The sequence below is a fragment of the Callithrix jacchus genome, chromosome 1, assembly GCF_049354715.1.
Source record: "Callithrix jacchus isolate 240 chromosome 1, calJac240_pri, whole genome shotgun sequence".
Lineage (NCBI taxonomy): Eukaryota > Metazoa > Chordata > Mammalia > Primates > Cebidae > Callithrix > Callithrix jacchus.
Window position 1 is genome coordinate 212736242 of NC_133502.1, and position 118042 is coordinate 212854283.

Below are 118042 nucleotides of genomic sequence, written 5' to 3' on the forward strand. Positions count from 1 at the left end.
TTCTAACTGCAATATTATTCTGGCCTTGGTCGTGTAATGTGAAGTTTACCTAGTTCTCTAATGAAAGGAATACATTCAAAAAAATTAAAAAACCGTAGAGAAAGAACTTGAACTCCTGAGCTCAAGCAGTCCTCCTACCCTGGCGTCCCAAAGCACTAGAACTACAAGTGTGAGCCACCTTGCCCAGCCTGCAGTTTAATCTTCGAATAATCCCATGAGGCTTCCATTTTCACAAATGAAGACAGAGAAGTTAAACAACTTGTCCAAGGTCGTATTAGGAGCAGGTGGTCGAGTTAAGCCCTCAATCTATATATGCCTGACTCCAAAGCACCTGCTCTGTCTTCATCTCATGACTCCTGAAAACGTCCTTAGCTTAATACTGCAACCAGGATCTACTTACATTTTCTTCTGCTGTTCAATCTGTTTCTCTTTCTTCTCATAATACTCCATAATCTTTAGTCTTTGGGTTTGCACAAGCCGACCTTTCTCTATGTTGAACTCTTCCTCTGCCTACAGGGGAATTCGTCGATATTAATTCGTTGCATCAAATTCTGATGAACAGTTTTATTTTAAGCAGCTGGTGACCTGGGGTACTTGCTTATGAACACTTATTCCATATATAAAACATTATATATAAAATTTATTGTGACTCATTTTCAAGGATTCTAATTTATTCAAAAGGAAAGATCAGCAATTTTCATTATAAATGATGTACCAGGAAACTAAAAATTTCATCAAGGATAACAGTAACCAGCAAGGTACTGAAGAATATAACTGGCCGGGCACGGTGGCTCACGCCTGTGAACCCAGCACTTTGGGAGGCCGAGGCGGGTGGATCACGAGGTCAAGAGATCGAGACCATCCTGGTCAACAAGGTGAAACCCCGTCTCTACTAAAAATACAAAAATTAGCTGGGCATGGTGGCGCACGCCTGTAGTACCAGCTACTCGGGAGGCTGAGGCAGGAGAATTGCCTGAACCCAGGAGGCGGAGGTTGCGGTGAGCTGAGATCACGCCATTGCACTCCAGCCTGGGTAATAAGAGTGAAACTCTGTCTCAAAATAAATAAAGTTTGACAGACCAGGTGTGATAGCTCATGCCTGTAATCCTAGCACTTGGGAGGCCAAGGCAGGCGGATCATGAGGTCAGGAGTTCAAGACCAGCCTGGCCAACATGGTGAAACCCCCTTCTCTGCTAAAAATACAAAAATTAGCCGGGCATGGCAGCAAACGCCTGTAGTCCCTGCTACTCGGGAGGCTGAGGCAGAAGAATTGCTTGAACCCAGGAGGCAGAGGTTACAGCAAGCCAAGATTCTGCCACTGCACTCCAGCCTGGGTGATAGAGCAAAACTCTGTATCCAAAAAAAAAAAAAAAAAAAAAAAAGTTTTAGGCTGGGTATGGTGGCTCACGTCTATAATCCCAGCACTTTGGTAGGTCAGGATGGGCTGATCACCTGAGGTTGGGAGAGACCAGCCGGACCAATATGGAGAAACCCTGTCTCCACTGAAAATACAAAATTAGCTGGGCGTGGTAGCGCACGCCTATAATCCCAGCTACTTGAGGCTGGGGCAGGTAAATGGTCTGAACCCCAAGGTGGAGGTTGCGGTGAGCTGAGATCGCACCACTGCACTCCAACCTGGGCAACAAGAAACTCTTTCCCCTCATAGATAAGTATGGCAGTCTTTCTTTTTCCTCTTTTGAGACGGAGTTTCACTCGTTGCCCAGGCTGTAGTGCAATGGCGCGATCTCGGCTCACCGCAACGTCCGCCTTGTGGGTTCAAGCAATTCTCCTGCCTTAGCCTCCCGAGTAGCTGGGACTACAGGCGCGCGCCACCATGCCCAGCTAATTTTTGTATTTTTAGTAGAGACGGGGTTTCACCATGTTGACCAGGATGGTCTCGATCTCTTGACCTCGTGATCCACCCGCCTCAGCCTCCCAAAGTGTTGGGATTACAGGCTTGAGCCACCGCGCCCGGCCAGAGAAGAGACATATTTTTATCAGTCCTATGCAATCTGTCGTTAAACAACTTTACCAACATTACTTAGCAAAGCAAAACAGCAGGAAACCTTGATAACTTCTTAAAACTAGAAAACAAATCTCACCTTTGCATCTATTTCTTCTGCTTTCTCATTGGCTTCTTGTTCAATGAAAGCCATCATATGCTTAATCTGTAAGGAAAAAACATTTTATTTTTTCATTCAACGAGATGAAAATATATTTTCTGATTCACTGAACAATCGACGACAGGCAGGTGCAGTGGCTGAAACCCATGATCCTACCACTCTGGGGGCCAAAGAGGGAGGGCTGTTCTAGGCTAGGTGCTGGAGACTAGTCCAGAAAGCACAGTGATGCCTCAGCTCTACTAAAATTAAAAAACCAACCACTTACTGCATGCATACTGTGCCAGGCACTGAGTGCAAGGATGAACGAGGCCAGTTCCACTCTCAGGAAACTTAGGACCCAAAATGTGTTCTAGCAAATGGACCAGATACAACGTTCAATGACACAGATAAATAGGACATTTAACCTCCTCTCAAGGGACCTGGAATACAAGGGAGAAGTGCTACGTATCTCCCTCCATTTCATACCCCTCCCTTTCTCTTCTCCACCTCTAAGAAAGTACGCTCAAGAGCTACCTGTATTTACACTTTCAACTTTCTCACCTTTCACTCACACTGCCGCCCGGTGGGTGCCCTTCTCTGCACTCCACTGACAGGTCTCTCATCAAGTGCAATCTCCTTGCCGCTTGATCTTGGCCTTTTCTTACTCGACCTTTCAGCAGCAGTTGATGTGCTGACCGACTTACCCTTAGCAATCTTCCCTTGGCTTCCATAACTCCCTCCTTTCTCCTTTGGGGACATACCCTTCTACTCTGCCTCCTAAACGACTTTTTTTGAATATCCTACTCATAGAAATCTAAATTCAAGGCCGGGCGTGGTGGCTCACGCCTGTAATCCCAGCGCTTTAGGAAGCTGAGGCGGGTGGACCACGTGAGGTCAGAAGTTCAAGACCAGCCTGACCAACATGGTGAAACCCTGTCTCTTAAAAAATAAATAAATAAATAAACCTAAATTCAACATATTCGGTACTGAACTGCTCACCACTCCTCTCCCCACCTCACTTTGAGCTCTCTCAGGGATTAGCACCAAGCCCCAGTTGTGACTCTTCCTCCTACCTCAGTCCTTACAGCCAACCAATCACCAAGTCCTATCAATTTTCTCCTAATACTTCTTTACCTTGCCCACCTCGCTGCATCCTCAAAGCCACTAGTATAGTCCTTGCCATCATCATCTCTCAGCGGAATGACTACACTAGCCTCCAAGTTTGTCTTCCTGCCACTATTCTTTTTATTTTTTGAGACAGAGTCTCACTCTTTGGCCCAGGCTGGAGTGCAGTGGCGCAATCTCAGCTCACTGGAACCTCCACCTCCCAGATTCAAGCAATTCTCCTGCCTCGGCCTCCTGTGTAGCTGGGATTACAGGTGTGCACCACCACACCTGGCGAATCTTTTGTATTTTTAGTAGAGTTGGGGTTTCACCATGTTGGTCAGGCTGGTCTCGAACTCCTGACCTTGTGATCCACCTGCCTCGGCCTCTCAAAGTGCTAGGATCACAGGTGCGAGCCACTGCACCAGCCTATTTCTTTTTTTTGAGATGGAGTCTCACTGTCACCAGGCTAGAGTGCTGTGGTCCGATCAGCCTCCCTAAGAGCTGGGACTACAGGTGTGAACCACCATGCCCAGCTAATTTTTGTATTTTTAGTAGAGATGGGGTTTCACCATGTCGGCCAGGATGGTCTAGAACAGAGCTCAAGTGATCTCCTGACCTTGTGATCCACCCACCTCAGCCTCCCAAAGTGCTGGGCCTAGCACCAAATCTTAAAGAAAACATATAGGGAGACTAAGGCAGGCAGATGACCTGAAGTCAGGAGTTAAGACCAGCCTGACTAACAAGATGAAACCCCGTCTCTACTAAATATACAAAAAATTAGCTGGGCATGGTGGCACATGCCTATAATTTCAGCTACTCCAGAGGCTGAGACAGGAGAATCGCTTGAACCTGGGAGGCAGAGGTTGAGGTGAGCCAAGATAGTGCCATTGCACTCCAGCCTGGGCAACAAGAGTGAAACTCTGTCCCAAGCCGGGTACGGTGGCTCACACCTGTAATCCGAGCACTTTGGGAGACCGAGGCAGGCAGATCACCAGGTCAAGAGATCGAGACCATACTGGCCATGGTGAAACCCCATCTCTACTAAAAATACAAAAATTAGCCAGGTATGGTGGCACATGCCTGTGGTCCCAGCTACTTGGGAGGCTGAGCCAGAAGAATCACCTGAACCCAGGAGGTGGAGGTTGCAGTGAGCCAAGACTGCGCCACTGCACTCCAGCCTGGCAACAGAGCAAGACTCCATCTCAAAAAAGAAAATAAGAGTGAAACTGTCTCAAAACACAAAGCAAAACAAAACACATAGGCTGGTTTCAGAAAGGACAGATCTGTTTTTTTTACGGGAAATCTCGGAGCTGCCCTCTTCTTTTCTTCTTTTGGTAGCTGAGTTGTTATGCACTCAGGGGATTCCAACTTCCATGGCCACCATCGTGGATCTGCCTGCCTTGGCCTCCCAAAGTGCTGGGATTATAGGCATGAGCCACCAAGCCCAGCTGGTTAAATTATTTTTAAAATTCCAGATAGAATAATTTTAGTGAGACTTCAGACTAAACCAGGAGACACCATTACCATGACCCCCACCTCACACTCCCACATTTATGGGGCTGATCTTTTAAGGAAGGTCTGTGATTTTCCACACATCTGGAATTTTAAAAATAATTTAACTAGCTGGGCTTGGTGGCTCATGCCTATAATCCCAGCACTTTGGGAGGCCAAGGCAGGCAGATCAAGGTCAGCAGTTTGAGACCAGTGTGACCAACATGGTGAAACCCCATCTCTACTAAAAATACAAAAATTAGCTGGGTGTGGTGGGTGCCTATAATCCCGGGTACTCAGGAGGCTGACACAGGAGAATCCTTGAACCCAAGAAGTGGAGGTTGCTATGAGCTGAGATTGTGCCACTGCACTCCAGCCTGGGCAACACAGTGAGACTCTGTCTAAAAAAAAAAAAAAAGTCATTTATCTAAATACAGTAATCAAAACTGGTGTTTATAAATGCTACAAGTTTGGCCTCTAAAGGTGAACCCTGATTCGAACCTGGATTACATGCCTTTAGCACTCTGCTGAACCCCTGGCTACAAGATTTGACCAGAGCAGCACAGCCTAGAGCAAACTGCACTTATTCTAACCCAGATCAAAAAGCCTGTTTACAGTTAACATGATCATATTCATTAAGAGTTCCAGGAATAGATATAGTCAACCCCTTAAGGACATTTAACTCCACCCCCTAAGGCAGAAAATTTGACCTTTAAAAAATAGTTTCTTCGACTTGCTCAGTAATTAAGTTTTTCAGAGTCAGGATGCTTTGTAAATTTGATGAAATAAATTACCATACCTCCAAGGCAAAGAAGTAAATATACACAAATATTTTTGTACAGTGGAGAAGTCAGAGAATTCAGGATGTATTAAGCACCGACTATGGGCTTGGTGCTTGGTCTATTTACTGATGAGAATACAGGAAACATAACACTGTCCTCTTGGAGCTTTCACATAGTATGAGGGTTATAGGAAACAGACGAGATTCCTTCTTTCAATTTTACGTAAAGAAAAAACGGGCCAGTCTAATGCTTATAATCCCAGCATTTTGGAGGCCAAGGCCAGTGGATCAACTGAGATCGGGAGTTCAAGACCAGCCCAGCCAACATGGCAAAACCCCACCTGTACTAGAAATACAAAACAATTAGCCAGGCGTGGTAGCATACGCCTGTAGTCCCAGCTACTGGAGAGCCTGAGACAGGAGAATCACTTGAACCAAGAAGGCAGAGGATGCAGTGAGCTGAGACCATGCCACTGCACTCCAGCCTGGGCGACAGTATGAGACTCTGTTTCAAAAAAAAAAAAAAAAAAAAAATACGGTGGCTCAAGCCTGTAATCCCAGCACTTTGGGAGGCCAAGGCGGGTGGATCACAAGGTCAACAGATCGAGACCATCCTGGTCAACATGATGAAACCCCGTCTCTACTAAAAATACAAAAAATTAGCTGGGTGTGGTGGCGTGTGCCTGTAATCCCAGCTACCCAGGAGGCTGACGCAGGAGAATTGCCTGAACCCAGGAGGCGGAGATTGCCGTGAGCCGAGAACCTGCCATTGCACTCCAGCCTGGATAACAAGAGCGAAACTCCATCTCAAAAAAAAAAAAAAAGTTGATCTAGATTCTAAGGAACTACAACTTACACTAGCTTTTCCTATGGAAACCTTAGTCTCCAATGCATTATGACGAGGGAAGAAAACGAACAGGAGGGAATTAGTACTGTGACCACTAGGAGTATACGGAGAGCATTTTACTTAGCCACTGCATCAAACTTCTCTTTTTTTCTGAGATGGAGTTTCGCTCTTGTTCCCCAGGCTGGAGTACAATGGCACGATCTCGGCTCACGGCAACCTCCGCCTCCTGGGTTCAGGCAATTCTCCTGCCTCAGCCTCCTGAGTAGCTGGGATTACAGGCACGTGCCACCATGCCCAGCTAATTTTGCATTTTTAGTAGAGATCAGGTTTCTCCATGTTGGTCAGGAACTCCTGACCTCAGGTGATCCGCCCACCTCAGCCTCCCAAAGTGCTGGGATTACAGCCATGAGGCGCCATGAGCCACCACACTCCGGCTGGGAAAACATTCTATTGCTCATGTCAGAAGATTCATAAGACAGTGAGTATGCTTTAGTAAGAGAATTTTCCGAGCACAGTACTTCACAAAACAATAGGGTTAGTTCTCTAAACTACGTGCAAATTAAACTGCAGCCTTAAACTTCCTTCTCTGGAAAATCTACCCGCAATATGACTACTAAATGCAAGGATGTACTGACAGGTAAATGGAAACCACTTTTTCTTGTTAGTTACAGGCTTATAAACTGCTAACTCTATTCCCCTGGGAATCTTTTGCATTGCAAAATTCTTAATACCTACAGACTTGAAGGAATGGCACTCAAAAACAAACAAAAAAGACTAAGTAAGTTTCCCAGGACTGATTACACACTTTCAAAACTCAAGTGGGTTCACAACTTCCATAACAATTTTTCCCCATAAACTCTGATTGACCTACGAAATGCCAAACACGGTTAGGCACTGAGGCTCATAAAAAGAGGCCCGAGGCCGGGCGCGGTGGCTCACGCCTGTAATCCCAGCACTTTGGGAGACCGAGGCGGGTGGATCACGAGGTCAAGAGATCGAGACCATCCTGGTCAACATGGTGAAACCCGGTCTCTACTAAAAATACAAAAATTAGCTGGGCATGGTGGTGCGTGCCTGTAATCCCAGTTATTCAGGAGGCTGAGGCAGGAGAATTGCCTGAACCCAGGAGGCGGAGGTTGCGGTGAGCCGAGGTCAAGCCATTGCACTCCAGCCTGGATAACAGGAGCGAAACTCCGTCTCAAAAAAAAAAAAAAAAAAAAGCGAGAGGTCCTGCATTTCACACATTTTTATTTAATTTTATGTTGTAGAGATAGCGTCTTGCTCTGTCACCTAGGATGGACCACAGTGGGAAGATCATAGCTCACTGCCTCGACCTCCTGGGCTCAAATGATTCTCCAGCATCACCCTTCTTAGTAGCTAAGAGCACAAGCGCACGCCACCACACCCAGCTATTACTTTTTTTTTTTTTTTTTTTTTGAGAAGGAGTCTCGCTCTGTTGCCCATGCTGGAGTGCAATGGCGCCACCTCGGCTCACCACGATCTCCACCTCCCGGGTTCAAGAGATTCTCCTGCTTCAACCTCCCTAGTAGCTGGGATTACAGGGATGTGCCACCCCAACCCACTAATTTTGCATTTTTAGCAGAGGCTGGTCTCCAACTCCCGACCTCGGGTAATCCAACCTCCTCGGCCTCTAAGTGCTGGGATTACAAACATGAGCCACCGCGCCCTGCCCGGCTTGTATTTCACAAATTTTAACATACACATTAGTGGGAGACCAACCGTTACATCCCATTACGATAGAAGAGACTCCCCCAAAATAAAGATTAGCAGTTCAGGCCGAGCGCTGTGACTCACACCTGTAATCCCAGCTCTTAGGGAGGCAGAGGCGGGAGGATACCTTGAGCTCAGGAGTTCGAGACCTGCCTGGGCAATATAGCGAGACCCCGTTCTCCACAAAAAGGAAAAAAACAGAAGGACAAAAAAAAAAAAAAGATTAACAGTTCATAAAGGCCAGGTGCAGTGGCTCACCCTTGTCATCCCAGCACTCTGAGGCCTAGGCGGGCGGAACACCTAAGGTCAGGAGTTCGAGACACGCCTGGCCAACATGGTGAAACCCCGCCTCTACTAAAAACAAAAAAATACAAAAATTAGCCGGGCGTGGGGCGCGCGCCTGTAATCCCAGCTTCTAGTGAGGCTGAGGCAGGAGAACTGCTTGCACCTGGAAGGCGGAGGTTGCAGTGAGCCGAGATCATTCCATTGCGCTGCAGCCTGGGAGACAGAGCTGGTTGGAAGCAGGTCTCTTTCCTCTGCCCGGTTTCTTTCCTATCATATGTCTTAAGCATTTGCCGCAGGAGAAAAAAAATGACGAGGAGGTGGTTGTTTTTTTTTTTTTTTTTTTTTTGAGGCGGCGCGCAGGCAAGCGGGCAGTGCGCGAGACCCGAACAGAGGTCACAAGGGAGCAGCGGAGCAGATCTCCCTCCACAGGCCGACCTTTAGGGCCCGGTGACGTGGGGCAAGGGGCCTTCCTGCGGCACCTGGGCGGCTCACGGCCCGCGGCCTCCCCGAGCCGGGCTCCAGCCCACCCCCGGGACCTGCGCCGCGGCTTCGTGGGATCCCAGTCCAGTCCCTCACCTGCTTTTGCACGTCAGCATCGCTGAGAGCCATGGCGAGAGCAATGCTAGGCCAGAGAGCAGCAGGCTCGAGTTGAGGTTTGAAGGGCGAGGTGGGTGGAACCGCACGGACAGCCCTCGCACACAGCTCGGCTTCCTTTATTTCATAACCGCGCTGCCGGTTCCGGCCGGGTGATGCGCATTCAGCCACATGACCCTTCTTAGCCAATGGGAAGAGAGCGACGTCCAGGAAGTCCCTCCCTGCCGCGGCTGGTGGGCGGGAGCTCCGGTGGTCACGCCTGCGGTTCCGTCTACGCAGCTGGCTCGTGACCTGACCTGGGTTTTTTTTCCTGAACTGGGGTCCTGGGTGGGAGGAAGAAAAGATGAGGAGTTCCTCTATCTGAAATTAGTCGAGCTGTTTTGAGGAGTACTGGTTAGGTATATTGGAGGATGCGCCTTTATTGAAATGTTTCTCATAATTACACAGGGTTGTGGGTGTAGGGGAGGAAGATCACAGAGGTCCAATGTCGTTTTATTAATGCCAATTAAGGGTACATGATTTTTGGCCGGGTGTGGTGGCTCACGCCTGCGATCCTGGCACTTTGGGAAACCGAGGCGGGTGTATCGCTTGACTTCGAGTTCGAGACCAGCCTGGACAACGTAGAAACCCAGTCTCTACCAAAAGGAAAAAAAAGGTGGGGGCGGGGGGCAATAACGTAATTTCTGACTGCTTATTCAACCTTGATTCCAAGGATAAAGTAGGATTTGTAGGTTTCTCCACTCTAAAGTTACTCTTTTAGCCCAAGGCCTGCACTTCCTTTATTAGGGTGGAGCAGCTACATCATTTATTTGGAACTTCCTGAAGTACTCTATCCCACGTCCCATTTAGAGGAATATTAGGGCAGAACCCCCTGCCCCCGACTCATTTGCTTTTTGTTTGGATTTACCTCAAGCCCCAATTTTTTTTTCTCAAACTCCCAAAGGCAAAAACATTTGAAAATTCCTCTGTCTTTAGGATAGATTCCTAATAGTAGAATAAGGGGCCAGATCGCACACTCACTTTTTTCTGGCTTATGTTTTTTTTCTGGCTTTGATCTGGCTTACGTTTCTAAACCATTTATCAGCCTATGCAGATCGTTGTTTTTTGTTTTTTGTTTTTTTTTTGAGATGAAGTCTCACTGTCACCTAGGCTGGAGTGCAGTGGTGCGATCTCAGCTCACTGCAACCTCCGCCTCCTGGGTTCAGGCAATTCTCCTGCCTCAGCCTCCCTAGTAGCTGAAATTACAGGCATGTGCTACCACACTGATTTTTGTGTTTTTAGTAGAGACAGGGTTTCACCGCTGGTCTCAAACTCAGGGCCTCAGGTGATCCACCCACGTTGGCCTCCCCAAAGTGCTGGGGTTATAGATGTGAGCCACCATGCCCAGCCATGTGTGATAATCTCTATGATTTTTTTTGAGACCTCATCTTTACAAAAAAACATAAAAAATTATCCAGCTAATTGATGTTGGCAGGTGCCTGTAGTCACAGTTACATACATGGGAGGCTGAGGTGGGAGGATCAATCACTTGAGCAGAGGAAGTAGAGGTTGCAGTGAGCCAAGATTGCACCACTGCACTCCAGCCTGAGTGAGACCCTGTGTCACACACACACACAATGTTCGGCCTGGCCTTACTCTACCACTTTTTTTTTCTTTTCTTTTCTTTTCTTTTTTTTTTTTTTTTTTTTGTGAAAGAGTTTCACTCTGTTGCCAGGCTGGAGTGGTGCAGTGGCTTGTCTCGGCTCACTGCAACCTCCCGGGTTCAGGTTATTCTCCTGCTTGAGCCTTCTGAATGGCTGGGACTACAGGCGTACACCACCATGCCCAGCTAATTTTTGTATTTTTTTTTTTTTTTTTGAGACGGAGTTTCGCTCTTGTTACCCAGGCTGGAGTGCAATGGCTGGATCTCGGCTCACCGCCCCCTCCGCCCCCTGGGTTCAGGCAATTCTCCTCCCTCAGCCTCCTGAGTAGCTGGGATTACAGGCACACGCCACCGTGCCCAGCTAATTTTTTTGTAATTTTTAGTAGGGACAGGGTTTCACCATGTTGACCAGGATGGTCTCGATCTGCTGACCTCGTGATCCACCCGCCTCGGCCTCCCAAAGTGCTGGGATTACAGGCTTGAGCCACCGCGCCCGGCTAATTTTTGTATTTTTAGTAGAGACGGCGTTTCATCATGTTGGCCAGGATGGTCTCAATCTCTTGACCTTGTGATCTGCCCGCCTGGGCCTCCCAAAGTGCTGGGATTACAGACATAAGCCACTGTGCCTGGCTGCAATTTACTTATTTTTATTTTGACACATTAGAAAATACGTAAAAACACAAAGAATAATTTAAATATTCCCATGCCATGTACCACTACCCAAAATTAACAATTAACATTGTCACATTTACTTCAAGATTTCATTTGAAAAATAAATCATAGACATAGTTACTCTCCCCTTCGGCAACAGCTACTCCTCCCCCATGTTAGTTCTTCTTTAAAACTCCATTTTTTGCAGTTTTGCTGACTCACCAATGAACAGGCCAGGTCCTGTCTGAAAAGAATGTGGTAAGCTTTACAGAGACAGCCTCTGGAGGGAAAAAGTTGTTATGAGTACATGCAAAGATGAGCCAGTTGGTAGCTTTCCAAATCCAATTTTCTCCTACACTCTTAGGTCTTGTGGAGACACTTTAAAACGTTTTCAGCGAGGTTGCAAAAAAACTCCACTCCTAGATAAGCCTATTTGTGGCTTCACCAAAATCACTGGCCTAAATTCCTTTCAGGTTAGTCAGAATGAGATCGTTCACGTGCTCTCACCCACTCCCAGACTGGTTTACTAGATACTGAATCAGCTGGTTAAATAAGTGAACTTTTTTTTTTTAGACAGAGTTTCGCGCTTGTTACCTAGGCCGGAGTGCAATGGCGCCATCTCGGCTCACGGCAACCTCTGCCTCCTGGGTTCAGGCAATTCTCCTGCCTCAGCCTCCTGAGTAGCTGGGATTACAGGCACGCACCACCATGCCCAGCTAATTTTTTGTATTTTTAGTAGAGACAGGGTTTCACCATCTTGACCAGGATGGTCTCGATCTCTTGACCTCGTGATCCACCCTCCTCGGCCTCCCAAAGTGCTGGGATTACAGGCTTGAGCCACTGCGCCCGGCCATAAACAACTCTTTAGTTTGCTCAGGAGGACACTGCGAGAAAGACAAGAAGTAAATGTAAATCAGCTGTCTTTAAATGTTGAGCAAATACTTTGAAAAGGAGAAAACAAAGTGTAGCCAAAAATTGTAACTCTAACTTAGGTGCCTGCACTTTTTGCCCCTTTCCAACTAAATTTCTATGCTGCAGTGATTTAAAATCTAGAAGGCAGATGATGTCAAGTCACTTCCCAATTTACAACCCTGTATGGCTTGTGCTTGCTCCTGAAGCCTTCCATGCTGGGTCTAGTAAATGAGACCACTGGATCGGGCCCTGTGTACTTGCTTCCCTCATTACCCCTCCTCCCTCTGCACACTACCTCAAAGCTTTACTGGATTCCTTTCTGTTTTTTTGTTTGTTTGTTTGTTTTGAGACGGAGTTTCGCTCTTGTTACCCAGGCTGGAGTGCAATGGCACAATCTCGGCTCACGGCAACCTCCGCCTCCTGGGTTCAGGCAATTCTCCTGCCTCAGCCTCCTGAGTAGCTGGGACTACAGGCACGCGCCACCATGCCCAGCTAATTTTTTGTATTTTTAGTAGAGACAGGGTTTCACCATGTTGACCAGGATGGTCTCGATCTCTTGACCTCGTGATCCACCCGTCTTGCCCTCCCAAAGTGCTGGGATTACAGGCGTGAGCCACTGTGCCCGGCCTCCTTTCTGTTTTTTGAAAACATCAAGTTTTCTGCCTGGGAAGTTATTTTCTTCCACTTACCCCTTAACTTGTTTTTCATCCTTTAGGTCTCAAAATCTCCTCGAGGAGAGTTTTCCTGGCCATCCTCTCACCTTCTCTATTCTAGCCCCTTGCCTGTTTCAGGACATGCCACCATCTTAAATTATTTTTGCTTTTTTATGTTTCAATGTTTTTCTTTTCTGGTTTTCCAACTAAGATGTTAACTTCGCAAGAGGGACCCAGGTCTGATGTCCTCATCATTGCTTTTGCCAGCATCCAGCACCCTGCCTGGTTAACGGCAGGCATTTGATAAACAACTGACTGGCCAGGCATCATGGCTGGCACCTGTAATCCCAGCACTTCAGGAGCCTGAGGCAGTTGGATCACTTGAGTTTGAGACAAGCTTGGGCAACATAGTGGGACATCTGCCTCTACAAAATAAATAAATAAATTAGCCAGGCATGCTGGTGCACACCTGTAGTCAATGCTACTTGGGAGGATGAGGCCAGAGGATTGCTTGAGCCTGGGAAGTCAAGGCCAGAGGAAGCAATGATCACGCCACTATACTCAAGCCTGGGGTAATAGAGCGGAAGTAGACTCTGTCTCAAAAGGAAAAAAAAAGAGCAAGAAACAACGGATGAATGGAAATAAATAAAATGTGTAGAGTCTAGTTTAGAGTTTAAAACCACATTAGGCTGTAGGCTAGAGATCTATAACACCTATTAAAATCTGTCCAAAATCCCCCCACAACTGACCAGGTGCAGGGGCTCATGCCTATAATCCCAGCACTTCAGGAGGTCAAGACAGGAGGATCACTTGAGGCCATGAGTTCAAGACCAGGCTGGACAACACAGAAAAATCCTATCTCTACCAAAAAAAAAAAAAAGAAAAGAAAAAATTAAATAAGACCTGGAGTGGTGATGCATGCCTGTAATTCCAGCACTTTGGGAGGCCACCATGGGCGGATCACAAGGTAAAGAGATCGAGACCATCCTGGCCAACATGGTGAAACCCCGTCACTACTAAAAATACAAAACTTAGCTGGATGTGGTGGTGCATGCCTGTAGTCCCAGCTACCCAGGAGGCTGAAGCAGGACAATTGCTTGAACCCGGAGGGTGGAGGTTGCAGTGAGCCAAGATGGTGCTACTGCACTCCAGCCTGGTGACAGCAAGACTCTGTCTCAAAAAAAAAAATAATAGCCTGGCGTGGTGGCTCAAGCCTGTAATCCCAGCACTTTGGGAGGCTAAGGCGGGTGGATCGCCTGAGGTCAGAAGTTCAAGACCAGCCTGGCCGACATGTTGAAACCCTGTCTCTACTAATAATACAAAAAATTAGCTGGGCATGGTGTCATGCACTTGTAATCCTAATCCCTGCAGCTACTCAGGAGGTTGAGGCAGGAGAATCACTTGAACCCAGGAAGCGGAGGTTGCAGTGAGCCAAAATTGCACTGCTGTACTCCAGCCTGGGCAATACAGTGAGACTCCATTTCAAAAACAAAAACTCCAAATACGATAAATTGCTGTGATTAAAGTCAAGTAATTTCTATAAAAGAACTATATTATTTTATGCACTTTGCTGAAAAGACGATCTCTTTCCTCATTGAAATGCCTTAGCACTTCTGTTAAAAATTAGTTAACAATTCTGGGTTTTCTGTTCTGTTCCATTGACCTGTATGTCTAGTTTCAAAATACACAGTCAAAAAATAAAATAAAAAAGGGAAGGCCAGGAGTTTTAGGAGGGGGGATTGCTTGACTAGAAGTTTGTGAGCAGCCTGGGCCACATAGCCAGACCCATCTCTATGAAGACATTTTAAAAAAATTAGTCATGTGTGGCTGGGCACGGTGGCTCCTGCCTGTAATCCCAGCACTTTGGGAAGCCAAGGTGGGCAGATCCTGAGGTCAGGAGATTGAGACCATCCTGGCCAATATGGTAAACCCTGTTTATACTAAAAATACAAAAAATTAGCCAAGCATGGGGCATGTGCCTATAGTCCCAGCTACTCAGGAGGCTGAGGCAGGAAAATTCCTTGAACCTAGGAAGCGGAGATTGCAGTGAGCTGAGATCGTGTCTCCAAACACTCCAGCCTGGGCGATAGTGCAAGACTCCATCTCAAAAAAAAAAAAATATATATATATATATATATATATATATATATATATATATTAAAATTAGCCAAGTGTGGTGGCACAAGCCTGTGGTCCTTGATACTTAGAAGGCTAAGGTGGAACCATTGTGAGCCCAGGAGGTCAAGGATGCAGTCAGGTGTGATTGTACCACTGCACTCCAGGCTGGCCAACAGAGCAACCCCTTGTCTCTAAAAAAATAAATAAATAAGGCACCCGGTCACGGTGGCTAAGGCCTGTAATCCCAGCACTTTGGGAGGCTGAGGCAGGCGGATCACGAGGTCAGGAGTTCAAGACCAGACTGACCAACATGGTGAAACCCTGTCTCTACTAAAAATAAAAAAACATAAAAATTATTGCTTTGCTTTTTATACACTGAGATTTGTAGAAAAAAGAAAAAAATACAAAACTTAGCTGGGCATTGTGGCTGGTGCCTGTAATCCCAGCTACTTGGGAGGCTAAGGTAGGAGAATTACTTGAACTGGGACCTGGGAGGCAGAGAGTACAGTGAGCTGAGATCTCACCACTGCACTCCAGCCTGGGCTACAGAGCAGACTCCATCTCACAATCATACATACATGCATACATACACACGGCTGGGCGTGGTGGCTCATGACTGTAATCCTGGCACTTTGGAAGGCTGAGATGGGTGGGTCACCTCAGGCCAGGAGTTTGAGACCAGCCTGGCCAACGTGGCAAAACCCCATCTCTACTAAAAATAGAAAAAAAAAAAAAATTAGCCAGGTATGGTGGCAGCCGCCTGTAATCCTAGCTACTCAGGAGGCTGAGGCAGGAGAATCGCTTGAACCAGGGAGGCAGACTGCAGTGAACCTAGATTGTGCTATTGAATTCCAGCCTAGGGCAACAAGAGCAAAACTCCATCTCAATAAATAAATAAACAAATAAATAAATAGCAAGCCGAGTGCAGTGGCTCACACCTGTAATTTAGCACTTTGGAAGGCTGAGGTGGTAGATCATGAGGTCAGGAGTTCAAGACCAGACTGGCCAACATGGTGTAACCCGTCTCTACTGAAAACACAAAAACTAGCTGGTTGTGGTGGTGTGGGCCTGTAATCCCAGCTACTCAGGAGGTTGAGGCAGGAGAATCGCTTGAACCCAGGATGTGGAGGTTGCAGTGAGGTGAGATGGTGCCACTGCATTCCAGCCTGGGCCAACAAGAGCGAGACTCCATCTCAGAAAAATAAAATAAAATAAGACTGGGCTTGGTTGCTCACGCCTGTAATCCCAGCACTTTGGGAGGCTGAGGCCGGCAGATCACGAGGTCAGGAGTTGGAGATCAGCCTGACCAACATGGTGAAACCCTGTCTCTGCCAAAAAAATACCAAAATTAGCCAGGCATGGTGGCACGCACCAGCTACTCGGGAGGCTGAGGCAGGGGAATCGCTTGGACCCAGGGGGCTGAGGTTGCAGTGAGCCAAGATCACACCACTGCACTCCAGCCTGGGCAACAGAGCCAGACTCCATCTCAAAAAATAAATGGCTGGGTGTGGTGGCTCACACCTGTAACCCCAGCAGTTTGGGAGGCCGAGGAGGGTGGATCACGAGGTCAAGAGATCGAAACCATCCTGGCCAACATGGTGAAACCCTGTTTCTACTAAAATACAAAAAAAAATTAGCCAAGTGTTGGCACGTGCCTGTAGTCCCAGCTACTTGGGAGGCTGAGGTGGAAGAACCGCTTGAATCTGGGAGGTGGAGATTGCAGTGAGCTGAGACTGCGCCACTGTGCTCCAGCCCAGCGACAGAGCAAGACTCTGTCTCAAAAAAAATTACAATAAATAAATAAATAATAAATAAAATAAAGGCAAAGACTGAAAGTATTGTGAAAGAAATTAACTGAAGTATGTATCAAATTGGTAACATAACTAGCCCCCAAAATAAATTATGTCATGTGACATTTTTTCATTGTTTTTTGTTTTTGTTTTTTTTCATGTGACATTTTTTAAAGTTTTTTGAGGTAAAGTTTATATACACTGAATTGCATAGACCTTAAAAGTAAAATTAGGATTGGGTGCAGTGGCTCCTGCCTGTAATTCCAGTACTTTGGGAGGCTGAGGCAGGTGGATCTCTTGAGGTCAGGAGTTCCAGACCAGCCTAGCCAACATGATGAAACACGGTCTCTACTAAAAATTAAAAAAAAAAAAAATTAGCTGGGTGTGCTGGCAGGCATTTGTGATCCCAGCTGCTCGGGAGGCTAAGGCAGGAAAATTGAACTCAGGAGGCGGAAGTTGCAGTGAGCCGAGATTGTGCCACTGCACTCCAGCCTGTATGACAGAGCAAGACTCTGTCTCAAAAAAAAAGTAGAATTAGATGAGTTCTGATGGATGTTTATACCTTTGTGATCACCAGTCAAGATACAGAATATTTCCATCACCCCAGCAAGTTCCCTCCTGTCCCATTCCAGTCAATCCCACACCCACTCCGCCCCAGGCCACCCTGTGCCGACTTCTACCGTCTCTGATTAATTTTGCCTGCGCCTGAAATTCATATGAAATGGAATTACAGTCCAGGTGCAGTGGCTCATGCCTGTAATCCCAGTACTCTGGGAGGCCGAGGCAGGTGGATCATGAGGTCAGGAGTTCGAGACCAGCCTGGCCAACATGGTGAAACCCTGTCTCTACTAAAAAATACAAAAATTAGCTGGGCATGGTGGCTCGTGCCTGTAGTCCCAGCTACTTGGGAGGCTGAGGCAGGAGAATTCCTTGAACCGGAACCCGGGAGGCAGAAGTTGCAGTGAGCTGAAATTGCGCTACTGCACTCCAGCCTGAGCTACAGAGCGAGACTCCGTCTGAAAAATCAAAATGGAATTACAAAGTGTGCCCATTTTTTGTTTTTCTTTTTCTTTGAGACAGAGTTTTGCTCTTGTTGCCCAGGCTGGAGTGCAGTGGTGAGATCTCAGCTCACCGCAACCTCTGCCTCCCAGGTTCAAGCAATTCTCCTGCCTCAGACTCTCAAGTAGGTGGGATTATAGTCAGGTGCCTGGCTAATTTTGCATTTTTAGTAGAAATGGGTTTTCTCCATGTTGGTCAGGCTGGTCTGGAACTCCTGACCTCAGGTGATCTGCCCGACCTCAGGCTGGTCTGGAACTCCCGACCTGAGGTGAATCCCAAAGTGCTGGGATTACAGGAATGAGTCACTGAGCCAGGCCTCGAAGTTTTGTTCTTGTTGCCCAGGCTGGAGTGCAATGGCAAGATCTTGGCTCACTGCAACTTCCGCCTTCCCGGCTCTAGCGATTCTCTTGCCTCAGCCTCCCAAGAAGCTGGTATTACAGGTGCATGCTACCACATCCGGATAACTTTTTGTATTTTTAGTAGAGACCAGGTTTTCACCATATTGGCCAGGCAGGTCTCGAATTCCTGACCTCAGGTAATCCACCCACCTTGTCTTCCCAAGGTGCTGGGATTACCGGAGTGAACCACAGTGCCTAGTTTTATTTTTCGGTTTTTTTTTTTTTTGCTCAACAGAATGTTTGAGATTAGTCTTATTGTCATATATACTAAAAAGTTCATTTTTGTTTCATTGCTGAGTAATTTTCATTGTGTGAATATGTCTACACTTCAATGTCACATTAAAAAGACCAGGAGACTCAGCCGGGAGAGGTAGCTCACGCCTGTAATCCCAGCACTTTTTGAGAGGTCAAAGCAGGCGGGGTATCACCCAAGGTCAGGAGTTCGAGACCAGCCTGACCAATAAAGTGAAACCCGGTCTCTACTAAAAATACAAAAATTCGCCGGAGGTTATTGCCAAGTTTAAAATGAGGAAACTGAGGCCAGTATAACAACGATTAAATGCCCATTTATTCAGCTCCAGGGCGAGGTTCTATGGTCCAGGAAGGGGAGGCCAGAGAAGCCGCACCTGACTCCTCTGGGGCGTGGGGATTTATAGGGAGTGAAGGGTTTGATTGGCTGTGGAGAAACACAACGTGGCCAGGGTGAGCTGCTTTGGTAGGTAGGCGGGATTTCCGGTGAGCGGGCTGCTCGGGGGAGTGGGCCCTGGGCGGGGCAATGTGCTATTGGGCAGGTTTTGGTGGGGCTGCTTTTTTTTTTTTTTTTTTTTTTTGAGACGGAGTTTCGCTTGTTACCCAGGCTGGAGTGCAATGGCTCCATCTCGGCTCACGGCAACCTCCGCTTCCTGGGTTCAGGCAATTCTCCTGCCTCAGCCTCCCGAGTAGCTGGGACTATAGGAGCGCGCCACCATGCCCAGCTAATTTTTGTATTTTTAGTAGAGACGGGGTTTCACCATGTTGACCAGGATGGTCTGGATCTCTTGACCTCGTGATCCACCCGCCTCGGCCTCCCAAAGTGCTGGGATTACAGGCTTGAGCCACCACGCCCGGCTGGCGGGGCTTCTTTTAAATTTTGGCGGGGTTTTCCAAGGGCGGGCTAGGTGCTGAGTGCAGATTCTGGTGCGGAGTGCAGAGGTGGGCGTTGGCGAAGCCACGTGGTGGAGCCAGATGCTGAGTCAGGGCTTGATGTCGACCGCAGAGTTGTGACGTAGTTTTCGGGCGTGGAGAGGGAAGGTCGTGCCCCAGCTCCCGGCAGGGCAACCGGCCTTACACCAGCTTCTTGGGAAGCTGAGGCAGAAAAATCGCTTGAACCCGGGAGGTGGAGGTTGTGGTGAGCCAAGATGGTACCACTGCACTCTAGCCTGGTAAGAGAGAGAGAGAGAGACTCCGTCTCAAAAAAAAAAATTAAAGAAGACCAGGAGACTTATACAAGATTAGTCCAAATTCAGTCAGTGCATGAATTTAGATCCTGGCTTAAAATTTAAAAAGTCAAAAAAAACTATGAAATATATGATTTGGACAACTGGGGAAATTTAAATATGGGCTTGTTATTAGGTACTATTAGTTTTCTTTTTTCACAAATTCACAATTACAGACGTGAGCCACTGTGCCCAGCCTGTACTATTCGTTTTCCAAGGTCACTAAGCCTTTCCTTTGCAAAACTTTATGTATCTATTAATGGCACCATCCTTTTTTCAGTCACTCGGGCTTAAAAAGCGTCCTGTGGCGCTAGCCCCACAATAGCAGTGCAACGCTTTATCACTTTATTTAGAAGAGCTTTGTCGAGGCAGGGTGCCGTGGCTCACGCTTGTAATCCCAGAATTTTGGGAGGCCGAGGCCGGGGATCATGAGGTCAGGAGTTCGTGGACCAGCCTAGCCAACAAGGTGAAATCCCGTTTCTACTAAAAATACAAAAACTTAGGCGGGTGTGGTGGCATGCACCTGTAATCCCAGCTGCTCGTGAGCCTGAGGCAGGAGAATCGCAGAATCGTGTAAACCTGGGAGGTGGAGGTTGCAGTGAGCTGAGATCCCGCCATTGCACTCCAGCCTGGGCTCAAGTACCAGACTGTGAGTCAGAAAAAAACAAACAAAAAAACTGTTGATATAGATTTCATACCATACAATTCACCTGTAATGTACAATTAATCGTTTTCAGTTTTTTTTTTTTTTTTTTGAGACGGAGTTTCAATCTTGTTACCCAGGCTGGAGTGCAATGGCGCGATCTCGGCTCACCGCAACCTCCGCCTCCTGGGTTCAAGCAGTTCTCCTGCCTCAGCCTCTCAAGTAGCTGGGACTACAAGCGCGCGCCACCATGCCCAGCTAATTTTTGTATTTTTATAGAGACGGGGTTTCACCTTGTTGACCAGGATGGTCTCATCTCTTGACCTAGTGATCCACCCGCCTCGGCCTCCGAATGTGCTGGGATTATAGGCGTGAGCCACCGCGCTCGGCCAACTAGTTTTCAGTATTTCAGAGTCGTGCAACCGTCACGCCGAAAGAAACCCTGTACCCACTGGCAGTCACTCCCTGTAAGGATTTTATCACTTCTGATCTGGCTCAGTCTTCCGGCTCCTTATTGTCAATGCTCTCCTTGTTCCAATTCAGTGCACACGCCACGGGTAATTTGATCTTCCTAAAACACATTATATCTCCTCTCCTAGGTACCTTCCGTGGCTCCTCCAAAGAACTCTTCGATGCAAGTAAACAAACATCCATTAACACAAGTATGTTCCAGGCGCCATGCTAGGTACTGTTAAGAAAAACGTATTACTACCGTTAAGACTTCCTTTTTTTTTTGGAGACAAGAGTTTCGCTGTTGTTGCCCAGACTGGATTGCAGTGGCGCGATCTCGGCTCACCGCGACCTCCGCCTTTTGGGTTCAAGCAATTCTCCTGCCTCAGCCTCCCGAGTAGCTGTATTTTTAGTAGAGACGGGGTTTCACCATGTTGACCAGGACGGTCTCGATCTCTTGACCTTGTGATCCGCCCGTCTCGGCCTCCCAAAGTGTTGGGAGCCACCACGCCCGGCCAAGACTTCTTCTTACCGTGGCACTTCTGCTCAGGCAGGTCCCTTCGCTCTAGGACGCCCTCTCTACACGACCCCACTACGTCCCCTCCCCGGAATTCCTTCCCAACCCTCAACGACCATCTGGCCCAACTAGCTGCGAACCCCGCAGCTGTCGTGGCTGTGTAGACAGTTATTCGAACCGCTCCCTTGCAAGCACTTGAAACTCAATACATGTTTGCGGAACTGAACACAGCGTGTGCCTGCAGCGAGGCATCTTTTCCTGGAATCGCCAGCCCTTCAAGCTCCATCTCAGTGATCGGACAGTCAACCCCGACCCCTCGACTCCGGAAATGACTGAGGAAACGGAACTTCCATAACGTCAGCAATCACAGATTTGAGCGGGCTAGGAGGGTTTGGCTCTTCAGGTCACGTCTGCGCGGAGAGACCTCCAGCCCTCCGTGGTCCGTGCTTCCGCTCCGGATGCCTTCCCCGCCCCTTCCGGCTCTCTGGAGCCCCGGGCCCGCCTCGACGCCGGCCGTGACGAAGGCACGCTGGGGTGACCTCACCCTCCAACATGGCGGCGGCGGTAGATTAGGGCCGCGGGTCGGAGCAGCCGCCGCCGCTGGGAGACCCTGTCGGAAGCAGCCGCCGCCGCCGCCTCTTTCACCTCTTCTGGGGCAGGGGCCAGGGCCAGGTGAGAGGACTGGGGCTCTGGGAAGGCCGAGCTGGGTGAGGAAGCGGTTTTCACCTGGGTAGGAGGGTGCCCAGAGACCGTATCGAGCCACCGACTCCCCAGTGGTTCCGACGACGCGTTGAGTGTGAGTGTCTCTGTCTCCATCCGTGCTCCTTCGCCCGAAGGTGTTGGGAGGTCAGGGGTCCGTTTCACGGTGACCGGACCTGGCCGCGCGGCGCCGCCGCTGAGCTGGCTTCTCCGGCCGTGGGCTGCAGGCGACGGAGAAGCTCGGCCCTGGCTCCACGCCGCTGTCCTTCCCCAGACAGCTTCACGTGGTTAACCCGGGTCCATTTTTAGGGCTAGACTGGGGAACGGTGACTTCTCTTTGGTTAAGGGAAAGGTTTTCATGCGATTCACTTAGAACACTTGGATGAGCTTTGTCAGTCTCAGTGGTTTCTTCTCGGAGATTGTTAGAAGTCTTGTTTCTTAACCTTGACTCACTGCTGTTTTCACACCCATTATTTTTTCAGGAAAAACTGCTTTCTTGTCCCTGGAGGCAATACCGTTCACACGGAGTCATTTTTCCCCTGATTTATCCTCCCACCATTCTGTAAAGATCCTGTTTCCTGCCTCATGACGACTGAGTGGAGGCTCTAACCCAGCGTTGAAAATCGGGCGATCTGGCCAGTTGTTCACGTGCCGTTGGCTGATGGCTTTGGTTAGCTCCTAGCCACTCCCCGCACAAGTGTTTGTTTATCCAAAATAGCCATCTCACTGTCTCCGTTTAGAAGTTGTGAACTAAGCTGACAGCTCTCCCTCGTCACTTGTTTTCTTTCTTGTTACGTAAAAAAAAAAAAAAAAAAACCCAAAAACCTTTTTGGCAAAATTGTAAGATCTCCCCTGGAGGTTTAGTATAAACCAGAATGTTGCTCTCTGTTCTGACTTGTGTGACCTTGGATGGGTTGCCACACCCTTCGGATATCTTCCCTTTTTTTCGTTTTTAGACTTGAGTTTCCCTCTTATTTGCCCAGGCTGGAGTGCAATGGCACGATGTTGGCTCACCGCAACCTCTGCCCGCTGGGTTCAAGCGATTCTCCTGCCTCAGCCTCCGGAGTAGCTGGGATTACAGGCATATGCCAGCATGCCCGGCTAATTTTTTTTTTTTGTAGTTTTTTTTTTTTTTTTTTTAATTATTTCACCGAGCGCCAGCGGCTTGCAGCGTGTGTGCGCCGGTCGGGCTCTTTTTTGTAGTTTTAGTAGAGACGAGGTTTCAGCGTGTTGGTTAGGATGGCCTCGAACTCCCGACCTCAGGTGATCCCCCTGCCTCAGCCTCCCAAAGTGCTGGGATTACAGGCGTGAGCCACCACACTAGGTGATACTTTTTTTTTTTTGGAGACAGAGACTTGCTCTGTTGCCAGGGTGGAGTGTAGTGGCGCGATCTTGGCTCACTGCAACCTCCGCCTTCTGGGTTCAAACAGTTCCCCTGCTTCAGCTTCAGCCTCCCGAGTGGCTGGGACAGCTAGTTTTTGTTTTTGTTTTTGTTTTTTTTTTTTTTTGAGACGGAGTTTCGCCCTTGTTCCCAGACTGGAGTGCAATGGCACGATCTCGGCTCACTGCAACCTCCGCCTTCTGGGTTCAAGCAATTCTCCTGCCTCAGCCTCCCGAGTAGCTGGGACTACAGGCGCCCACCACCATGCCCAGCTAATTTTTGTATTTTTAGTAGAGACGGGGTTTCACCTTGTTGACCAGGATGGTCTCGATCTCTTGCTCGTGATCCACTCGCCTTGGCCTCCCAAAGTGCTGGGATTATAGGCGTGAGCCACCGCGCCCGGCCTTTTTTCTACATTTTACTAGAGACGGGGTTTCACCATGTTGGCCAGTATGGTCTTGATCTCCTGACCTTTTGATCCACTTGTTTCTGCCTCCCATAGTGCTGGGATTACAGACCTGAGCCACTAAACCCCGCCACCTTTTTTTTTTTTAACTGCCCCCGCTACCTGTGAAGTATTCTTTTCATTTTTAACACCCCCCGCACATGCACACACACACACACACAAATGAAGTATTCTTCATTTGGTAATAGGGAGTTAAGGGTTTTGAAAATCTTTTTACTCTGAATGGTCCGGTACTATTGTGTATTTTTTTTCTTTTTTTGAGACGGAGTTTCGCTCTTGTTACCCAGGCTGGAGTGCAATGGCGCGATCTTGGCTCACCGCAACCTCCGCCTCCTGGGTTCAGGCAATTCTCCTGCCTCAGCCTCCCGAGTAGCTGGGATTACAGGCACCCGCCACCATGCCCAACTAATTTTTTTTTTTTTAAATATTTTTAGTAGAGACGGGGTTTCACTATGTTGACCAGGTTGGTCTCTATCTCTCGACCTCGTGATCCACCCGCCTCGGCCTCCCAGAGTGCTGGGATTACAGGCTTGAGCCACCGCGCCCGGCCTCAAATGACTCATTTTCTTATGTGGAAGAGTATATTCAGTAGTTGGTTTCACTTTTTATTTTCTTTTAAGCTGTCTCCTACAGGAAGGCCCAGTAGTTGAGTTCAATTGAAAGATGTGTCAGGCTGTATCCAACAGTCTGGTAAGCAGACTTGTGTTTACTAGCACATAATCTAATCAATATTTATTAAAGATCACACACCAAGCTTTTACGACAAGTGGTTTGCAAAGTAATACTATTAAAACAATTATTTTTGGCTGGGATTACAGATGACTCACACCTGTAATCCCAGCACTTTAGGAGGCCCAGGCAGGATTGCTTGAACCCAGGAGTTCCAGACCATTCTAGGCAACATAAGGATTGTTTGAACCCAGCAGTTCAAGACCAGCCTGGGTAACATAAGGAGACCTTGTCTTCACAAAAAATTTTAAAAAAGAAAAAATTGCCGGGCGCAGTGGCTCACGCCTGTAATCCTAGCACTTTGGGAGGTCAAGGCAGGCAGATCACGAGGTCAAGAGATCGAGACCATCCTGGCCAATATGGTGAAACACGTCTCCACTAAAAGTACAAAGAATTAGCGGGGCGTGGTGGTTCGTGCCTGTAGTCCCAGCTACTTGGGAGGCTGAGGCAGGAGAGTTGCTTGAAACAGGAAAACAGAAGTTGGAGTGAGCCGGAATTGCGCCACTGCACTCCAGCTGGGTGATAGAGGGAGACTCTGTCTCAAAAACAAACAAACAAACAAAAAAATGGCATGGGTCCCAGCTACTCAGGAGACTGAGGCGGGAGGAGGATTGTTTGAGTCTGGGAGGTCAAAGCTGCTGTGAGTTGTGACTGTGCCACTGCACTTCAGCCTGGGTGACAGAGACCCTGCCTAAAAAATATATATGGATTTATTACTAAATCCATATATATATATATATTTTATTATGAAATACTTTAGGCATATAAAACACAGGTTTTAAACTTTCACTTAGTAGTTTTCCAGTCTGCGTTTATTATTTTTCAGACAGGATTTTGGTTTGTATCTTATTCCAAACAAATGGTCACCAAGAGTTCTTGTTTAATATACATACAGAATGGGGGTGGGTGCTATTCTCAGAGTTGTTGATTTTTTTTTCTCTTTTTCTCCTCAGACAGTAATGTGGCAATGAGCCCCTGAGGTGACAAGGTTTGAGGGAGGCACGTGTCGTACGTTAGCATGAAAACCTGGTCATCTCGTTTATGAACTGCAAAGGCATCAGAGTAGCTGATTGTTTTAACAGCTTTATTGGAATATGATTAACACGCCATACAACTCAGCAAGTGTACAATTCAGTGCTTTTTAGTGTATTCACAGAGTTGTGCAGCCGCCACCACAGTCATTTTCATCACTCCAAAAGAGACTCGCATACCCACTAGCAGTCATTCTTTATTACTGGTCCCCAAACCCCCACCCTCGGGCAACCACTCATCTACTTTCTGAGTCTACGGAGTTGCCTCCTCTAGAGATTTCACGTAAATGGGATCGTATAATATGTGGCATTTTTTGTCTGACTTTTTTTTCTGTTTCTGAGATGAAGTCTTGCTCTGTTGCCTGGGCTGGAGTCCAGTGGTGCAGTCTCGGCTCACTGCCTCCACCTCCTGGGTTAAAGCGTTTCTCCTAACTCAACCTCCTGAGTAGCTGGGATTACAGGCTCGGGCCACCTCACCCGGCTAATTTTTGTGTTTTTAGTAGAGACAGAGTTTTACCATGTTGGCCAGGCTGGTCTCACTCCTGACCACCGGTGATCCACCCACGTTGGCCTCCCAAAGTGCTGGGATTACAAGCATGAGCCAGCATGACTGGCCTATCTGGCTTCTTTCACTTAGCATAATGTTGTCAGAGTTTATCTAAGATGTAGCATGTATTAGTACTTCATTACAATTTATTGCTGCATTATATTCCATTGTGTGGACACCACATTTTGAAAATCAGTTGGGCTGGGCATAGTGGCTCACGCCTGTAATCCCAGCACTTTGGGAAGCCAAGGCAGGTAGATCACCAGGTCGGGAGATCGAGAGCATCCTGGACAACATGGTGAAACCCTGTCTTTACTAAAAATGCAAAAAATTAGCCGGGCATGGTGGTGTATGTCTGTAGTCCCAGCTACTCCGGAGGCTGAGGCAGGGGAATCCCTTGAAACTGGGAGGCAGAGGTTGCAGTGAGCCAAGATTGCACTACTGTACTCCAGCCTGGGCAACAGAGCGAGACTGTCTCAAAAAGAAAATCAATTGATGGGCAGTTTTTATTTATTTTTTGAGAAGGAGTTCGTTCTTGTTGCCCAGGCTGGAGTGCAATGATGCCTCACCTCAGCGTCCATTTCCTGGATTCAAGTGAGTCTCCTGCCTCAGCTTCCCGAGTAGCTGGGATCACAGGCATGTGCCACCACACCCGGCTGATTTTGTATTTTTATTAGAGATGGGGTTTCTTTCTTCATGTTGGTCAGGCTGGTCTCGAACTCCTGACCTCAAGTGATCCTCCTGCCTCGGCCTCCCAAAGTGCTGGGATCACAGGCATGAGCTACCGCGCCTGGGCATTTTGTAGGGTTTTTTTTTTTTTTTTTTTGAGGCGGAGTTTTGCTCTTGTTGTTTAGGTTGGAGTGCAACCTCTGCCTCCCAGGTTCACACGATTCTCCTGCCTCAGTTTCCTGAGTAGCTGGGATTACAGGCATGCGCCACCATGCCCAGTTAAGTTTTTGCATTTTTAGTAGAGACGGGATTTCTCCGTGTTGGTCAGGCTGGTCTGGAATTGCCGACCTCAAGTGATCCTCCCACCTTGGCCTCCCAAAGTGCTGGGAATACAGATATGAGCCACCACCCCTGGCCTATGATTTTTTTTTAGGACTATTTTACCTCCTTTCTTTCAGAGAGAGTCCTAGAATTTAATAGGAGCTGGTAAAGCATGGATTAGAGAATAGATAGGGGCTCATGTTAACTTGTGGAACTTAAAAAAAAATTCCTGTTCAAGCTACCAGTGACTCATGAGATTAAAGCACTGATAGCCAAGAAACGTTATTAATGTTTTTCTTTCGTTGTGTTGTTGTTTGCTGCTTTTTTTTTTTTAAGACAGTGTCTTGCTCTGTGGCCAGGCTGGAGTGCAGTAGTGCGATCTCGGCTCACTGCAACAACCTCTGCCTCCCGGTTCCAGTGATTCTCCGGCCTCAGCCTCCGGAATAGCTGGGACTACAGGAGCCTGCCATCATGCCTGGCTAATTTTTGTATTTTTAGTAGAGACGGAGTTTCACTGTGTTGGCCAGGATAATCTCCATCTCTTGATGTCGTGATCCACCTACCTTGGCCTCCCAAAGTGCTCGGATTACAGGCATGAGCCACTGTGTTGGGCCCGTTCACTTTTTCTTTGCTTGTTTTTTTTGAGGCCAAGTCTTGCTCTGTTGCCCAGGCTGGAGTGCAGTGGTGGATCTCAGCTCACTGCAACCTCCGCCTCCCGGGTTCACGTGATTCTCCTGCCTCAGCCTCCCGAGTAGCTGGGACTACAGACGCACCCCACCGCACCTCTCTGACTTTTGTATTTTTTTTTTTTTTTTGACATAGAGTTTCTTGCCAGGGCTGGAGTGCAAAGGCACGATATCAGCTTACTGCAACCTTTGCCTCCCAGGTTCACGTGATTCTCCTGCCTCAGCCTCCCTAGTAGGTGGAATTACAGGCACACACCACCACGCCCAACTAATTTTTTTCTATTTTTAGTAGAGATGAGGGGGTTTCACTGTGTTGGCCAGGCTGGTCTCAAACTCCTGGCCTCAATCCACCCACCTCAGCTTCCCAAAGTGCTGGGAAGTACAGGCTTGAGCCACCATTTCCGACTTAGAGTAGGGTTTAATAGCTGCTGTGTACCTTGCGATGATGTTTCATAAAGTGTGTCTCATTCCTACATCCTAGTCAGCACTGGTAGCATTCTCAAAGTTCGACTGGTACTTGTAATAGAAATCTAGTTTAGGCCGGGCGCGGTGGCTCAAGCCTGTAATCCCAGCACTTTGGGAGGCCGAGGCGGCTGGATCACGAGGTCAAGAGATCGAGACCATCCTGGCAAACATGGTGAAACCCCGTCTCTACTAAAAATACAAAACTTAGCTGGGCATGGTGGTGTGTGCCTGTAACCCCAGCTACTCGGGAGGCTGAGGCAGGAGAATTGCCTGATCCCAGGAGGCGGAGGTTGTGGTGAGCCGAGATCGCGCCATTGCACTCCAGCCTGGGTAACAAGAGCGAAACTCCGTCTCAAAAAAAAAAAAAAAAGAAAAGAAACCCATATATTGTAGAATTGTGGATATGCATTTGTTGTTGAAGGTTCACGGATGTTTTATTTTTGGCTGGTTCTGGAGATGACACTGAAAGATACATAAACACAGCATTAAGTTACCCTTTGCTTCCTTCAGCTGCTTGTCTGGCTGACAGCCAGAGTTGGCCTCTCTTTATCCACAGTTTCCATATTTGCAGATTTCAGCAATCTTGTTTGGAAAATATTTGGGGAGAAAACAACAAATAACAATAAAAACGATACCAATAAAAACCAGTGCAGCATAACACCTATTTAAATAGCCTTCACATTGCGTTACGTAATGTATTATAAGTAATCTAGAAATGACTTAAAAGTATGTGAGGGAGGAAGTGAGTAGGTTATAAACAAATACCGCACCATTTTGTGTAAGGAACTTGAGCATCTGAGGATTTTGGTATCTGCAGTTATCCTGGAACCGATCTTCCGTGGGTACCAAGGGGCAGCTCTACTTGAAACTTAATAGAGTAACAAACTAAAAGGAGTAAGGCACAGAAAGAAACAGATGGGTTACGTAAATATGTTTAATAGTTTGAATTGTGCAAAAAATAGCTGTTTTTTGTTTTTGTTTTTTTGAGACGGAGTTTTGCTCTTGTTTCCCAGGCTGTAGTGCAGTGGCACGATCTCAGCTCACTGCAGCCTCCACCTCTCAGGTTCAGGTGATTCTCCTGTCTCAGCCTCCCAAATAGCTGGGATTACAGGTGCCTGCCTCCCCACCCGGCTTAGTTTTGTATTTTTAGTAGAGATGGGGTTTCACCATGTTGGCCAGACTGTTCTTGAACTCCTGGCCTCAAGTGATCTGCCTGCCTTGGCTTCCTAAAGTGCTGGGAATACAGGTGTGAACTAGGACGCTGGCCTGTATTTTTTAAAACAGATGTTGTTTAACCATTCCAAGTAGATTTTTTGTTTTATTGAGACAGAGTTTTGCTTTTGTTGCCCAGGCTGGAGTGCAATGGTGCCATCTCGGGTTACTGCAGCCTCTGCTTCCTGGGTTCAAGCAGTTCTCCTGCCTCAGCCTCCCGAGTAGCTGGGATTACAGGCATGCACCACTATGCCCGACTAACTTTGTTTTTTGATAGTGAATGGGTTTTCTTTATGTTGGTCAGGCTGGTCTTGAACTCCCGACCTCAGGTGGTCTGCCTGCCTCAGCCTCCCAAAGTGCTGGGATTACAGGCATGAACCACCACGCCCAGCCCCAAATAGATTTTTATGTTACTGTTACATAGCCACTCTTAATTTGTTTCAGATTCTTCCTCTCCTCCCCTCTCCTTCCTCCCTTTCCCCTCCTCCTCCCCCTCCCCCCATCTCATTTTTTTCTGAGACGGAATTTCTCTCTTGTCCCCCAGGCTGGAGTGCAGTGGTGCAATCTCTGCTCACTGCAACCTCTGTTTCCCGTGTTTATGTTATTCTCCTGCCTCACCCTCCTGAGTAGCTGGGATAATAGGCACCTGCCACCATGGCCAATTTTGTAATTTTAGTAGAGTCAGGGTTTCACTGTATTGGTGAGGCTGGTCTCAAAATCCTGACCTCAGGTGATCCACCTGCATTGGCCTCCCAAAGTGTTGAGATTACAGGTATGAGCACCGCACCTGGCCTTGAACCTCTTTTTAATTGGATATTTGAGATCTTAAAGCAGCCCATATTATTTTTTGTTTTAAAAATAAAAAGTTGTTTCTCTTAAGATTGGGCCAGGCATGTGGCTCACGGCTATAATCCCAGCACTTTGGTAGGCCGAGGCAGGCAGATCACCTGAGGTCAGTTCAAAACCAGCCTGGCCAACGTGGTGAAATCCCGTCTCTACTAAAAATACAAATATTAGCAGAGTGTGGTGGTGGGCTTCTGTAATCTCAATTACTTGGGATGCTGAGGCAGGAGAATCGTTTGAACCCGGAAGGCAGAGGTTGCCGTGAGATCGCGTCCTGCATTCTAGCCTCAGTAACAAGAGCAAGACTACATCTCAAAAAAAAGAAAACTCTTAGAGTGACACAAGACATTTTGGTGTGAAACAACCGTTAAAGTTGCGTGTAATAATCTTTAAAGTGAAAAAATTACTTTTCTGTTCTTAGGTTTTATACATCCGTAAGTAGACCTTTTTGGAGCTCCACCAGCCAATTCAATGGCGTCCTCTTCTACTGTGCCTCTGGGATTTCACTATGAAACAAAGTATGTTGTTCTCAGCTACTTGGGACTCCTCTCTCAGGAGAAGCTGCAAGAGCATCTTTCCTCACCCCAAGGTACTATCTTTGGCTTACGGTGGTTATAGTAAGTTGTAATAAGGACTTTGTATATAAAGTATATGTATCCAAAGTACTCTATACGTATGGTTTTAAGATCAAATAGTACTAATAAGCCTCTAAGAATAACCGGGGTGCTGGTGCGGTGGCTCATGCCTATAATCCCAGCACTTTGGGGAGGCCGAGGCGGGTGGATTACGAGGTCAAGAGATCGAGACCATCCTGTCAACATGGTGAAACCCCGTCTCTACTAAAAATACAAAAATTAGCTAGGCATGGTGGTGCGTGCATGTAGTCCCAGCTACTCGGGAGACTGAGGCAGGAGAATTGCTTGAACCCAGGAGGCGGAGGTTGTGGTGAGCCGAGATCGCACCATTGCACTCCAGTCTGGGTAACAAGAGCGAAACTCTGTCTCAAAAAAAAAAAAAAAAGAATAACCCGTTATGCCATTCCTTCCCTTTCCACTAGCAACTACTTTTTTCCCCCATTATTTTATTTGAAAGCTATTTCCAAAGCACACGAAGCCCTTTGTTGGCAGTTACATTTTTTTTTGACACTTTACAAATATTAGCTCTTTGTCTTATACTTCCACTTATGATTGTTGAGCAGTCTGTTGTCGTTCTGCTAAGTGTTCCTTCATAGTGAAAGTTTATTTTGGCTGCTTTTTCGAGATTCTCCGTCTTTGGTGGTGGTTCAAATTTAAACACTTCTTGGTGAAACAGCCACCAAAGCTAGAGAAATTCTAAAAAGCAGCCAAAATACATGGTTTTGCACATCCAAAACAAATACAATTTATGTTGTACACATCCAAAATGGGGATTGTTTGGCTTCCTGACTTTAATAATTCATTTGTTCACTCTGGAAAAATTATGGAACATTATATCTTTAAATATCTACTCTCCTCATCTTCTCTACTTAGTTGTACTTTGAGCTAAAATCAATCACACATTATGCCGTTTATAGAAGACCTATGTGATCCTGTCTCATCCTCCATATCTCACTATCATTTTCTTAGTTTATCTCCATTTATTTATCTGTGAAGCCCTCTGTGACATTTCTTTATCATCTAATTCATCCTTCCTTCAGCCCTAAGCTGCCAAGTAAACTTTTCACCACATGGCAAATTTTAATGACTCAATTTTTTATCTGTTTTTATAAATACTGGTTTTCAGTTTTCAACACCTGGCAAACGTGAAAGAATACATGAATATATACGTATGTATTATATATACATACACAGAAACCTTTAGTATATTCCAAATTTGTATTGGTAATGGTGGTTTTCATAGAGGTCTATAATTACCACAGGTTTTTCTTTACTTTAAGATTTGGTATTCCTGGCTTGGCCCAGTGGCTCAACGCCTGTAATCCCAACACTTTGGGAGGCCTACGTGAGTGGATCACCAGGTCAGGAGTTTGAGATCAGCATGGCCAACATGGTGTAACCCTGTCTCTACTAAAAAATACCAAAGTTAGCCAGGCACGGTGGCGTGCTTCTGTAATCCCAGCTGCTCGGGAGGCTGAGGCAAAGAATTGCTTGAACCTGGGAGGCGGAGGTTGCAGTGAGCAGAGATTACGCCATTGCACTCCAGCTCTTGGCGACAGAGCAAGACTCTGTCTTGGGAAAAGAAAAAAGATTAAATATTCCTTAATTTATAATAAAGATTACTATTATGCTTGTATAAAAAACATGAATTGGGGCCAAGTGCAGTGGTTCATGCCTATAATTCCAGCACTTTGGGAGGCCGAGGTGGGTGGATCACGACATCAAGAGATGGAGACCATCCTGTCCAACATGGTGAAACCCCATCTCTAGTAAAAATATAAAAATTAGCTGGGCATGGTGGTGCATGCCTGTAGTCCCAGCTACTCGGGAGGATGACGCAGGAGAATTGCTTGAACCCGGGAGGTGAAGGTTGCAGTGAGCCAAGATCGTGCCACTGCTCTCTATTCTAGCAATAGAGTGAGACTCTGTCTCCAAAAAAAAAAAAAAAAAAAAGCAAAAGCCGGGCACGGTGGCTCATGCCTGTAATCCTAGCACTTTGGGAGGCTGAGGTGGGTGGATCACCAGAGGTCAGGAGTTCAAGACCAGCCTGGTCATCATGGTGAAACCCCATCTTAAAAAAAAAAAAAGCAAAAAACCCAACAACAAAAATATGAATTAGGCTGGTCGCGGTGGCTCATGTTAAAAAATTCCAGGACTTTGGGAGGCTGAGGTGGGTGGATCACATGAGGTCAGGAGTTCAAGACCAGGCTGGCCAAGATGGTGAAGCGTCATCTCTACTAAAAAAAAATTAGCCGGGTGTCATGGTGGGCACCTGTAATCCCAGCTACTTGGAAAGCTGAGGCAGAGAATTGCTTGAACTTGGGAGGTGGAGGTTGCAGTGAGCTGAGATGGTGCCAGTGTACTCCAGTGAGACTTTGTCTCCAAACAAAAGACAAAACAAAAACCACATGAAGTAACAAGTAGCTTATGCCTTTAATTCTAGCATAGGAGAATGAAGTGAGAGGATCACTGGAGCCCAGCAGTTTGAGGTGGTGAGCTGTGATTATATCACTGCACTGCAGCCTGGGCAACAGTCATTTATTGATGGATTGATAATTCTCAATCCTGCCTCAGCCTCGTGAGTAGCGGGGATTACAGCCGTGTGCCACTGCACCTGGCCCAGAGTCCTTTAAAAGAAAGAAAGAAAGCCGGGCGCGGTGGCTCATGCCTGTAATCCCAGCACTTTGGGAGGCTGAAGTGGGCGGATCATGAGGTCAAGAGATCAGACCATCCTGGTCAACAAGGTGAAACCCCGTCTCTACTAAAAATACAAAAATTAGCTGGGTATGGTGGTGCACGCCTGTAATCCCAGCTACTCAGAAGGCTGAGGTAGGAGAATTGCCTGAACCCAGGAGGCGGAGGTTGCAGTGAGCCGAGATCGCACCATTTCACTCCAGCCTGGGTAACAAGAGCAAGACACCGTCTCAAAAAAAAAAAAAGAAGGAAAGAAAGAAGGCCGGATAAGGTGATTCACGCCTGTAATCCCAGCACTTTGAGAGGCCAAGGCAGGTGGATCACTTGAGGTCAGGAGATCAAGACCATCTTTGCTAACATGGTGAAATCCCATCTCTATTAAAAATACAAAAAAAAAAAAAAAAAATTAGCTGGGCGTGGTGGCTTGCACCTGTAGTCCTAGCTACTCAGGAGGGTGAGGCAGGAGAATTGCTTGAACCCAGGAGGCGGAGGTTGCAGTGAGCCAAGATTGCACCAGTGCACTCCAGCCTGGACGACAAAAGCGAGACTGTCTCAAAAAAAAAAAAAAAAAGATAAACACAATTAATAGTAATACATTAAAAACTGAAATTGGCCGAGTGCAGTGGCTCACACCTGTAACCCCAGCACTTTGGGATGCCAAGGCAGGCAGATCACTTGAGGTCAGAAGTTTGAAACTATCCTGGCCAATGAGGTTAAACCCTGTGTCTACTAAAAATACAAAATCTTAGCTGAGCATGGTGGCAGGTGCCTGTAGCCCCAGCTACTGTGGAGGCTGAGGTGGGAGAGTTGCTTGAATCTGGGAGGCAGAGGTTGCAGTGAGCTGAAATTGTACATTGACTTCGTCTCAAAAAAGAAACAAACCAACCAAAAATCGTGAAGTTAAGTTTTACAGGCAACAACAACAAAGTGGATTTCCAGTCTAGTTCAGAGGTGCATATGATGATAATGACACTGCATTACAGCTTTACATGAAAATTAAAATCCCTTAGATATCTTGATTTATACAAACATTTATTTTTATTCTTTTTTTTTTTTTTTTTTTTTGAGACAGGGTCTTTGCTACGGTGGCCCAGGCTGGAGTGCAGTGGTGCCATCTTGGCACCTCCACCTCCTGGGTTTAAGTGTTTCTCGAGTTTCAGCCTTCCAAGTAGTTGGGACTGCAGGCACATGCCACCCAGCCTGGCTAATTTTTGTATTTTTAGTAGAGACGAGGTTTCACCATGTTGGCCAGGCTGGTCTTGAAATCTTGAACTCAGGTGATTCACCCCACCTTGACCTCCCAAAATGCTGGGATTACAGGTGCGAGCCATGGCACCTGACCTCTACAAACATTTTAAAGGGAATATTAAGTAAGATCTACCAGTTCTGGGATGGAAAATACTGGTTTTTAAACAATGGCTTATTTCTGGATTATTTTCCCAAAGAAATAGCCATTTTCAAGATTGTTTAAAGAAACAATAATTGATTTTTTTTTTTTTTGAGACAGAGTCTTGTGCTTTTTTCAGGTGCCAGGCTGGAGTGCAGTGGCATGATCTTGGCTCACTGCAACCTCCCCCTCCCAGCTTCAAGCAATTCTGCCTCAGCTTCTTAAGTAGCTGGGACTACAGGTGTGCACTACCACGCCCAGCTAATTTGTCTATATTAGTAGAGATGGGGTTTCACTGTGTTGGCCAGGGTGGTCTCAATCTCTTGATCTTGTGATCCGCCCGCCTCAGCCTCCCAAAGTGCTGGGATTATAGGCGTGAGCCACTGTAGCCGCCCAATAATTGATTTTTAAATAAACTGACTATAGACAGTCCATTGTACCAGTTGAGGAACTTATTTTTTAAATAAACTGACTACAGACAATGCATTGTACCAGTTGAGGAACTTATTTTTTTGGAATGTATTTTTGTAAGTTGATCAGATTGATTTATTTCTATACTTTGATTGATTGCGATGGAGCCTTGTGATCTCAGCTCACTGCACCCTCCGCCTTCCAGGTTCAGTTGATTCTCCTGCCTCAGCCTCTGAGTAGTTGGAACTATAGGCTACACGTGTGTGCCAACATACTCAGCTAATTTTTGTACTTTTAGTAGAAATGGGGATGTATTTTTAGTAGAGACGAGGTTTCACCATGTTGGCCAGGCTGGTCTTGAACTCCTTACCTCATGACCTCAAGTGATCCGCCCACTTTGGCCTCACAAAGTGCTGGGATTACAGATGTGAGCCACCACGCCTGGTTTACACCTCATTTATTTGATTCAACTATTTCTAATTTTGTAATGTTTTCTATTTATTATTCTATTTCTTTTTTCTTCTTCTCTGGAGATAATGCTGGACATTTCGTTTTTTTAAATGGCACCTTTTAAAAAACTTTAAGCTAGTGTTGTAAACTTTTCTTTTAATAATAGAATTTCTGTAGGCGAAGGATAAAGGTTGGACTTCTGTCCCAGAGGTTCTTGAAGTGGCTGGCAGGCAAAGGGCTGAACCTTGCCCTTCAGAAGCAACTACTTATAATCCTTTTTGAGAGCTTGCTATTTTAAATGATTACTATTAGTACAAGTAAAAATGTACTGTGTACATGTAAATAAATAGAAATCCATCTGTCCTTAGAGATTTCACATTTACTACGACATGATTAGAATTGCGTAATTACATGCTGGGCACGGTGGCTCATACTTGTATTCCCAGCACTTTGGGAGGTTGAGGTGGGTGGATCACCTGAGGTTGGGAGTTTGAAACCAGTCTGACCAACATGGAGAAACCCCGTCTCTACTAAAAATACAAAATTAGCCAGGTTTGATGGTGCATGCTTGTAATCTCAGCTACTCGGGAGGCTGAGGCAGGGGAATTGCTTGAACCCAGGAGGCGGAGGTTGTGGTGAGCTGAGATTGTGCCGTTATCGTACTCTAGCCTGGGCAGCAAGAGCGAAACTCCGTCCCAAAAAACAAAAACAAAAGAACTGCATAATTATTTTAAAATTTACAATATAATTTATTTTAATTGACATTATTTCAGGGACATTAGATTTACACAATGAATTTATGTGTCTGATAGAGTTTTTAACACAATTGTGAAGTTGTATATGTCCTTAAATAAAATGCTTCCTAAATCATGCTTAAAATAGTTACTGAAACCTGAATTAGTCTTCTTCATTAAAATATAACATCAGGCTGGGTGTTGTGGCTTACGCCTATAATCCCAGCACTTTGGGAGGCTGAGGCGGGCTGAACACTTGAGTCCAGTAGTTCAAGACCAGCCTCAGCAACATGGAGAAACACTGCCTCTACAAAAAATAAAAATAAATTACCCGGGTATGGTGGCATGTGCCTGTAATCCCAGCTACTTGGAAGGCTGAGGTGGGAGGATTGCTTGAGCCTAGGCTGCCGAGGCTGCGATGAGCCGAGATTATGCCACTGCACTCCTAGGTGACAGAGTGAGACTCTATCTCAAAAAATAAATAAATAAATAAAATGTAACTTCACATTTTATTTTTATTATTAAATATTATTTTTATTTTTATTTGTTTTTGTTATTTTGAGACAGTCTCTTGCCCAGGCTGGAGTGTAGTGTTGAGAACACAGCTCCCTACAAGCTCTACCTCCGGGGTTCAAGCAGTTCTCCCACCTCAGCTTCCTGAGTAGCTGGACCATAGGTGTGTACCACCATGCCCAGCTGATTTTCAAATTTTTTTGTAAAGATAGGGTCTTCTAGTGTTGCCCAGTCTCAAACTCCTGGGCTCAAGTGATCCTCCTGTCTTGGTGTCCCAAAAGTGCTGGAGTTACAGGCATGAGCTATTGCATCTGGCCTTCTTAAATATTCTTATCCATAAATTTCTACTGCAGCAGTGGAGTAGCTATTATTTATCTGCTGCTATTCTAGCTTAAGAGCGAGTAGTAGTAATAATTCAGAAGTGATGGAATTCAGTGGGACAGATAATAGATGGTGTCCTAAGAAAGCTAGTGTATAATTAAATATAACTAGTTGGTGTATTCCACTTTTGAAAGTTGCATCAGGGAGCTGTGGTGGCTCAGCCCTGTGCGTGAGGAGGTGAGGCTACACTTTCAAGGCCAGCCTGGGCGACACAGAAACCTCTCAGCCATTAGAAAAATTAATCTGGGCCAGGCGCAGTGGCTCACGCCTGTAATCCCAGCACTTTGGGAGGCCGAGGTGGGTGGATCACAAGGTCAAGAGATCGAGACCATCCTGGCAAACATGGTAAAACTCTGTCTCTACTAAATACAAAAAATTAGCTGGGCATGGTGGCGCGTGCCTGTAATCCCAGCTACTTGGGAGGCTGAGACAGGAGAATCGTTTGAACCCAGGAGGCAGAGGTTGCAGTGAGCCAAGAATGCGCATTGCACTCCAGCCTGGGCAACAAGAGCAAAACTCCATCTCAAAAAAAAAAAAAAAAATTAATTTGGCCAGGTGCAGTGGCTCACGCCTGTAAGTAAGCCCAGCACTTTGGGAGGTCGAAGTGGGCAGCCCACCTAAGGTCAGGAGTTTGAGACCATCCTGGCCAACCGTGGTAAAAACCTGCCTCTACTAAAAATACAAAAATTTAGCCAGGCGTGGTGGCACATGCCTGTAATCCCAGCTACTCAGGAGGCTGAGGCAGGAGAATCACTTGACTCTGGGAAGGTGGAGGTTGGAGTATGCCAAGATTGTGCCATTGCACTCCAGTCTGGGTGACATGGCAAGACTTTGTCTCAAAAAGAAAAATCCTATAATGCCCTGACATAGGTGGCTATCTAAATAAAATTATATCAAAATGACTAAAAGCTCATAAAAGATCATGCGATAACCTTATCAAACTCATAACCTGGTTTTCTTTTTATTGTTTTCTAATCTTTATTAGTATATACAGTTGTATAGAGCTGTAATGAATTATTTGTGATTTTTGCTTTTCTTTCTTTCTTTCTTTTTTTTTTTTTTTTAGAGATGGGGTTTCACCATGATGGTCAGGCTGATCTCGAACTCCTGACCTCAGGTGATCCACCCACCTCGACCTCCCAAAATGCTAAGATTACAGGAGTGAGCCACTGCACCCAGCCTGCTTTTCTTTCCTTTCTTTTCTTTTCTTTTTTTTAGATGGAGTCTCACTCTCTCCCAGACTGGAGTGCAATGGCACAATCTCAGCTCACTGCAATCTCTGCCTCCCGGGTTTAAGTGATTCTCCTGCCTCAGCCTCCTGTGTAGCTTGGATTATAGGCACCTGCCACTACACCCAGCTAATTTTTTGTATTTTTAGTAGAGATGGGGTTTCGCCATGTTGGCCAGGCTGGTCTTGAACTACTGACCTCATAATCTGCCTGCCTCGGACTCCCAAAGTACTGGGATTACAGGTGTGAGCCACCACGCCTGGTCTGATTTTTACTTTTCATTCAATTTATTTTGAAACATATTTCATATTTACATGTTCTCTGTATTTCATCTTCCTTATTGTGTGTTTAAATGATTTCCTTTTATTTATTATTTTACATTTTTCCTTTCTTTTTTTTTTTGGAGATGGAGTCTTGCTGTGTTGCCCAGGCTGGAGTGGTGCAGTGGCGTGATCTTGGATCACTGCAAACTCCACCTCCCAGGTTTAAGCAAATTCTCCTGTCTCAGCGCCCCAAGTAGCTGGAACTACAGGTACATGCCACCACACCCAGTTAATTTTTGTATTTTTAGTAGAGATGGGGTTTCACCATGTTGGCCAGGATGGTCTCAATCTCTTGACCTCGTGATCTGCCCACCTTGGCCTCCCAAAGTGCTGTGATTACAGGCGTGAGCCACCACGCCTGGCCTTCTTTGTATTTATTTTTGAGATGGAGTCTTGCTCTGTTGCTCAGGCTGGAGAGCGCAGTGGCAAAATCTCGGCTCCCTGCAACCTCCACCTCCCAAGTTTAAGGGAACCTCCTGCCTTGGCCCCCCTAGTAGCAGGGATTGTAGGCACGCACCACCATGCCCAGCTGTTTTGTATTTTTAGTAGACACGAGGTTCCGGCATGTTGGCCAGGATGGTCTCAAACTCCTGACCTCAGGTGATCCATCCCCTACAGCCTCCCAAAGTGCTGGGATTACAGGTGTGAGCCATTGCGCCCGGCCATTTTTTTTTTTTTTTTTTTGGTATTTTTAGTAGAAATGGGGGTTTCATTATGTTAGCCAGGCTGGTTTCCTGACCTCAGGTGATCTGGCTACCTTGGCCTCCCAAGGTGCCGGGATTACAGGCATGAGCCATTGTGCCTGAATAGTTTTTCCTTTCTTCTTGGCAAGTTTTTTTTTTTTTTTTGAGGCAGAGTCTTGCTGTGTCACTCAGGCTGGAGTGCAGTGGCATAGTCTTGGCTCACTGCAACTTCTACCTCCCGGGTTCAAGTGATTCTCGTGCCTCAGCCCCCTGAGTAGCTGGGAGTATAGGCATGTGCCACCACACCTGGCTGATTTTTATATTTTTAGTAGACAGGGTTTCACCATGTTGGCCAGGCTGGTCTCGATCTTCTGGCTTCAAGTGATTCACCCGCCTCAGCCTCCCAAAGTGCTGAGATGACAGGTGTGAGCCACTGCTCCGGCCTCCTTCTTGGCAAGTTCTTATAACCAACTAAATGATTTCCAATTTTTTTAAAAAGTCAGTAGCAGTGCACTAAATTTTTAGTTTACCTTAAAGGCCTTCTTACCTAGATCACTGTGTTTGGTCCTAGGACTTTAATTGAGGAGTTGGCCAGGTGCAGTGACTCATGCCTGTAGCGGGTGGGAGGGGTTCAAGACCAGCCTGGGCAAATAAGACCCTGTCTCTATATCTTGATGTTAGGTCAAGGCCTTTTCTTTGAATACGGGTTTGTTGATTAGAATTTCATCTTTCTGGCATAAACCATATCTATTACTTATGATTTCTAACTTGTTTATAGTAGAATAATAATATAAAGACACTTATAAAACAGTCTGACTGAAAAATCATCTAGATTCTTATGACTTACTGCCTGTGTTTTACAGTTTCTCTCTCACACTCAATTTGAAATCGTATTTCAGAGTAACTTCCTAAACCACTTAAATTAGTTTTCATTTAAACTTCTAAGATTATCTGGCTGGGCGCAGTGGCTCATGCCTGTAATCCCAGCCCTTTGGGAGGTTGAGGTGGGTGGATCACTTGAGGCCAGGAGTTAAAGATCAGCCCAGCCAACCTGGTGAAACCCCATCTCTACCAAAAAATACAAAAGTTAGCCAGGTGTGGTGGTGTGTATCTACAATCTCAGCTACTTGGGAGGCTGAAACATGACAATCACTTGAACCTGGGAGGTGGAGGTTGGCGTGAGCTGAGATTGTGCCACTGAACTCCAGCGTGGGGGATACAGAGACTCTTTCAGAAAAAAAGAAAAAAATTCTTATCTAGAAAGGTTTTTTTTTGAGACGGAGTTTTGCACTTGTTACCCAGGCTGGAGTGCAATGGCGTGATCTCGGCTCACTACAACCTCCGCCTCCTGGGTTCAGGCAATTCTCCTGCCTCAGCCTCCTGAGTAGCTGGGACTACAGGCACGTGCCACCATGCCCAGCTAATTTTTCTGTTTTAGTAGAGATGGGGGTTTCACTCTGTTGGCCAGGATGGTCTCGATCTCTTTATCTCATGATCTGCCTGTCTCAGCCTCCCAAAGTGCTGGGATTACATTATTTTGATGAGATTTCACTGTGCTGGCCAGGCTGGTCTCCCAACTCCTGACCTTGTGATCCACCCACCTCAGCCTCCCAAAGGGCTGGGATTGGAGGCATGATCTACTGTGCCTGGCCTTTTTTTGGTTTTTGTTTTAATATTTATTTATACATTTATTTATTGGTAGAGACAGGGTTTCACCATGTTGCCCAGGCTGGTCTTGAACTCCTGGGCTCAACAGATCCATTTGTCTCAGCCTCCCAAAGTGCTGGGATTACAGAGTGAGCCTCCTCGCCCAGCCTGAGCCACCATGCCCAGCCTCGGCCTAACTTTAACTTTCATAAGCAAGTTGGGGATAAAATAACGTATTCTCGGTAGGCATACAGTTTATTCAAGTGTGCTAGACAGTAGTCTACTCAGCCCGGCACAGTGGCTCATGCCTGTAATCTCAGCACTTTGGGAGGCCGAGGCAGGCGGATCTCCTGAGGTTGGGAGTTCCAGACCAGCCTGACCAATATGGTGAAACCCCGTGTCTACTAAAAACACAGAAATGAGCCAGGTATGGTGGGAAACGTTACTCAGGAGGCTGAGAAGAATCCCTTGAACCCAGGAGGAGGAGGCTGCAGTGAGCTGAGATCCCACCTGTGCATTCCAGTCTGGGCGACAGAGGGAGACCCTGTCTCAAGAAAAAAAAAGTCTACTAGCTATATATGTTCAGTTTCCTATGGAAATATTTAATATGTTTCATGGAAAACCCAGCTAAGCAGGCTGGGCGCAGTGGCTCACACCTATAATCCCAGCACTTTGGGAGGCCGAGGCAGGTGGATCACGAGGTCAAGAGATCGAGACCATCCTGGTCAACAAGGTGAAACCCCGTCTCTACTAAAAATACAAAAATTAGCTGGGCATGGTGGTACGCGCCTGTAGTCCCAGCTACTTGAGAGGCTGAGGCAGGAGAATTGCTTGAACCCAGAAGGCGGAGGTTGCGGTGAGCCAAGATCGCGCCATTGCACTCCAGTCTGGGTAACAACAGTGAAACTCCCATCTCAAAAAAAAAAAAGAAAAACCAGCTAAGCATGGTGGCTCACACCTGTAATCCCAGCACTTTGGGAGACCAAGGTGGGCAGATTGCTTGAGCTCAGGAGTTGGAGACCAGTCTGGGCAGCATGTCGAGACCTTGTCTCTGCTAAAAATACAAAAAAAAAAATAGCTGGGGGTGGTGGTGCCTGGCTGTGGTTCCAGCTGCTTGGGAGGCTGAGGTGAGGTGACGATTGACATTTGAGCCCCGGGCAGAAGGGAGGTTGCAGTGAGCTATGATCACAGTACTGCACTCGATCCTGGGTGACAGAGCGAGGGCCTGTCTCATTAAGAAAAAAAAGAGGAAGTATAGTAGGTCAGTTAATTCAGCAAATTACTTAAGTGTCAGTCAGTTAAGGGCACTTCTACCGTATGTTCCTTTTTTTTAAAAATTTGTTTGCTTGTTTACTTTTGCAGACTTATCTAGAGGCAAATACTGAGTCAAACTGCAATCATATTTTTGTGGTGAGATTGTTATGCAAAATAAATATATGGCCTACAAATTCTCATACCACATAAAATATCTTTTTCAGTTTTCACGTGTCATCTTGAAAACTTTTTATCCATTGTATACACAGGTATATAAACTCAGTGGGCATTTTCAGTGATAGATTTATAAGGAGTCTAACTGAGAATGAGAGATTTATAAGAAGTCTAACTGAGCGGTTACCTTGCAGTGATTAATGCATAAATGGTTAGGACCTCTATAGTAGGGATTGTGTCTCTACAATCTACAATCGTGTCTATACAGTTGTGTCTATGTAGCCCACGCCTGTGATCCCAGTTACTTGGGAGGCTGAAGTTCAATTGCTTGAACCCGGGAGGTGGAGGTTGCAGTGAGCCAAGATCACGCCACTGCACTCTAGCCTGGGTGACAGAGTGAGACCCTGTCTCAAAAAAGAAAAGAATAGCTTTTATGAGTGTACCATTCTTGGCTGGCAGGTTTTTTTTCTTTTTCTTTTTTGAGACAGAGTTTCGCTCTTGTTACCCAGGCTGGAGTGCAATGGCACGATCTCGGCTCATCGTAACCTCCGCCTCCTGGGTTCAGGCAATTCTCCTGCCTCAGCCTCCCGAGTAGCTGGGATTACAGGCACGTGCCACCATGCCCAGCTAATTTTTGTATTTTTAGTAGAGACGGGGTTTCACCTTGTTGACCAGGATGGTCTCGATCTCTTGACCTCGTGGTCCACCCGCCTCTGCCTCCCAAAGTGCTGGGATTATAGGTGTGAGCCACCGCGCCCAGCAAGCAGGTTTTTTTTCTTTTAACACTTTGAATATATCATTCCATTCTCAACATTTCTTCTGAGAAATCTGCTGTCTGTCTAATAGGGATTCCTTTCTGTGTGACTTGACAGTTTTATTTTTTTAGAATTCTTTCTGTCTTTGACTTTTAGCAGTTTGACTATATTGTGCTTTGGAGAGGACCTTTTTTGGTTGAATCTGTTTGTGAACCTTTCAGTGTCTTGGATCTCTGGATGTCAACATTTCTCTCCAGACTGGTGGTTTCTAGTTATTAATTCATAGAATAGGTTTTCTATGCATTTTCCCATCTTTTTGTTTTCAAACTCTCATTATGCAAATATTTGTTTGCTTAATCACGTTCTATAGGACTACTAGTTTTTCCTCATTTTTTTACTATTATTTTTTTTTGAGATGGAGTCTCATTCCTGTTGCCCTGTCTGGAGTGCAGTGGCATGATCTCGGCTCACTGCAACCTCCGCCTACTGGGTTCAAGGTATTCTCCTGCCTCCACCTCCCAAACAGCTGGGATTATAGGTGCCCGCCACCATGCTTGGCTAATTTTTGTATTTTTAGTAGAGATGGGGTTTCACCATGTTGGCCAGGGTAGTCTTGAACTCCTGACCTCAGGTGATCCACCAAACTCAGCCTCCTAAAGTGTTAGGATTACAGGCATGAGCCTCTATGCCTGTTTTTTTTATTCTTTCTTTCTTTGCTTGACTGGATTATTCCAAAACAACTGTCTTCAAGTTTAGAAATTCTTCTGTTTGGCCGGGCACAGTGGCTCACACCTGTAATCCAAGGCCGAGGTGGGTGGATCACGAGGTCAAGAGATTGAGACCACCCTGGGCAACATGGTGAAACCCCATCTCTACTAATAGTACAAAAATTAGCTGGGTCTGGTGGTTTGCATCTGTAGTCCCAGCTACTCAGGAGGTGGAGGTCTCAGTGAACCGAGATTGCGCCACTGCACTCCAGCCTGGCCACAGAGCGTGAAAGTTCGTCGCAAAAAAAAAAAAAAAAGGATTTCTTCTGCTTATTCTATTTATTGTTGAAGCTCTCAAGTATAGTTTTTATGTTATTTATTCAGTTCTTCAGTTCCAAGATTTTTATTTGGTTGTCTATTATCTCTGTTGAATTTCCAGTTAAGGTTATGAATTGTTTTTTTTTTTTTTTTGATTTTGTTGTGTTGTCTATCTGTATTCTCTTGTATCTCACTGAGTTTCCTTAAGATTATTATTTTGAATTCCAGGAATTTTATAGTTTTCGTTTGGGATCTGCTTGGAGTTTTATTTATTTATTTAGGTCTTTGTGTAGGAGACAAGCCTTGGGCATCTCTAGTTGGCTATCTTGATGACATCTTCTGCACATAGAATTTTTTTCAACCTCAACATTGTACATCTCTGAGAGTTTACCTTCTTCGGAGTCTTTATTTTTTTTTGAGACAGAGTTTCGCTCCATTGCCCAGGCTGATCCCGGCTCACTGCAACCTCCACCTCCTGGGTTCAGGCAATTCTGTCTCAGCCTCCCAAGGAGCTGGGACTACAGGTGCTTGCCAACACGCGCGGCCTAATTTTTCTATTTTTAGTAGAGACAGGATTTCACTTTGTTGGACAGGCTGGCCTCAAACTCCTGACCTCAGGTGATCCACACCCCTCGGCTTCCCAAAGTGTTGGGTTTACAGGTGTGAGCCACTGCTTCCGGCCTTTATTTTGTTTTTTAAATATGGATATTGGTGTTTTTTTTTATTTTTTGAGATGGAGTTTCACTCTTGTTGCCTAGGCTGGATTGCAATTCCACGATCTTGGCTCACTGCCTCCTCTACCTCCTGGGTTCAAGCCATTCTCCTGCCTCAGCCTCCTGAGTAGCTGGGATTACGAGCACCACAAACTGAGACCAACCTCAGGTGATTCGCTCCCCTTGGCCTCCTAAGTGCTGGGATTACAGGTGTGAGCCACTGTGCCTAGCTGGATGTTGTTTTTAACACCATCCAAAGTAAGCCCAACTACAGTGTATTTATATGTAAATGTAGACACTGATGGGCTAATTTCTTAGAGGAAAATACATTTTTCTTATTGCTGTCTGCTGTTTCACTATCCTGTTAGCTATCTAAAGTGAGATGTAGAACTCACTCCTATTCCATGCTATTATAAATAGGATCTGCGGGAGCACTCACTGTGTAATTTTGATAGGGTTTGGTTTCAGGTTCATGAAGTAGTAAATGTTAGAAGTTGCTAAGGGAGGTGGTGCTATCGATGACTTAGGATTTTTGTCACATTTCATCTCTGTTGTTTTAACTGAGTAATGTATTGCATATAGACTTGTATGTAAATAGTTAGCTCTTGTACTTTTCCAGAACTAGTTCAGTCTTCCAGACTGCAGTTTTGTGCTGAGTATAGTCAACCCTATTCAAGATTATACATTCTGACTAGTAAAAGTCCTTCTTGCTAAATAATAATCTTTGTCATGTTCAATTTAGCGTATGTTAATGTGAGGCTCCTTGATGTTGTGATAATTATTAGCATACATTTTATAATAAGACATTTCTTTCTTAGGTCAGAAGGAAATTAAGTTGATTTCTGTTAATTTGTAATGTTACAGTCAGTTACATGTAGTTGTGATACTGGTTTGTTATTCTTCAACCATTAAACAACTCTCCATTTCCCCCTCTTCCCAGTCCTTAATAACTACTTTTCCAAGTCTGTCTTGGTGGATTTGAATATTCTAGGTACCCAACTTATACCTTTTGTCCTTTTGCAACTGTCTTATTTTATTTAACGTATGTATTAGTCTGTTTTCACGCTTCTAATAAAGACATATCTGAGACTGGGTAATTTATAAAGGAAAGAGGATTAATAGACACTTTAATCCCACAGTTCCACATGGCTGAGGAGGCCTCACAATCACGGTGGGAGGCAAAGGAGAAGCAAAGGCACATCTTCTTATGTGGCAGCAGGCATGAGAGCATGTGCGGGGAACCTTCTCTCTTATAAAACCATCAGATCTTTTGTCAGACTTATTCACTATCACGAGAACAGCACGAGAAAGACCTACCCCCATGATTCAATTGCCTCCCACCAGGCCCCTCCCATGACACATAGGAATTATGGAAGCTGTAATTCAAGATGAGATTTAGGTGGAGACACAGCCAAACCATACCATTCTACCCCCAGCCCCTCCCAAATCTCATGTCCTTATATTTCAAAAGTAATCATGCCTTCCTGATAGTCTCCCAAAATCTTAACTCCTTTCAGCATTGACTCAAAAGTCCTCAGTCTGAAGTCTCATCTCTGAGACAAGGTGAGTCCCTCTGTCTATGAGCCTGTAAAATCAAAAGCAAGTTAGTTACTTCCTAGATACAATGGAGATACAGGCATTGGATAAATACACCCATTCCAGTGGGAGAAATTGGCCAAAACAGAGGCTACCGGCCCTGTGCAATTCTGAAATCCAACAAGGCAGTCAAATCTTAAAGCTCCAAAATGACCTCCTTTGACTCCATGTCTCAGATCCAGGTCGTGCTGATGCAAGAGGTGGGTTCCCATGGCCTTGGGTAGCTCTGCCTATGTGGCTTTGCGGTGTACAGCCCCCCTCCTGGCTGCTTTCACAGGCTGGCATTGAGTGTCTGTGGCTCCTTCAGGCCCACAGTGCAAGCTGTCAGTGGATCTACCATTCTGGGGTCTGGAGAATGGTGGCTCTCTTCTCATAGATCCACTAGGCAGTACCCCAGTGGGGACTCTGTATGTGGGCTCCCACCCTACATTTCCCTTCTGCACTGCCCTAGCCGAGGTTCTCCATGAGGGCTCTGCCCCTGCAGTACACCTCTGCCTGGACATCCAGGCGTTTCCATACAGCCTCTGAAATCTAGGCAGAGGTTCCTAAACCTCAGTTCTTGACTTCTGTGTACCCACAGGCTCAACACCATGTGGAAGCTGCCAAGGCTCCGGGCTTTCACCCTCTGAGGTTGTGGCCCTAGCTATACCTTGGCCCCTTTAGCCACAGCTGGAGTGGCTGGGATGCAGGGGACCAAGTCCAGAGGCTACACACAGCAGGGGGTGCCTGACCCTGATCCAGGAAACCATTTTTTCCTCCTAGGATTGGGATGGGAGGGGCTGCTTTGAAGGTCTCTGACATGCCCTGGAGACGTTTTTCCATTTGTCTTGGCGGCATTTCGCTACTCTTTACTTATGCAAATTTCTGCAGCAGACTTGAATTTATCCCCAGAAAATGGGATTTTCTTTTCTACTGCATCATCAGGCTGCAACATTTTCAAACTTTTATGCTCTCCTTCCTCTTGAAGCTTTGCTGCTCAGAAATTCCTTCTGCCAGGTACCCTAAATTATCTCTTTCAAGTTTAAAGTTCCACAGATCGCTAGGGCAGGGGCAAAACACTGCCAGTCTCTTTTGTAAAACATAGCGAGAGTCACCTTTGTTTTAGTTCCCAAGAAATTCTTTATCTGCATCAGAGACCACCCCAACCTGGACTTCATGTCACTGTCAGCATTTTGGTCAAAACCATTCAACGTCTCTAGGAAGTTCCAGACTTTCCCACATTTTCCTGTCATCTTCTGAGCTTTCCGCAGTGTTCCAGCTTCGGCCTGTTACCATTTCCAAAGTTTCTTCCACGTTTTCAGGTATGTTTATAGCAGTACCCTGCTCCCAGTACCAGTTTACTGTATTAGTCTGTTCCTAACGCTGCTAATAATGACATACCCAAGACTGGGTAAATTATAAAGGAGAGGTTCAATGGACTCAGTTCCACGTGACTGGGGAGGCCTCACAATCATGCCAGAAGGCAAGAATAGAAGCAAAGGCATGCCTTACATGGCGTTAGGCATGACAGCATGTGCAGGAGAACTCCCATTTTATAAAACCCTCGGATTTTATATGAGAACAGTATGGGGGAAATCACCCCCATGATTCATTTATCTCCACCTGGCCCCACCCTTGACACTTGGGGATTATTACAATTCAAGGTGAGATTTGGGTGGGGACATAGCCAGACCATATCTGCTCAGAATTTTCAAGGTTCATCTATGTTATAGCATAAATAACCTCATCAGCAATGTATAGAGGTTCTTTCATTTCTCTACATTCTTTTTTTTTTTTTTTTTTTTGAGAGAGTTTCGCGCTTGTTACCCAGGCTGGAGTGCAATGGCGCGATCTTGGCTCATCGCAACCTCTGCCTTCTGGGTTCAGGCAGTTCTCCTGCCTCAGCCTCCTGAGTAGCTGGGACTACAGGCACAGGCCACCATTCCCAGCTAATTGTTTTTTGTATTTTTAGTAGAGATGGAGTTTCACCATGTTGACCAGAATGGTCTCGATCTCTTGACCTCGTGATCCACCCGCCTCGGCCTCCCAAAGTGCTGGGATTACAGGCGTGAGCCACCGTGCCCGGCCATCTCTACATTCTTAATAGCATTTGTTTTCTATTTTTTTTAATAGTAACCATCCCAAAGGTTGTGAAGTGGTACCTTATTGTGGTAGCTTATTTCTTTTTTTTGTTTGTTTGATGGAGTCTTGCTCTGTTGCCCAGGCTGGAGTGCAGTGGCACAATCTCGGCTCACTGCAACCTCTGCCTCCCGGGTTCAAGCAATTCTCCTGCCTCAGCCTCTGGAGTAGCTGGCACTACAGGTGCCTGCCACCACACCTGGCTAATTTTTGTACTTTTAGTAGAGATGGAGTCTCACCATGTTGGCCAGGCTGCTAGATCTGACCTTGTGATCTGCCCACCATAACCTCCCAAAGTGTTGGGATTATAGATGTGAGCCACTGCGTGTGGCTTCTTTTTATTGTTGAATAATGTGTCGTTGTATTGGATGTACCATAGTTTGTTTATCAGGTCACCTTTGAAGAACATCTCAGTTCCTTCCAAGTTTTGGCAATTATGAATAAACTTTAGTGTGTAGGTTTTTGTGTGTATGTATGTTTTCAACTCATTTGGGTTAATACTAGGGAGCACAGCTGCTGGATCATATGGTAAAAAGAGCATATTTTGTTTTGTAAGAAATTGCTAAACTGTCTTATGAGGTAGTTATATCATTTTGATTCCTGCCAGCAGTGTATAAGAGTTTCTCCATCTCTTTGCCAGCATAGCTGTTCTCGTGGATGTGCTGTAATATCATGGAGTGTATCTCATGGTGGTTTTATTTTTAATTTTAATTTTTTAATTAAAAAAATTTTGGGGGTATATAGTAGGTGTATATATTTATGCGGTACATGAGATGTTTTATTACAGGGATGCAATGAGAAATAAGCACATCATGGACAATGGGCTGTCCCCTTAAGCATTTATCCTTCGAGTTACGAACAATTTAGTTACTCTTTATTTTAAGACATACAATTAAGTTACCATATTGGACTGTAGAATAGTAGGTCTTAGTCATTCTTTCTCTTTTTTTTCTAACCCATGAACCATCCCCACCTCCTGCCCTCCCCCAGGCCCCCATTACCCTTCTTAGTTCTGTGAGTTCTATTCTCTGTGTCCGTGAGTTCAGTTTTAATTTTTACATCTCACAAATAAGTGAGAACATGCAATGTTTGTCTTTCTGTGTCTGGCTTATTTAACTTAAAACGGTGACCTCCAGTTCTATCCATGTTGTTGCAAATGACAGGATCTCATTCTTTTTTGTGCCTGAGTAGTGCTCCATTGTGTATATGTACCACATTTTCTTTATCCATTCGTCTGTTTATGGACACTTAGGTTGCTTCCAAACCTCGGCTGTTGTAAACCGTACTGCAGCAAACGTAGGTGTGCAGAAAGCTCTTTGATACATACTGAATCCTTTTTTGGGATATATACCTAGCAGTGGGATTGCTGGATTATGTGGTAGCTCAAATTTTAGTTCCTTTGTTTTGTTTTGTTTTGTTTTGAGATGGAGTCTTGCTCTGTCGCCCAGGCTGGAGTGCAGTGGCGCACTCTTGGCTCACTGCAACCTCCACCTCCTGGAGTTCAGGCGATTCTTCTGCCTCAGCCTCCCGAGTAGTTGGGATTACAGGCACCCACCACACCTGGCTAATTTTTGTATTTTTAGTAGAGATGGGTTTTGCCATGTTGGTCACGCTGGTCTCGAACTCCTTACCTCAGTGATCCACCTGCTTCGGCTTCTCAAATTGTTGGGATTATAACATCACTGATCATTAGAGAAATGCAAATTGTGAGTCACCACGTGCGGCCTCAATTTTTAGTTTTTGAGGCACCTCCGAGTTATTCTCCATAGTTGTTGTACTAACTACACCCACACCAACAGTGTACGAGTCTTCCCCTTTCTCCACATCCTTTCCAGCATTCATTATTGCCTGTCTTTAGGATATAAGCCATTTTAACTGGTGTTAGATGATATCTCACTGTAGTTTCGATTTGCATTTCTCTAATGATCAGTGATTTTGAGTACCTTTTCATATGCCCATTGACCATTTGTTTATCTTAATTTGAGAAACGTCTATTCAGATCTTAGCCCATTTTTAAATCGGGTTATTCGACTTTTTCCTATAGAGTTGTTTGAGCTTCTTACATATCCTGGTTGTTAATCCCTTGTCAGATAGGTAGTTTGCAAGTATCTCCTTCCATTTCATGGGTTGTCTGTTCACTTTGCTGAATGTTTCCTGTGCTATGAAGAAACTTTTTAACTTGATGTGATCCCATTTGTCCATTTTGGCTTCGGTTGCCTGTGCTTGTGGGGTATTGCTCATTGTGGTTTTAATTTGTGTTTCCCTGATGGCAAATCATGTCGAGTGTCTTTTTATTTACTCATCAATCATTTGTATATCTTTGGAGAGATGTCTCTTTCTATCATTTGCCAATTTTTTACTTGAGTTTTTTTAAAAATTGAATTGTAAGAAGTCTTTTTTTTATTTTTGAGATGGAGTTTCGCTCTTGTTACCCAGGCTGGAGTGCAATGGCGCAATCTCGGCTCACCACAACCTCCGCCTCCTGGGTTCAGGCAATTCTCCTGCCTCGGCCTCCTGAGTAGCTGGGATTACAGGCACATGCCACCATGCCCAGCTAATTTTTTGTATTTTTAGTAGAGACGGGGTTTCACCATGTTGACCAGGATGGTCTCGATCTCTTGACCTCGTGATCCACCCTCCTCGGCCTCCCGAAGTGCTGGGATTACAGGCTTGAGCCATCGCGCCCAGCCAAAGTCTTTTTATTGTTGTTATTTTACACAGTCTAGCTCTGTCACCCAGGCCGGAGTATAGTGGTGAGGTCTCAGCTGCCTGCAAGCTCTGCCCCTCAGGTTCAAGCAATTCTCTTGCCTCGGCCTCCTGAATCACTGGGATTACAAGTGTGTGCCACCACGCCTGCCTCATTTTTGTATTTTTAGTGAGACAAGGTTTCACCATGTTGGCCAGGCTGATGTGCGAACTCCTGACTTCATGATCCACTTGCCTCGGCCTCCCAAAGTGTTGGGATTGTAGGTGTGAGTCATCGTGCCCAGCTGTAAGAATTGTTTATGTGTTTTGGTTACCAGATTCTTACCAGATACAGGGTTTCTAGATATTTTCTCTCTTGCTGTAGTTTGTCTCTTTACTTTCTTGGCAGTGTCCTTTGTCATGGAAACACTTAGTTTTGGTGAATTCCAGTTTGTCTGTGTTTTTTTGATTTATTAGGCTTTGGGTGTCTTATCTAAGAAACCGTTGGCTAATCCAAAGTCATGTACATTTTCACCTGTTTCCTTCTGAGAATTTATAGTTTCAGCTCTTCAGTTTAGGTCTTTGATGTGTTTTTTTGTTTGTTTTCTTTTTCTTTCTGAGACAGAGTCTTACTGTGTCACCCAGACTGGAGTGCAGTGGTGTGATCTTGCCATTTGATGTTAGTTGGCTGTTGTGCCCATTAGTTGATGTAAATTCTTCATTATGTTGATGCTCTTTGCTGTTTGATATTTTTGGAAAGGCTAATACTGGTTGTTCCTTTCTATGTATGATGCTTCTTTCAGAAGCTCTTGTAAAGCAGGCCTGGTGGTGATAAAATCTCTGAGTACTTGCTTGTTCACAAAAGATTTTATTTTTCCTTCACTTGTGAAGCTTAGTGTGGCTGGATATGAAATTTTGGGTTGAAAGTTCTTTTCTTTAAGGAACTTCTGGCTTGTAGGGTTTCTGCTGAGGGATCTGCTGTGAGTCTGCTAGGCTTCCTTTTGTGGGTAACCTGACCTTTCTCTCTGGCTGCCCTAAGTATTTTCTCCTTCATTTCAACCCTGGTGAATCTGATTATGTGCCTTGGGGTTGCTCTTCTTGAGGAATATCTTTGTGGTGGTCTCTGTATTACCTGGAGTTGAATATTGTCCTGCCTTGCTAGGTTGGGAAAGTTTTCCTGAATAATATCCTGAAGAGTATTTTCCAGCTTGGATTCATTCTCTCCGTTGCATTCAGGTACACCTATCAAACGTAGATTAGCTCTTTTCACATAGTCCCATATTTCTTGGAGACTTTGCTCATTCCTTTTTATCCTTTTTTTCTCTAATCACGTCTTCTTGTTTTATTTCATTAAGTTGGTCTTCGAACTCTGATATCCTTTCTTCTGCTTGATCAATTCGGCGGTTAAAACTTGTGCATACTTCGCGAAGTTCTTGTGTTTTTCAACTCTGTTAATTCACTTATATTCCTCTCTAAATTGTCTATTCTCATTAGCATTTTGTCAAACCTTTTTTCAAAGCTCTTAGTTTCTTTGCATTGGGTTAGAACAAGTTCTTTTTTTTTTTTTTTTTCCTGAGATGGAGTTTCGCTCGTTACCCAGGCTGGAGTGCAATGGCACTATCTCAGCTCACGGCAACCTCCGCCTCCTGGGTTCAGCCAGTTCTCCTGCCTCAGCCTCCCGAGTAGCTGGGACTACAGGCGCGCACCACCATGCCCAGCTAATTTTTGTATTTTTAGTAGAGACGGGGTTTCACCTTGTTGACCAGGATGGTTTCGATCTCTTGACCTCGTGATCCACCCGCGTTGGCCTCCCAAAGTGCTGGGATTATAGGCGTGAGCCACCATGCCCGGCTAGAACAAGTTCTTTTAACTCCCAGAAGTTTCTTATCATCCACCTTCTGAAGCCTACTTTTGTTAATGGAACACAGTCGTTCTCCATCAGGCCTTGTTCTGTTGCTGATGAGGAACTGTGATCCCCTGTAGAGGGAGAGGCGTTTTGATTTTGGGTATTCTCAGCCTTCTTAGGCTGGTTTCTTCCCTTCGTTATAAATTTATCCATCTGTCGTCTTTGTAATTACCGAGTTTCTAATTAGGTTTCTGAGTAGACATCGAATTTGTTGATTCCTAGCGCCGGAATCTGAGCAACCCACTGCGCTGGCTAAAACAGCGGTGTTAAGATTGATGGTGCTTTTCTGCCTGGGAATCTCCGATCTGGCTTCCTTCTGGAGTCCATCCTTCAATCAGCTGAATAGGCTTCCCAGAGCTCCAAATGTCGGCCAAAACGGGACCGAGTCCCGTTTACACTGCACCAAGAACCGCCGTGCTGGCCATAAGAGTTGCGCTGGCGACCCATGGGGCTCCTCCACTGGGAATCTCCTGGTCCATGACCAACAAAAATTCGTCTGAAGGTGTGGTGTCCTCTCGTTCTCTGGGCTTTCACTGGGAGCTACAATACCGAGTTGCTAGTGATCAGCCATCTTGGATCTCTCTCCTGGCCTGTTTCATTCTTATCTTTTCCATTAGGAACAGGAGATGGTTGATCCTAACCACTATGAAGCCAGACCTTGGGTGGTGCATGGTGGAATTCTGCATTCTTTTCCCTCACATCTGTCCTCCAGCAGTCTATCTCCCATCTGCAGGATGCTTAGAGGGTATGGTAACACTAGAACCTGAAAACTGCAAATGATTGGCTATCTGTAATTTGGCTGTTAAAAAAGACAGGCTGGGCGCGATGGCTCATGCCTGGAATCCCAGTGCTTCAGGAGGATGAGATGGGCGGATCCTGAGGTCTGGAGAGCGAGACTATCCTGGCTAATATGGCAAAACCCCATCTCTACAAAAAATTAGCTGGGTAGTAGTCTCAGCTACTTGGGAAGCTGAGGCAGGAGAATCGCTTGAACCCAGGAGGCAGAGGTTACAGTGAGCCACTGTACTCCAGCCGGGCAAAAGGGTGAGCTCAGGTGATCTGCCCACTTCAGCCTCCCAGTGTTGCACTGGGCCAAACATCTGAAGTGGGCAGATCACTGAAGTGGGCAGATCACCTGAGCTCAGGAGTTCGAGACTAGACTGAGGAACATGATGAAACAAATGTCTCTACCAAAAAAAAAAAAAAAGAAAAGAAACTAGATTTTTTTTTGAGATGGAGTCTCACCATTTTTGAGACAGAGTCTCACTTTGTTGCCGAGGCTAGGGTATAGTGGTGCGATCTCTGCTCACTGCAGCCTCCACCTTCTAGGTTCAAGCAATTCTCATGCCTCGGCCTCCTGAGTTGCTGGGATTTACAGGAGCATACCACCACATCTGGCCAATATTTGTATTTTTAGTAGATGTGTGGTTTTACCATGTTGGTCAGGCTGGTGTCAAACTCCTGATCTCAGGTGATCTGCTCTCTTTGGCCTCCCGAAACGCTGGGATTACAGGCGTGAGCCACTGTTCCCGACCAACATTTGTTGGTTTCTTTTGTTTGTTTGTTTGTTTTTGTTCTTTTATTTTTTCTAACATCTGGTTTCTTAATTGCTGGTCCAGTCAGATATACTTTGCGGTATTTGTTTTTGCTAGTTAATGAACAATTGAACCATTCTGTCTATATGTTAACAGACCTTTTTGATTTGGTTATAATTACTTGGACTGTCTAGAGTGTTACTTACAAGGCTAATTGCCTGAATACTTGCTAAAACAAAGATCATGGAGCTCTACCCTAGACCTACAGAACCAGACACTCCATGTTGGGACCCGGGAATCTATAATTCAGTGTGTTTTATGGGTTTTTTAAATGTGCTTCCAATTTGGGGAACCATAGATTTAGAAAGTATTTTGCTCTGGGAGTTCTCATCTGTTCAACTTGGCTAAACTTGTTAATCTTCTGTTCACTTTGATAGCTCTGAATGAATTTCAGGGCTGGAATATGATTGCTGACTTAACTGACTTCCTTTGTAACTGAGGTGGGTGGGATTTAGTGTGCTAAAGTCTGTTTATCTTTGAAATATTGTCTCTCAGTTTATAGTCCAGGATTTATGCAGCATTGGCTCTGCTGTGTAGCTAGCTCTGTGCTGTAGAAAATCTAGGTGGAGAGGATTAATTAAATGAAAATCACTGAATCTATCTGTGTCATTGGTCAGCTAAATAAATAACCTTTGTGTCCTAACAGCCGCAGACATTTTCTGGTTAGGTTTTCCACATGGTTTGTTATGAAGTATGACAACTTGTCATGTGTAATCAGCGTCACATTAGTCTCATGAGAATAAGCTCTCCTTTAATCAGCTGCTTTTCTTTAATCTGGTGGGGTGAGGCGTATGGTAACCATGACATTTTTGTCATTTGCTTTGTGGGATGATGGTGCTATTGACGGTGGTATGATTGGATGTGTGGGTATATGTATGTTTTGGGTATGCAGATTTTCCAGAAAGGGACAGATGGCAGATAAACCATTCATGTATTCCTTGTCACTGTGCACCAAAAATTACAGTTATGTGTCCTGGGAGTCAGTACCAGAATATGTAGTTTTTAATGTTATATATCTGTGATTTATTAGAACTTGGGCTAGTCATTAAATTCTCTGAAGTCTCATATTCTTTATATATGAGGATAGAGTTGACAGCCTTTACAGACTATAAACCTAAATCTAAAGTTCTATGATTCATTTATGGATTAAACTTATAAGCATGCCAGTAAGAGTGGAGGTCTAGTTCTTTCCATTCCTGGTTTTCAGTATTCTCCATCATGATTCATCACCATAAGTAAATGCTCTATTTATCTTCTTATCTCTGCAGTTGGTCTGTTCTTATATTTGTCTGATGTAATATGACTTCTTATTTTCTTTATTTCTTTTAACTTTTGTCATTTGAGCTAGCCTCAAAATATACTGGTAACTTTGTATTTTTATTTATTTGTATTTTTAAGCTACACCTGCTGGAATGGGAATGTTGTGTTTTTTTAATTCCTCTGAACTTATTTTTAGTTCTTATTTTATTTTGTGTTTTGTGTGTGTGTGTGTGTGTGTGTGTGTGTGTGTGTGTGTGTGTTTGGAGACGGTCTTGCTCTGTTGCGCAGGCTGGAGTGCAGTGGTGCAATCTTGGCTCATTGCAACCTCCACCTCCCAGGTTCAAGCTATTCTCCTGCCTCAGCCTCCTGAGTAGCTGGGATTGCGGGCGCATGCCACCATGCCTGGCTAATTTTTGTATTTTCAGTAGAAACGGTGTTTTACCATGTTGTCCAGGCTGCTCTCGAACTCCTGATTTCAAGTGATCCACCCACTTGGGCCTCCTAAAGTGCTGGGATTATAGGCATGAGCCACCGCACTCAGCCTATTGTGTTTTTTTTAAGTGTCTCCTCTCCCGAGTGAGGTTGTCATGTATACATAGAGAATGTAGTGAGCTTGTCATCTATAGGTATACATCTATACATTGTAACCCTTTAAGTTTCCTCTTAGTAGATAGTGGTACTTATCAAATATTTGAGTATTTTTTTAGTCCATGTTTCACACAAGTCTAGGACAAAGGAAGTATATCCCAAAGTGTTTGTAATCTGGTTAGAATAATGATAATAAAGTACAAAATCATCAAACAGTATAGGATAGTGTCTTTTCAAGTGTTAGACTTTGTGGCACAGGCTAAATGTTTACATTTGTAAGGTCAGTGATCTGTAAACATAGCGGTCAGGGAAGACATTTTGAAGTAGAGAGTTAAATTGGTTTTTCAAGGTAGACAGAATTTGAATGATCAGGGAACAGAGAGGCAGTTTATGTTAAGCAAAAATATAGAATGTTTGAGTTTTTGTTTGTTTTTTAGAAATGGGTTCTCGCTGTGTTGCCCAGGCTAGAGTACAGTGGCAGCTCACAGGCATGATTGTAGCACGCTGTGGCCTCAAAATCCTGGCCTCAGGGGATCCTCCTGCCTAGGTCTCCCAAGTATCTGGGACTGCAGCGTGGTACCACGTCTGGCTTGTTTTGTTAGATAGTGAGAAATTGGCAGTGTGTTCATACCGGAGGAAAACAGTAATACTTTTAAAAATTATCACATATAATTTAATGTGGCTTATAATGATGCATAGTGGAAAAATCCAAATAATTAAAAAATCAGTAGTAGGAAAATTGTACATTTCTATAGTAGGAATAACAAATCATTCTCTTCAGTTATGCTAGCACTGAGCTGCGAATTTGGTTTTTGGCAAAGCCAAATACACACACACACACACACACACACACACATACACACACTATAAAACAGAGGGCATACTTAGTTCTAGGAGTCTTCGCCCATGCCACGCCCCTACACCATAATTTAGAAGCTATACTAGTTTCTTTTGGTGGGAGAATAGCCCTTTAAAAGATTTCTGTTTTCCCACTTAGAGCTTTGTAACATAGGACACAGAAATGCAGTAGAAAATGTTGTCAGTATCAAATGTGGTAAACACTGTCTCTTAATGTGATTCTGGATAAAGATAAGGAAGTGACATTAAGTGCAATTCAGTTAAATAGTTAACATGTATAGATGTATAGATCATGTATACTTTTCTTTTTGTTTTTTTGAGACAGAAGCTCACTCTGTCACCCAGGCTGGAGTACAGTGGAGTGATCTTGGCTCACTGCAACCTCTGCCTCCTGCCTCAGTCTCCCAAGTAGCTAGGACAGCAGGCATGTTGCCACCATGCCCGGCTAATTTTTGTATTTTAATAGAGAGGGGTTTCCACCCCTCAGCTCCTGGCCTCAGGTGGTCTATCCGCCTCGGCCTCCCACAATGCTGGGATTACAGGCATGAGCCACCGCACCCAGCCCATATATACTTTTCTGATGGTCCAGCTTAATATAAGGATAAACTACAGTGCAGAGGAATGGAGACTACCTATCATGTCGGGAAACCTTGTAGAAAAATGGATCCAGTATATTGTATTCTCTCTAAGGAATCTAAAACATTTAGGTGTTCTCCGTTTCTGATTAAGGGCAGGTCAAGAGCAGAATCAGAGATGTGAAGTTAGAAATGTTGTGTGGAATTTAGAGGGCTAACCCAACCTTTATTCAATCTGGTTGTTTCTGTCATTGAAATATGTTTGAAGGAGTGTCAGTAGCTACAAGAAGGATTGATTTCATTCTCTGTAGCTCATGACAGTGATTGATCAAAATTCTTAACATTGCTGAGTATGACAGAGTTACTTTAGCCTGGAAAAAAATTCAAGGCAAGTCCATTAGAGGCAAGCCACCCTTGAAAACATGGGTCACAGAAATCTGGTATTCAGGAATACAGCTTTTTAGTAAAACTTCCCCAATCAATTTTTTCTGCAGTTTCCAACCAATTTAAGCAACACATGTTAAGTAAGCCATTCTCTCTAGCAGCAATTTAAGAGCAAGAATAACTGCCGGTCCAGATTTCGCCTAGTCTGTGTTAAAACAGCCCTATTTTATATTATGTGGCATTCTCTAAACTGACAGAGGTTGTCCTGCTGTTCTTGACTTTTACAGTGTGGAAAGCAGGTTCTGTATAAGCATCACTGACTAGAAATCTGCGATTAGCTGACTTCTGTTCACAGAGATAAGGGGTCGGGAACGATAATTATCTGATAGTGAAATTTTAGAGCATGAAAAGAATTGGTGAGTGGGAGCACCTGTCTGTTGGGCATTTATCTCTTCACAGTAACCCTTTGTGGTGGGTATTATTTTCCCATTTTATATAAGACGAGATGTGGCTGGTCGCTGTAGCTCACGCTTCTAATCCCAGCATTTTGGGAGGCTGAGGCAGGAGGTTTACCTGAGGTCAGGAGTTTGAGACAAGTCTGGCCAACATGGTGAAACCCCATCCCTACTAAAAAGAAAAAAATTAGCCAGAGATGGTGGCACATGCCTGTAATCCCAGCTACTCGGGAAGCTGAGGTGGGAGAATTGCTTGAACCCAGGAGGCAGAGGTTGCAATGAGCTGAAATTGTGCCACTACACTCCATCCTGGGCAGCAGAGCGAGGCTCTGTCTCAATAAAAAAATAATAAAGAGGAGAGGTTCGAGAAGATTATTTTCCTTGCTCAAGTGATGAGTTAGCAGGCCTGACTTCAGAGCTTATCTACTTTATGGCTGCTTTCCAGGAAGCTGGAAGGGAAAGAGATAATTTTATTGCAAGAAAAGAGATTGGCCATAAATTAATTTCCCAGTCTGTGTTTGATTTGCTTTAATAATGTCATGATATATTCTGGAGATCAGTACACCTTGTGGAGTTACATTCATCAGTGCTGTTGCAGAGTCATCCAGCACTAACTACAGAGTACTTCTTTTTATCTTTTTTTTTAATGCATTTTAGGTTTTGAGATACATGTGCAGAACATGCAGGATAGTTGCATAGGTACACACGTGGCAGTGTGATTTGCTGCCTTCCTCCCCTTCACCCACATCTGGCATTTCCCCCCATGCTATCCCTCCCCAACTCCCCCCCTCCACTGTCCCTTTCCTATTTCCCCCCACAGACCCCAGTGTGTGATGCTCCCCTCCCTATGTCCATGGGTTCTCATTGTTCATCACCCGCCTATGAGTGAGAACGTGTGGTATTTCATTTTTCTGTTCTTGTGTCAGTTTGCTGAGAATGATGTTCTCCAGATTCATCCATGTCCCTACAAAGGACACGAACTCATCGTTTTTGATTGCTGCATAATATTCCATGGTGTATATGTGCCACATTTTCCCAGTCCAGTCTATCATCGATGGGCATTTGGGTTGGTTCCAGGTTACAAAGTACTTCTAAAAGAACTTCTAAAAGAAAACCTATTGTAATTATAAACAGTAATGGAGATTTATTAGAAGCCTGTCTGTAAAGGTAGACTTTTATGCTTTATGAGAATTTATAAAGATAGTATTAATTGGCATAGGATCTTTCTAGAATAAAGTTGCCTCAAATTTTGCGTAACAGATTGTCTTTTTTTTTTTTTTCCAAACAGAGTCTTGCTCTGTTGTCCAGGGTGGAGTGCAGTGGCGCGATCTCGGCTCACTGTAACCTCCACCTCTCAGATTCATGCAGTTCTTTGCCTCAGCCTTCCGAGTAGCTGGGATTACAGACACCCACCACCACGCCCAGCTAATTTTTTGTATTTTTAGTAGAGACAGGGTTTCACCATCTTGGCCGGGCTGGTGTTGAACTCCTGACCTTGTGATCCATCCTTCGTGGCCTCCCAAAGTGCTGGTATTACAGATGTGAGCCATGGTGCCCGGCCGAGATTGTCTGTTTTATGTAACATTTTCCGATTTTATGAATGTAGTTCTATGAAAGGTATTTTTTTTTTTTTTTTCAGCTAAGACAGCGGAAGATGTGATTTATTTTATGGCTGTTACACTCGGCCACAAGTAAACACAGAAATAGTCCAGAATGTCACAGGTCCAGGGCAAAGGACCAACATGGGCAGTTTTGGTTATGAGCAAGGTAGGTCTCAGAGGTGATCGGCGATCAGATGGCGAAGAAGTTCTAGATCCATTGAGACAAGCTCTAGACAGTAGCATGCAGTCTCACAACTTGTCCCAGCATCCCCAGCGTCTGGCATTCCATGTTTCTGCTCCTGTGGCCTCCACGGTGCAACAAGCTCTAGCGGTTGATTTGGACCTCTGCTTCATCTTTCGTCTTTTGTGCTTCAGCCTGCGCATTCTTTTCTTCCTCCACTTGGCTCTCGTGGCTCAGGGGTCTCCAAAAAAAAATGGCGCTAAGGCTGAGAGGATGAAAAGTATTTCTTTAAGCAGAAATAAGTGAAATGTCATTAAGCAAAGTATATGTTATTGGTGACATTGAGGAGATCCTTTGTGTTACATTTCCACTTTTAAGGATCCTAACACTTAGGGAGGCAGAGGCAGGAGGATGGCTTGGGTCCAGGAGTTTGAGGCCTTCCTCGGCAATGTAGTGAGACCCCATTCTCAAAAAATAAAAAAATTAAAGGATTTGAGTTTTAGTTTGGTTTGTCTCAGCTCATAAGGAAAATGTTTTATGTGTCTTAAGGGAAAGTTATTTTTGTCAGCTTAAAGGTAGAAAATGAGTCAGAATCTGTGATATGTAAAAATGTTTAACCTGGCCGGGCGCGGTGGCTCAAGTCTGTAATCCCAGCGCTTTGGGAGGCCGAGGCGGGTGATTCACGAGGTCAAGAGATCGAGACCATCCTGGTCAACATGATGAAACCCCATCTCTACTAAAAATACAAAAAATTAGCTGGGCATGGTGGTGCGTGCCTGTAATCCCAGCTACTCGGGAGGCTGAGGCAGGAGAATTGCCTGAACCCAGGAGGCGGAGGTTGCCGTGAGCCGAGGTCGCGCCATTGCACTCCAGCCTGGGCAAGAAGAGTGAAACTCTGTCTCAAAAAAAAAAAAAAAAAAAAGTTTAGCCTTTTTTAAAGGTATTTTAAATACCCACAGATTATAGAATAATGGAGTTTCTTGACTTTTATTAATAGAATTAAATTAATTTTATTTTTTTTATTAGTGTCAGGGAAAAGTGGCATGTTTATTTAATCCTGTAGGCATTTCATACATTTTTGTGTTACCTTAACTAGATTCTGAGCCCTTTTACATTTTTATTTCAGTTTAGAATAGTGATATACTGTTGTTTAGATATGCATCTTAGGAAAGGCTGTGTTGAGACCCCACAACCTCTGTCATTACTAGTCTCTTGTTCATCTCTCCCTGTCTGCTGTCTTCTCTCCTTTCTTTCTCAGTTATACTCTTGGTTACTTTTAAGGGCAGGAGACGGGCAAGCATTCTGGAATTAGATCAGGACTCAGAATGCCATGATGATGGTATTCATTTGCTAGAAGCCAAAGACCCAGCGTCAGAGCCTTGACTTCAATGAGGTCAACATTAAACCTTGACAAATGGGTTAGTCAGATCCCCTGGGTGGCCGAGGCTAGTAGAGGCATCGGTCTAAGGGAAAGAGGGGTTAGTAAGCAGTCAACTACATAGCCTTTTTAAAGAGTTACTGTTCCTGCTTTAAAAAAAAAAAAAAAGGTTAAAACTTCCATGAGAACCAAGGGCTTTTTTTACATAGAACACATATTGAAAAATCAGAAAACAGTAGCTAAGCCAAAAGAAGAACCGTCCGGGGATGAGTTGCCTTCCTTGCCTCCACAATAGCAGCCAGACTGGACCTCTGGACGACGCAGTAAGAGTGACAGTCACACTTCCTAGATCAGGACCAAGGATAGGAGGCCACCAGGCTCAGCTTACAAGCCCTTAAGTAATCATCCATCAGGGAGCCAATAGCAAAAATGTCATTCTTGTCCACACGGGTCCCCACAGTCTTTAAGCGGATCTCATCGTCCTGCTGAATCACAATATCCTCATCCGTTGTCTTGTAACATGGTGGGTTGGAGTTAGGATCAAACTCCATCTCTGAAGGGATGGAATGTCGAGAGATGAAGCAAGACATAGGCCCAATTTCTGTGAAGAGTCCAACTTTGTTGACCTGAGTGACAATAGCATCCACCACTTCGCTTTTAAAGGGCCGGAAAACAATAGCCTTGTACTTAACTGGATAAAGGAGGAAGCCTCGGCCTGGCTGGATCACACCAGCACCGATATTGTCAATGGTGGTTATAGCGATTACAAAGCCATACTTCCCGGTGCAGGTCCCCTCCACCTCGGTGAAGAGCTTCTGCTTCACCGTGTTGAGCAAGTTGGGGCCGAAGTAGCGTGGGTACACCAGGATTTTGTGCTCTGGAGAGATATGGTAGAACACCTTCCCGGAGCGGTCTGGGAGGCTAAGTCCCCACCTCTGGCTGCCCCTGGGAATCCCCAATTTTATTAATTTAATAGAATTAAAAGCCCATTTGTGAATTTGGGATTCTCTGATTTGCTTGCAAAAAATGAAAACATAGGGAGATCATGGTGGCTCATGCTTATGATCCCAGCATGAGGGAGGCCAAGGTGGGTGGATCCTTGGAGGCCAGGAGTTTGAGATCAGCCTGGCCAACATGGTGAAACTTTGTCTCTACCAAAAAAAAAAAACCACACCACACAAATTAGCCAGGCATGGTGGTGTGTATCTGTAGTGCCAGCTACTTGAGAGGCTGAGGTGGGAAGATTGCTTGAGCCTAGGAGGTCGAGGCTGCTGTGAGCCATGATAATGCCACTGCACTCCAGTCTAGGCAACAGGGCGAGACACTGTCTCCAAGAAAAAGGAAAGAAAATGAAAACATATAGAAGTGAAGATTCTTTTTTTTTTTTTTGAGAGAGGGTCTTGCTCTGTTGCCCAGGCTCAGGCTGAAGTGCGGTGGTGCAACCATGGCTCACAGCAGCCTCAACCTCCCCGGCTCCAGCGGTCTTCCCACCTCAGGCTCCTGAGTATTTGGGATGACAGTAACATGCCACTGTGCCTGGCTAGTTTTTTGGTTTTTAGTAGAAACAAGGTCTAGCTATGTTTCCCAGGCTGTTCTTGCACTCCTAAGCTCAAACAATCCTCCTGCCTCGGCCTCTCAAAATGCTGAGATTACAGGCGTGAGCCACCATACCCAACTGAAGTGAAGATTAAATAAGGGGACATGAAAGTCCCTGTCAGAGGACAATATCAGTGATCTAGACAACCTTTCTGCTCTCTGTTACTATTTAATCCTGTCAAAAATGTGTCTGAGATCTTTGGTTCCTAGCCACCCAACCAGAAGATGGTGGGAGCACAGCCTGGATTAATGATTTTGTAGTTGGACTTGCCAGAGTTCCAGGTGTAACTTTTTAATAGTAGTGGTAGAACCTATCCAAGCTTCAGGTTACTCATCTTCAAATGGAACTATTATTTCATCCCTGCTAACATTGACTTAGAAATTAAATGACATAACACACAGGAAATGCTTACTGCTGTGCCTGTAAACTAACAGGTATTTTGTAAATGTTTGCTGTTGTCCTGCCCTTCCTCAACTTCCCCAGACCGTAAATGGTTTCACGTGCTGGACAGATCTTACTCATTTTTGTGCTGTGTAGATGTGCAGGACATACTGATTCCCCTACACCCAGGTGGGGACTTCATTGTCTCTACAAGTTATTTATCTTAAATCTCTAGGGAAATGAAAAATCACTCTCCTTTAACTAAAGGTTAATCACTAAGTATACAATTCAGCATCCTCTGGGTATTCAGGTAAGCCTGAATTTAAGTCCCAGGGATGAGCCAGATTCCTAGGATGGCTCTGAATTATCTTGGCCTCCTTGAATGCCTCTGGCTAAAAACCAAGCTAGGATTATTGATGGAATGTGGATTCTGCTGCATATGTCAATTGGTTTGGCTCTTTTTTATTATTTTTTGAGATGGAGTTTCGTTCTTGTTGCCCAGGCTGGAGTGCAATGTGTGATCTCAGCACAGTCCAACTTCTGCCTCCTGGGTTCAACCAGTTCTCTCACCTCAGCCTCCTGAGTAGCTGGGATTACAGGTGCCTGCCACCAGGCCCAGCAAATTTTTTTTTTTTTTTTTTTGTAGCGGTGGGATTTCACCATGTTGGCCAAGCTGGTCTTGAACTCCTGACCTTAGGTGATCCATCTGCCTTGGCCTCCTGAAGTGCTGGGATTACAGGCATGAGCCACCGTGCCCAGCCAATTTGGCTCTTTTTATCCGAAATTTTTGGTTCAAATGGAAATCTTTGCTCTGTAGTACTGAAATCCTCTGAAAGTAGAAGAAAAAAGTTATTCAAGAAAGACTATTTTTGCAGTGTAGGGAGAACTTGAGCTTTTGATATAAGCTTTTAAAGCTATAAAAGGAACTATGCTGTTTTACCCCCAAATTTGCCCACTTTTAACCTTCAGAAGAAACATTTTGGTCTCCTTTATGTTCTAGTTTCTGGATAGAAATCTTTTATTTGTTGGTTTTTTCCACCTGTTACCAACCACAGGTTCTTAGGCTCCTGTGTAATAGAAATTGACACAAGGCCAAGGAAGTTTCCCAGATCAGGTTGTATTAAAACTTACAGGCTGGGTGCAGTGGCTCACGCCTGTAGTCCCAGCACTTTGGGAAGCCAAAGTGGGTGCATCACCTGAGGTCTCGAGTTTGAGACCAGCCTGACCAACATGGTTAAACCCCATCTCTACCAAAAATACAAAAAATTAGCCGGGCGTGGTGGTGGTCGCCTGTAATCCCAGCTACTCAAGAGACTGAGGTAGGAGAATCACTTGAACCTGGTAGGGGCAGAGGTTACAGTGAGCCAAGAATGTGCCATTGCACTGCAGCCTGGGCAACAAGAGCAAAACCTCATCTCAAAAAAAGAAAAAAGACTTATGCCCAGAAAGGTTGGACCTAAGGGAGGGAGGGGTCTCCATCTGGCTCTCTGAGGGGAGTGCATGATTCACGAGGTAGGTGAGCACCACTACATGTGTGGGTGGAATGTGGGGTGTGCAGACACAGTAAGGAATCATGCTAACACATGATCAGAAAGTGGCAGATAAGCCCCTTCCTGGGTGATGATTTTGCATTATAATGAGACTAGAGATTAGGATTGGTCATTCTCCTTGAGCTCATGTGAGTGGTAGAGCTAACTTCTTTGAGTAAGATTTACGGCAGGGTGCTGCCTCTGGTTTCTTCATACAATACCTGCAAGGTCTGTCAGCAGGTATGGTGCCAGTTGGGGTGGTGCTGTAAGGTTTGGCAGTCATTGAGAATGTATGGAAAAACACGTTAGTGCAGTGGGGCCAAGCCGCTTTCTCTACTCTGTCTCACCTTCATTTCCCAAGATTACTCTTCTTTATCTGCCTCCTGGAGCCTTTTTTTTTTTTTTTTTTTTTTTTTTTTTTTTTTGAGGTGGAGTTTCGCTCTTGTTACCCAGGCTGGAGTGCAATGGCACGATCTCGGCTCACCGCAACCTCCGCCTCCTGGGTTCAGGCAATTCTCCTGCCTCAGCCTCCTTAGTAGCTGGGATTACAGGCATGCGCCACCATGCCCAGCTAATTTTTGTATTTTTAGTAGAGACGGGGTTTCATCATGTTGACCAGGATGGTCTCTATCTCTTGACCTCGTGATCCACCCGCCTCGGCCTCCCAAAGTGCTGGGATTACAGGCTTGAGCCACTGTGCCCAGCAAGTCAGGTTAACCAATAGTACAAAACTGTAGTACATTAACCAAATGAAAGAGGACTATGTTATGCAGTGGGCATGGGTATGTGGAGTCAGGGAGAGGGACAGGAGGAGAATTTGGTGGTAATTAATGAAGTGTTTAAACCGAGACTTACAGAGGTCCTGAGAGGCTCCATGAATGTCCTAAAATTGCCAAATGTTCTGGGAGGAGGGGCTATTATTTTATTCACATTCTCTAAGAGCCTGAAATCTCAAAAAGCCCAAGAAGTGCTATGCTGTGGTCACTGTCGTAGAGGCAGGCCTGGACTTTGGGGTGTTTGATTTAATACAGCCCATGCTTGCAAGAATGACAAGAGGTGACATCGTGCAGTGTTTAGGGCCCAGACCCTGAAAGTTGATTGCCTGGGTTTGTATCTGAGCTGTCAGTGTATCCTTCGTCAGGTCTCTTCCCAGTGCCTTAGGTTTTTCACATGCAAACTAAGGATAATAATAATACCTATCTCAAAGGGTTGTTAGCACTAAAACTAACTTGCCTGAAATTGGACTGACAAATGACAGAGGTACTGCTTTCAGGCTTCAACAGTACCTTTTTTTGTACCTTAGTACTTCAAAGATACGTAACTGTCTTGCTGCATTTAGAAAAGTTAGTAGCAAAATGGAATTAACCAGTAATAAGCATGAGAGACTGCTGATGAGCATAACTCACAAATCTAATGTGATTGGTACAAGGAAATCATTATGCCCTTAGTGGTGGAATTTTAGCCTCAGTTGTGTGCTTTGTGGACCTAAGCAGCAGTCAACTAACTGTTCAGATGTGGGTGGGGTTAGGGAAAGAAAAGAAAGAAAATTATGAAGCACGTGTAAAATGCTAGAAGTGTATCATTTCAAAATGTGTCCAAAGGTGAGATACAGTTGTGGATCTATATAATTTGAAGTGGGGGGAATGGACACCCCCCACCACCACTGCAATATTAGTAACATGAATTCTTTTTGTTTTTGTCATATTCCATCTTCATACTTTATTTTTTAAAGGATACATTGTTTATGAAAAGAGGACTGGCACTTATTGATACATCATTCCCAATCTCCTCTTGAGTTGTATTTCTGAAGTTTCAGCTCCATTTCCCTGTTTCTGACAGAAACATCTGGAAAGGTGGAGTCTTACTCACCCTCAGCAGATAGGCCTGGCAAGGAGCCGTGTCTCACGCCTGTAATCCCAGCACTTTAGGAGGCTGAGGCGGGCAGATCACGAGGTCAAGAGATCAAGACCATCCTGTCCAACATGATGAAACCCTATCTCTACTAAAAAACACAAAAATTAGCTGGACATGGTGGCACGTGCCTGTAGTCCCAGCTACTAGGGAAGCCGAGGCAGGAAAATCACTTGAACCCAGGAAGCGGAGGTTGCAGTGAGCCGAGATTGCACCACTGCACCCCAGCAAGACTTTGTCTCAAAAAAAAAAAAGATAGGCCCAAATATTTCTACTAAAGGTTATTTTTGTTTTGTTTTGTTTTTTTAAATTACTGTAGAAAGGATTTCCTACATTGCCTAATTTTGATAATGAATTTTGATTTTGCATTTTTTTGGCTTAACAAAGTGCTATTGTATTCTAAAGGTTTATCTCTCCCTCTTTCAATGATAACATTTTTTTGTTGCTTTCAGGGATTCAACTAGATACGGCTTCACAGTCTCTGGATGAAGAAATTTTATTAAAAGTTAAAACTGAAATTGAAGAAGAGCTAAAATCTCTGGACAAAGAAATTTCTGAAGGTTTGTTTGTTTTTATCTTCCTAGTTAATAAGCAGATGTGGTTTGGTGTTGGTTTAATTTGATTTTTACAGTGGAGTGTTCTCAACATTTAATAACTTACACCAATTTTTTATTGGTATACTTGATGAGGGTGAAAGTAGAAGGTAGCCTTTTTCCTTTTCTGGGGGATATGTGTATGGAAGTGCCCCAGCTATACCTAACAGGTAAGATGCAGCAGTTTCTGATGTTAAGTCCCGATACGTGATCATGTTAATGTTAAGGTTCTTTCCATTCACTGTGGTTTGATTTGTATTTGGTATTAACCTTTATAAGTAATAATGACATTAAAAGGGAAAAGGTAAGCATATGCTTCTTTTATTTTTGCATATATCTATGCTATAGATAACTAATTATATTGTACATTTAATTTTATAGCCATTTTTTTCGCTCTTAACATTACATCATAAACTTTAAAAATATTTACTAATTGCATGAAATTTTATTCACTGAATAAATGTTGTTACTCAGTCATTCCCTTATGATGATGATGATATTAATTATTTTTATTATTACTACTACTATTATTTCAGAGACAGGGTCTTGCTCTGTTGCCCAGGCTGGAGTGCAGTGAGCACTGGGATTATAGGTGGGAGCCACCATGCCTGGCCGGCCTGTTCCCTTATTATTGAGGGGAGCGTTTGGATTATTTTTTTCACTGGATGACTACTGCTACACAGCATTTGCGTGATTTCCTCCTTTGCCTTCCGTGGGTAATGCTGCATGAAACATCTTGCCCAATGATATACATATTTTTGCAGCTTTATTGAGATATATTTCACATACCATAAAATTCACCCATTTAAAAGGTCCGGTTCAGGCTGAGCACAGGGACTCATGCCTGTAACCCCAGCACTTTGGGAGGCCAAGGCAGAGTGATTGCTTGAGCCCTTGAGTTCAAAACCAGATTGGGCAACATGCAGAGACCATGCCACTATTTACTAAAAATAGTAATAATAAAAAAGTCCAGTCAAGTGGTTTTAGTGTAGTCACAGAATTTATCACCACAGTCTACATTCAGAACACTTCAAGTCCTACAGAAAGAGCCGCAGTACACATTGGCAGCCACTTTCCATTCCCACTAGCCCCAGGTCTCAACCCCACCCACACCAGTCAACTGCTCATCTCCATTCTGTTTTTATTGATCCGCCTATTCTGGAAATATACATGAATAGAATAGTTCACTATGTGGTCTTTTGTGACTGACATTTTTTACTTAGCATAATTTTTTTTTTTTTTTGAGACGGAGTTTCGCTCTTGTTACCCAGGCTGGAGTGCAATGGCGTGATCTCGGCTCACCGCAACCTCCATCTCCCGGGTTCAGGCAATTTTCCTGCCTCAGCCTCCTGAGTAGCTGGGATTACAGGCACGCGCCACCATGCCCAGCTAATTTTTTGTGTTTTTAGTAGAGACGGGGTTTCACCATGTTGACCAGGATGGTCTTGATCTGTTGACCTCGTGATCCACCCGCCTCGGCCTCCCAAAGTGCTGGGACAGGCGTGAGCCACCGCGCCCAGCTGCATAATTTTTTTTAAGACACTGCCTTGCTCTGTTGCCCAGGCTGACATTCAGTGGCGCGATTTTGGCTCACTGCCACCTCTTCCTTCCAGGATCAAGCAGTTCTCCTGCCTTAGCCTCCTAAATAGCTGGGATTACAGGTGTCCACCACCACGCCCAGCTAACTTTTTTATTTTCTTGAGACAGAGTCTCGCTCTGTTCCCCAGGCTGGAATGCAGTGTCGTGATCTCGGCTCACCACAGCCTCTACCTCCCCGGTTCAAGTGATTCTCCTGCCTCAAACTCTGGAGTAGCTGAGACTACAGGTGCGTGCCACCATGCCTGGCTAATTTTTTGTATTAAAAAATTTTGTGCTAAAAATACAAAAAAATTAGCTGGGCGTAGTGGCACATACTTGTAATCCCAACTACTTGGGAGGCTGAGGTAGGAGAATCGCTTGAACCTGGGAGGTGGAAATTGCAGTTAGCCGAGATTGTGCCATTGTAACAAGAGCAAGACTCTGGGCAACAAGAGCAAGACTCTGTCTCAAAAAAAAAGAAATACATACTTAACTCTAGTAAAATAACCCTTAGATTATGCAATAAATATTTTATGCAGGTGATGACTAAGTCTCTACAACTAGTTATGATTGCTTTTTCTGGGTTCAAGTTTTATCTTTATTTAACTAATTTGGTTTTTTTGGGGGGCAGGGAGACAGTCTCACTTTGTCACCCAGGTTAGAGTGTAATGTCATGATCAAGGCTCACTGAAATCTTGACCTCCTGGGCACAAGCAATTGTCCCACTCGAGTCCTGTGAGTAGCTGGGACTACAGGCATATGTGCCACCACACCCAGCTAATTGTTTTTTCATGTGATGGAGTTTTGCTCTTGTTGCCTAGGCTGGGGAGCAGTGACGAGATCTCGGCTCAGTGCAACCTCTGCCTCCCAAGTTCAAGCAATTCTCCTGCCTCAGCCTCCCGAGTAGCTAGGATGACAGGCGTGTATTACTACTCTCAGTTAATTTTGTGTTTTTAGTAGAGGCAGGTTTTCTCCATGTTGGTTAGACTGGTCTCGACCACCCAACCTCAGGTGATCCACCTGCCTCGGCCTCCGAAAGTGCTGGGATCCTGGGTGTGAGCCACTGTGCCTGCCTTAATTTTTGGTAATTTTAGTAGAGATGGGGTTTTGCCATGTTGCCCAGGTTGGTCTTGAATTCCTGGACTCAAGCCATCTGCTTACCTTGCCCTCCCAAAATGCTGGGAGTACAGGCATGCGTTACCATGCCTAGCTAATTTTTGTATTTTTAGTAGAGACGGTGTTTCACCTTGTTGACCAGGATGGTCTCGATGTCTTGACCTCGTGATCCAGCCGCCTCGGCCTCCCAAAGTGCTGGGATTACAGGCGCGAGCCACCGCGCCCGGCAACAAAATCTTAAAAACAAAATTGTAATAGAGGGATAACAGAGCCAGAAATTACCTGTTATTTATCATTTTTATACTTGTTTGTCATTAATCATAAACTAAATTGATAACCTATTATAACACGTTGGTTTGTTTTCTTTTCTCTTGAAACTAAGCTTTTTCGTTAAAACCTAAAGGAACCTCTAAATTTATGACCTATCAATGTTTATGTGCCAACAAAAATTAATGTCCGCAATGATTATCTAACTTGTAATGATTAGCTTGTTCCTAATAGTGGATGTCTTAATCCTCTAGGCTTTTATAGCACAACTTTTTTTAAAAAAATTAATTTATTTATTTATTTATTTGAGACGGAGTTTCGCTCTTGTTACCCAGGCTGGGGTACAATGGCGCAATCTCGGCTCACTGCAGCCTCTGCCTCCTGGGCTCAAGCAATTCTCCTGCCTCAGCCTCCGGAGTAGCTGGGACTACAGGTGCGCACCACCACACCCAATTAATTTTTGTATTTTTAGTAGAGACGGGTTTCACCATGTTGACCAGGATGGTCTCCATCTCTTGACCTCATGATCTGTCCGCCTCGGCCTCCCAAAGTGCTGGGATTACAGGCCTGAGCCACCACGCCTGGGCTTTTTTTTTTTGAGATGGAGTTTGCTGTTGTTGCCCAGGCTGTAGAACAATGGTGCGATCTAGGCTCACTGCAACCTCCACCTCCTAGTTCAAGTGATTCTCCTACCTCAGCCTCCCAAGTAGCTGAGATTACAGGCATGTTCCACCACGCCCAGCTATTTTTTTCTTATTTTTTAGCAGAGACAGGGTTTCTCCATGTTGGTCAGTCTGGTCTCGAACTCCTGACCTCAGGCGATCTGCCTGCCTAGGCTGCCGAAACTGCTGGGATTACAGGCATGAGCCAGTGCACCCAGCCAGCACAACTTCTGATGTTGGGGTTTTTTTTTTTTTTGAGTTGGAGTTTTGCTTTTGATCATACCAGGCTGGAGGTATGATCTTGGCTCACCTCAACCTCTGCCTCCCAGGTTCAGTTGATTCTCCTGCCTCAGCCTCCCGAGTAGCTGGGATTACAGGCATGTGCCACCAAGGCCAGCTAATTTTGTAGATATTGTTTATCATATTAGGTTTTTCTTTTGTCCTGTGTTCAGCCTTCACCAGCACGGGCTTTGACCGGCACACTTCTCCAGTGTTCAGCCCTGCCAATCCAGAAAGCTCAATGGAAGACTGCCTGGCCCATCTTGGAGAAAAAGTGTCCCAGGAACTGAAAGAGCCTCTCCATAAAGCATTACACATGCTCCTGAGCCAGTGAGTTATATTGCTGAGTGGGATGTGCTTCTCTGAGTAGTCTTCGGATCTCTCATGAGCGCTGGATTGGTTAAGGCTTTGTTTAGGTGAACAGTGACACTTCTTTTGTCCCTTTTCCTCACATTTTCTTAATTCGCTTTCTGAAAGCATCTGTGTTTCGAATGACAGTTTTGCTTTATAGGAGTGACTTAGCTATTCCAACATAGATTTGTTAATTTGTATTTGTATGTTGAGCTATTAGGTTTTAAGAAATGCTTTTACGAGTTGTAGATACAAGCTATTTCACTTCCCCTGACCACTTTTTACTGCCATTTCCTCTAGTGGCGACATGAATATAAAACCCATGGCTAGGGTTTTGTGCATTGTAATGTGGGATTAACATTATATCTGTATTTTAGAATTCTGCATTTAAAATTATATCACAGAAGTTGCTAAACTTTAGGGTTATGCATCTGTCCATGGAACTGCTTCTGCATTCCTACAGAAGGAACTTCTTTCAAGCTAAAGGCAAGAAGCTAGTAATAAGGAAAGTATTAAAATAGAACCAAGTCTTTTATTATAAATATTAAAAATCAGCCTGTAATCCCAGCACTTTGGGAGGCCAAGGCAGGTGGATCACCTGAGGTCAGGAGTTCGAGACCAGCCTGGCCAACATGGTGAAACCCCATCTCTACTAAAAATACAAAAATTAGTGGGGCATGGTGGCAGGTGCCTGTAATCCCAGCTACTTGGGAGGCTGAGGCAGTAGAATAGCTTGAACCAGTAGGTGGAGGTTGCAGTGAGCCGAGATCGTGCCACCGCACTCCAGCCTGGGCAACAGAGGGAGACTCCATGTCAAAAAAAAAAAAAAAATTTTTTTTTTTTTTTACTTTCATGTAAGCAAAGTATATATAGATTACTATTTGCTAGAAGAAAGAAATTTGGGTTTTAGGAGAATTTAATTTTTTTGCTGCATAATATTGTGAAATGAGCAAATGTAAAAATACTAATTACATTTAGACAGTAAAATGAAATCGTATTTGATAATCTCAGTACTTTGGGAGGTTCAGGTGGGAGGATTGCTTGAGGCTGGGAATTAAAGCCCAGCCTAAGCAACATAGCCAGACCCTGTCACTACAAAAAATTTGTAAACAATTAGCCAGATGTGGTGGCATGTTCCTGTAGTCGCAGCTACTTGGGAGCTTGGGGTGGGAGGATCACTTGAGCCCAGTAGTTTGAGGCTGCAGTGGGCTATTATCACACCACTGTATCCTGCATCTTGGGCAACACAGCAACACCTTGTCTGTAAAACAAACATTTAAAAAATAGTATTTGGATTTTCTTAATACATAGTAAAATTTAAATATAAATGTGGAGAGAAGTATATGGGTATTGGGGAATGAAACTTTATACAGGAAATTTGGATTTACAGCAGTGGTTTTCAAAAAGGGTTCTGTGGAGCCTTAGGCATTGACAGGTGTTACAGGGGTCCTGAAGACGTGATGGGTAGAGCGAGTGGATTGAGCTCATTAGGGCCTCTCCACTCTGCTCTAAAAAATTTATTTATTTATTTTAAATTTTGTGTAGAGACAGGGTCTCACTGTGTTGCCCAAACTAGTCATAACTCCTGGCCTCAAGCAACTCTTCCACCTCAGCCTCCCCAAAGTGCTGAGATTCCAGGTGTGAGCCATTGTACCTAGCCTTATCTATCTGTCCATCCACCCACCCACCCACCCACCCACTCTTCTTAAACCAAAGCACGTGTACTTTCATATATTTTATCATCTGAGGTTACATGTAAGACTTGAAGAAAGAAATGTGCTGCTTCACTCCTCTCCCCACAAAAATGTAAACGTTATCGTGACTGGGAGTAAAGTAACGAAGTGAATGGTGTAGACAAAAGAATCTTTTCCCAAATTTCATACAGACTTTGGGTTGGAGCAAACCATTTCACCCTTAACATTTCAGTTCTCCATGTGTTAATTTTAACTTTATGGTATAGTGTAAGCTCTTCAAAAAACAGTGTTATATAACTTTTAAAAGTATTGTTTCTAAAGTCCTTTTTATAATCTGTAGGAAAAATTGATCTCACTGCAAAATCTGTTTAAAGGAGGATTGTCTTAGATGAATGTTTATTTTTTTCCCAAATCTTGATAGAATTATTTTTGAAACTGGTTATGTATCAAAGTTAGGTCTCTTTCTTTTTTCAGAAATCTAGTTTTAGAAGTTTTAAGCTCTGTTACTACTACCTGAAAATAACTAATGGATGATAAACTATATAAACTAGAAGTATTACAAAGGTTGAAGGAATATCGTAAGGTAGAAAATACCACTGATTCCTTCAAAAGGTTTTGTTAGTGTAGGAAGTTAATGCCGAACCCTTCTTAAAAAAGAACCACAGGCTGGGCGCGGTGGCTCACGCCTGTAATCCCAGCACTTTGGGAGACCGAGACAGGCAGAACGCGAGGTCAGGAGTTTGAGACCAGCCTGACAAACATGATGAAACCCCGTCTTTACTACAAATACAAAAATTAGCTGGGCGTGGTGGTGTGCGTCTGTAATCCTAGCTACTCAGGAGGCTGAGGCAGAGAATTGCTTGAACTTGGGAGGCGGGGGTTGCAGTGAGCCGAGATTGTGCCACTGCACTCCAGCCTGGGTGACAGAGCGAGACTCCATCTCAAAAATAAAGAACAACAGCTGTTTCAAAAAGGTATCCTGCCCACTCTTTTCTTCCCCGCTCTATTCTAATAGCTCACTAGGTAGGACTGGCTATTTAGCTACTTTTCTCTGTATTAGATTTTCTTTGAATGTTTTAAACTGCTGCATTTTTCATGCATACGTGTCTGTGTATGTAATGTTTCAAATCGCGTTTCATTCAGAATGATGCTAAAATCCTTTAGCCTATTAGGCAAACAACCAGTAAGGACTACTGTGACCCCCAGCAGCACCAAACAGTTCAGGAAAGGAAGTAAAGGGACTGATATATGCAAGTAAAGCTTCAGGGAGAATATAGGTAGGAAGACTGTGTATATCTGCTGAAGTTCAAGTTTTACATGAATCTGCTACGTAGCCCAAGGCATCTAAAAAGTACTAGGCTCACTTTAATGGGAAGGTGAGATTAGGAAGACGGTGTGTGCTGTATACATTTCGTCATGATAGAGGCCATCTCTGCTGTCTCATTTCCTTTCAGCATCACTGTAGCATTGATTTGTTGCAGGTAAAAGAATGATACCTGTATCTTCGGGATTCTTTTCTGAGATATCTAGACCAGTGCTATTCAGTGGAAGTCACACATAATGGAATTAAAAACTAGCAGTCATGTAAAAAAGTAAAGTAAAATTTTAATATTTCATTTAGCTCAATGCATCTAAAATATTTCATCATGTATTCAGTACAGAAAATTACTGAGAGATTTTGCGTTGTTTTTTCTTACTCTTTGAAATCTAGTGTGTATATTATATACTTTCAGCACACTAGCCACATTTCTAATGCCTGCTAGCCACACGTGACATCTAGACACTGTCATGGCATGTGTCAGAACCCTAACTTGAAGTGGGAGTAGTGCAGCAGCCAGTGATACCAGCTCTAACAGCGTGAATTCCTGCCTTGCTGCTTTCCAACTGTGTGGGTTTGGGATCATTTCTTACCTTTTCTGAGCTTTGGTTTCCCAGTGTGTGATGTGATGATATGTAATATAAAATATGAATATATAAAATGCTAAAACCTAACATAATAGGCTACCATTAAGTGGTAGCTATTATCAGTCTTAAATTTTTTTTTTGAGGCAGAGTCTCGCCCTGTCACCCAGACTGTAGGACAGTGGCGCAGTCTCGACTCACTGCAGCCTCTGCCTCCTGGGTTCAAACAATTCTCTGCCTCAGCCTCCTGAGTAGCTGGGGTTACAGTCACCCGTCACCATGCCTGGCTAATTTTTGTATTTTTAATAGAGACAGGTTTCATCATTTTGGCCAGGCTGGTCTTTCTGAACTCCTGACCTTGTGATCTACTCGCCTTCGCCTCCCAAAGTGCTGGGATTACAGGCATGAGCCACTGCACCTGGCCAATCTTAAATATTCTTAAACTTAAAGAGATCATAGGCCACAGTGGTCAGAGCAGAAAAATGCCTTTGCGGTGAGATTTTAAAACCCTACAAAATTAAGACTCTCTCCCTTCCTCCCTCCCTCCCTTCCTTCCTTTCTTCCTTCTGCGCCCCACTTCCCTTTCCTTCCCTTTCCCTTCCCCTTCCCCTTTCCTTCCTTTACTTTTCCTCTCTTCTCTTCCTTTCCTTCCTTTCCTCCTTTCCTTCCTCCCTCCCTTGCTTCCCTTCCTTTCCTTTCTTTCCTTCCTTCTTTCCCTTTTTCCCTTCCTTTCCTCCTTTCCCTCCTTTCCTTCCTTTCCTTCATGTCTTTCTTTCTTTCTTGAGTTTTGCTCTTATTGCCCAGGCTGGATGGAGTGCAATGGTGCAGTGTTGGCTCGCTGCAACCTCCACCTCCCAGCTTCAAGCCATTGCCTCAGCTTCTGGAGTAGCTGGGGTTACAGGTGTGAGCCATCACGCCCAGCTAATTTTTGTATTTTTAGTAGAGATGGGGTTTCACCATGTTGTCCAGGCTGGTCTCAAACTCCTGACCTCAAGTGATCTGCTGCCTTGGCCTCTCAAAGTGCTGGGATTACAGGCGTCAGCCACTGTGCCTGACACATTCTTTCTTACATGTTTGTTAATATTTTGTCCAAAAGGAGGGAAGGTAAATTTTTAATCTATTAATTTTTAATTCCTAGTTTTAATTTTTAATCTATTATCTGAGCAATTGATGCCTTCATGGGTTACTTGACACCAAGTCTTTTGTTTTTAAATTTTATGCATGAAACCAGTACTTAAAGTACTTGAAGTCACTCAGCAAATGAGTGTTATCTTCAGTGATTCGAGGTTTTGGTATTACTAAGACTTACGTACAAATAATCAGACAGGCTTGTCTCTCTACCCTTGTATCATCATAACACTCCTATTTTTAGTTAAAAATAGGACTCCAGCTGGGGGTGGTGGCACAGGCCTGTAATCCCAGCTAGCACTGAGGCTAAGGTGGAAGGATCACTTGGGCCCAAGGAATTTGAGACCAGCCTGGGGAATATGGGAGACTCCATTTTTGAGACGGAGTCTCGCTCTGTCACCAGGCTGGAGCACAGTGGTACCATCTTGGCTCACTGCAGTCTCCGCCTCCTGGGTTCAAGTGATTCTCCTGCCTCAGCCTCCTCAGTAGCTGGGACTACAGGTGTGTATCACTACACCCAGCCAATTTTTTTGTGTTTTAGTAGAGACTGGATTTCATCATGTTGGCCAGGATGGTGTTAATCTCCTGACCTCATGATCTGCCTATCTCGGCCTCTCCAAGTGCTGGGATTTTGTGCCCAGCCAAAAAAAATTTTTTTAGTTACAAAATTTAAAAGAGGATATCACAATTTATTGCAATATTTATTTTAGCTCTTAGCTCCTCAATATGAGAAGACTTCCAATGACATGTCCCTTTAGTTTTAAAATATTTTGGGTTTTTTGCCTTTAAAAAACATTAACATTCTGGTTTTCATTGTACTAATGAGATTATTTTTAGTTATTTGATCCTGTATTAATAATTCAGGTATTTCTTTGCAACATAAAAATTCTATCACATAAGTTCTAAGCAGTTACAAAAAATTATTAGAATATACATTTATTTTATTAACTATTTCCAAGGCAGGCATCACAGCTAATAGAATGCTTGCAAAAGTGCATACCATTGTGAAAAGCCGCATCTTGTGCAAAACAGTATGTTGAATAATCCTTGTCACTTTAGCAAAAAGTTCAACAGAGCAGTGACTGTATATTTATTCATCTGGAAATTTAGAATTTTCCTTCTTTGTGACACAGACTTTTAAAAAAATCTCTACAGGCCAGTGACATATCAGGCATTTCGGGAATGTACACTGGAGACCGCAGTTCATGCCAGCGGCTGGAATAAGGTATCAACACAATGATCTTTTCTCTTAAAGGGTTTTACTGTATCATTTACTGTGTTAATGATAAGATGTAGGAGGAATTGCTAGTGTCATGTAGCAGAAAACAGTTAGAGCTCGCTCTTTAATGCATAAATCTATGTTAAATGGATCTTTTTGGTTAAACTAGTTTTTTAAATTAACACTGCAAGGTTCTACTTGACTCAAAATTATGGGTTCTATAGGATGGCCCCATCCTTTCTGTCCTGAATTTCCCATCACTTCTTCATTTCTCTGTGTTAGACATGACGTTTATCTCCAGATGGTTCTATCTTTATTAACATGTGAGTGTGTCTTGGGGGAAAAGAATAAAGACTTCACTTGGGTGGTAGCCTCTTCCTGTTCTCTTAGATGAATAACACCATTTGTGTTTTATAACTCACACAGTCTCATGTCACATCCCATTCTGAGCATCCCAACCATCCTTTGCAGAGACAGAATGGATTTTATTAGGTCTTGTTTATTATTTAGCTAGTTAGGTAGGTAATCAGAAAGAAAAGTTAAATGCCTTGCCTCGAATCCCTTGACTAGTAAATATTGGAACTAACACTAGAGCTAAGATCTGATTCTGGGCTCTGTTTTTTTTCACTGTAATATTACTTATCTACTGTCTTAGACTGTATTATCTCCTCAGCACCTTGAGAAGGCAGGGTGTGAGGGAATGCAGCACAGGGTGGCTCAGTGCAATATGAGAAAGAAGGGCATCCCTGAGGGATACAGTGCCGGAGATGAGAAAATTCAGGACAGTTACTTCTACAGACACCTACCTCTGCTCAGAATTGTCTGTCTTACAAGTCAGACCATGTGCCCTCTACCTGATTGCTGGGTATTAGTATGTAATCAAACTTGTCTTAGCTTTGCCATGGACTGGATGTACGTCTGTGCTAGTTCCTTTTTAAAAAAAAATTTCAACTTTTATTTTAGATTCAGGGGACGTGTACTTCCAGTTTTGTCACATGAAGCTCTCTGACTCTCAGTTTTCTCATCTGTGAAATGGGAAACAGTTATAGTAGCCTCATAGGTTTTATTAGAATTAGATAATACGTGTTCAGTGCTTATTAGCATGTTATCTGCACTATAGCAAAGCTCAGTAAACAGCAGCTGTTACATCAGCTTCAACACATGGGACCTCATTCCCAAATAGTCACTATTTGTAATAGAGTCTTCGTGTGTTACCTGTTGGTATATAATTTGTTAAGGTATCTATTTGCCTCATTTTTTTTTTTTTTTTAATAAGAGAAAACATCTCTCATTTTGACATATGAAATAGATTTTTCTTTTTGAGCTAAAGTCTAGCTCTGTTGCCCAGACTGGAGTGCAGTGGCGAGATCTTGGCTCACTGCAACCTCTGCCTCCCAGGTTCAAGCGATTCTCCAGCTTTAGCCTCCCAAGTAGCTGGGATTACAGGTGCCTGCCACCACACCCAGCTAATTTTTGTATTTTTAGTAGAGGCAGGGTTTCACTATGTTGGCTAGGCTGGTCTGTAACTCTCCTGACTTCGAGATCTGTCCACCTCGTCTTCCCAGAGTGCTGGGATTACAAGCGTGAGCCACCGTGTATGGCCTTTTTTTTTTTTTCTTTAAAAGACAGAATCTCACTCTGTTGCCCAGGGTGGAGTGCAGTGGCACGATCTTGACGCACTGCAGCCTCTGCCTCGTTGCCCAGGGTGGAGTGCAGTGGCACGATCTTGACGCACTGCAGCCTCTGCCTCCTGGGTTCAAATGATTCTCCTGTCTCAGCCTCCTGAGTAGCTGGGATTACAGACGCCCACCACTATGCCTGGCTACTTTTTGTACTTTTAGTAGAGACAGGGTTTTGCCAAGTTGGCCAGGCTGGTTGCGAATTCCTGACCTCAGGTGATCCTCCCACCTCAGCCTCCCAAAGTGCTGGAATAGATTTATAAAGGGCAGTAGCTCACACCTGTAATTCCAGCACTTTGGAAGGGCAGAGGATCACTTGAGCCCAGGAGTTCGAGACCAGCCTGGGCAACATAGCAAGACCCTGTCTCTAAAAAAAAAGCCAGGCAGGGTGCACCTGTATTCCCAGCTGCTCAGGAGGCTGAGGTGGGAGGATGGTTTGAGCCTGGGAGGTAGAGGTTGCAGTGAGCCGAGATCACACCACTGTATTCCATCCAGCCTTGGCAACAGAGCCAGACTCTGTCTCAGAAAAAAAAAAAAAGAAAAGCCCATACCTATTAGTAGTCACTCCACCTATTAGTAGTTACTTCCCATTTCCTTTCCTGCTCCTCCCAGCCCCCGGCAACAATGACTCGACTTTCTGTCTTGATGAATTTGTCTATTCTGGACATTTCAAATAAAGGAGTAATATAATATGTGACTCAAGTCTCTTTTAATACGTAGACTTATCCTCCCTCTTTTATTCCTCTCTCTCATTTAGTTAGAAGTTATTTTTTCAGGCTGGGCGCGGTGGCTCAAGCCTGTAATCCCAACACTTTGGGAGGCCGAGGCGGGTGGATCACGAGGTCAACAGATCGAGACCATCCTGGTCAACATGGTGAAACCCCGTCTCTACTAAAAATTACAAAAAATTAGCTGGGCACGGTGGCGTGTGCCTGTAATCCCAGCTACTCAGGAGGCTGAGGCAGGAGAATTGCCTGAACCCAGGAGGCGGAGGTTGCGGTGAGCCGAGATTGCGCCATTGCACTCCAGCCTGGGTAACAAGAGCGAAACTCCGTCTCAAAAAAAAAAAAAAAAAAAAAAAGAAGTTATTTTTTCTGTAAACTTCTCTGCTTTCTGGATTTTATTGACTATGTCACTGAGATGTCACTTAACATGTTCTTCTGTGTCTGTGTTTCCTTCCTGATCAGATTCAGTTCAATCTTTTTGGCAAGAATACCTCATGGGTGGTTTTATCTGTTTCCTATTGCATGCATCATACTAGGTGACAAATAATATCTATTTTTCTCCTACATTTTATTTTGAAGCACATAAATCAAAGACAAACCTCATCAATGACTTCGATACAGATAAAATTTGTAGAATATAATTTTTATTAGAACAGTTAAGTCATAGAAGGGTTAACTAGTAGATTGGTAGAACAAAGTATGTTACTATTATCATAAATATCCAGTATAATGAGAGGGACTCTTAGAACTGTAAATTAGTATGCCTCATTTCTATACCAAGAAGCTCATGTGTTCTTTAATAAAAGGATGATGTTACTCAATTTAAGCAGGTGTAGCCTGTTAGACAAAGAGAACACGTAGTGCATGCTGAGACGTCAGGGGGTTAAATAACTGTGGATAAAGGTGAGCCCGTGGAGGTCATCTGTTTTGATGGTCAAAAATACTTTAGCATTTCATTGCAAAACCAATTGAAGAAAAAACAATATATATGATGTGGGGATTACTGTTAACCAGTAAGGAAATGACTTTTGAGAAAGAATCAAAGATAAGACTATTTGCTGACTTTTTAGACCTAGACATGTGAATTGTGGAATATTTTAGGAGTGGATGCCTGGGGATCTAGTTTTGTTTTAACATTAAAAAAATAATATGGGAGGGGAGTACAAAATAATGAGTTGTGCAGATGATGTAAAATTGTTGTGGATAGTAAAATGTCAGGTTGATGGAGGTCAGTTGTAGAATTAACTCATGGAGCTTTGCGTGTAGGATTATGGGTAAATCCTCTTAGGGTTTAGCTGCTTAAAGGCAATCTAAATGGTACAGTGGCCTTGGGCGTCATCATACAGGTCTCTGAAGATAGCATGCCAAATAGGTAAGCCTGGCATATAGTAGCAATTTAGTGACTGTATGCAGCCTGAAGGGGAAAAATGAATCATCTGACATAGCATGTACCACCAGAAGCGTATTGCCCACCAAATAGAAAATGTCCCTCCTGGAAAATGACATTTCTGCACTGTGGTTACTTTGTTTCAAGAAAGATAGTGGAATAGGGAAGATCCAGAAAAGGGAACTTAAGTGATCAAATGGATCACTTTGCATTGCAGTGGAGCAATGGCCATATGACAAAGAGACTAAGAGAGTAGTGGATTTCAGACTGGAAGTCTAGGAATGAGACTCTTTGCTCCTCTTCCAGGAGTAAAAAAGGATTGCAGATTTATCACTAGATTCTTACATAGTAAAATTAGGGTGTCTGCTTTTCAATATATGAAAGAGTTAAATTTGGAACAAATAATGCTGAGTGGTATTTTATATAACAAGCATAAATTATTTACAACTCATTTCCCCAGGAGGTAATAGAGCTTAAACATGAATAACTTTAAAAGGTTATGTTATTGTGAATTATTATGGGAAATTAGAATGTTTTGAAGTCTAGGACATCCCGGGCCTTTAAGTTGATACACAGGTTAGCACCACTGGTTCATAAGCCACTCCTGCCTGCTCCTACCCAAGGCAAAATGTGAACAGATTTTGGTTTGTTTACTTGTATAAGTTTTCCTGTTTTGGAAATGCCTGATGTATTATTCTTTATAGCCCTATACTACTCCATCAGTGTTAAGGAGTTTTCAATGTATTTTGGGCTGGAGTGCCTCTCGAATGTCAAGAAGTAAAGATATTATGTGTTTGTTGCATTCTTCCTTGCAGACTTCGGTAGAGATTCCCTCAGGGCTGCTTTCTTTTCCTTTCTTTAGAAGCCAGGGAATGTTAATATGAAATATAACTCATTGTGTTTTGTTTGTCCTCCTCTCAGGTATTTCCTTAGCAGTCTACTAATAAGGAACTGGAATGGGTTTCATTTCCTTTTGCACTCCTTTTCCGGGCATACGGACCTTGATGTTTTAGACAAGAGGCTGCATGCAGATGACTAGCTGAATAGTTTTTTCAATATGCAATTTTTTTTTTAAAGGAGGACAGGGACTCTAGTTATTTTCTGTTACACATTTTGACGACTTTTAAGTATTGAGTCACACAGTCATTAGGTATAGATTTTAATGGCCTCTCTTAAGTTTGACTTTGGATGACTTTTATAAGATAGCTCTTAATTTTTAAAAGTTCTTAATATAAAATAATAAAAGCACGTGGTACAAAATGCAAAAAAGCACAGAAAGATACGGTTTGAAAAATAAAAGTTTTCTCTTTCCCTCGTTGCCAGTCACCTAGTTCCCTTCCTTTTAGGCAACCACTATTACCAGTTTCTCGTGTATTTTTCCGGAGATACTGTAGGATTATATAAATATATATATGTGTATACCTTTTTATTATACAAATGGTACTGTACTATATATCTTGCCTTTTTTCACTTAAAGTAAATCCTAGTGATTGAGTAGTGAGCAATCTAATTCTTTTTAACAGCTGCATATTTTACTGGATGACCATAATTTATTTAACTAGTCCCTACTGGGTTATTTTTCTAGTTTTCTGCTATTATAAATAGTGCTGGGCCGGGCGTGGTGGCTCACGTTTGTAATCCCAGAACTTTGGGAGGCCAAGGCGGGGTGGATCATGAGGTCAGGAGTTGGAGACCAGCCTGACGAACGTAGTAAAACCCCATCCCTACTAAAAATACGAAAAATCAGCTGGGCCTGGTGGTGGGTGCCTGTAATCTCAGCCACTCGAAAGGCTGAGGCAGGAGAATGGCTTGAACCTAGGAGGCAGAGGTTGTAGGCAGCCAAAATTGCGCCACTGCATTCCAGCCTGGGTGACAATGTGAGACTCCATCTAAAAAAAGAAATTAAAAAAACAATGCTTTAGGCTGGGCATGGTGACACCCGCCTATAATCCGAGCACTTTGGGAGGCCAAGTCGGGTAGATAATTTCAGGCCAGGAGTTTGAGACCAGCCTGGCCAACATGGTGAAACCCATCTCTACTAAAAATACAAAAATTACCCAGGCATCATGGCGCATACCTGTCATCCCAGCTACTCAGGAGGCTGAGCAGAGAATCACTTGAACCTGGGAGGCGGAGGCGGCAGTGAGCTGAGATTATGCCATTGCACTCCAGCCTGGGTGAAAGAGTGAGACTCCATCTCAAAAAAATAATAATAATAATAATTAGTAATGCATTAGTGAATTTCCTTCTATATTTCTCACACACATACCTAATTATTTTCAATAACTATTTCTACCTTCCTATTGTATAAAACCTACATGCACTATTCAGCAAAATCATAATAGAAGTTACTGTTTTATTTCTTTTATATAATGAAAATAAAATGTCATAATGATGTATCTAAGTATAATTTTCTAGTAGTTGAACATATAAAACATATTATAAGAATTTCGGTATTTTTTTTAAATTCTCTCATCTTTGCATTGAAGATTTTGGTGCCTCTGGTTTTGCTGCGACAAATGCTTTTGGAGTTGACAAGGCGTGGTCAAGAATCTTTGAGTGCACTGCTGAAGTTTGGCGTGACGTATCTGGAAGACTATTCGGCAGAGTACATCATTCAGCAAGGTGGCTGGGTATGAGCTGTTATACATTAAAAATATTTTCTTAAAAAAAATTAGGTTCGTCGTTGTTGTTGTTTTTCTTAAGAGATGGACGGGTTCTTGCTGTGTTACCCCAGCTGGAGTAGAGTGTCTAGTTGCAGGCACTGTCATGGCAGGCCTCAGTCTCAAACTTGTGGGCTCAGGTGATCCTGCTTCAGGTCCTGAATAGCCAGGAGTACAGGCTGGGACTATAGGTGCCAACCACTGTGCCGTGTTCTATGCCATACTTTTTGATATGTACTTATTATTTTTGTACAGTTATTTTAAAATTTGCCTTGTATATTCTTTAATACCTGAATTACTTAGAAATATATTTTTAAATTTCCAAATATTTACAAGTTTTAAAATTATGTTTTCAATTACTAATTTAATTCTGTTTCATCAGAAAGCACGGCCATCATGGCATTGAAACTTGAGTTATGACTTACTATCATGATCAGTCAGAAAATATATATTATATAGGGCTGGGCCCAGTGGTGCACACCTGTAATCCCAGTGCTTTGGGAGGCTGAGGCAGGTGGATCACCTGAGGTCAGGAGACCAGTCTGATCAACAGGATGAAATCCCATCTCTACTAAAAAATACAAAAAATTAGCTGGGCCTGTTGGCATGTGCCTGCAATCCCAGCTACTTGGGAGGCTGAGGCAGGAGAATCACTGGAACCCAGGAGGCAGAAGTTGTAGTGAGCTGAGATTGCACCACTGCACTCCAGTCTGGTCAACAGAGCAGCAGCAACAACAACAAATATATATTTTTGTTATATATATTATATAATATATACAATATGAAATATACTATAATATATATAACATATGCATTATATATTGTATTTTATATTTATATTTTATATTTTATGTATATAATATATATAACATTTTATATATAATATTTTATGTGTGTTTCAGGAGAATGTATATTCTTTAATTGTTGGTGTAGGTCTATACATGTCCATTCACATTTAAATATTATGTGGTTTAAATCTTTCAGTCATTTCCAGTTTTTTTGTCTAATTATTTACTAAGAGAGGCATGTTCAGATTTGTCAGGATGGTAGTAGATTTTCCATTTTCCCTTTAGTTCTGTCAGTTGTAGATGACTAAAAGTTATAATTGTCAACCCTTGGTGAATTGAACGTTTTGTTTTTATAGTTATGGTCTTCGTCTCTAAAACTGTGGTTTTTTTTTTTTGTCCTAAAGTCTGTTATTTTTTTCTTTTTGAACCAGCCAACCCCAAATGTCAAATATCCCTTTGATATTGAAGGATGTCTTTAATTTCTCTCAGTAGTACTTGGTAGTTTTTAATGTAGAGGTATTACGCAATATGGGCTTCTTTCCACATCATACTTAAAAATGTACTGTTTCCTTCCTTTTTCTTTGAGACAGAGTCTCAGTCTGTTGCCAGGCTGGAGTGCAGTGGTGCAGCCTCGGCTCACCGCAACCTCCGCCTCCCGGGTTCAGGTGATTCTCCTGCCTCAGCCTCCCGAGTAGCTGGGACTACAGGCACACACCACCACACCCAGCTAATTTTTGTACTTTTAGTAGAGATGGGTTTTACCATGTTGCTCAGGATGCTCTCGATCTCTTGACCTCGTGATCCGCCTGCCTTGGCCTCCCAAAGTGCTGGGATTACAGGCATGAGCCACCACGTCTGGTGTCTTTTTTAATTTTTATTTTAAAATATTTATTATTTGGCCAGTCATGGTGACTCATGCCTGTAATCACAGCACTTTGGGAGGCCAAGATGGGTGGACATGAGGTCAAGAGATTGAGACCATCCGGGCCAACATGGTGAAACCTTATCCCTACTAGAATACAAAAATTAGCGGGGTGTGGTGGTGGGCACCTGTAGTCCCAGCTACTCGGGAGGCTGAGGCAGGAGAATTGCTTGAACCTGCGAGGTGTAGGTTGCAGGGAGTCAAGATTGTGCCATTGCACTCCAGCCTGGTGCCTGGCAACAGAGCAAAACTCTGTCTCAAAAAAAAAAAAAAATTATTATTATTATTTTTTTTTTAAATTTTTTATTGGATTTTAGGTTTTGGGGTACATGAGCAGAGCATGCAAGACAGTTGCGTAGGAACACACATGGCAGTGTGCTTTTCTTTCCTTCTCCCCTTCACCCACATTTGGCATTTCTCCCCTGGCTATCCCTCCCCACCTCCCCCTCCCAAAATTATTATTTTTTTAAATAACAAGGGACAGGGTCTTTCTATGTTACCCAGGATGGTCTCAAACTCCTGAGCTCAAGCTGTCTTCCTGCCTTGGCTTCCCAAAGTGCTAGGATTACAGGTGTGAGCCACCATGCCTGGCCATATTTTTTTTTTTATAGTAGCTAAATAGTATGGATGAACCCTATTTTTTTTAAAACGTTCCTAAGGGATTGAAGACGGTTTGAAATCCTTCTGTATTAAAAATTACATTAATGAAAATCCTTTCCAAATAAATGTATATGTTTGAGACCGATTAGAGCTTCTGCTTAGGATTTCATGTTTTTTTCTTACTTAGCTGAACTGAATCTTCCCTTTCTCCCTCCCTCCTTCCCTCCTACTCTTTAATCCCTCCCTCCCTCCTTCTGTTCCTCTCTCCTCTTATTCTTTAAAATGTCAATGCATCCATCCCAGCATTTGTGTCTGCATCTTAGTTTATCTTTTTATTTCAACTTATCTTGTGCCAGGCAGTCACTCATCAGTCAGCCATGCATCGAGCGCCTGCTACATGCTGTGCCCTGTTCTAGGTTCTGAGTAGACAGCTGTCAGCAGAGCGTTTCCTTGACCCAAGAGAGATGACGCTCTGAGGGACAGAGACCACAGTGAAGAGATGTCGTACATCAGGTGGTGACATGTGCTGTGAAAACAAGGCAGGGAGACGTACATGATGTGGGGGTGAGAGCGTTTACATCACTCGGGAGGCTGCACTGAGGAAATGACATTAATGCGGACTTTACTCATCTCCTTGGTTTAATCTCACTGTTTTTTTTTTTTTTTTTAAGTCATTTCTCTTCCATTCTTGATCTGGGTTTTTTTTCTTTCTTTCATTCTTTGGGCCTAGAAATGTTTTTTACATTTATTTGTTGTAATTTACCCAACAGAGAGTGCTTTTCATAAAGTATACTACACATTATTGTGTTTTAGCCACTATGCATCTGAGGGGTTAATTGTTTAAAAGTAAATTTAATTACTGTGGATGCTAATATCGAACATACTAGGTTTATGTGCTTGGTAAATGCTTACTGAATAAAATGCTGAGCATTTGTCTTAAGAAAGTAAAAATATTTTTTGAGCTGTTCTTAAAAATAAGAACTGAGACCATTTGCCGTTATTGTCGTCTTCCTACTTTAGTACTTTTTAAAGACTTTGGCCAGGGTCGTGTGCGGCTCGTACGATAGCCGGGAGACATCCTAGGTTCATTGCGGCTTGTCCTGTGTGGTGCTTTACAACCAAGGAAGAAAAATGCAAGGAGTATTATGCATTCCCTCTTGACTTTCAGTTTTCTTACGACACAGTGCATCCAGGTTTGTTTGGCGAATATTAAGTTGAATAGTAAGTATATTATTCATCCCCAGTATTTGTGCTAAAAGAAAAGATCTGCACAGATAATTAGTTTCATTAATATTTCTTTTTTTTGCAACAGTCTTTCTCTGTCATCCAGGCTTGAGTGCAGCGGTGCAATTGCAGCCCACTGCCACCTCCGCCTCCCAGATTCAGGCTATCCTTGTGCTTCAGCCTTCCGAGTAGCTGGGATTACAGGTGTGCACCACCATGACCAGCTAGTTTTTGTATTTTTAGTAGAGATAGGGTTTCCCCATGTTGGCCAGGCTGGTCTGAAACTCCTGGCCTCAAGTGATCCTCCCGCCTCAGCATCCCAAAGTGCTGGGATTACAGGTGTGAGCCACTGCACTTGGCATTATTTATTGCTGAAGGCCAATTTGCTGCCCATCAGAAGCATATGCAATGCGAGAGGGCAAAAGGCAGGCTGTGGCTTCATTAATATTTCAAATGTGTTTTTAGTTCTAAATTTGAATGCCCAATCTGTATTTTACAGAGTTTGGTCTAAGCTCTCCATTTGCTTGTGTTTAAAAACTAAAAGTGAAACTCTGTCTCAAAAAAAAAAACCAAAAAAACTAAAATATTGCTTTCACTTTTTTTTTTGTTCTTTTTGAGATTGAGTCTTACTCTGTTGCCCAGGCTGGAGTGCAATGGTGTGATCTCGGCTCACTGCAACCTCTGTCTCCTGGGTTCGAACAATTCCCCTGCCTCAGCCTCCTTAGTAACTAGGTGGGACTACAGGCACGTGCTGCCATGCCTGGCTAATTTCTTCTATTTTTAGTAGAGATAGGGTTTCACTGTGTTAACCAGGATGGTCTCAATCTCCTGACCTTATAATCTGCCTGCCTCAGCCTCCCAAAGTGCTGGGATTACAGGCGTGAAGGATATTGCTTTTTTATGCTATTTGGTAAAAATGTACTCTGTGACACAAGCTGTCAGCATGAATCTCCTTAAGGTACTTTCTGTTGAACATTACATTGACAGCTCTTAAAACCCTTCCAGAAGAGAAGCATTTGACCACATGATCTTGCACGTCTGTTATATAAAGCCTGTGGTATGATTTCCATGGGGAATGTATTTGTCTGTAGTCACTTGAACACAACATCAAGTGAAACAAACTGCCGAGCTCTCAAAGTGCAGCTACTTTTGAAAACCTGCAGCAGAGGGGGTGGTGCTAGCAGTCGTAATCTGCTGGATGAATGGAACGATAGCACATAGTTAGGAACAGGCAGGTTTTGGGCATATAGATTTGAAGGAAAAAAATAACATTTTGTTTTCTGAATTATTAACAGAAATGGCTAGGACTTAGAGACAGGGTCGTGCTTTGTTGCCCTGGCTGGAGTACCATGGCCTGATCATGGCTCATTGAAGTCTCAACTTCCTGGACTCAAGTGATCCTTTCACCTCAGCCTCCCTAGTAGCTGGGACAACAAGCATGCATGCACTACCACACTTGGCTTATTTTTCACAGAGAGCTTCACTATCTTGCTCAAGCTGGTCTCAAACTCCTGGCCTCAAGCAATCCCCCCCACTTGGCCTCCAAAGTGCTGGAATTACAGGCATGAACTACCTTGCCCAGCCTGTTTTTCTCTTTCTACCCTGTTTTTTTTTTCCACTCTGCCTTTTTACCCAGATAATGATGAATTGAGAAGAGGATTGGAAATCACAAAAAGATTTATTTCTTGCCCCCCTCCCCGCTCTGCTAAATACTAACCCTGTGTTTTGGGAGGATTCATTTAATTTCTCTGAGCCTCAGTTTCAACTACAAAAAGGGAAGAAAGAGCTTCTCTATCTCACAAAAATAACGATCTGAAAGTGTTTTGTGAAAATGTTACATTTTTACAAATGTCAGGTTTTCACCTGCCTCCCTGAAGAGTCTGGGGTTTTTTCCTCTCTCTTTAAGTCTGATCCCTGTTAGTTTCAGTTCTGACTTTGATTTGCCCTGTAGCCCAGTGAGGGCACAGACTGGCTCATGTGCTGTGATTCTCCCTGAGTCATCCTTGCTCCCTCCCTCCCTCGTTCTCTCTCATTTCCTGGGCTCTCGTTTGCTGCGTTAGAAGTAAGTGTGTCTCCTGGAAAGGGCAGAGCAAGTCACTGTGGTAAGGCTTGTCTTTTATTTTCTCCATCATCACATACAAACTAAATACTTCTGTGAAGGATTTAGTTCTAGATTACGTAAAAGATTATTGGAGAAAATGTCATTTAATGTCTATTTAAGTTTTTTAATATTACATTTAATGTAATATTTAAGTTTTTTGAATAAAATTAGTCTTTGTCATTTTCTTTTGCTACGAAGCTTCTGATTGTAGAACAGGTTTTTGTCTGTTTAATCTAGGATATTTAAAGACTTGGGAGCTTCTAGGTTAATCATTTGTTAGAACAGTTTTCATACTGTGGGAGATGACACATGGGAGATGATCTGAAATCCATGAAGTGGTTGCAGCTAAAATCAATTTAGTCTAGAAAGAGTAAGTACTGGTTTGGGAAATCTGCTTGCTGTATAGGTGGGTGTGGATGTTTACTGTGTCGTATTCTGAAATGTCTTTTTTATGCATCTTCCTCATCATGTTGGGTAGAAAATTACGTCTCTATAATTTCTTCAACACTCTCCATTTTCTTATTTTAGGTTAATAGTGATCTGAGAGGCATTTGGTTATAAGGGTCCAAAGCAGTGATCTGTTTCCATTTTCTAACTTCGAGGGCTGGTTGATCCCAGCTAGTTTTATATTTTTGAGCCCTCAAAGTTACTCCTTTGTGCGTTTTATGTCAGTGGAGCCAAAGAGATGGATACTTCCAACAGTACAAATATTTGGTATTAATAGCAATTTAGATTGTCAGGATGGTTCTAAGACTACTTGTAGATGTTATTCTCATAGAAGTTGTAAGTAATATTTTATCCAAAACAGCTCTTTTTCTTGAGGGATAGGTATAGAAAGTCTGAGAAGTAGTGCTAGAGGTTGGTTGGCATATATCTTAAGGGAAATGAGTCCTTAGGTGAGTTTGCCAATGTAGATGGGCTTTGAAATTTTGCCAGAGCATCTTTAGATGGAAAAGTTAAGTCCATAGGAGCTCAGCTTAGCAGCAGCTATGACTCAAAAGGTAAAATGTTGCTTGATTTGGCAGACTATTTTGTAATTGATGTGACCCCCTGCCCCCACCAAAAAAAATGTGAAACAAAAAATACAATCAATATAGACGTCACAATGCAGCCAATTTTTGGCATAGTTCTTGGAGCGATTGTTAACCTGATATTAGTTCCTACCACCAAAGTTAAGTTATGTTTGTATTTTATTTTAGATTTATTTTGGTATGGTCCTTAGTTTTTTTTCTTAGTTCCTACCACCAAAGCAAAGTTTTATTTGTATTTTATTTTACATTTATTTTTGACGTATTCCTTTTATTTCGTATGTTTCTTCTCTGCTTCCCTTTTTAATTGAAGAGTTCCATGCATGTATCTTTGTGTGTTTGCTTGAAAAAAACACCAAGAATAACATGTTCTGTCTACTAATACTCTGGCTGTTAACTCAGAAGGCACTGTTTTGTTTTATAGAAGGAAAAGCAGCAGAAGGGAATCAGGGGACCTCAGCCTAAGAGGTACGACAGCACAGTTGGTAAAAATATGGGCCCTGGAGGCAAGCTGTCTGGGCTTGAGTCTGAGCTTTTATTACTTTGAGAAAACTCCTTGTCTTCTTTACTTGTTCTGGTTTTCTTGTCTGTGAAATGGAAATAATAATAATCCTCTCATAGCATTGTCATGAGGTTTAAACAGATTAATTTAAGTAAAGTCTTCAGAAGGGCACATGATAAGAGTTATGTAAGGGTTACCAGTTGTTGCTCTCCAGTTTGCCTAAGGGACCTTAGGCAAGTCACTCAACCCTTCTGGCTTCATTTATTTAAAACAAAAAGGACACAGTGCCCTGCTTCTTTGCGCATATGTAAACTCATGGTTGATCCCAGCTAGTTTCATATTTTTGAGCCCTTGAAATTACTCCTTTGCATTTTGTGTCATTGAAGCCAGAGATAAACACTCTCAACAACACAATTATTTTGTGTTAAAAAGGATTTAAGATTGTCAGAATGGTTCCAAGACTACTTGTAGATGTTATTCTTCTGTGATAAGTTCTAAGTAATATATCATCCAAAACACCTTTTTTTTTTAAAGTGAAAGCCTGTTCTTCATTATGATAGTAATAATAATTATTATTTTTTTTCTGAGACAGAGTCTTGCTCTGTCCCCTTGGCTAGAGTGCAGTGGCGGCATCTCAGCTCACTGCAACCTCCACCTCTGGGTTCAAGCAATTCTCCTGCCTTAGGTGTGTGCTACCATGCCCAGCTAATTTTTGTATTTTTAGTAGAGATGGGGTTTTACCATGTTGGCCAGGATGGTCTCCCAAACTCCTGACCTTGTGATCCGCCTGCCTCAGCCTCCCAAAGTGTTGGATTATAGCCGTGAGGCACTGTACCTGGCCTATGATAGTAATTAATAAGAGAGGCTTCAGCCCAGTGACATGGCAAAACCCTATTTCTACAAAAAAGACAAAATTGAGGCCAGATACGGTCTCACACCTGTAATCCCAACACTTTGGGAGACCGAGGTGGGCAGATCACTTGAGGTTTGGAGTTCAAGACCAGCCTGGCCAACATGACGAAACCCCGTCTCTACTAAAAATATAAAAATTAGCTGGGCGCGGTGGCTCAAGCCTGTAATCCCAGCACTTTGGGAGGCCGAGGCGGGTGGATCACGAGGTCAAGAGATAGAGACCATCCTGGTCAACATGGTGAAACCCCGTCTCTACTAAAAATACAAAAAAATTAGCTGGGCACGGTAGCGTGTGCCTGTAATCCCAGCTACTCAGGAAGCTGAGGCAGGAGAATTGCTTGAACCCAGGAGGCGGAGGTTGCGGTGAGCCGAGATCACGCCATTGTACTCCGGCCTGGGTAACAAGAGCGAAACTCCGTCTCAAACAAAAAAAACATTAGCTGTGGACATGGTGACACACGGCTATAATCCCAGCTACTTGGGAGGCTTAGGCAAGAAAATTGCTTGAACCCAGGAGGTGGAGGTTGCAGTAAGCCAAAATTGTGTCACTCCACTCAAGTGTGGGTGACACAGAGAGACTATGAAAAAATTAAAAATCAAAAATAAAAATAGAAAAATTAGCCAGGCCTGGTGGTGGGTACCTCTAATCTCAACTACTCAGTGGGGCTGAGGCAGGAAAATCGCTTGAACCCAGAAGCAGAGGTTGCAGTGAGCCAAGATCGTGCTACTGTACTCCAGCCTGGGCAACAGAGTGAGACTCTGTCTTTCTCAGAACTAAAGAAACAAAAACAAAATTGGCCAGGTGTGGTGGCTCACTTCTGTAATCCCAGCACTGTGGGAGGCCGAGGTGGGTGGATTGCTCAAGCCCAGGAGCTCAAGACTATCCTGGGCAACATGGTGAGCGAGACTCCGTCTCTGCAAAAATAATGAAAATTAATCGTGAGTAATCTGCGGCCCCAGTTACTCAGGAGGCTGAGGCTGGAGGATCACCTGAGCCTAGGAAGTCAAGGCTGCAGTAAGCCAAGATGGTGCCACATGTCACATGTCCTAAATACAGAAATATATTGTAAGGTAGGGAGGCCATGGCAGCAAGCTATATAAAGCTATTTATTCTGAATTGGCTGGGTGTGGTGGCTCTTGCCTGTAATCCCAGCACTTTGGGAGGCCGAGGCAGGCAGATCATTTGAGGTCGAGACTTCAAGACCAGCATGGGCAACATGGTGAAAGCTTGTCTCTACTAAAAATTGTGAAAATTAGCCGAATGTGCTGGTGTACACCTGTAATCTCAGCTACTCTAGAGGCTGAGGCAGGAGAATCGCTTGAACTTGGGAGACGGAGGTTGCAGTGAGCTGAGATCACTGCACTCCAGCCTGAGTGACAGAGCAAGGCTGTATCAAAAAAAGTAAACAAAAATAAAAAAATAAATCGGAATTGACTTTTCAACAAAATGCCAAAGTTGTGATCAGACAAACATGATCTAATGTCTTAGATGAGGTGAAGGTTCCTCTAGGTGTGGAACAAAGAATGTTCTTCAATCTTTTGTTAGCTTTGAGCTGTTAAAAATAAGGAGAAAAGCCAGGCAAAGGAGAAAAGCCAGGCACGGTGGCCTGGTGGTTCATGCCTATAATCCCAGTGACTCAAGAGGCTGAGGTGGGAGGATCTACTGAGCCCAGGATTTTGAGGCTGCGGTGAGTTATTTTACGCCACTGCCCTCCAGCCCCCTGGGTGACAGATTGAGACCCTCATTAAAAGATAATGATAAAGGGAAGAGATACTTGACTTGAAATCTTCAGTTTGTTGACTTTCTCTTATTTCTTCATGATGGGCATTTTTCTTTTAAGACAGGGTCCCACTCTGTTGGCCAGCTGGAGTGCAGTGGCACAATCATGACTCACCACAGCCTTTACCTCCTGTGTTCAAATGATCCTCCCACCTCAGCCTCTTGAGTAGCTGGGACCACAGGCATGCACTACCATGCCCACCTATTGTATTTTTTGTAGAGATGCGGTTTTGCCATGCTGCCCAGGCTGTTCACGAAATCCTGGGCTCTAACATGCCCAGCCACGATGGAACCTTTGAAATTTCCATTTCACTTACTTGGCTTAGAGCCCTAAAGGTCTGTTTTCTGAGAACTAAAATTCTTAGTGTTTTCATGATGGCTCTTGTTTTGTTTTTGTTTATTTAATAAGTTATTGCTATTAGAGGTTCTGTTTTTAGAAGTGCAGATAAGTAACCTCTTGAGACTTCCTATCAGTGGTTACTCGAGACCTCTGACCACCGGATAACCCTTCTGTTTGAAGAGCTGTGTGATTGTAAGGCTGCGTCTTTTTTTTTTTTTTTTTGACATGGAGTTTCGCTCTTGTTACCCAGGCTGGAGTGCAATGGCGCGATCTCGGCTCACCACAACCTCTGCCTCCTGGGTTCAGGCAGTTCTCCTGCCTCAGCCTCCCAAGTAGCTGGGACTACAGGCGCGCGCCACCACGCCCAGCTAATTTTTTGTATTTCGAGTAGAGACGGGGTTTCACCATGTTGACCAGGATGGTCTCGATCTCTTGACCTCGTGATCCACCCTCCTCGGCCTCCCAAAGTGCTGGGATTACAGGCTTGAGCCACTGAGCCCGGCCTGGCTGCGTCTTTTGACATGGCATGAAAACAGATTACAAAATTTGTAGCATATGAATAGGAAGTGAGAGCAGAGGTGATTCCAAGATTCCTTGTCTCCAAATAACTCAAGTTTGGAGGTAGGAGTTTAATAAAGTTTTTTGAGAGAGAGGAGAGAGAAGAGAGAGAAAGAGAGAGAGAGAGAGAGAGAGAGAGAGAGTGTGTGTGTGTGTGTGTGTGTGTGTGTGAAAAATTTTTAATGTAAATGAAAGACTAAGAAGAGTATACTCTTTTAAGCCATTAGTAGTAACTGATGTTCTTTGACTGTTTTTCATAACTCTGAAATGCAAATTATTTGATAAAATTGGATTATCTTGCTTGCTTCTCGTGGTTAGACTGTGACAGATTTACTCGGTATTGTATATTAACTTTCCCAACTTGTTCTTCACTTAGCAAAAAGACTTAGCCCAGTTTTGAAATGTTGGCAGTTTCAATAATGAAAAAGTTTAATCCTCTGCAGTGCCTCCTGCCTTTCCTGTTAGCCACACTGCAGAGATTTGAGGTTGGAAGATTACACAGCTGCTAAGCCCTAGTATTCGTTTCTCATTTGGAAATTTGAAAGCAAATAAGTAACACAAGTGTACGGCAGTTAATGAGGGACAAATGGGGACTTTGTGCTACCTTAAACTACCCTGTTCTTTTTCCTTGTAAAATTATTCTGCATGTGAGCCTTTCTTTCTGATCTCTTCACAAAATGGAGGTTTTTGAAGAGGTGAATTAATAAACAGATAAGCCTTTGGGTGTATAAATTATGTGACACAGTAATTCCTTAGTAACAGATGTTAGAGGATCTGCATGACTCATTCGGATTATGTTCTGGCAAAATGATAGGTAAATGCAACTTTACAGGAAAATTGAGCTTAACTGTTGATACGTCTTTGGTGAGTGGGTTGTCCTTCATCTTGGACCTCCAGTTTTTCAAGAAGGTTATAGAAATGGTTCCCTGAGTAAATAGTAGCCATTTTCATTCATGTTGCCTACTGTCATTCTTTGTTATTGGTGACTTACCAAGAATCAGCAACGTTTGAGATATTACTGAAGTGATTGTAAATATTTAGTGGATGAAGTGATTTACCTTACAGTTACTAAAATGTCTAAATCATCTTCCCTCTGCCTGTTCATTGTGTCAGAGGCTTCAGGTATGAGAGAGACTAAGAATAAGGTTAAATTGATTACAGCAGAATTACAAACTATTACATTAACCAGATATAATGCCTGGGTCCTGTCTTTATTAAGGATTCTAATTTAATTGTTACGGGTTGTAATGTGCTTCTACGCAGCAAAGTTTGAGGACCTCCATGTTATATAATCTCCCCAACTGGATTTCGGACTCTGAAAACAGAGATTATAATTATCTTACATTTCTCTCTTCAGCATAAGAGCGTGACTATGAATTTATTAGATGCTAATTATATACTTATTAAACACACCCTAAACATAAAAGAGCCAGTTGTTTAGTTCCTCAGACTAAACAAATATCCACAAAGGCATGGTAGAGCACAGTTAGTACATAGATACTGTAGACTGCAGAGCCCACTGACTTATGATGGGGGCACATTCCAATAAACCCATCGTAAATTGAAAGTATTACAAGTTGACAATGCATTTAATACTTTGATAAACCCATGATAAAGTCAAAGTATTGTAAGTGGAACCATAATAAATTGGGGACTGTCTATACAAAGGAAAAAAAGGGCCAGTCTCAGTGACTCACGCCTGTAATCCCAACACTTTGGGAGGCCAAGACGGGCGAATCACTTGAGGTCAGATGTTTGAGACCAGACTGGCCAACACCATGGTGAAACCCCATCTCTACCAAAAAAAAAACATTTTGTTTTTGAGATGGAGCCTCACTCTGTTGCCCAGGCTAGAGCGCAGTGGCACGATCTCAGCTCACTGCAACCTCTGCCTCCCAGGTTCAAGTGATCTTCCTGCCTCTGCAGCCCCTAGTAGCTGGGATTACAGGCACAAGCTACTTTTTGTACTTTTAGTAGAGATGGGGTTTCGCCATGTTGGCCAGGCTGGTCTTGAACTCCTGACCTCAGGTGATCCACCTGCCTCAGCCTCCCAAAGTGCTGGGATTACAAGCGTGAGCCACCATGCCCAGCCCCAAAAATATTTTTTAAAAATTAGCTAGGTGTGGTGGTGCACACCATTAATCCCAGTTACTCGGGAGGCTGAGGCCGGAGAATCGCTTGAACACAGGAGGTGGATGGTTGTAGTGAGCCAAGATAGCGCCACTGCACTCCAGCCTGGGTGACAGCGAGACTCCATCTCAAAACAAAAAGAAAAAAGAAGGAAATGGTAGTTGTGAAGTAAAGTAGGGCTCAATCAGGAAAGGCTTCTGTAAAAATGTATGGTCACGTCTTAAAGGAAGTAAAGGACTTTTGTTGAAAGCAGCAAAGATTCGTTAGATCAGCTTAGGTAGCCTGGGGGAACCATGACTCAGAGTAATAAAAGGCCTCTACCAGGATGTAGAAAGCTGTTTTTAATGTTTGGAGTCTTGTGTGTTTGAACCATTTATGATGTATCCTAAACTAAGCTTTGGTTATGCTCTGAGATTATTCAGTCCTGTTCAGACCTCCACTGAGTGTCTTTCTTCTTTGCTTATAATAGATGTTGGAAAACCTGTATTTCCTCTTCAGAGAGACTTGCCGGTCGAGGACAGCAGGTTATGGTACACGTTATATTGCACATAAAGAATATTATGGCCGGGAGTGGTGGCTCATGCCTGCAATTCCAGCACTTTGGGAGGACCACTAGAGCCCAGAAATTTGAGACCAGCCTGGGCAACATAGCAAGACCCCATCTCTACAAAAATCATAAGGGAAAAGAAAATGTTTCATGTATGTGGGTGGGTGATTACAAAGTAGCAAAAATACAGAAAAAGAAGTGACAGCTCTTCAGTAGAAAAGACGCACAGTTCAAGAACTAGGCCAGCCTCATTAAGTTCCCAGAGACTTCAGTGTTGGGGGTGGGGGAGGAGAGAGAGAGAGTGTGTGTGTGTGTGTGTGTGTGTGTGTGTGTGTGTGTGTGTGTTTTAGTTTTAGAGACAGGGTCTCACTGTGTCACCCAGGCTAGGCTTGAACTCTTGGGCTTAAACAACCTACCCAACTCGGCCTCCCAAAGTGCCAGGATTACAAGTGTCAGCCACGGTAGCCAGCCTTTATTAATAGAACTGTACATAACATTTAATTATATTAATAAAATTTGTATTGAATCTTAAAAGGCACTTGGGGAGAATGGGGCTGAGAAAAGAAACCAGTACAACAAAAATATTGTAAAAATATATCCTTACTCTCCAAAAGCTTATAGTTAAGAATACAAGGAAGATCGACACTATTTCCTGTATGTTTTATAGCAAGGAGCAACAGATAAATCCTGTGAGTTTAGAAGTAACACTAAGGATTCAGATGCACAGAATTGGGAGAGCATTCTGGATTTTTTGGATTGATCAGACAGTGTGACTTGAGTCATACAGTTTGGGGTTTGGAATTGTCTTTAGCACCAGTGCTGTGACCTTGGATAACGAAGACACAGGTGCAGCTGAGAGGTGTGGAAATAGAGATGAATAAAGAGCTGTACCTGACAGCGCTTGATGTTTAGAGCTTTTATATCAAAGATGGGACCGACTTTCCTATCATCCAGGCATTTATTGAGCATTACTGTTTACTCAGCATATGTTGGGCATTACCTGGGGGATAACAAAGACATTAAAAACATGTTTTCTCCCTTGAAGTATTGATATGTTGTTGAGATGACTGATACATGTGAAAAAATGACTGAGAAGTATGGTACAAAATAGACAGTCTGGTGATACTCTGCGTGGCCCAGACTGAGTGCTGTGTAGGAGTTCAGGAGAAATAAGAGAGGAAATGGATACAGTGGAATTTAAGCCAGCCCCTGATGGAGCCAGATCAGGGGTCTTAAATTGGGGTCTATAAATAGCTTCAGGGAATCTGAAATTTCCCCTAAAATGCTATGCTGCTTTGTATGAAAGCACAGTTTTAAGGGAGAGAGGTCTTAATACCCCTTCATCATATTTGCAAAACCTTTTCTGCTCCCCTAAAATGTTAATATCGGTACCTATATGAATAAGGACACAGGGCTTGGGAATTGAATATGGCATTTATAGGGCACAGTGAGTAACCTTGCCAGGATAAGCCTCCCCTCCCATAGGGAGCACGGAGTACATGATGACAGATTTGCGTTAAGTGATGGCCCTGGTAATGGAGGAGAAAGATTGACTTTACCTCCTCTAATGCTCTTCACTGTGCTGCAGCCTTTCAAAAATTTATATTTGGTTTCCTAGGAGAACATTAATGTGCCCAAGAAGGGATGATGTATCGTTCTAAATATTGTATGACTTTGCTGTCTTGCTTTTTAACTGCAGAAGTCAGAAAATTAGAAATAGACTTCGAGGCCGGGCGCGGTGGCTCACGCCTGTAATCCCAGCACTTTGGGAGGCCGAGGCGGGTGGCTCACGCCTGTAATCCCAGCACTTTGGGAGGCTGAGGCGGGTGGATCACGAGGTCAAGAGATCGAGACCAACCTGGTCAACATGGCGAAACCCCGTCTCTACTAAAAATACAAAAAATCAGCTGGGCATGGTGGCGCGTGCCTGTAATCCCAGCTACTCAGGAGGCTGAGGCAGGAGAATGGCCTGAACCCAGGGGGCGGAGGTTGTGGTGAGCCGAGATCACGCCATTGCACTCCAGCCTGGGTAACAAGAGCGAAACTCCGTCTCAAAAAAAAAAAAAAAAAAAAAAAAAGAAAGAAAGAAATAGACTTCGAATGTAGAGTTACTTTATTTCATAACATTCAAAATGAGCCTTTATGTCATGGCCAGATGGCACCTTAGAGTCCTCTTTTCTGCTCTGAGAAATTGATGGTGTGATGTATAAGAGATGCCATATTCTGGGACAGGGTCTTGAATTCATGTCTCAGAAAGGCCGAGGGGAAGCATGCATCTTTTGTGAGATAGAGGCAGTGTTTGATATCAAGAAAGGTACTGATATTTTACCTCTCATGCGTTGGCCTAATATTTCCTCCTCCTGTAGTCTAGCTTCATCTTTCTTCACTCCCTGTCCTATGCTCTGCCATACTGAAGAGCCAGTAGTCGGCATATATGATGATATTTCTAAGCACCATGTTTTTGTTTATGCTTTTCCTGCTGCCTGGACTGTCTTGCTCATCTTGATCTGCTGGTTTTCTCTTTCTGTGTGTTTTTTCTTTTTTTTGAGATAGAGATTCATTCTTGTTGCCAAGGCTGGAGTGCAATGGCACAATCTTGGCTCACCACACCTTCTGCCTGCCAGGTTCAAGGGATTCTCCTGCCTCAGCCTCCCAGGTAGCTGGGATTACAGGCATGCGCCACCATGCCTGGCTAATTTTGTATTTTTAGTATAGATGGGGTTTCTCCATGTTGGTCAGGATGATCTCAAAACTCCTGACCTCAGGTGATCCACCTGCCTCAGCCTCCCAAAGTGCTGGGATTATAGGCGTGAGCTACTGTGCCCGGCCCTCTTTCATTCTTTAAGATCCAACTTTGGCTGGGCACACTGGCTCACACCTGTAATCCCAGCTCTTTGGGAGGCCGAGGTGGGTGGATTACTTGAGACCAGGAGTTCAAAACCAGCTTGGCCAACACGGTGAAACCCCATCTTTAGTTAAACTACAAAAATTAGAAAAGTTAGCCTGGGCAACAGTGAGACTACATCTGAAAAAAAAAAAAAGATCAAACATTGTTCTCTCTTCGATGAATCTCTGAGAATAAGTTTCTCCTTCACGTTCCCAGAGTACCCTGTTTGTCTCCATCGCTGTTTCTTATTTTTGCAGAGATGGAGTCTTATCTCTCCCAGGTGGCCTCTAATTCCTGGGCTCAAGCTTATCCTCTTGCCCGGCCTCTGCCACTCTATTTTCAACTCTCTGAAGGCAGAAATTCTTTTATTACTAGCATTAAAGAGCATCGTTCCTGACAATAAGAAGCCAGGAATTGGAGGAACCCAATAGGATTCCCAGATTTTTGGCTTTATTTGATGTTTTTTTTTTACATCATCCAAATTGGATTGCAGGCTGTTAGGAGTCTTTGCATTGCTCCTGGTGAAAGATAATGACTTACACCTATAACCCTAACACTTTGGTAGGTCAAAGCAGGCAGATTGCTTAAGCTCAGGAATTTGAGACCAGCCTGGGCAACGTGGCAAAACCCCATCTCTACAAAATATGTAAAAATTAGCCAGTCACGACGGTGCATGCCTGTGGTCCTAGCTAACCCGAAGGCCAAGGTGGGACGGTTGCTTGAGCCCTGCGGACAGAGGCTGCAGTCAGCTGTGTTCTTGCCATCGCACTCCAGCCTGGGCAACAGAATGAGACCCTGTCTCAAAAAGAAAGAGAGGGGGAGGGAGGGGGTGGGGGAGGGGGAGGGGGAGGGAATTGCTTATATTAGAGTAATACCAGAAAACACTGATGGAAGGGAAGAGAGATACTTAGATGTAAGAAGATATGTTTAGGAATAAATATATTAAGATGATTTTTTTTTTTTTTTTTGAGAGCGAGAGTCCTGCTCTGTTGCCAGGCTGGAGCAGTGGCGACAATGTTGGCTCCCTGCAGCCTCTGCCTCCCAGGTTCAAGCGATTCTTCCACCTCAGCCTCCTGGGTAGCTGGTACTACAGGTGCACACCACCACACCCCGCTAATTTTTGTATTTTTAGTAGAGATGGGGTTTCACTATGTTGACCAGGATGGTCTCGATCTCTTGACTGGTGATCCGTCCACCTCGGCCTCCCAAAGTGCTGGGATTACAGGCGTGAGCCACCGCGCCCGGCCGAGATGTATTTAGTACTTGATTAAATAAAGGAAAGGGAAGATGATGAGATGATGATACTAGCTAAAATATTAGATATGAGGGAAGAGAAATGATGTAGAGTTAGTGTTTGTAGTTCATAGTCTTCAGTAGGGCAAGCATCTCTTCTCGCTGGCTGTATTGCATGAGCTTTGCAGTTGATGGGGATATAGTCTTGTCTTTATGTACTGCATTTGGTTGTGAGGTACTCTTTGTTAGTATTCATTATCGATGATGGTCCCAGAAATGTGAGGTTTGAAGTCTGGGAAGGGAATCCATATGAGGAATGGCACTAACGGCAGAGGTTATTTAAAGAATTTTTAAAGTATTAATTAGCACAGACTACTAGTCCCTGTCATAAAACTACTTTTCAGGACACCTTGTTTATTGCCATTTCCTTTAGTCTCAACCTAATTACAAGCACCTTGCAGTTATTTTAGTATCTAATTTTGTAGCAATCTTATTTAAGAATAAAAACCCAGCCAGGTACAGTGGCTCATGCTTGTAATCCAGCACTTTGGGAGGCCGAGGCAGGTGGATCACTTGAGGTCAGGAGTTCAAGACCAGCCTGGGCAACATGGTGAAACCCCATATCTACAAAAATACAACAGTTAGCCATGTGTGGTGGTTCACACCTATAATCCCAGCTGTTTGGGAGGCTTGAGGCAGGAGAATCGCCTGAAGCCAGGAGGAGGCTGAGGCACTGCAGCACTCCAGCCTGGGCGACAGAGCAAAGCTCTGTCTCAGAAAAAAAAAAAGGAATTAAAGATTCTCACAATCCAACATGAGACAACTCCATTTAAAAATGGGCAAAAGATTTGAATAGACATCATTCTAAAGAAAATACACAGTGGCCGGTTAGACATGAAAAGATAACTCACATCTTTACTTTCAGAAATGTTTTGGAATTCCAAAAATAATTGGAAATTTTTTTTACTTTTTTTGGAAAATAGTTTGACATAAAATTACCCTGTGACCTGGCAGTTTTACTCCTACTGTATTCAGAATAACTGAAAAGCATTCAAACAAATGTCCAAACATGGACATTATAACAGCACTATTCTAAAAGGTAGAGTCAACCCAAATATTCACCAGCTAATGAATTAATAAGTAAAGTGTGGTGCCTACATCCAGTGAAATATTATTCTCAGCCATATAGAATGAAGTGCCGATACATAGTACAGCATGAGTGAACCTTGAAAACATTAAGCCAAGTGAAAGTAGCCCGCATCTAGACTTCTCAGAATAGGCAGTTCACAGGGACAACGTAGACGAGTGATTGCCAGAGGATGGAAAAGGGGAGAATGGAGGGTGCTTACGAAAGGGTGTGTTTTGGGATGTTGGAAACGTTCTGGTGATTCCAGTGTGGTCGCACAACACTGAATATGCTAAAACCCACTGAGTGGTACAGCTAGAAATGGTGTGTTTTGTTTTATTTATTTATTTAAGGACGGGTCTTGCTCTGTTCTTTAGGCTGCAGTGCAGTAGCATGGTCACGGTTCACTGTAACCTCCACCTGCCAGGCTCAAGCCAGTCTCCCACCTCAGCCTCCTGAGTAGCTGGGACTACAGGTGTACATCACCACACCCAGATAATTTTTTAAATATTTTAATTTAGCCGGGTGCTGTGGCTCATGCCTGCAATCCCAGCTCTTAGGGAGGCAGAGAGGGGGAGGTTAGCTTGAGCCCAGGAGTTCAAGACCTGTCTGGGCAATATAGCGAGACTCCGTTCTCCACAAAAAGGAAAAAAAACAAACAAAAAATAAGCATAAGAAAAAAAACTTTAATTAAAAAAATTTTCTTAGAGATGGGATCTCACTGTGTTGCCCAGGCTGGTCTTAAATTCCTGGGCTGAAGTGATCTTCTCACCTTTGCCTCCCAAAATGTGGGTTACAGGTGTGAGCCACGGTGTCTGGCTCTGAATTTTATGTTATGTGAATTTTATGAATGTGAATTTCAATACTGAAAAAAGAAGAACAAGTGAAAAAATCTGCAGTATTTCCATATGCCCTACTCTGTGTCTGAGATGGGCAAAATTCAGACATTCAGGAGATGCTCTTACCTGATTCAAACTGCTTCACAGTTCCTGTGGAGACTGCTGAGCAGCTACTCAGCTCACGTTCCCAGGAAGTAGCTGAGCCCTGTTCATATTTACATTCTTTTAGTTTTTAAATTTTTACTATTTTTTAATTTAAAAAATTCTTGGTGCTGCAGAAAGTTTTATTCCATTTGGTCCGAGGCTTGGGAGAGGGCTTCAGAATGGTTTAAAAAATATATTCTTTTAAATAAATGGAAATAGATTGGCTTGGTGTACATTTTTCTAAACACATGTTTTGCTTATATGAATTGTATTATGTATAAATGTATGCAAATAAATAGATATGTATGTATGTATGTGCATTTAGTAATTAGGATCATACCATCCATTTTCCCACAGAGTTATTTTTGCCACAGATCATGTGACCATGTGTATATCTATTTCTGGATTCTATTTTATTTAATTGGTCTAATTGCCTCTTTGGGTTTTTTGGAATTGAGACAAGGTCTCACTCTGTCATCCAGGCTGGACTACAGTGGCACAGTTATAGCCCAGTGCAGCCTCAAACTCCTGGGCTCAAGGGATCATCCCATCTCAGCCTCCTGAGTTGAGTAGATCGGACTACAGGTGCATGCCACCAGACCTGGCTAATTTCTTGTGGAGAACGATGTCTCACTATGTTGCTCAGGCTGGTCTTGAACTCCTGGCCTCAAGCAGTCCTCCCGCCTCAGCTTCCCAAAGTTCTGGGATTATGGGTATGAACCACTGTGGCCAGCCAGGTCTAATTGCCTGTTTTTAAGCTTTTGACTCTACTTATGTCGTCTTTCATTTTATTTTATATTTTAAAAAATATTTTTAGCTGTGATTTTGTTGCATACTTATGTAGTCTTAATTAGTGTGCCTTTGTAATAAGTCGATGTCTGGTAGTGTCTGCCCTCACACTTTGGAGTTTTTCAAGAGCAGCTTCATTTTCTTGCCTTTTTTATTGCTATATACATTGTAGAATTGGTTGTCAATTTCCATTAGAAAAAACCTGGTAGGATTTTATGTTGGAGACTGTATTGAACCCCAGAGGGTTAATTGGGAATAGTTGATGTCTTTACAATAGTTTTCCCATCTGTGAGCACGGTATACGTCCCTTGATTTAGGATGTCTTTAATTTCTCTCAGTAATACTTTGTAGTTTTTTATGTAGAGGTATTGTACAATATGGGCTTCCTTCCACATTAGACTGAAAAATGTACTTCTTTTTTAATAGTAGTTAGTGTAGATGAACCATATGTATTTTCAAACTTTTCTGAGGGTATTGAAGACTGTTTGAAATCCTTCTGTATTAAAAATTATGCTAATGAAAATCCTTGACAAATGTATATGCTTGAGACCTGATGACAGCTTCTGATTAGGATCTCCATGTCTTTTCTTACTTAGCTGAACTAAACCCTGCCTCTGTCTCTCTCTCTGCCTCTTCTTCGCCTCCCCCGCCCAAGTGTGTGTGTGTGTGTGTCTGTCTGTCTGTCTGTCTGTCTATCTCCCCTGAATACATCCTCTTCCGGACCATTCCAGTTGTCCTTACCCTGAGGCTGGAGTGAGCTGTCATCCTCCAAAGCTTGGAGGCCTAGAAGCCCTCTCTCTTTTACAAGCCAATGGCCCCTCCAGTTGTATACTACAGTATTGTATTTTTTTTTTTGGAGATGGAGTCTTGCTCTGTCACCAGGCTGGAGTGCAGTTGTGTGATCTCGGCTCACTGCAGCCTCTACCTCTCAGGTTCAAGTGATTCTCCTGCCTCAGCCTCCCAAGTAGCTGGGACTACAGGTGCGTGCCACCACGCCCAACTAATTTTTGTATTTTTAGTAGAGACGAGGTTTCACCATCTAGGCCAGGATGGTCTCGATCTCTTGACCTCATGATCCGCCCACCTAAGCCTCCCAAAGTGCTGGGATTACAGGCATGAGCCACAGCACCCAGTCCAGTATTGTAATTTTTAAAGATAGATTTTACTTTCCAGTTTTGTGTTATCTCAGAAGAGATGGAGGAGGAAGGAAAAGTTTGTAAATTACCTTCTTTAGCCAAGGAAGGGTATTGTTTTCACTTTTTTATGGTCCCATCCACTTGGTATTTTAGAATAGCTCTGTCCTACCACCATACCATCAAAAACAACAATTAAAATGACAACACAAGTGAGGAAATGGCATAACTTACCGATTACTTCCTATGCGCAAGTTACTAATCAAAGCACTATAAATACTACACCTCATTTTAAAACCAACTCAGGGTCAGGTGTGGCGGCTCATACCTATAATCTCAGCACTTTAGGACACCGGGGTGGGAGAATTGCTTGAAGCCAGGAGTTTGAGACCAGCCTGGGCAACATAGAGAGACTCGTCTCTACAAAAAACAAAAACCTTAGCTGAGTGCAGTGGCCCACAGCTACCCAGTTAGAGGCTGAGGCGTGAGGGTCCCTTGGGGCCAGAGGGTGGAGGCTGCAGTGAGCTATGATCCTGCCACTACACTTCAGCCTGGTGACAGAGCAAGACCCCAACTCTAAAAATAAATGAAACAAAAGCAGTGTTATCTAGTCAGTCATCCCCATTTTATTTGTGCAGATATTGACGTCTAAAAGTTGAAGCAAGATACCAAATGCACACAGCTGTACACAGTTGGAGCTGGATACAAGCCAAATTCGACTGCGAATTTGGGGTGGTATTGTATTATTTTACCTGCTTACTCTTGGTGCTTACCAGGGCCTCTGAGGTGGCTGGAGCAAGGGTTGAGTTAGAATGTGGTGCAGTATGATGCCGACATCATGGTCGTATGATTTGTTTGTATTTCTTGTTTTCTTTTTTGTGGGGCTTCTGATTTTTTGATAGACTTCTGATTTATGTTAGATCCCTGATGCATGTAGAAAGGTTTTGGTCTTGGTTGAAGAATGAATTATTCTACTTCAAATGAATAGCAATTCATTTGTAATTGTAAAATGAAGTAGAAATTACTTTGCCTTGCCTATTCTATTCAGGTCCCCTGCAGTTTTTACGAGTGTTGTCTAGCCTTTGTATGACGAGTTCTGTACATCTCCGTGACATTCGATTCCATTGGTTCTCCTCCAGTTCTTTTTTCCCACCTTACCCTCTGGGTTGGCCTAGCCCCTTGTGCATACACCTGTCTTAGAGCTTTCTGTACCATAATGAAGTGAGTTATTCATATGTCAGTCTTCACAGCTGGCCAGTAAGTTCCTCAAGATTAGAAAATGGGCCCTGTTCTTCCTCGTAGCCCTTGTGCCTAACACAGCCCTGATGCGGCGGCCTGGACATAAGGCCTGCGCTGTGGGGCTTTATTGCTTTCACTCAGACTTCCTAAAGAAAGAAGCAAGAGTCTCTGTGTCTCCAGCATCTCTCCATTCTGGCTCTGCTATCAGAGGCATTTTAAAGCAAAGCTCTGATTGTAATTTTGTACCTCAGAGATGTCAGTGACCAACTATCACCTGTTGCATAAAAAGTCCCTATTTCTTAGCTGTCATTCAGATTCCTCCATGGTCCTGTCCTCACTGAACTTCTGTTCTTCATGTGCACTCTGCATTAATTAAACAGGGCTATGTGCTTATCCCCTTTTTTCTCTCTGTGCTTTTGCCTGTATTGTGTCTTCTCCGTACCCTTCACCTCCCAAAATCTTACTACCCATTCTTCAGATACCCAGTATAAATGCTGGTTACTCCATGAAGCTTTCTGTGATCTCCCTGCCTTCTCTGACCTCTACCCAAAGAGGTCTTTTTCCCATCTGAACTTTTTTTCTTCCTCTGCTAAGGAAAGCAGCACTCCGATGTGAACTCTTAATAGCACGTAGACTGTGACATAGCATTATTTATTTTTTTTGAGGAGGAGTTTCGCTCTTGTTACCCAGGCTGGAGTGCAATGGCGCGATCTCGGCTCACCGCAACCTCCACCTCCTGGGTTCAGGCAATTCTCCTGCCTCAGCCTCCTGAGTAGCTGGGATTACAGGCACACGCCACCGTGCTCAGCTAATTTTTTGTAATTTTTAGTGGAGATGGGGTTTCACCATGTTGACCAGGATGGTCTTGATCTGCCGACCTCGTGATCCACCCGCCTCGGCCTCCCGACATAGCATTATTTTTATACCCTACTAAGTGATCAGTTTCTAAAGCACAAGGTCTTGCCTTTGTTTTCTCTGCTGTTTTGCATTAATTACTGCATTGACTGTACAGGATGAGTATCCTTTATCCAAAGTGCTTGGGATCAGAGGTGTTTTCTATTTTAATTTTTTTTTTTATTTTGGAATGTTTGCATATATGTGATGAGATATCTTGAGGATGGGACCCAAGTCCAAACATGAAATTTACTTGTTTTGTTGTATGCACCTTACACTTACAGAGTGAAGGTAATTTTACATACTATTTTAAATAATTATGTTCATGAAGCGAGTTTTTACTGTTTTACCTGCCCCATCACATGAGGTCAAGTGTGGAATTTTCTACTTGTGATGTCATTTCAGTGCTTACGAAGTTTCAGATTTGGGCTGGGCAGAGTGGCTCACACCTGCCACCCCAGCACTTCGGGTGCCTGTGATGGGTGGATCACTGGTGGTGGGTGCTTATAATCTCAGCTGCTTGGGAGGCTGAGTCAGGAGAATCGCTTGAACCTGGGAGGCAGAGGTTGCAGTGAGCCGAGATTGTGCCACTGCACTCCAGCCTGGGCAACAGAGCAAGACTGTCTGAAAAAAAAAAAAAAAAATCTCAGATTTTGGAGCATTTCCAATTTCAGGTTTTTAGATTAGGATGCTTTCAGCCTATATGCAAATTATACTGAATGTAAATTAACTTTGGATTTTTTAGTTTCAAGGAAACTGCTCAGAGGACTGTCAAAAATTCTTCCTCTGCTTTGGCCTACAAATAAATGCATGCAATTCAGAAACTACGTAGGTTTGAACAGTGTTTCATTCTTAGAACTGCGGTTTAGGAAAGAATTTGTTTTCCAGATCGGTGTTTATTATGCTTTAAATAGTTACCATTCTTTATTACTGACTATTGTCCTTGGTTTCCAGGGCACTGTGTTTAGTCTTGAGTCAGAGGAGGAGGAATACCCTGGAATCACTGCAGAAGATAGCAATGACATTTATATCCTGCCCAGCGACAACTCTGGACAAGTCAGTCCCCCAGAGTCTCCAACTGTGACCACTTCCTGGCAGTCTGAGAGCCTACCTGTCTCACTGTCAGCTAGCCAGAGTTGGCACACAGAAAGCCTGCCAGTGTCTCTAGGCCCTGAGTCCTGGCAGCAGATTGCAATGGATCCTGAAGAAGTGAAAAGTTTAGACAGCAACGGAGCTGGAGAGAAGAGTGAGAACAACTCCTCCAATTCTGACATCGTGCACGTGGAGAAAGAAGAAGTACCTGAGGGCGTGGAAGAGGCTGCTGTGGCTCCTGTGGTCTTGCCGGCAGGGGAGCTGCAAGAGGCACTTCCTGAAGCCCCGGCTCCCTTGCTTCCACACATCACTGCCACCTCCTTGCTGGGAGCAAGGGAACCTGACACAGAAGTGATCACAGTGGAGAAGTCCAGCCCTGCTACATCTCTGTTCGTAGAACTTGGTGAAGAAGAGATAAAAGCAGCAACAGTTGGAGCTACTGAAGTGGAGGAAGTGGTTCCCACACCGGAACCCACAGAAATGCTGCTGAGTGAGAAGGAGACAAACGAAAGGGAAGAGAGCCCTGTGGAAGAGCTGCCCCCCGCCGGCGAGGTGAAGCCCATGCCACTGTCTGAGGGAAAGTCTATACTGCTGTTTGGAGGGGCTGCTGCCGTTGCCATCCTGGCAGTGGCTGTTGGGGTAGCCCTGGCTCTGAGAAAGAAATAGGTTTTCAGAAGAGAAAGACAGAAGGGTGTAAGGTTCGAGTTGTACTGGCTGGAATGTGAACTGCCAGCAACTGTGTGAACATTTGTGGGACACTCTGGGATAATTGGGGACTTCTCAACATGGCAGTGGGTTGACCCACATGTTAGGGCTTAAGGTGGGGTGTTCACGTTCGTCTGACTATAAATCCCAAGGGCCTTGGCTCATGCTAAATTGAGAATCTTAAGGGTAAAGCATCCCCTCCCAGACAGGGTTTCTCAGCCTTGGCACTAGTGATACTCTGATCGGTCTCTGTGGCGGGGCTGTCCTGTGTGTGCTGGATGTTCAGCAGCGTCCCTGGCCTCCACCCATTAGATGCCAGGGGCACACCACTCTCAGACGACAACCAAAAATGTCTCTAGACATTGCCAAATGTCCCCTGTGACGGCATCATCCCCCATTCAGAGCCACTGCTTTAGAGGGAGAGGGTGTACTTAGGAAGAATTGGGATAGAAATTCCCAGGCGAGAGCTTAGCCATGGGCTCCTCAGCTACTGACTTGTCAGCTCATAATCCCCTTAGAGGTTCGTCCTTCCTGATGAGCAGGCTGGGCTCTGCAGCCACTCCTTTTTCGTCCCCCTGCCCCTCATCCTGGAGTGTGAGGGTGCTCGCCTGTCCTCAGCTGCCTCTCAGGGACTCACTGTTCCTCTTCACCCCCAGGTTCCTGCTAAGATCCCACAGGAGAGGGCTTGCTCAGACCTGTCAAGTCCCCAAAGCTTCCTGCAACTCCACCTTGTAAAAATGATGCCTTTAGGAGTCTTTGAAACATATATACAGAGAAAATAATATGAAAGAGACCTGGGTCCTCACTTGGGAATGAAATTGCAAGTAACTGGCTAGAGAGACACCTTTGTCTTGTGTCAGGGAAGGAGGATAACCTGGATGACCTGAAGTCTCTTCAGCCTTTTCCTGGTGGTCACCCACTCTCTGTGGGTACTTGCCAGCAGCATCTCTCTTGCTGGGTGGTCACTGTCTGTAACCCTGGGCTAGTATATGTTTTCCAGTATGTGAGCACAGTCTTACTACTGACCAGTTCTGTGCGTCTCTTGCCAGGTGGTAAGGATTTTCATTCTTGGGCTTACAGAGCCAGTTAGATCATAACTCTTATTAAATATCACTGAAATAAGAAGTAGGAAAAGAAGCTTGAACTCTAAGACTGAGGCTGCCCTGCAGATTTTAGTTTGGCCTTCAGAGTTCAGGAATGGCGGTGTCTTCACCTGAGTTCTTCACAGAGCAAATGCCAGGGCAATAAACCAAAATAGTCCTAATGAGCATAGGCTAGTTGAGCATCAGCATCCTGTTCTTTCCTCTGGCTGTTCCCAGCCCTAAGGAGGGGGAGACCTGGGTCTTTCCATGTCCAAGGGTACGACATCACCGTGCAGGGCACACGTGCTTGGTTTAAAAAGGTCATCTTAGATTTATCTTAGCAAATGTAATAAATTATTTTTTAGATCCTGAGATTTATAATAAAATACTTTACCTACCCTGGTCACCAAAACCTGATGTTTTAAATGCATTGTTTTGTTTTGTTTTGGTTTTTTTTGGAAATTTATGTTTTAAAATAAAATCTCCCTAAAGCCATACTGTTTAAAGGTTGGTAAAAACAGGGTCTGGAAGTATGTTTGTGTGTCTGTCCAGCTTTCTCGTGTAGCATGTCCTATGTTTTGTGTTGCAGTGTCCCATCTAGGAAGTCCTGTTTTATGGGTTTTTGTGTACTTGGATGAAGTCATTAGAGGTGAGTGGGGGAAATGGGATTAGCGAGGTGCAGATTTTTCTCTTCGTGAGCTCTGATAGTTGCACTGGATTATTTTGTATTCTAATTGCTATGTTTGTGTTTGCATAGGGGAAGAGGAGAGAGAACTGGTGAGTTACCTTGATTTTAAAAAAATGCTAAGACTTTCACTCTCAGTATTAGCACTGACCGACTCTGCATCCTCACACCTGCTGACTGACTGCATTCAAGCACTAACGGAAGCCAAGCGCATTTCTGAGCTGCCGCAAGGAGGTGTGAGGCTTAGGATATTTGAGGCTGCGTTGCCCACAAAAGGAAGGAAGGAAGAAGTATGGTATGGAAGCGGCTGCTTGCTGCTTTAGTTTGCCCACCTATTGAACGCTGACCCGCAGTGACTTGGCCAGTTGTGTTTTGCTGGGTGATGGAACTAGACGGTGTTTTCCATTGGCTTTCTTTGGTAACTCTTGGTCAGCTCCTGAGTGATAGGATGCGGCAGCGTCCCTGTGCCCTGTTCACTTCCTTGCCCTCTGCCTCGGGCAGTGGAGGGAACAGCCCTCATGAGAACTGCATCCTATTGCAGCTCCTGCTTTTTGCTTATTCGCTTAAAAACTTTTTTTTTTTTTTTTTTTGAGATGGAGTCTTGCTCTGTCACCCAGGCTAGAGTGCAATGGCGTGGTCTCAGCTCACTGCAACCTCCCCCTCCCGGGTTCAAGCGATTCTCCTGCCTCAGCCTCCCAAGTAGCTGAGATTACAGGTGTCCCCCACTGCATCCAGCTAAGTTTTGTGTTTTTAGTAGAGACGGGGTTTCACCATGTTGGCCAGGCTGGTCTTGAACTCCTGACTTCTTGATCTACCCACCTCAGCCTCCCAAAGTGCTGGGATATGAGCCACCGCACCCAGCCTTAAAAATTATTTCTTAAGTACTCTCTTTTTTGGGGGGAGGAGCTGATAGTAGGAGGCCGTTCCTTCCTGCCCCCGACTTATGCTCTCTGTCTAAGGTAAAGGAAAGATTCAGAATTGTTGTTAGTCCTTAACACCTCATCTCAGCTGCTCTATTGAAGAGAATGACTTATTGGGGAAAACAAAGAATGGTAATTTATCCTCTCTATTAACGTGACAATTCTGGGCCCACAGAAATCAGTCAGTACCTACAGTGTGCCTTAAAGGGACTCTCATGATCATCATTCCCCTCTAGAGAATATTTTAGATCACAAAATGCAACTCTTGACCCTCTGGTTTGCCCAGAGGCATCCTTGATATGCCTTCTTGCCTGCATTTCTGTCCCAGGTATACCAGATGCAGCCACTGCCTACCTAGGCTTGTCCTGGGGGAGTGAGCTGTGAACCTGGAGACGGTTTTTTCTCACAGCTGCTGTTAACCTCCTGAGGCATTGCGCTGATTCCCTCAGTAATAGCAAAACAATGCCTGCTCCTTCCCTTTCTCCTGAAAGGTATGAGATGCAGACATTTCAGTGTTTGAATGATTTTAAGAGATGTTTTATAGAAGTAAAAGGTTTTGTAGTTAAGATTTTTTCCCCTTTCTCTTAATTTCTTAGATCTTTCCACACAAAGTTTTCTTTCCAAGAATTTGAAGTGGTGATCATATCCTTCAAGACAGCCTTGTAGGCTGTGTGATCACCGACAGACGTGACTGAGTGAGTGCTTCTGCCCGAATTCCCACAGAAGTGTCCTGTCGTTTAACATCGACACACTCGATGCCAGAATAACGATTCTTCTTCTCTGGTGCATCAAGGCCTTCCCTTAGTGATAACCTCTCAATTATGAGATTCATTTGAGTTTGGGGTATATAATTTTTCCTAAAAAAAATTCACGTCGAGAGTTAAAATTTTAGCAAATACTAGTTGAGCCTTTACAACATGCCAGAGATGGTTCTGGTGCTCTCACATGCCTATTTCACCTTCACAGCCCTAACAGCCATTTGTATTCCTTTTATCCCCGTATCACAGAATGAGGAAGCTAATCAGAGTTCATTAGTTGGCCTCATGTCCTCAAGCACGAGAGGCAAGGCAGTGATTTGAATTCTCCTGAATTTGATGTATCATTTTCCTGGCCCTGCGAAGCAGTATTGGCAGGCTCTCTGCAAATGGTTGTGCTGGTTGTTTACCGCGTAAGGGCTGACGGGACAGATTGTAGCATGCAGCCTGTGCTCTGCGCGTCGTGCGTGGGCCCTGGGAGGAGGGGTCTTCTCCTCATTTGTACAGAGGCACCATGTAGGCTCACCTAAATAGTAAGCATGTTCTACTACAGAAAAACAAGAGTGAGGGTTGTGTCCAGGACTGGTCTCCGCTTCCAATTCTGTGGCTGTTTTCCTGTGGACATTAATTGAGATGTTTTGTGGTTCCAGAATTCACAGTGATTGCTGATGAGCTTTCATTAGCTTTCTTGACTATTTCTGCTTGTAAACAAGGTTAGGCAATCTGTCCCAGGAATTAGCAGAGTGCCAAATGAGGCGGGTGAAGACAGCACCACGATGCATTTCTCGCTCTTTCTCCCCTGCATAAGCCATCATAAGGGTAGGGCTGTGGAGTGGAGTGGGGGAAGGCCTGGACTCTTTGCTTGGCCTCTGGACAGACATTCAAGGAGGTTGGGGACTTAGGAGGGTTGACCAGGTATGGCCACAAGTACCTCAGCTCCTGGAGGACTTCCCAGTCAAAGACCTCCCAGCACATTCCCCAGCACATCAAGGTAATTATAACCGTGGCTAGAGAACACCAATTCTGTGGTACAGAATGGTGACATTCAGTCACTACCTCATATATAAAGAGAGCTCCGTGGGGAGTTGCAAAGTGCATGCCACTAAAATACTAACACATTTGTTTTTGCAAGGCTGTTCGACTTCAGCCCGCATTGCTGTGCGTTACCACCACGTCTTCCACGTAGGATGTTCACGCCACAGGAGCCCGCACCAGGCGGCTGCCTCCCCCACGCTCAGAGTGGAATTGTTCTCAGGGATATTTGCAAGGCCTTGCTGTCAGTTACAAAGTAGCAGCTGTATCAAAGTGAGTCTATCCTGCTCTCTTCTCTCCTGAGGAGAAATTTTATAGTGATAGTGCTCACTGTAGCGAGTGTTGTTTGCACCCCCAGAAGAAACTGGTTCATGAATGTACTATTTAGAAGAAAAGTTTTGACATTTTAAGAGTACTGGTTGTTGCCTTTCCCCAGGAAAAGGGGGTAAAAGTACAGTCTTCCCTGTTGCGGGGTTTGGAATAACTCCGTTTGTCCCTGTGCTTTCCAGCAAGAGAACTGTATGGTGTGGATGGGTCCTTGGCCAGCATGAAAGGAAAAAGTCCCAGACCTGTGTTTTTCCTCTTACAGTCTGTTTCTTCCTTCAGATTGAAAGTGCCTCCTCTTCCTAACTCCTTTCATTAAGGTCAGTTAACCATCGGTTCAAATGCTCTCAAGGATACCGGAACTAAGTGGTGATTTTCAGTAAGTTAACACAGGCATTTTAATCGAGCAGCTTGTGTTGCCTTCCTCTGTGAGTGCCGTGAGCCCTCTGTGTGCAGCTCTGCTTTGCTCATCCCTGTGGGTCATCTACCTTTTGGCCAGTCTACTCTTCATCAGGGGAACGGAAGAAACTTCCAATCTGTGAGTTACTCTTTCTGTCAGAAGCAACGTGCCAGAGAGAACACATGGGATTTGAAGATGATGGATGGACTCATCTTTCTATCCACATGGTAACTACGCCCTCGACTCAGGCAGCAGCATCTCACATCATCAGTTGTGTTTGTCGGTCCATTCTTAACTGACTCAGGTTCTGAAAACAAGATCGTAGCTTTCAGAGGACTCTATGCCAATTCTCAGTCAGCACAACCAGTAAAGTTGTTGGACAGTAAAACCAGGCTCAACTGCCGCGATCCTTTAAGGAAGCCTTGAGCATCTCAGCAGTTAATGCTGGGTCCTGAGAGGGGAGGTCGGGAGTGATTTAACCTTGTGAATGCACCAGATGTCCCTCCTGACTTCCAGATACACCAAGCATCTTTCCAAGGAGAAACCTTTTTATGTTTAACAAGGAGTTTCCATCACTTAGTTCAAATGTTTTTTAAAACAGAATGGAAGATACATTCTCTGAATTAAAGCCTCCTTTCAGTTATATCCACAAGGATTGTGTTACAGGACGAAATCCACCAACTGCCAGGATGTACCCAAGTCGTCATGGCTGGCAAGGTCTCAAGACTGGAACATTTGTGTTTGAGACAGTGGAATCTTTTTATAACATTAGCTTTGGGAGAAGGGGTGACAGTCTTGCTCTATAACCAAGACAGTATCTCAGACTTGGTCTAGAAGAATTTGCACCAAGACCTGTTGTAAGCTGTAATAAAATGGCGGCCTGCTGTGTTCAAATGAAACAGAAGGTGGAGATGCTGTGGAAGAGTCAGTGAGTGAGAGATGGTCCAGAGTCACCTGCTGCTTTAGAGCACTGTTCCATGAGTTCCGGGTGATGGTAGTACAGCCCCTTTGGGAGGAAGATGCCTCCCCTTGGCGAGAAGCTGATTGTAATGGCTGATGTGTGGATGGATGTGTAGGTGCAGTGTGGCTCAGCCTGTTTCCATTGTGGTCGGAAAAATTTTTTAAGAAGTCCACTCCAAAACATGAAAAGTCATAGTGTTAGGAAGATTTATTTCCAAACAGTGGCCTTCATACTACATGGCAGCACTTCTTTTTCGTATTTGTAACCTTGTGCCCACTTTGAGAGCCACCTCTAGCATGGTATGTATGCCATGCTGAGCAATAGGTAGTTTTTCTTTTCTGATGATTTTAAACTCTTAAGGAGCAGAAAAGTGTTGTGGTAAGTAGTCAGGAGTCCGTCAGGGTTCTTACTCTTATGTCTCCCCAGCAGCCTCGTGTGGTCACAGGAGCTGTCCTGTTCACGGCAGTGTGAGAGACACGGACCTAGCAGTCACCGTCGTGCTTTTACACTGATGCCTGGGACACAGCTTACCACTGGAACAGCAGACCAGTGCTGCACTGTTTCTCAGCTAAGCCTTTCCTTGTTTATGTTGGTACTTCCTAAGTGACTTGGTTTTGACTGTCCCTAGGAGAGGGAACCACTTTGCTGAATTTTAAAAAGTCCAACTGCTCTTTCATCTTTTTTTTTTTTTTTTTTTTTTGAGATGGAGTTTCGCTCTTGTTACCCAGGCTGGAGTGCAATGGCGCGATCTCAGCTCACCACAACCTCCGCCTCCTGGGTTCAAGCAATTCTCCTGCCTCAGCCTCCCGAGTAGCTGGGACTACAGGCGTGCACCACCATGCCCAGCTAATTTTTGTATTTTTAGTAGAGAGGGTTTCACCTTGTTGACCAAGATGGTCTCGATCTCTTGACCTTGTGATTCACCCGCCTCGGCCTCCCAAAGTGCTGGCATTATAGGCATGAGCCACCGTGCCCAGCCTCATCTTCTGTGCTTAGGAACCTGGTCTCCTTTTGGAGGCATGGAGAGCCCAGCATATGGCTGGAAATTGGAAGTTGACAGCTGTGACCAGGCTGCTCCAGGGCATCGCAGTAGCTTCTGGCACCCATGGCTTAATGTCTTTAGCAAAGCCTTGACTTCATGGAGAGAAAGGGTACAGTGCAGTTAGTTACCTGATTTTGTAAACAGTGGCTGACACAGGCCCTTCTATCACCTGCACACCTTTTAA

At 44.1% G+C, this 118042-nt stretch overlaps 2 protein-coding genes and 2 pseudogenes across 40 annotated transcripts in view; 1 reads left to right on the forward strand and 3 right to left on the reverse strand.

Annotated features, from left to right (window-relative positions):
• The window catches only part of ATP6V1E1 (ATPase H+ transporting V1 subunit E1), a 40173-nt gene extending 31079 nt beyond the window's left edge, over nt 1–9094 (reverse strand). Inside the window, exons 1-3 of the mRNA XM_035287806.3 lie at nt 8921–9094; nt 2103–2168; nt 401–510 (exon numbers count right to left, since the gene is read on the reverse strand). Of these exons, the coding sequence (XP_035143697.1) occupies nt 401–510; nt 2103–2168; nt 8921–8953 (209 nt within the window). The 5' untranslated portion in view covers nt 8954–9094. The remainder of the gene's footprint in view (nt 1–400; nt 511–2102; nt 2169–8920) is intronic.
• Nucleotides 9095–21682: 12588 nt separating this feature from the next.
• On the forward strand, nt 21683–112234 carry BCL2L13 (BCL2 like 13). Of its 39 annotated transcripts, none has more exons than XM_078342803.1 (8): nt 21778–22042; nt 30717–30884; nt 45349–45472; nt 68354–68461; nt 72570–72726; nt 78627–78696; nt 84971–85114; nt 109815–112234. In XM_078342803.1, exons 2-8 carry the CDS (start codon nt 30804–30806, stop codon nt 110616–110618), a joined length of 1488 nt encoding a protein of 495 aa, XP_078198929.1. In that variant the 5' UTR covers nt 21778–22042; nt 30717–30803; the 3' UTR covers nt 110619–112234. The 39 variants fall into 36 exon arrangements, 37 of the variants coding, with proteins under 37 accessions (XP_078198913.1, XP_078198949.1, XP_078198929.1 ...); XM_078342853.1 differs by lacking the exon at nt 45349–45472 and adding an exon at nt 60963–61090 and having other exon boundaries at nt 72570–72812; XM_078342824.1 differs by lacking the exon at nt 45349–45472 and adding an exon at nt 60963–61090.
• On the reverse strand, nt 25469–25579 carry LOC118148515 (small nucleolar RNA U13; annotated as a pseudogene).
• LOC108593797 (DNA-directed RNA polymerase II subunit RPB7 pseudogene) lies at nt 62764–66273 on the reverse strand (annotated as a pseudogene).
• Nucleotides 112235–118042: the final 5808 nt, after the last annotated feature.

What these genes read in the sequence shown, in the direction of transcription:
- BCL2L13 (XM_078342787.1), top strand. Translation starts at nt 21,705, where the DNA reads ATGCCTTCCCCGCCCCTTCCGGCTCTCTGGAGCCCCGGGCCCGCCTCG. An exon ending in GGGGCAGGGGCCAGGGCCAG is followed by an intron (nt 21,919 to 68,353) that starts GTGAGAGGACTG and finishes TGTTGCTTTCAG; the next exon opens with GGATTCAACTAGATACGGCT. An exon ending in TTACACATGCTCCTGAGCCA is followed by an intron (nt 72,727 to 78,626) that starts GTGAGTTATATT and finishes AAATCTCTACAG; the next exon opens with GCCAGTGACATATCAGGCAT.